At 46.3% G+C, this 144,179-nt stretch overlaps 4 protein-coding genes and 1 pseudogene across 6 annotated transcripts; 2 read left to right on the top strand and 3 right to left on the bottom strand.

Annotated features, from left to right (window-relative positions):
• The first annotated feature begins 37,129 nt into the window (after positions 1-37,129).
• Positions 37,130-56,724, top strand: LOC109755267 (methyl-CpG-binding domain-containing protein 9-like). Its single transcript, XM_045229410.2, has 11 exons — positions 37,130-38,124; positions 48,392-48,477; positions 48,820-49,142; positions 49,313-50,437; positions 50,548-51,219; positions 51,976-52,269; positions 52,975-53,310; positions 53,512-53,607; positions 53,925-54,434; positions 54,629-56,080; positions 56,263-56,724. Exons 1-11 carry the CDS (start codon positions 37,262-37,264, stop codon positions 56,509-56,511), a joined length of 6,006 nt encoding a protein of 2,001 aa, XP_045085345.1. The 5' UTR covers positions 37,130-37,261; the 3' UTR covers positions 56,512-56,724.
• Positions 56,725-59,864: 3,140 nt separating this feature from the next.
• LOC141022211 (heat shock protein sti1 homolog) lies at positions 59,865-61,169 on the bottom strand. The gene is made up of 3 exons (XM_073498523.1): positions 61,002-61,169; positions 60,824-60,903; positions 59,865-59,961 (listed from the first exon to the last, which is right to left on the bottom strand). The coding sequence occupies exons 1-3, from the start codon at positions 61,167-61,169 to the stop codon at positions 59,865-59,867; spliced, it is 345 nt and encodes a 114-aa protein (XP_073354624.1).
• Positions 61,170-80,386: 19,217 nt separating this feature from the next.
• LOC109755250 (uncharacterized) lies at positions 80,387-81,289 on the top strand (annotated as a pseudogene).
• Positions 81,290-81,453: 164 nt separating this feature from the next.
• Positions 81,454-83,871, bottom strand: LOC109755269 (uncharacterized). Its single transcript, XM_073499587.1, has 3 exons — positions 83,748-83,871; positions 82,855-83,458; positions 81,454-82,053 (listed from the first exon to the last, which is right to left on the bottom strand). The coding sequence occupies exons 1-3, from the start codon at positions 83,869-83,871 to the stop codon at positions 81,813-81,815; spliced, it is 969 nt and encodes a 322-aa protein (XP_073355688.1). The 3' UTR covers positions 81,454-81,812.
• Positions 83,872-95,767: 11,896 nt separating this feature from the next.
• On the bottom strand, positions 95,768-102,817 carry LOC141022210 (uncharacterized). 3 transcript variants are annotated; one of them, XM_073498520.1, is made up of 11 exons: positions 102,694-102,817; positions 102,443-102,613; positions 102,109-102,240; positions 101,256-101,395; positions 100,373-100,459; positions 99,847-99,966; positions 98,510-98,659; positions 97,811-97,912; positions 96,501-96,671; positions 96,320-96,399; positions 95,768-96,104 (listed from the first exon to the last, which is right to left on the bottom strand). In XM_073498520.1, the coding sequence occupies exons 2-11, from the start codon at positions 102,525-102,527 to the stop codon at positions 96,053-96,055; spliced, it is 1,119 nt and encodes a 372-aa protein (XP_073354621.1). In that variant the 5' UTR covers positions 102,528-102,613; positions 102,694-102,817; the 3' UTR covers positions 95,768-96,052. The 3 variants fall into 3 exon arrangements, with proteins under 3 accessions (XP_073354621.1, XP_073354622.1, XP_073354623.1); XM_073498521.1 differs by having other exon boundaries at positions 102,493-102,613; XM_073498522.1 differs by lacking the exons at positions 102,443-102,613; positions 102,694-102,817 and adding an exon at positions 102,389-102,422.
• Positions 102,818-144,179: the final 41,362 nt, after the last annotated feature.

The raw sequence follows: 144,179 nt of genomic DNA, 5'->3' as shown, positions 1-144,179 counted from the left end.
TGAAAACTCCATACACAAGCTTCTGCCAATGTGGGTACCTCTGCTTGGACTCAATGAGCACCTCACTGATATAATAAACCGTCTGCTGAACCAGATATTCCTTTCCTGCCTCCTTCCTTTCTACCACAATGGCCACACTGACGGCCCGGCTATTAGCGGCCACGCGTAACAACAGAGGCTCCTTATCAACAGGGGTAGCAAGCACGGGCGGCTCAGCCAACTGTTTCTTGAGATCCTCAAATGCTTGGTTAGCCGCATCACTCCAAACAAAATGATCTGTCTTCTTCATCATTTGATAGAGGGGGATAGCCTTCTCACCCAGCCGGCTTATGAACCGGCTTATGAACCGGCTCAAAGCGGCAATACGACCCGCCAAGCGCTGAACATCGTTAATGCACGCAGGCTTAGCCAAAGAAGTGATAGCTTTGATTTTCTCCGGGTTAGCTTCAATGCCTCTGTTACAAACCAAAAAACCCAAGAGCTTGCCTGCAGGTACACCAGACACATTTAGCTGGATTAAGCATCATCTTGTAGACCCGGAGATTATCAAATGTCTCCTTCAAATCATCAATCAGGGTCTCCTTCTTTCTTGACCTCACCACAATGTCATCGACATAAGCATGAACATTGCGCCCAATCTGGTTGCGAAGGCAACTTTGCACACACCGCTGATAAGTCACCTAGGCACTTTTGAGCCCAAAAGGCATAGACACATAGAAGAAGGCTCCAAACAGAGTAATGAAAGCTGTCTTCTCCTGGTCCTTAACTGCCATCTTGATCTGATGATAACCAGAATAAGCATCCAAAAAACTCTGACGCTCACAACCCGCCGTAGCATCAGTGATTTGATCAATACGAGGGAGAGCAAACGGATCAGCCGGCCAAGCCTTGTTCAAGTCTGTGTAATCAACACACATCCGCCAAGTACCATTCTTTTTTAGTACCAGCACCGGGTTAGCCAACAATTCAGGATGGAAAACTTCAACGATAAACCCGGCTGCTAAGAGCCGGGCCATTTCCTCTCCAATGGCCTTCCGGCTCTCCTCGTTGAATCGGCGAAGAAATTGCTTGACCAGCTTAAACTTTGGATCAATATTAAGAGTGTGCTCAACGAGTTCTCTCGGTACACCCGGCATGTCTGAAGGTTTCCATGCAAAGATGTCCCGGTTCTCACGGATGAACTCGATGAGCGCGCTTTCCTATTTCAGATCCAGATTAGCACTGATACTGAACTGTTTCGATGAATCGCCAGGAACAAAATCAACCATCTTAGTGTCATCTACCGACTTAAATTTGAGCGAAGGATCCTGCTCTGTGGTTGGCTGTCGGGTCAACATTATCCTTATAAAATTTCAGCTCCTCCGCCGCACAAGCAGACTCAGCATAAGCAACGTCTCCTTCCTCACACTCCAAGGCTATCCTCCGGCTCCCATGCACCGTGATGGTTCCCTTGTGACCCGGTATCTTGAGTTGCAGATATACATAACAAGGCCGCGCCATGAACTTGGCGTAAGCCGGCAGTCCAAACAGAGCGTGATATGGGCTGTGGATCTTGACCACTTCAAAGGTCAATATCTCCGACCTAGAGTCATGATCATCCCCAAAGGCAACCTCCAGAGCTATCTTACCAACTGGATAAGCCGACTTACCAGGCACCACGCCATGGAAAACAGTGTTTGACGGCTTAAGATTTTTATCAGTCAACCCCATGCGGTGGAAGGTTTCATAATAAAGGATATTGATGCTGCTTCCTCCGTCCATGAGTACCTTGGTGAACTTGTATCCTCCGACCTGAGGAGCGACTACTAAAGCCAAGTGACCCGGATTGTGAACCCGGGGCGGGTGATCCTCCCGGCTCCATACAATGGGCTGCTCAGACCAGCGCAAGTAACGGGGAACCGCCGGCTCAACGGCATGGACTGCCCTCTTATGAAGCTTCTGGTCACGCTTACATAAGCTAGTGGTAAAGACATGATATTGTCCACTATTCAACTGCTTCAGGTTGCTCTGGTAACCAGACTGTTGCTGTTGTTGATTCCCCTGATTATTCTGATGATTGTAACCACCTTGGTTGCCATGATTGCCTTGATTTCCTTGAAACCCGAAATTAGAGCCGCCACCGCCGTAACCCAGTCCATGAAAGTCGGATCCTGAGCCGCCACCCGGTCCATGACTGTCTTGGAAAAGATTCGAATTTTTGAACTCCTTCATAATGAAACAATCCTTCTAGAGGTGTCCAGACGGTCTTTCTCGCATCCCGTGTCTTGGGCAGGGCTGATTTAACAGCTGCTCAAGAATAATGCCTGATCCTCCATTCTGCGGGGGCGGTTTACCCTTACGACACTGACCATTATTCTGTGCATTGGTGTTAGCCACAAAGTCAAAACTGTTATCAGCCTTGCGCTTACCATTGCCTCCCTGGTTCGCCGGGTTATGCTGCTGCCCCTTGGCGTTGCTGCTCTTCTTTCCCTTCCCCGGCTTCTCATCATCAGACTCGGGGTCCTTGGTACCATCAGAGTCAGCATACTTAACTAGAGCCGCCATGAGAGTCCCCATGTCATTGCAGTGGCGTTTGAGCCGCCCCAATTTCTGCTTTAGGGGCGTGAACCGACAATTGCTTTCCAACATTAAGACCACTGAGTCGGCCTTGATGTGATCTGACGAGTGCAGGATCGCTGAGACCCGGCGCACCCAATGAGTCGTCGATTCAGCTTCTTCTTGGACACACGAGGCTAAATCCACAATTGACATGGGTTGCTTGCATGTATCTTTAAAGTTCTGGATAAACTGGGCTTTTGACTCAGCCCGTGATCCAATAGAGTTGGCGGGGAGCCCCTTCAACCAAGTACGGGCCGTTCCTTCCAACATCAGGGGGAAATACTTAGCACACGCAGCTTCGCTAACATCCAGCAATTCCATGGCCATCTCATAACTCTCGATCCACGCCTCAGGAGGTAAATCGGCTGTGTAGTTAGGCACCTTGCGAGGACCCTTGAAATCCTTGGGCAGACGGTCATTGTGCAGAGCTGGTACCAAACACGGCACACCCAAATTCCTAGAGGTCATGCCTGGATCTATCAAAGTCATCGGACGAGCCGGAGAAAATTGGTGGGCCGCATACTGAGCCGCCAGCTCGGGCTCCCGATGTGCTCTACCTTGGTCCACTACGTTCTGAGCATCAGCACCCCCGCCCACCAGGTTATGTCCGCGGGGCGGGTTATGGTTCCGTCCACTGCTTGATACAACCGGTTCATCGATATGCCTGCTGTAACTCCAGCTTGGACGAGGGGTGGAATGAATCCTGTCACGACTGTAAGAATAAGCCTGCTGCTGAACCAAAGCAGTCTGAAGGAGCTCTCTAGCCCTCCATGTTTCAACCGCCGTCGGAAATTCGCCTTCAACCGGGAGAGCTGCCAATCGTGAAGCTGCAGTGATCATGTTGTCCAAAGGGTTAGAGTAATGACCCGGTGGCGTGGGCATGTGCTGCGGCTGGTTATTGTTCTGACGGGGCGGGTCTGTCATACGTGGCTGAACCGGCGTGCCCATTCCGGGTGTCTCGACCCGGTTTACCACTGTCGGGTTACTGGTTCCTGCTCCTGGCGTGTTGAAGAGATTTCTTGCCTCGTAAACCGAGGGCAGATGACTCCGATGCCTCCTTCTCATGACTTCATTTTAAGCGTTCTGAACTAGCATGAGCCGGTACGACTCCGACTGAATCCGCTGCGCCTGAGCATCCAAAGTGGCTCACTCCTCTGCCATCCTAGCATTTTCCGCGTTTAGCTCCTCCTTGGCCTGCGCTATCTCATCAGGCAATTTTGCAACTACCGCATTGTGCTGATCCTGATCCGCCGGGTTAACCACCATTGTTAACAATGCTATCAACTTATCCAGCAGGTCAGTTAAAGCCTGAGCCGGCGTGCGCACAGGGCCTCCTGCCCCGGCAGCCGTCGCCACTGCTAACCCGGAAATCAATGCTGCTGCAGTCGATGAGAGCAGCACCGGCTGCGTACCGGCCATGAAGATTGCAACCCGGTTCGGCGGCTCGTAAGGGTCCGGAATACTGTCACCATCGGAACAGCCCCCAAGCCGGCCATCTTGCAATTGGTACAACGACTCGGTCTCACCGGTGGATGACTCGCCATCTGAATAGACAACCGTCTCACCGTTAGATACCTATTCAGATTCCGCACTATTAATGAATCCCACGAAGGCACGCTTCGTGGCGGGCTGAACTCGGGCGGGTCTCGCACGCTGAGCCGTCTCGATGATGTCGGTGCAGATGTCCGGCTCAGGGCCCGGTTCACCGATCTTGCCAACGAAGACGTGAATTCCGTCGAAGGGGACCCAGTACCCGTACTCAATTGAGCCGGCCTCGGGGCCCCAGCCTGCATCGTCGATGTAGAGCTTGCCGCGACGACTCTTGATCATCCGGCCCACCGCGTATCCCTTGAGCCCTTCGAAATTGCCCTCCAAGAACTTGAAACCATCGTGCGATAGCCCCACAGTGGGTGCCAACTATCGTGGAATTGTCACGGAAGATGTCCTAGTGTGAGGACTTAGTCGTGGAGCCATTGCAATGAGATTAGCTTAAAGGGGTTAAACAGGACAAAGGACACGAGGAGTTTATACTGGTTCGGCCCCTTGCGGTGAAGGTAAAGGCCTAATCCAGTTTGAGGTGGTATTGCTAGGGTTTCGATGACCAGGGAGCGAATACGCTTAGCCTGGCTCTCGGTCTGTTGGTTCTTGCCCTAAGCCGCCGCCGGGTCGTCCCCTTATATACACGGGTTGATGCCCTGTGGTCTACACAGTCCCGGGCTGCTCATATACGTGTCCGGCTCGGAGACCAATTACATATGCCTTACAATACAAGTCATAGATACATGGCGGTTTATAACCGTGGGCCTTAAGCCACCTTTTGGCTTGGGCCCTCTACTCAGCCGATCTATGAACCGCCATTACGCTCTTGGGCTTCATGGAGATGAATCGTCATAAGGATGACCCGGCCCCTCCTGGCGGGTCATGCCTGATAGTCATATCCCCAACAGGGTTGTTACCGGATGATGTTTCCCGGGGCCCGAAGCTGTCTGAATCCTTGTCTTGTGTTGCTTCTCTCGATTCCGATCAACCCCTCACAAGCGACCACATAGATGCGTTGGCCTCACGACTAAGTCCTCACACTAGGACATCTGCCATGACAATTCCACGACATTGGTGGTGGGGGAGTATAAATTTTACCATTATGTTTGGGAACCGCCTATAATGTGTGTAGCATGGAAGATATCGAGATCCCTTGGTTGTTATGTTGACAATGAAAGTATGCCACTCAAAATATTATTTATCTCTATTTCAAAACTCGAGCTCTGGCGCATCTACAAATCCCTGCTTCCCTCTGCAAATGGCCTATCTATTTACTTTCCTGCTGAGTCATCATCCTCTTATTAAAAAGCACCAGTTGGAGAGCACCGCTGTCATTTGCATGCATTGCTATTAATTTATTTGAGTATGATTGTGAATGGATCTCTTTTACCATGAATTACAATCACTACTAGGGAAAAGCCTAGCAGCACTGCGGGTTTTAGGCCCATCAGTAGCGCGGGCAGTAGTGCTACTGGTACGGCGCTATAGCTAAAGGTTAGCAGTATCGTGCTTTAACCCACGCTACTGCTTTATCAACTTAGTAGTAGCGCTTTCTCAGGAGAGCGCTACTAGTAATTACTAGTAACGCTTCTCCATGCCCGCGCTACTACTATTATTTCGCATTTTATTTCTTTTTTATTTCATGTTGTATTCATACACCTTTATACAAGTTTTCATACAACAAGAATTTAGAGATTGTTTTTACATCATAATGAGTTATTACATCACGGTGTGAAAGAACCGTGGACTAGTTTCAAGTGGATGGACATCCACTTGAAACTAATCCGCGGTTCTTTCACCCAATGATATAATAAATATCATCATCATCATATCATTAGCAACTTATCATCATAATAAATCATTGTCATATAACACCTCCTCAAGATCATCGTTTTCATCAATGAGACATCACATAGCAAATTGGTCACTAGTCATAATCACAACTACTCCTCATCATCAACTCTAACACATTGTACCACATAATAAACATATTGTACCTCATAGGACCTACTAATTCTCTTAGGACCTACTATATTCTCTAAGGTAAAATAGAAAAAAACAAGATAGCCCCTGACTCTCCATTATGGAGAATGGAGATTATCTTGTCTCCAATTCTTGCCTTTCGCTTAATGTTGCTTCCAAGAACCTCCTTACGAATGTCCAAACATTTTTACCATTCTTTGATTAGCATGTGCTCACCTATTTTAGAAATCCGATATGCACAGGTGAGATCCGTAGGATGACCTGGCTGTATGTTCAGAACTTCAAGGCGACCATTCTGGTACATCAGATGAGGCACACAATCCATCGGGATTTTTTGCTGAAAAACATAGTAATAACTTCGTAGTTAGCAATGATGTACTAGTTTTAGAAGTATGCAAAAGATACACGAATGTCGTAATAGTAAAAAATCTTACCAGGGTATCTCCATAGAAGTTATCGTGGTTCAACACGTGCACTAGTGGCACGTATTCACCATAATTTGGAGGAGTTTGATAATATGTATTGTAATTCTCAAGATAAGTACAAAATGCGATCAGATGATTTTTCTCCTTATAAGTTAATTCAGAGCCATCGGTGTAGTGGGTTTTGTCTACCATCTTCCGCACACTGTTTGAAGAATCAAAATAAGTTGTCAATGGAAATAAGCTGTCAACTATTTTGAAATAAACAATACAAATTAGTTAATAACTATGTTTGACAAACTCACATAGCGGTAGAATCGAAAGCGTATCAACAAGGACCCAAATGTCCATATTGTCTTGCTCGATGTCAGGATCACCAAGATCCATGGTGACAATCATACCCTCATAAAAACCATACATTTTGCAAAGTGCTTCCCAATTTGGGCAACCAAAATGGGTTACGCTCTGAGAATTGTACAGATTTACTTCAAAATCCATATCATGATGGGTCCTTAGGTGTATTTTCTTTGTTTCAAAATTTTCATGGTCTTCAAATCCCATCCTCTCCAAGACATAGCGTCTTGCATGGCATGGGATAAGCTAGTCGAATTGTAAAAGATGAAAATTAAACGTTGAAATAGTTGAAGCCGTGCTTAATTACGAAAAAACCTTGTCGTCGTTGCGTATCGTTTCAACATCGAAGGTCTGCTCGAGCTTAATGCTGAACCGCCGATCTTCGTCCAGGTGAGGGCACCTGTCGCATAGACCTCGATCGTCGTGGCACCAACTGCACTCCCCCGAGAGACTGTCGTTGTCCGAGTACGACATTTCCTACGTTCATAATTCAAAGATTAAACTTGTACAATTAAATATATGTACTAAAAAACCTAAATTAGATCATTATTTTTTGAGAAAATCCAGGCCACTCGATATTTCCTACATATTCTAGCACAAGTCATGCCAGAATTCATGGAAAAATCCGGCATGACCTTTGCTAAAAAGGACATACTGAGAGCCTAAAATATGCCGGAATGGAAATTAATCTACACTCCGGCAAAACATTGGCCACTCGGAGGAGTAACCTGAACATGACCGGCCACTTGGGCAACCACATATCCTATTTGAGCAACACAAGATATACATGTTTGGCATGGAGATTTGATTGGTCTCACCTCGAGGTCGGAGGGGGTCGGTGACAGGGACGACGGAGGGGATGATGGAGGGGCTCCTTGATTTCTGCAAAAGCAAAAACCCTATAAGTTAGCACTAATACATCCCGAATAATTGCTTAAACTAAAAAAATAACAACAAATATGACATGTTCAACTAGTTCTATTAATTCAACTAGTTCTTACTAAATATAAACTTACCATAAATAGAAAAAAAACTAGGTCTTTCTAAAAATAAAGTAGTTCAACTAGTTATATTAATTTTCTTACTAAAAATACATTAGTTCTATTAATTCAACTAGTTCAACTTGTTTATTAATTTACTTACTAAACTAGTTCAACTACTTTATTAATTTACTTACTAATTATTTTAAACACTTACAAAAAACAGTAAAAAAACTACATTATACAATAGTAAAAAACATCTACTACTACTAATTAACCTCTACTACTACTAAAAATCATTATCTATGAACCCTAAATTAACATCTACCACTAAAAAACATCTACTAACTAAGCAGAGAAAGAGGGGGTGGGGGAGAGGTGGGGGACTTACAGAGAGGGGAGAGACGGTGGCGGGGAGGTGCTCGGCGACGGAGAGGTAGGGGCGGCGAGTGCGGGCTCAGGATCGGGAGGCGGCGGTCCTCGGCGGGCTCGGGCGGCGGCGGTGAGGTCAGGCTCAGGCTCGGGCGGCGGCAGTGAAGGCAGGCTCGGGCTCGGGCGGCGGCGACAGAGGAGTTAGGGGAACAGGGGGAGAGGGGGGAAGCAGGACTTAGTGAAATATTGAGCCTGCGGGTGGTTAAGTCGAACTAGCAGTAGCGCACTTTAGGAAATGCGCTATAGATAAATTAGCTGCAACGCGTTTTAGATAAAAACGCTACTGCTAAGTCTAAGCATGCATCAAAAATATACATTGGTCATCATTAATCTTTTTGTGTAGAATCTAAATAGTCAACATGAATCCTCACTGTACCTATATAGGTACAGGCGAGGATTCATATTGCAGCCACAAACCCTACACATATAGTTCAATGAAGACCAAGTGCTCGAGATAGTTTGAGAAGTAACATATTTAAGGTGGTAAACACCTTGTTCGCCTAGCAGTATGGGACTAAACTTAATTAGGTGCAATACTTAGCAGCAGCGAGTTTTGAAGAAAAGCGCTGCTACTAAGTACTTTAGCAGTAGCGCGTCCAGGGAAGGGCGCTACTACTATATCGAGCTGGAGGCAACGCCGTGGCAATTATAGCAGTAGCGCTTGTTTCACCTAGAGCGCTACTGCTACCTGGTTATTTGTAGTGCGGTTTCCTCAAGCACGCTACTGCTAATTAGCAGTAGCGTCTGTTTTTAAACCGCGCTGCTACTATGATTCTGTGTATAAAGTTTTCCCTAGTAGTGAATGTCTAGTCTGTCCTTGATCTTTAGGGGTGCTCTACATTTATGTTTTGCGGTCTCAGAAAGGGCTAGCAAGATACCATCTTGTTATATCATGTTATGATTGTTTTGAGAAAGTGTTGTCATCCGAGATTTATTATTATTGCTCGCTAGTTGATTATGCCATTGATATGAGTAAACATGAGACCTAAATGTTATTGTGAATATGGTTAGTTCATAATCTTTGCTGAAAACTTGAATGCTGGCTTTACATATTTGCAACAAGAAGATCAAACAGAGTTTGTAAAAGTTTTTCTTTATCACTTTCAGTTTGTCAACTGAATTGCTTGAGGACAAGCAAAGGTTTAAGCTTGGGGGAGTTGATAGGTCTCCAACGTATCTACTTTTCCAAACACTTTTGCCCTTGTTTTGGACTCTAACTTGCATGATTTGAATGGAACTAACCCGGACTAACGCTGTTTTCAGCAGAACTGCCATGGTGTTATTTTTGTGTAGAAATAAAAGTTCTCGGAATGACTTGAAAATCCACGGAGACATGTTTTGGAATTAGTAAAAAGTACAGGCGAAAGAATCAGCATCAGGGGGCCCACACCCTGTCCACGAGGGTGCAGGGCGCGCCCCCTGCCTCGTGGGCCCCTGGGACTCCACCGACCTCAACCACAACTCCATATATTCACGTTCGGGGAGAAAAAAAACCAGAGAGAAGGATTCATCGCGTTTTACGATACGGAGCCGCCGCCAAGCCCTAATCTTCCTCGGGAGGGCTGATCTGGAGTCCGTTCGGGGCTCCGGAGAGAGGAATCCATCGCCATCGTCATCATCAACCATCCTCCATCCTCCATCACCAATTTCATGATGCTCACCGCCGTGCGTGATTAATCCCATCATAGGCTTGCTGGACGGTGATGGGTTGGATGAGATTTACCATGTAATCGAGTTAGTTTTGTTAGGGTTTGATCCCTAGTATCCATTATGTTCTAAGATTGATGTTGCTATGACTTTGCTATGCTTAATGCTTGTCACTAGGGCCCGAGTGCCATGATTTCAGATCTGAACCTATTATGTTTTCATGAATATATGTGAGTTCTTGATCCTATATTGCAAGTCAATAGTCACCTACTATGTGTTATGATCCGGCAACCCCGAAGTGACAATAATTGGGACCACTCCCGATGATGACCGTAGTTTGAGGAGTTCATGTATTCACTAAGTGTTAATGCTTTGGTCCGGTACTCTATTAAAAGCAGGCCTTAATATCCCATAGTTTCCAATAGGACCCCGCTACCACGGGAGGGTAGGACATAAGATGTCAGGCAAGTTCTTTTCCATAAGCACGTATGACTATATTCGGATACATGCCTACATTACATTGACGAACTGGAGCTAGTTCTGTGTCACCCTATGTTATAACTGTTGCATGTGGAATCGCATCCGACATAATTATCCATCATTGATCCATTGCCTATGAGCTTTTCACATATAGATCTTTGCTTAGTTACTTTTCCGTTGCTACTGTTATGATTGCTACAAAACTGCTACTATTAGTTTTGTCACCGTGACCGTTACTTCCATACTACTTTGCTACTAAATACTTTGCTGCAGATATTAAGTCATTCAGGTGTGGTTGAATTGACAACTCAATTGCTAATACGTGAGAATATTCTTTGGCACCCCTTGTGTAGAATCAATAAATTTGGGTTGAATACTCTACCCTCGAAAACTATTGCGATCCCCTATACTTGTGGGTTATCACTTGTCTCCCCGCCATGGCGCCCGGGATCCTCGTCCACGTGTCGCGCATCCATGGCGGCGCCTCGCCCGCGCCTGGATGTGGCCCAAGGATGCCCTGGCCCCGGCGCTACGTCTTCGCGGTGTACCATGGTACACCATCCGCACCATCACGTGAACGGATCTGACCCAGCGCCCCCATGTGCCCCACAAGAATCCGGTCCCGCACCTGTCTATGTGGCATGGGAACGAAACGCCCTGACCGATGTCGAGCCGCTCGCCGTCCCGGAGATAGCGCGTGTCGACCGTCACCCACCTCTCATCGATCAGGGCGACCCGGAGCGTGTCGTGTCGAAGCCGGATCTCGCCATCGGCGAAGGAGAGCGCGCGGGCCGACGTGAGGTCAGCCACGTAGGAGGCAAGCCAGCGTACGTCGCTCACCATCTCCACGTAGGAGGCGACGCTGCAGCTATTCTGGACCGCTACGTTTTCAAGATTAGAGAAGCAAAAAGAATATCTAAAGCTTAATTTTCTTTCTGAAGCTGTTCGACCCCCTTCCCCTTGGCTGCCGGCTGCGTCTCCTTGGTCTCCCCCGCCATAGATCCTTGGCTGCTACTCGTGGGGCCTGGTGAGGTGAGGCGAGGTGAGGCGTGCCGTCATGAAGGAAGAGGAGGCGACGCGCGGAAGGTCGGCATGCGGAGGCGAGCGCACTCGCTGGGTAAGGGGCTGAGGGCAAGGCGGGAGCAGAAGAGTGGAGGCGGCAGGTTGAAAAGTGACGAGGCGGCTGGGATATTTTTGCCTCGGTGAGATTTAGGTTTTCACGCCCCCTATTTTACTTGGAGCTATATTTTTATTCGTCACATATCATGAGTTTTTCTTGGAGCGTCTTGTATGATATGAGTCTTTGCTTGTTTTGCTTTTTATTTTTAGTCATAAATCCTTGCTAGACACACCTATTTAAGAGAGCCAAAATTATGCTATGACTTGTTAGAATTGCTCTCTATGCTTCACTTAAATCTTTTTGAGCTATGGAATTGCTCTAGTGCTTGATTTCTACTACACAACCTTCTTCTTGTAGACGTTGTTGGGCCTCCAAGTGCAGAGGTTTGTAGGACAGTAGCAAATTTCCCTCAAGTGAATGACCTAAGGTTTATCAATCCGTGGGAGGCATAGGATGAAGATGGTCTCTCTCAAGCAACCCTGCAACCAAATAACAAAGAGTCTCTTGTGTCCCCAATGCACCCAATACAATGGTAAATTTTATAGGTGCACTAGTTCGGCGAAGAGATAGTGATACAAGTGCAATATGGATGGTATATATAGGTTTTTGTAATCTGAACATATAAAAACAGCAAGGTGGCTAATGATAAAAGTGAGCGAAAACGGTATTGCAATGCTAGGAAACAAGGCCTAAGGTTCATACTTTCACTAGTGCAAGTTCTCTCAACAATAATAACATAATTGGATCATATAACAATCCCTCAACATGCAACAAAGAGTCACTCCAAAGTCACTAATAGCGGAGAACAAACGAAAAGATTATTGTAGGGTATGAAACCACCTCAAAGTTATCCTTTCTGATCGATCTATTCAAGAGTCCGTAGTAAAATAACACAAAGCTATTCTTTCCTTTCGATCTATCCTAGAGTTCGTACTAGAATAACACCTTAAGACACAAATCAACCAAAACCCTAATGTCACCTAGATACTCCAATGTCACCTCAAGTATCCGTGGGTATGATTATACGATATGCATCACACAATCTCAGATTCATCTATTCAACCAACACAAAGAACTTCAAAGAGTGCCCCAAAGATTCTACCGGAGAGTCAAGACGAAAACGTGTGCCAACCCCTATGCATATATTCCCAAGGTCACGGAACCCGCAAGTTGATCACCAAAATATACATCAAGTAGATCACATGAATATCCCATTGTCACCAGAGATAAGCACATGCAAGACATACATCAAGTGTTCTCAAATCCTTAAAGACTCAATCCGATAAGATAACTTCAAAGAGGAAAACTCAATCGATTACAAGAGAGTAGAGGGGAGAAACATCATAAGATCCAACTATAATAGCAAAGCTCGCGATACATCAAGATCGTGCCAAATCAAGAACACGAGAGAGAGAGAGATCAAACACATAGCTACTGGTACATACCCTCAGCCCCGAGGGTGAACTACTCCCTCCTCGTCATGGAGAGCGCCGGGATGATGAAGATGGCCACCGGTGAGGGATCCCCCCTCCGGCAGGGTGCCGAAACAGGGTCCCGATTGGTTTTTGGTGGCTACAGAGGCTTGCGGCGGCGGAACTCCCGATATAGGTTATGTTCTGGAAGTTTGGGGATATATAAGAGGTGTTGGCGTCGGGAACAAGTCAGGGGGGTCCACGAGGCGGCCACGAGTTAGGGGGCGCGCCCAGGGGGGTAGGGTGCGCCCCCATCCTCATGGTGGCCTCGGGACTCTTCTGGTACATCTCCGGTACTCCGTGGGCTTCTTCTGGTCCAAAAACAATCTCCGTGAATTTTCAGGTCAATAGGACTCCGTTTGGTATTCCTTTTCTGCAATACTCAAAAACAAGGAAAAAACAGAAACTGGCATTGGGCTCTAGGTTAATAGGTTAGTCCCAAAAATCATATAAATAGCATATAAATGCATATAAAACATCCTAGATGGGTAATATAATAGCATGGAACAATAAAACATTATAGATACGTTGGAGACGTATAGAGCATCCCCAAGCTTAATTCCTGCTTGTCCTCGAGTAGGTAAATGATAAAAACAGAATTTTTGATGTGGAATGCTACCTAGCACATTTATCAATGCAATTTTCTTTATTGTGGCATGAATGTTCAGATCCGAAAGATCGAAGACAAAAGTTTAATATTGACATAAAAACAATAATACTTCAAGCATACTAACCAAGCAATTATGTCTTCTCAAAATAACATAGCCAAAGAAAGCTCATCCCTACAAAATCATATAGTTTGGCCATGCTTCATTTTCGTCACACAAAATGCTCCCATCATGCACAACCCCGATGACAATCCAAGCAATTGTTTCATACTTTAGTATTCTCAAACTTTTTCAACTTTCACGCAATATATGAGCGCGAGCCATGGACATAGCACTATAGGCGGAACAGAATATGATGATGGAGGTTGTGTGGAGAAGACAAATGGGAGAAAGTCTCACATCGACAGGGCTAATCGACGGGCTATGGAGATGCCCATCAATTGATGTCAATGCGAGGAGTAGGGATTGCCATGCAACAGATGCACTAGAGCTATAAATGTATGAAAGCTCAACAAAAGAAACTAAGTGGGTGTGCATCCAACTTGCTTACTCACGAAGACCTAGGCCATTTTGAGGAAGCCCATCGTTGGAATATACAAGCCAAGTTCTATAATGAAAATTCCCACTAGTATATGAAAGTGACAAAATAAGAGACTCTCTATCATGAAGATCATGGTGCTACTTTGAAGCACAAGTGTGGAAAAAGGATAGTAACATTGCCCCTTCTCTCTTTTTCTCTCATTTTTTTTGTTTGGGCCTTCTCTTTTTTTTATGGCCTCTTTTTTTCGTCCGGAGTCTCATCCCGACTTGTGGGGAAATCATAGTCTCCATCATCCTTTCCTCACTGGGACAATGCTCTAATAATGATGATCATCACACTTTTATTTACTTACAACTCAAGAATTACAACTCGATACTTAGAACAAAAATATGACTCTATGTGGATGCCTCCGGCGGTGTACCGGGATGTGCAATGAATCAAGAGTGACATGTATGAAAAATTATGAACCGTGGCTTTGCCACAAATACGATGTCAACTACATGATCATGCAAGGCAATATTACAATGATAAAGCGTGTCATAATAAACGGAACGGTGGAAGTTGCATGGCAATGTATCTCGGAATGGCTATGGAAATGGCATAATAGGTAGGTATGGTGCCTGTTTTGAGGAAGATATAAGGAGGCTTATGTGTGATAGAGCGTATCATATCACGGGGTTTGGATGCACCGGCGAAGTTTGCACCAACTCTCGAGGTGAGAAAGGGCAATGCACGGTACCGAAGAGGCTAGCAATGATGGAAGGGTGAGAGTGCGTATAATCCATGGACTCAACATTAGTCATAAAGAACTCACATACTTAATGTAAAAATCTACAAGTCATCAAAACCAAGCACTACACGCATGCTCCTAGGGGGATAGGTTGGTAGGAAAAGACCATCGCTCGTCCCCGACCGCCACTCATAAGGAAGGCAATCAAATAAACACCCCATGCTTCAAATTTGTCACACAACGGTTACCATACGTGCATGCTACGAGACTTGCAAACCTCAACACAAGTATTTCTCAATTTCACAACTACTCAACTAGCACGAATCTAATATCACCATCTTTATATCTCAAAAAATTATCAAGTATCGAACTTCTCATAGTATTTAATGCACTTACGGTGCACTTTCTGAAGAAACAATTTCAAGTGAATGGTATTAATGTTATTGAAAAATCTCCGGCAATCACTATTGGAAGTTTTCAAATACCTCTACCTACTGTTAAAAAGAAATATGAAATGCTTATTGTTGGGGAAATGCATATCCGCATTGATGTAACTTAGTGATTTATGAAAGTTCTTCGGTTTCATGCTAATCGAAAGTGGTTGTTAATAAGACCCGATCAACCTTATTAGTGGATCGTTTTTTAGCGGTATGAAGTTAATGAATTTAGTAAGCACTACCTTTTGTCCCTACTTTTTGTTCTCTGTTTTTATTAGTTAAATAAAATAAAATGCCATGCTTTGTCTGTTTTCCGAATTTCTCGTGCAATAAAAAATGACCCAAAAATAAAAGCTCAGAATGCCCTGAAAATTTAATACGATTTTTTTGAATATTTCTGAATTTCTCGTGCAAATAATATCAGAGGGGGGTGCACCAGGTGGGCACAACCCACCTGGGCGCGCTAGGACCCCCAGGCGCGCCCTGGTGGGTTGTGGTCCCCACGTGGGCCCCCTCACTTATCCCTTCAGCCCACATCATCACTTACCTCCAGAAAAAAATCTCCATAGCTCTCTCTCCCGTGTTCTTGCCCTCAAACCCGCGGATTTCGATCTCTTTGATTGAAGCTCCGTTTTCGAAACTGTTTCGGGGGATTGCTGCTTGGTATGTGACTCCACCGTTGTCCAATTAGTTTTTGTTTTATTGGTTTATATTTTGAATAATTAGTTACTCTTGGTGCTGCTGTAGATGTGCTTGCATGTTAAATTCTTAGAGTTCTAAGTAGTTTGAATGCTTGTTATGGCCTCTATGCATCCCTATGAGTAGTTGGTATCAATTTTCTGATGTTTTGTTGAGAAATTTTTCTGGGTTAATAAATTTCAGAATTTTGTTCATAGGAAAACCATGAATATCTTTAGGATGTTTGGCTCCAAGAAGAACTCCAAGGGTGTTATTGGGGAGTCATCTGATAGTGATTTCCGTCCTCGGAGGTTGGCGGAAGTACGGCCGTGTGAATGGTCGCACACCCCGTTCCTGGAAGAGGCGGGAATCCTTCAGGAGTTCTTGCAATATGCTGCTAACGCCGGCCTCACCGACTTCTTCGTAGATGAGTGTGAACAGCACCAAATCCTCACAAACATCTTTGTTCAAAGTTTAACTTTCCTGCCTAGGAATAATCCTCCTGAAGTGAGCTTTGATTTATATGCTGAAAACCATCAGATACCACTTACTGAATTTTGTGACATATGCTTGATTCCTTCTGATGGGAGCTTAGCCGAGCCTAGGCCGGCTGGGTTTGAGGCCTTTTATAGCACTTTGACAGTGGGAGATGAGAGAGGGGTGTCAGCTACCACTGCCGCTGGCTTGCATTTTCCTGCTGTTCATTACTTTGCACTTTTCATTGCAAAATGCTTGCTTGCTAGGGAGAAGGTGGGTGCACTTAGTTCACCAGTCCTTGCTGTTTTATGCTGTGCATTAGAGTGCGACAACACTTATAGCTTGGGAGCTATTGTTGCTGGTCGCCTCCATCTTAATAAATCTTAGGGTAAAATACATGGTGGGATTTATGCTACTCGTTTGGCGGCTCACTTCGAGGTTGAGATACGCCCTCATGATTAACCTCTTACCAAGGTTTACCTAGACCGTGCAGCCATGGATCACCATCACTTTACTGATATCGAATCTCCTAACATCCCCATTCCATATAACCTGGTGTGAGAACTCCTGATATTATTCCACTGCCTGCTCCTGCTTTGTTTGATTCTATTGCCAGGGCCGGATATAGGATTATGCCTGCAGACATCATCGCCTACCGGTACGCTCAGGCTGCTACGGAGGTAGCACGGGAGGAGCCTCAACAGTGGGATGAGTGGATGGCCGCTCCTCAGCACCCCTACTACCCTCCAGGCTACTGATCAACTACCAAGTTAGGCCAAAAGCCTAAGCTTGGGGGAGTACGTGTTTCCACCGACTTTACATTCATGTTCACTTATTTCATTTGTCGGTGTTCACACTTTTTCATTGTATCATCCATGTTTAGATTATTTTTCTTGCTTTCTTCTTGTGTTTGAAAAACTTTAGAAAAACCAAAAAAAATTAGTTGTAGTTAGTTTACTTTCTATGCATGCTTAGTAGTAGTATTAAAAAGAAAACCCAAAAATATTTCCTTATTCTTCTTTTACTTGTTGGGTGCTTTACCGCGTAAATAGTTTTTCTCGTTTATGCTTTTCCCTTTTATTTGCTTGTTCAAGAAAACCAAAAACTCCAAAAATATTTCAGTGTGTTTCTCTGAATTTATTTTCTTTTTATTCGAGCTGTACCAAGGAGAAGACCACGATGAAAGTGTTGAGTGGCTCTCATATGAATAATTGTTGAACTAATAAAGAGCACATTTTACCTTGTATTCTCCTGTTGAATAAAATGTTTGCAGATTCCAGCTTAGTCCACGGCACTCTTGCACTCTTATTATTTTCATCTCATTCGGTCATGCAAGTGAAAGGCAATAATGACGATATTCGATGAATTGGCCATGGCAGATAGAAACTGGTATGAACTCAACTTGTTCTGTTTGTGTAACTATGTTTAACCTAGTATCCATGATTCATCCCATTATGATTAAACATGTTTGCAATGACAATTAGAGATTATAGTTTCTCATGCCATGCATAAGTAGCTGGGAGTGGATAATGATTTATCTTGGATATCAACATTGTGTTAAAATGATTGTGATGTAGTATGATGATATGTTATCCTCCTCTGAATGTTCGAGTGGCTTGACTTGGCACATGTTCATGCATGTAGTTGAATCAAAACTAACATGGCCTCTATGATATTTATGAAGGAAATATGCCCTAGAGGCAATAATAAAGTTGTTATTTATATTTCCTTATATCATGATAAATGTTTATTAATTATGCTAGAATTGTATTAACCGGAAACTTAGTACTTGTGTGAATACATAGACAAACAGAGTGTCCCTAGTATGCCTCTACTAGACTAGCTCGTTAATCCAAGATGGTTAAGTTTCCTAGCCATAGACATGTGTTGTCATTTGATGAATGGGATCACATCATTAGAGAATGATGTGATGGACAAGACCCATCCGTTAGCTTAGCACGATGATCGTTTAGTTTATTGCTATTGCTTTCTTCATGACTTATACATGTTCCTATGACTATGAGATTATCCAACTCCCGAATACTGGAGGAACACTTAGTGTGCTATCAAACGTCACAACGTAACTGGGTGATTATAAAGATGCTCTATAGGTGTCTCTGATGGTGTTTGTTGAGTTGGCATAGATCGAGATTGGGATTTGTCACTCTGATTGTCGGAGAGGTATCTCCGGGCCCTCTCGGTAATGCACATCACGATAAGCCTTGCAAGCAATGTGACTAATGAGTTAGTTACGGGATGATGCGTTACAGAACGAGTAAAGAGACTTGCCGGTAACGAGACTGAACTAGGTATGGTGATATCGACGATCGAATCTCGGGCATGTAACATACCGATGACAAAGGGAACAACGTATGTTGTTATGCGGTTTGACCAATAAAGATCTTCATAGAATATGTAGGAACCAATATGAGCATCCAGGTTCCGCTATTGGTTATTGACCGGAGATGTGTCTCGGTCATGTCTACATATAGTTCTCGAACCCGTAGGGTCCGCACGCTTAACGTTGGATGACGATTCGTATTATGAGTTATGTGATTTGATGACCGAAGGTTGTTCAGAGAGCCGGATGAGATCACGGACATGACGAGGAGTCTCGAAATGGTCGAGACATAAAGATTGATATATTGGACCATGTTATTCGGACACCGGAAGTGTTCGGGTTGGTTTCAGATAAAACCGGAGTGCCGGAGGGGTTACCGGAACCCCCCAGGGAAGTAATGGGCCTTAGTGGGCCTTAGGGGAGAGAGAGGGCAGCAGCCAGGCGGTGCCCCCCCCCCCAAGGGGAGTCCGACTAGGACTAGGGGAGGGGGCGCGTCCCATCTTTCCCTCTCCCTCTCCCTCTCCTTCCTTCTTCTCCTACTTGGACTAGGAAACGGGGGGGGGATTCCTACTTGGAGTAGGATTCCCCCCTTGGGCGCGCCTCTAGGGGCCGCCCGGCCTCCTCCCTCCCTCCTTTACATACGGGGAGGGGGGCACCCCTAGACACAAAAGTTGATCTTTAGCCGTGTGCGGTGCCCCCCTCCAAAGTTTTCCACCTCGGTCATATTGTCGTAGTGCTTAGGCGAATCCCTGCGTCGGTAACTTCATCATCACGGTCACCACGCCGTCGTGCTGACGAAACTCTCCCTTGGCCTCAACTGGATCAAGAGTTCGAGGGACGTCTGTCGGTGTCAAAACTGGCGGATCTCGGGTAGGGGGTCCCGAACTGTGCGTCTAGGATCGATGGTTACAGGAGACAGGGGACACGATGTTTACCCAGGTTCAGGCCCTCTCTATGGAGGTAATACCCTACTTCCTGCTTGATTGATCTTGATGAATATGAGTATTACAAGAGTTGATCTACCACGAGATCGTAATGGCTAAACCCTAGAAGTCTATCCTGTATGACTACGGTAATGTGTATGTCCTTTCCGGACTAAACCCTCCAGTTTATATAGACACCGGGGGGATCTAGGGTTACATAGAGTCGGTTACATAAGAAGGAATCTTCATAGTTAGTCGCCAAGCTTGCCTTCCACGCCAGGGAGAGTCCAATCTGGATACGGGTATAGTCTTCGGCCTTCGTGTCTTCACAGCCCATCGGTCCGACCCATGGATAACAGGCCGGACGCCCGAAGACCCCTTTGTCTAGGACTCCCTCGGTAGCCCCTGAACCTAGCTTCAATGACGAGGAGTCCGGCGCGTAGATTGTCTTCGGCATTGCAAGGCGGGTTCCCTTCTTTCCGAACTCCAAGATAGTCTTCGGATGCGATGATAGTATCCGGACCTGTCCCACCATATATAACCGCAGAGAGAATATAATTTTACACGAGCCCAATCCGCTGACAACTTTTTTGTAGCACGACATTACGTCTGACCGGTCATAACTCCAAACCGTTTTTGTATTCGCCGCTCCGTGTTTCGAGATGCGGTTGCCATTGGCACGTCTTGTCAAAGCGGAGATCGTGCCCCCTAATTGTGGGATTCTCATCAATGCGGGCATGGGTATGCCAAATGTGCCGTTTATACAGCACTTGGGAATAGGTGCGTTCTAAGGCGAACGGGGAGGCGTTCAATATTCTGCCTTTATAAAGGGATAAGGATTCCCTCTTCCTCTCCCACGCCTTCTCTCTATCTCCGCCCTCCCAATCTCGAGCTCTAGCGCCCAAGTTCTTATCTCCTTTCCACTCGAGCTAGCACTCAACCATGTCCGGATCCGGAGGTCAGGGCAAGTGGATGGTCTCCTCCGTCAAGGAGGAGGACATTACTGAGCTTCGGGCGGCCAGATACTTGGCGAAGGAAATCGCCCATCGTCCGCCGGCCGAGGGACAAGTCGTCCCCGCGCCGAAGCCCAACGAGAGGGTGGTATTCATCCATCATTTCTTCCGCGGACTAGGGTTCCCACTCCACCCTTTCGTCCACGGGCTGATGTATTATTACGGGATAGATTTCCACGATCTGTCCCCGAACAACTTCCACAACATCTCGGCATTTATCCAACCCCACTTCGGGCTATGGCTCAAAGTCTTCAACGTGAAGCCAAAGGTGGTGGATGGCCAGCACGGGGACTGCGGGGGAGCCATGGTGAGTAAGCTGTCCAACGTCTCCTGGCCAAACGCACTTTCGTGGAAACAGTAAAGGAGTGGCAGAAACAATGGTTCTACATCACAGAACCCCGTGGCACCACCTCGGCCGCAGCTGCCAAATTCCGCTTCGGTGCTCCCATGCGACTCACCTCCTGGGTTGAGAAGAGTCCGAACTGGTGTTCGCCTGATGAGCTGATAGCGCTGCAGACGCGCGTTCAAAGTATGATAGCCAAGAACGTCAAGCTTGTCGATGTAATCCAAGTGATGCTAGTTCGCCGAATCCTCCCGTGCCAGCGCAGAAGTTGCCCTCTGTGGGAGTTTAATCCGAAGAAGCACCAAACCCTGGAGAGGCTCTTCGAAACCACTCACGAAGGTGCATGGAAGTTGCTCTTTAAGGGCAACGAGAAACCGCCGGCCACAGATTCAGACCGTGGGAACGATTTTAAACACCTCGCCAGCGAGGTATGTTATTTTTGACGTATCCCCTACTTGTTTGTTCGAGGATGATGTCTGAGTTTTTATCATTACTTTTTCAGGATTGGATGGAGAGGGCGGAGCAGATCCAGTGTCTGGCTCCGCTGCCTGAAGAACCTATCATCCCGCGTCTGGCGAAGATGCTGGTGCCGGCACCATATAAGGCGCCGGAGAAGAAGGCCAAGAAGAAGGCCAAGGGGGCCAAAGGTGGCCCATGTCGCAGGGGCGCTTCAGACGTGACGTCTGAAGACAAAGAAGCCCATTCCTCCGTCCCTGAGGACGATGACGAGGAAGAGGAGGAGGAGGAGGAGAAGAATCCTCCCCTGAGGAGGGAAAGAAGAAGAAGGGGGGCTTCCACGAAACTGGAGGCGGGAACGCCCAACAAGGGGAAGGGCTCCCTTGCGGTCAACACCGCGTGGGACATTGGCAGCAGTCTAGAGCGACGGCCCCGCACTAAACCTCGGGCCGCATCGTAAGTACAATGACTCATGTATACCCGCATACCCGGCCTCTCCTTTTTATCGTTTTGACGTGGTTAATTGTGATATGAAGTTCGGCCCGTGACAGCATCCAGCGATCCTCATCTGGAGGTTCGTTGGATCCGGCGGAAATGGCCAGCATGTCACCGCCGACCGCTTATTCCCCCGAAGCCAAGGATGACACCAAGGTGTTGTCCCGGAGGACCGCTCCGAGCCGGGGAGGGCCCCAGGACACTGTCCAGGAGGCGCCGCAAGGCGAGACCTCCGCTGCCGGACATATGGGGGAGCAGATCCCCATGGAGTTTGGCCCTCAGCCGAATGTGATTCCGGGGACCAATACGGCCCCGGAATCCGGCGCGCACCTTCCTTCGAAGGAGGGGGGTGCGCCAATTCCACCAATGGCCCCTGTCCAACCAGGGACGCCGGATAACCAGATGGAGGCACTACGAGGTGCCTCCATTGTGGACGAGCACCGTATCCTTATGGGTACGGTGATCGAGAAGGTTTAGTCCGTCAAGAGCGGACTAAACGAGGCCTGCAACAATCTATTGACAGGTTTCGAGGTAAGTCACATAGAAAGAGAACACCCCGTGCTGACAGTAGCCCCTGAGACACTGTCCGGTATTCGGAAAGAACGGCCGGACAGAGGATCAACCCTTTGTAGGAGGCTAATTTGATATTTATGAATAAGGAGGCGTCGCTGTTGGCCGCGACCTCGCATGCTGCCGAAGTCTCCGAACTGAAGCAGAGGTTGGAGCGGACTGAGAACAAGCTCGGCGAGGTGAAGATTCAACTCCACGAGAAGCAAGGTCAGTAACGACTTGCTGTGTGTTCGGAAAAAGTAAGCGGTGAGTATTGACCGGAGTGTCATAATATGTGTAAGGGCGGCGACCGAGGTCGAGGCCCTGAAAAATGCCCTGACCGAAGCCGAGGGGAAGGCTGTCCAGCAGCAAGCTGCCCGTAAGAAGCTTAAGGCCCGGGTCGACGAGATCCAGCAGGAGCTCCAGGACGCGGTGAAGAAGTGTGAGGCTTTGGAGCGTGAAGCGTCGGTTCGAGAGACCGAACTTAGCAAGGCTCGCCAGAGCGTGGAGGCCACACGGAATGAGGCCCGGGGCGCTCTCCAGGAGATCCAGGATGCCAAGAAGATCGCAGCGGGTAAGGCTTTTAACATGCAAAGAAAATATGCGGAGAGGAAGTACCTTTTACTAAACCGGATTCGGAGTTGCCCAGGGGCTTTTGCGGACCTGCCATGCAGCGTGTCTGATGCTGCAGAGTTCTTCCGAGCCGGAGAAGGGAATTCCACGGAGAAGTTGTTCTGGTCGCAGTATGCTGTGCCAGAACATCCGGTGCCCTTTGTCGATCAACTGAAACAGTTGGTTGAGCTGCACAGGGTGGCCGAACTGGCCATGAAGGATTTAATAATCCGGCTATGGCCAGCCGAAGCTATACCTAGCAGTTATTTTGGCCTCGTGAAGCGGGTGATGGAGGCTTGTCCGCGGCTAGACATCGTCAAGCGATCAGTCTGCATCGAAGGTGCCCACATGGCCTTTGCTCGTTGCAAGATGTGGTGGGCGAAGATGGACACCGTCGAGGTGGCCAGGGGGCCGCCGGAGGGCAAGGAGCACCGCACACCCGAGCGATATTCTGCGGATGTCCTGGAGGGATCTCGACTTGCAGCAGCGCAGTGCGGGCAGGACATTATTTTCAAATGAATACATTCGTTTTTTGTCTTTGCGTTGTATGATGAAAACAAATCCGGTTTGTAATATAATGTTTGTTATGTTTTGATTGTTTCCTCCTGTGCGGCCGTGTTTGCATGGAACCTGAGGGTTGGCCAGTCGTTGGCTTCTGCCCTCACGTAGGTAGTACGGAGGTGTTCGGGATGGAATCTAAACAATCTTGATCCAATTGTATGGTCCTTGAAGGAGTTGTTTAGCACAACGAACCAGGCAATCAGACTATGCGGCTTAAACGCCCTCACTTAGCCATAGGAGTTTTATAATAAAACATAGGCGCAGCCCCTGGTATACGAATCAGAGTGCTGTCAGCGTCTGATCAGGAAGTACCGATCCTTCGCGAAATGCGGAATAAATCTCCAACGATTTGTGACCTCCGAACAGCTGATCGGCTCTCGCCGCATCATGACAGTCAGTTTTCGGCTTTCTCTACTAAGGTGCTCATCTGGTTTAGACCAGGGCACAATCGCAGTAGTTCTCCCTTTACTACCCTAGCCGATGTAGCGGAATGTAGGGTAGCAAGCACAGGAGCCGGGCAACCCAACTATTGACCAAAGACATGATTCGGAGCCAATGCATATAATGCTAAATTCGGGGTGCCGAACTTACCTGTAAGAAGCGTTCGGACTTTGTTGCCGTATTATGGGGCGATGGGAAGCCCCTGGCGAATATGAAACCCACCAAAGTGCACGGGTGCGAGAATATAAGTAAGTAATGGCGAAGGAAAACAGAAAGAGGGCAGAGGTAGTATCTGGGGCCCCTTGACTTGGGCCGTGAACTGTTTCCATTATAGTTGGGTTAATGCGTCAAAGCGCATTTATACAAATAGTGCGATAAGCAACCGGCTATTTAACATGCCATACCCAAAGGAGAGCTGCATTCGGGTACTGAAAACAGGTACAGTAATCGTTGGACTGTCCTCTAGAGCTTCCTCTGTATGCTTGTGCTCTGTGCCAATCTGGTGTACTTGTCCTTTGACAGGACCGGTAATCAGGCCATCGAAGGAGGCCTGTATAAAAGAGACCTGAAAGAAAAAAGAAGAAAAAGGGAAATAGTAAAGATACAGTTGAGTCCGGGACCGGTGTAGCCGAATTGTGGACTACAAGCTTGTTGTGCCTCCGTCGGTGCCCATGGGATTTTGAGTGCGTAATTGTGTACGCATGGTACTAATACCGCTACCTCATCAGGGCTGGGATGGAGTCCGAATTGCTAATCGAGCTCTGGACGAGCCGAGCTGTCCTGTTGCAGTGTGGTCCGGACCCTCTTAGTGATGTCTAGGGGCTCGGCAGCCGGATTATAGTTCTGCTTGAGAAGGCCGCTCTGTACCTCTGTTGCTAGAGCGGCTGTGTGCTCCTCTGTACGGAGGGAGCGTTCGGTGTTTCCATTGACTGTTATGATGCCGCGTGGACCGGGCATCTTGAGCTTGAGGTAAGCATAGTGTGGCACCGCGTTGAATCTAGCAAACGCGATTCGTCCGAGTAGTGCATGGTAGCCACTGCGGAAGGGGACGATATCGAAGATTAGCTCTTCGCTTCGGAAGTTATCCGGAGAAGCGAAGACCACTTCCAGCGTGATTGAGCCCGTACAACGGGCCTCTACGCCTGGTACGACTCCTTTAAAGGTAGTCTTTGTGGGTTTGATTCGTGAGGGACTAATGCACATTTTCCACATTGTATCCTGATAGAGCAGGTTGAGGCTGCTACCACCGTCCATTAGGACTCGTGTTAGGTGAAATCCGTCGATGATTGGGTCAAGGACCAGTGCGGCCGAACTGCCATGGCGGATACTACTTGGATGATCTCGACGATCGAAGGTGATCGGGAATGACGGCCACAGATTGAATTTTGGGGCGACTGGCTCTACCGCGTAGACGTCCCTGAGTGCTCGCTTACGCTCCCTTTTGGGGATGTGTGTAGCGTATATCATGTTCATCATTTTGACTTGAGGGGGGAATTTCTTCTGCCCCCCAGTGTTTGGCTGCCGAGGCTCTTCATCCTCCTCCTCACTTTGTGATCCCTTTTCTTTGTTCTCGGCATTTAACTTGCCAGCCTGTTTGAAAACCTAACAATCTCTATTGATATGATTGGCTTGTTTGTCTGGGGTGCCATGTATCTGGCATGGACGATCGAGTATGCGGTCCAAGCTGGATGGTCCCTCACTGTTCCTTTTGTAGGGCTTCTTCCGTTGGCCGAACTTGGAGCCGCTGAATCCGGCGTTAACTATGCTGTCATCTGTGTTATCGCCATTGCTTCGGTGTTTGTGTCTATTGCGCCGGAGCTTGCCGGTGCTGTTCTTGGCCTCGGAGGGGCCTACCTCGTTGGCTGTGTTTTTGCTACGAGCCAGCCAGCTGACCTCACCCGCGCAAAAGCGGGTCATAAGTGCCGTGAGGGCTGCCATGGATTTCGACTTTTCTTGGCCGAGGTGGCGGGCGAGCCATTCGTCACGGATGCTGTGTTTGAAGGCCGCTAGGGCTTCGGCATCCGGACAATCAACGATCTGGTTCTTTTTGGTTAGGAACCTAGTCCAGAATTTTCTGGCTGATTCTCCAGGTTGTTGAACTATATGACTTAAGTCATCGGCGTCTGGTGGCCGGACATAAGTACCTTGGAAGTTGTCAAGAAAAGCTTCTTCCAAGTCCTCCGAACTGCCGATGGAATTTTCAGGCAAGCTATTTAACCAGTGTCTACCTGGCCCTTTTAGTTTTAGTGGGAGGTATTTGACGGCGTGGAGATCGTCTCCTCGGGCCATATGGACGTTGAGAATCAAATCTTCGATCCATACTGCGCGATCGGTTGTTCCGTCGTCTGATTCAATATTGACGGGCTTGAACCCCTCGAGGAATTCATGATCCAGCACTTCATCTGTGAAGCAAAGAGGGTGTGCGGCGCCTCTATATCGGGCCGCGTTGCGGTGCACCTCCGATGAAGGCCGCCCGCGGTTATCGGCCCGGGCGTGACTTGGTTTGTCACGTCCGAATAGGTAGCCGTCATCCCGAATCGAAAAGCGTCCTCGCGATCCATAGATTGATCTGGTGTGTCCTGCTCTACTGTCCAGGTCCTGCCGAAGGTCGTATGTATGGTCCCGAGCTGTTTTGTCTCTGTTTTTACGAGGCGGTGGGGCGGGCCGTTGTTCAGCCTGAGTTGCCGTTTTATCCCGACCGTGGGGTGGTCGGTCCGCCGCACTATCCCGACCACGTGGTGGTCGTTCCGCATTGCCCGAGGGAGGTATGGGCTCCGGCGCCTCCTCATCGAACTGAGGTAGCAGTTTGCGCTTCGGGTAACTCTTGGCTGGATGCTTGAGGCCGTATTCTTCAGCTGCCTGGACATCAGTCCATCTGTCAATGACTAGGTCTTGATCAGCTTGAAGCTGCTGCTGCTTTTTCTTCAGGCTTCTTGTAGTAGCTATTGGCTGGCCCTTGAAGCGCTCCTACTCGAGGGGTGCCTCAGGCACGATGAAATCCTCGTTGCCGACGCACTCCTCATCCTCGGAGAGTGGACGATAACTATCGTCATCCGGGTCATTGGGCATGGCCTGTTTATCAGGGTTAACTTGCCCATTGTCTTGTTCCTCCTGTTCAGATGCTGCTCCGACAGGGTCTTCATTGTTTTCGGCGTCGTCCGGAGTACTATTTTCTCCGGTGCCAGTTTGGCCATCTTTTGAGCGACGTGGCTTAGAACGGCGTTTAGGGCGCCGGTGCTTGGACTGTGTCTCAGAAGGTTTATTCGCAACTGGGTCTTCTTTGTCATTGTCACTAGCTTTTTTAGGTGTGTCAATCATGTACACATCATACAAAGAGGTGGCCATCCAACGTCCAGTGAATGGCGGGTCTTGGCCTTGCTCCTTGTCGGCATCGTCGTCCATACCGTCGATGTCATCGGAGCCATAATCATGCACGTCTGTTAAGTCCTCGACAGTGGCTATGAAGTGAGTGGCAGGTGGGAAGCAAAATTCCCCATCATCAGCCTCTAGTTCAAACCGGACATAGTTCAGCTGTGAGTCCCCCACCAAGGACAGGTTTTTTAGTGAATTTAGCACATCGCCCAAGGGCGAGTGTTGGAAGACGTCTTCAGCGCTGAACTCGAAATCGATGACCGATCCAGCTCGGTGTCTACAGGCATACGCGGTTCGGAATTTATAGCCGGAAACGAGTCCGGAGTTCCGTTGACGCAGATATTCCCAGGTGTTGAGTCTGTGTGCGGCTCCAACGCCGCGGACTCTGTGGCTTCGGATGGTGCAATCTGCTCCGGATCTAAGGCCGTAGCAGTTACAGGAACCATCTCCTGAATATGGTCCGATGACAGATTTAAGTCATGTTCATCGGAGCGAGGGGAGCTATCGCCGCGGTCTCAAATCCATTGAAGATCAAGTCTCCACGGATATCCGCAACGTAGTTCAAGCTTCCAAATCTGACCTGGCGGCCAGGGGCGTGGCTATCGATCTACTCCAGATGGCCAAGCGAGTTGGCCCGCAGTACGAAGCCGCCGAATACGAAAATCTGTCCGGGGAGGAAGGTTTCTCCTTGGACAGCGTCACTATAGACGATCGAAGGGGCCATCGAACCTTTCGTCGACGGCACAGTGGAACTCTCAATGAAAGCACCAATGTCGGTGTCAAAACCGGCGGATCTCGGGTAGGGGGTCCCGAACTGTGCGTCTAGTGTCGATGGTTACAGGAGACAGGGGACACGATGTTTACCCAGGTTCGGGCCCTCTCTATGGAGGTAATACCCTATTTCCTGCTTGATTGATCTTGATGAATATGAGTATTACAAGAGTTGATCTACCACGAGAACGTAACGGCTAAACCCTAGAAGTCTAGCTTGTATGACTACGGTAATGTGTATCTCCTTTCCGGACTAAACCCTCCGGTTTATATAGACACAGGGGGGTGGATCTAGGGTTACATAGAATCGGTTACATAAGATGGAATCTCCATAGTTGGTCGCCAAGCTTGCCTTCCACGCCAAGGAGAGTCCAATCCGGACACGGGTACAGTCTTCGGCCTTCGCATCTTCACAGGCCATCAATCCGGCCCATGGATAACAGGCCGGACGCCCGAGGACCCCTTCGTCCAGGACTCCCTCAACGTCTCCGACATATCTACTTTTCCTAATGCTTTTCCTCTTGTTTTGGACTCTAATTTGCATGATTTGAATGAAACTAACCCCGGACTGACGCTGTTTTCAGCAGAACTACCATGGTGTTGTTTTTGTGCAGAAATAAAAGTTCTCGGAATGGAACGAAACTTTGCGAGGAATTTTTATATAATATATAAGAATTTCTGGAGCCAAGACCTACCGGAGAGGGGCCCCTGGGTGGGCACAGCCCACCAGGGCGCGCCCCCCTCTCCTGGCGCGCCCAGGTGGGTTGTCCCCACCTGGTGGCCCCGCAGACCCTGAAACCAATGCTATAAAATCCTATTTTTCCAGAAAAAATCAGGGAGAAAATTTATCGTGATCCACGAGACCGAGCCGCTGCCAAGCCCTGTTCTTCCTCGGGAGGGCAGATCTGGAGTCCGTTTGGGGCTCCGGAGAGGGGGATCTCCGTTCTTCGTCATCACCAACCCTTCTCCATCGCCAATTCCATGATGCTCCCCACCGGGAGTGAGTAATTCCTTCGTAGGCTCGCTGGTCGATGAGGAGTTGGATGAGATTCATCATGTAATCGAGTTAGTTTTGTTAGGGCTTGATCCCTAGTATCCACTATGTTCTAAGATTGATGTTGCTATGACTTTGCCATGCTTAATGCTTGTCACTTTGGGCCCGGGTGCCATGATTTCAGATCTGAACCGTTTATGTTATCACCATTATATCCATGTTCTAGATCCGATCTTGCAAGTTATAGTCACCTACTACGTGTTACGATCCGGTAACCCCGGAGTGACAATAACCGGGACTTCTTCCGGTGATTACCGTAGTTTGAGGAGTTCATGTATTCACTATGTGTTAATGGTTTGTTCTGGTTCTCTATTAAAATGAGGCCTTAATATCCCTTACTTTCCAATATGGACCCCGCTGCCACGGGAGGGTAGGACAAAAGATGGCATGCAAGTTCTTTCCATAAGCACGTATGACTATTTACGGAATGGAGCTAGTGCCGTATCGCCCTAGTTTATAACTGTCTCATGATGAATATCATCCAACAAGTCACCGATCCAATGCCTACGAATTTATCTTATATTGTTCTGCTAAGTTACTACTGCTATCATCACTGTTACACTTGCTACAAAATTACTGCTATCACTATTACTGTTACTATTGCTGCTGTCACTACTATCAAAACTATCAAACTACTTTGCTACTGATCACTTTGCTGCAGATAATTAATCTCCAGGTGTGGTTGAATTGACAACTCAGCTGCTAATACCTTCAAATATTCTTTGGCTCCCCTTGTGTCGAATCTATAAATTTGGATTGAATACTCTACCCTCGAAAACTGTTGTGATCCCCTATACTTGTGGGTTATCACGCAGTCGAAGCAGAAACATGATGTCAAGGAGAAGCTCTCGCCGCTGTGGCCAAAGAACGAGCTCGGCCTCTTCCTCTCGCCATGGTGGAAGCAGAAGCAAGGAAAGGAAGAAGAGGAAGGTGGATAAGCAACGCCCCCTTGCACCCCTCCTTTTATAGGGCGAGCGCGGGGGCTGGCTCTCCACTACCCTGGGGTAACCGCCCCACTCCACCAATCTAACCCCCTGCATCCCTGTCTGGCGTCTTGCTCCAATCGATCGCCCATTTTTGCCAATCCGGCGTTCTGCCTCCTCTGATCAAGCACTACCACCACGACCGCCCTTCTGCACCAATTCCATGCCTCGCGCCTAATCTGCATCATGGGAAAGAGGGGAAGGCTGCGATAAATGGGGGAAGTGATGGCAGGAATGACAGATACCCCAAATCACGCGCGGGGGCCCTAACAACATCCCGCATGCGTGTGCGCCCCTGGTTTTTAGCGAACGGCCTACATCGTCCATGCACCAAGGATATCAGGATGAAGCTGGGGCCTGGCCTAAATCCAGATTAATGAAGAAGCAAAGAAGATCTCAAAGCATAGCGCCATTTGCGGCAAAGTCAATGCGTGAGTCTATGCATTATTGGGCCTAGCCCAACGATACTCGGCGGCACGTGTGATCTAAGCCATGGGGCTCTTGTCGGTGCAGCAAACAAGGACATTTGCTACCCTAACCTATGCACAGACGTGTTGCGGCTCCCCCCGGCAAGAATCGAACTCATACACAACCAGACCAGAGAAGCCGCTCTTCGTGAGATCAAAGAGCACATTAAGAAGACCAAGGCTTGGAACAAGCTACAAGATCCACAATAGAAGCAACTGGCCCCGGCAAGAATGAGCCGACAAGACAAGACCCAACAAGCCCCTCTAGCACAGACTTCCCGCCAAACGCCAGTGCTCCACCTCTCTGACCAGCTGGCCGCTGATCTGTGAGGTGTCGAGCCTGCACGTGGTTAGGTGGAGACAGCATGTCTGTGTCAGCTTGCTAGGAAGGAGGATTACCTTTATTGACACCCGTCCTAATGGCGTGTCAAGCTAATAGGAGATAGTTGAGCAAGCGGTGCGGCAGCCTTGCCGGGGCTCCTCCTCCACATGACACCTAGCAGAGTTAGGTATGATAGTTCTGTATCAGTCTATAATCACCCTGTAATGACCTTTTTGCCACTGTGGTAACCCCTTTAGCTATAAAGGAGGGCCAAGGCACCCTTTATAGGGGGCCAAGGCAACCTTTATAGGGGTTCGAACCCTTGGCAATCTTCACGCATAGGTAACCATGCAGCTGCCTTCTCCTAGCGACTTGCCGAGGGAGAGCGCCCCGTGTACTTTTTTCCACATTCACCCAATACACTCCTCAGTGGCCCAAACCTGGGTAAAACCGTGGCGCCTCTCGTTGCCCTTGCTCTTTGCGTTGATTGCTCCCCCTTGTCAAACAAGGAAAGGGGTTGCATTGCCCCATAGACCGCCGGCTCCACGGCGACAGATTAACTCTCCCTATATTAAGATAACCTTTTATGCAGTCAAAATCTATATCAAATTTACCCTCTTCTTCATCATCATTCCCCAAGCTTCGTGATTAGCAAGCTTAGCATCCAATAATTCTTGGGCATCAGGCACGAAGCTAGTAATAAAGGAACTTGCAGAAGCTAAGTCTAGTTCTTCCTTGGAATCATCCAGAAGTCCTCCATAGAAGAGATTTAATACAAGCTAATTTGGGAGTTTATGATGAGGGAAATCATTTAACAAAGTTCAGTACCTTTGATATGCATTTACCAGGATTTCTCCCGGTCTCTGGCGGAACTTTAAGATCCTTCATCTTTCTTCATAAGATTTCTTCTCAGGGTAGTACTCTGATAAGAAGGTATCTGCGAGCTTATCCAATGTATCAAAGGTACCTGCAGTGTGAGACACCAACCATTCTTTTGTTACATCAGCCACTGTGAGGAAATAATTTTAGGTTCATATCATCTGGGCTAAAGGCATTTAATTTGAATGCCCCACATATGTCATCAAAAAATTGCAAATGTTGATAATGATCCTCACCTTTAAATTTCTTACTATGCAATAATTAGAGGACACTTAGATTCACCTCATAAGCTACACTGGTGGGGTTAGCACCCAACGACGTGAACATCTCCTGCATAAGTGATCCAGTAAGGCGCATGGCTGATAGCTAGTTTTGTGTCCAAACTCAGTTATGGTTGCCCTCGATCTGCAAACAACTTAATACACAAAATTTAAACTAAAATTAAGACAAATATCAAAAGCGCTCAGCTCGCCGACAATGGTGCCATAAAAAGCTTGATGACCTGCAAGTGCACAAGGTTTAGTTGTAGCCTTTTCAAAGTAAGAGTATCGATCCTACAGGGAGCACACGAATCAATATTCTGTCTCTTACACGGTTCAAATAATGTGCCTGCAAGTTGTGAGTAGCCCAAAGCAGTAGTAATGTAGCAGAAATGATGTAGAAGACATAAAATTAAATATTGCAAAGAAAGTAAATAGTGAGGCCGGGTTGCAAACGAGAGTCTTTTAATCAATAGGACGAAAGCGTTCCCAGGGAGTCCGTAATCCCCTCTAGTGTGCATCTATAGTGATGCCTAAACACAATGCTACATCGAATTTCTAAACTACTTTGCATATTTCTACTTGTCGGCAAAGCCGGTACAGATACATGCATATAGTTGGCAGCCCCGTATCACCACCACCGTTCTTCCCCACTCCGGTTACCAAATGGTGTTTAAGAGGAAAAAGGTCCCCCTTGGAGAGGCAGCCTATAGGTGGTCTATGTTTAACCCCCTGTTGCAACGGCATGGGACAAAGGGAGATGGGGTCTATCACGTCACCCACGACCACAACCAACCATTCCGCCAGCAATAATAACCTTCCATCCAAAATTGGCATACATTGGATGGTCGACTTCATCCAACATCAAGAAGATTATTAACAAAAACATGCGTACATGATATTAAATCCTAGTATCAAACGATCCACAGCACACTAGGGGTCACCCATATCCCCGAGAACTAAGGGAACTACTCACTCATGAAGGCAACAAACATCATAACAATGGTGATGGAGAACATGAATGATTCACACATGTAAGACAAGTTGTTCCCCTTAGGGTTCTTGAGAATACAATGAGTAAGGTGGGATGATGATGATGACAGTGGTGATGATGTTGCAGCCTTACTGGTGATAATGGTGGAGGCGGCGGCCTCCTTCATGCCAATTCCTCCCTTTGGGTCGCTCCGGAGGTTAGGGTTCCTCCTTCTGGGCGAGTTTCTAATCTCTTTATGCGTATGATCCCTGATCTGATTCCATGGGGTGAAAATAATGGAAGAGTCGGCGTGGTTGGCACTCCATACGACCGCTCATACAAGAAGTTGCGGTCGCATTGTACATCGTCTTTCGCTCTGGAGGCGGCACATCGGCTCCTCCTTTGCTCCTCTAGATCCCCTTACTTATGGTAAATGATTATCACATTAAATATGTGATTTCACCACCATTTTTATGAGATTTCTTCCACAATGTATTTTTTGGTCCAACAATTTTTAGCCGAGGAAAAACGACAAACAGAAGTGTCCGAACGCGGTAAAATTCCACAAAGCCTACCGAGTAGGCACAAAAATTAACAACAAAATAATCATATAATTTGGACTCATCAGTCACCAAGCCCGTACAATTGCTCGGGGTAATCTTCACAACTTAATTGGAGACCCTGTCTCTTGCCCAGAGCATTACACTACAACGATTGAGCTCCACAACAACACCAACCATCTAGGGCGCCCAAGCACCCGACAAGAGGCACAATCTCTAGAGTGCCAAAACACCCAAGAGTAATAAGCTTCTCAACTTTCACTTCCATGTATCACCATGGAGAACTCAAACAGATGCAACTGATGCAATGGCAAGAACAGTCGAAGTGCTCAAACCCCACACTATCAAATCCACCAATGCAACGAAACTGATGGAGGAATATGGGAGCAAGAACAAGGAGAACACAAATGAACTCCAAGATCTAGATCCAAAGGGTTTGCCTCACTCAGAAGAGAGATGGATTGGTGGAATGTGGACCTAGATCTCCTCTCTCTTGTCCCTCAAAAAAAAGAATCATGGGAGGAATGGAGAGAAAGCAAAGCTTTTTGGAGGTCAACAATGGAGGAGAAAGCTTGCCAAGAACCATTAGGGGCAATGGGGAAGAAGACCCCCTTTATAGTGGGGGTTCAAATCCAACCGTTATGCACTCTGCTCGTGCTCAAGCGGTACTACTGCTCGGGGAGTGGTACTACCGCTTAGAGCGGTTGTTCCAATGCCAGCCAGTGTGTACTGCAGAGTACAAGCATTGTAGTTCCACCGGAGCGGTACTACTAGCTACAGTGAGCGGTACTACTGGCTACAGTGAGCGGCACTGTCATTGGATATAGAGGGACCAGCAGCAGTGGAGCGGCACCAGAGCGGAAGTACCGCGCAAAGCGGTACTACAATGTAACTACTGTCCAACTACTGCTAGAGAAAAATGGGCAACAGAAGCTTGCACACTCCTCGAACACAAGCGGAAGTAGCAACAGTAGTAATAGGCGGAATTACCGCACAAGCAATACTACTGTGCCACTACCGCGAGCTAATAGAGAGCAGAGAGAAGGCATTTCCCAAGTGGTAGTAGCCGCGGTAGCTCATAGCGGAAGTACCGCCTAAGCGGTACTACCGTGGAGCCACGTGGTACTACTGCTTGGGCTCTGCCAAAGGCTCAAGCACAAATGAGGAAGGCAAGTAAGACCAAAACTGTCATAACTTCTAACTCAAGCTTGTTGGATATCTGACAACAAGCACACTATCCAACAGCAAAGATAAACCCAAATCAATACATTTTAGGTTTTGCCATTGATCAAAATTTAAAAAATCCTTTGAAAATTTATTTATCAAAAATATCCATACCATACCTAAATGCTTTCTATACTTGATTATTATTCAATATTTATGGCTAAGATATTCTCTAAACTAGGATGAAAATAAATTTACAATTATAGTAATAATTATTATCAAAAGTTCATCCATTCTGCAATATATAATCACATTAACCTGCGAACATTTTTTAGATAAATTACCATAACAACAATGAAATGAAACTTTTATAATTTGTAAACACACTAGTTGGTCACTACTAACATATCATCATTAAAAGATTAGTCACCGGTTACTATGACAAGTCAAAAATATCTCCACCTTTAGAGTTTTATTGGTTCAATTTTGCGTCGTACACATGACATGTAGATGAAGAGATATTCACATTCGTGCCTTGTTCGATAGTTTTGCCCTTAGTTTTAAACTATGCTCAATTTTGCCCCAAAGCAATTGTGTTTGGTTATACAAATGCCCCTTATGTTTAATTCCCATCTTGTCAAAGACGTTTCGCTGTGCCAGTATATGTCATGTTGTTTAGGGCAAAACTGAACACCCTTTGAAAGTAGGGGCAAAATCGTATGGTGAGCACCGGCTAAGGGCAGAAATCTAAAAATCCATTAAATACATACCTTAATATTTGGTTCTCGTTTATGAGCCAGAAAGAGTATGCTTAATGAAACCCACAAATGTGCACTGAACCTCTTTTGGCAGTGTGTAAACCAACATCCAAACCCAACGAAGGCCAACATATACAATACCAAAGTAAGTTGACATCAATCTTTATCTTCGTAAAATTGCTTTTTAGAAAATCTGCAAGCCACTACTAAGGTAGACAATATCCATCATTGTTTTATATTTCTTATTTATAGCTTTGATATACTCTAATTCAAGTCGCAAATAAAAAGTCACGACAATAACAATCATTATGTAAGAAAATCATTAGGACTACAGATGTGATCACATTAATACAATATTTTCCAAGATATATGTTAATAAATGGTTTCTATTTTCTATAATAGGACGACATTAATGAATGATTTCAATATATACCTCATATTCCAGCAAAGCACGGAACTAATACAAGATTTTTTTATATATACTAGTGAGATAAATGGTAATAAATGAGGACATTAATGAACAATTTCGATGTATATCTTGTATTCTAGCAAAGTAAGCAACTGAAAGCTACTTTTGCATACGTTACCACCCAATACACTGAACGTGTTTTGTCTCTGTGTACAACAGACGGTATATGCAGCCAGCACCAACCGACGGTAGAGCACCGCTCCGCGGGCCAAAAGAGCTCACGTCGCATGCTGCACGCCACCGCATCCCATCTCCCCAGGCACGGCATTGCTCACTGGCAGTCAATCTCCACCTACGCGTCCCCAGCCAGTTGTTCGTCCATTTCAAAATATATATTTATGACTGATTTCAATAGTATATTTCTCGTATTCCAGCAGAGCACACAATTATAATACAAGATTTTCCAAGATATATGTTAATAAATGGTTTCTATATATTTCGTATAATAAGAAGACATTAATGAACGATTTCAGTAAATTTCTCGTATTCTAACAAAGCACCGAACTAATACAAGATTTTTCTATATATAATAGTAATATAGAAGCTAATAAATAAAGACATTGATAATGATTTCAATGTATATCTCGTGTTTCAGCAAAGCATGCAATTAAAAGCTGCTTTTGCCTGTCTCAGCAGTACACTTAACATATTTTGTCTCTGTGTACAACTGACAGTAGACGCAATCAACACCAACCGACGGTAGAGCACCACTCCACGGGCGAAAGAGCTCATGTCACGCGCTCCGCGCCACCGCAACCCATCTACGCAGGCACGGCATTGCTCACTGACAGCCCATCTCCACCTACGCGTCCCTGGCCCCTCGTCCACGTGTTCCGTCCGCCCGTCCGTTTCTTCTCCCCGGGATCCCTCGTGCGCTTGTGCTTTACCTTGCACGCTCTGTCTCTGTAGCCTACTCCTCCCTCCCTCCCTCCCCATTGCTATGCCCGGAATCGAACCCTAGCCTGAGCTTGAGCGCGACCCTGATCCCCTGTTCGCCATGGATCGCCCGCCACATCTCGACTTCGACCTCAACGAGCCGCCCCCGCCGTCGCCACCGCCGGCGGTTCACCAGCCGCCCCCGCGCGAGTTCGCTGCCGCCATGCCCATTGTTGCTCCTCCTCTTCCGCCGCCGCCGCCACCACAGCTCCGGCCTCCCGCCAACGTGCAGGCCCACCTGCTGCTGCCGCACCATGCCCGCGAGCTAGCGCTGGCGTACCACCGTGCGGAATCCTGGAGGTTAGCTGCTGCTACGGCCAGTGCGCCCGCGACCGCTGGTTCATCGCTGGAGGTCCCGCCGCCGCCGGTTCTCCAGTCGCCCGCTTTTGCTCCTCCGCCGCTGCGGCCGCCGGTTCTGCGGTCGCCCGCTTTTGCTTCTCCGCCGCCGGTTCTCCGGTCGCCCGCTTTTGCTCCTCCGCCGCTGCCGCCGCCGGTTCTCCAGTCACCCACTTTTGCTCCTCCGCCGCCGCGGCCAGCCCAGCTCCCGCCTCCCGCCAACGTGCAGACCCAGCTGCTGGTCGTGCACCAAGCCCGCGAGATAGTGCTGGCGTACCACCGTGGGGAATTGTGGTGGAGGTCGGCCATTGCGGCCGCGACGGCAGGTTCGTCGGTGGAGGGGCTGCCTCCAGCGCCAGCGCAGCATCCGGGAGTAGCGGGGTGGGGCGGGAACCCGTGCGCGTCCTGCGGCCTCCCCGAGCTGCCGGGGACAACCGTAATCTGCGACGCCTGCGAACGTGGGTTCCACCAAGCCTGCGTCCACGTCGTGCGGCGGCCTCCGGTGGGCGTGAACGAGGGGTGGATGTGCCCGGAGTGTGCGCCAGGAGCCGTGCCGCTCGACATCTCCGTCCGAGACATCACCAGGCAGTTATGTCAGCTCCCTCTTGATAATTTACTTACGGTTTTACATCTGTTTTTGTTCAGCGAATTTTATATGTAGATCTAAGAAGTGCGTAGATTATTGTTGTTCATGCCGTCCGGAATTGCTTAGGGTAGTAAATCGGACGGAGGGAAAGTACTTTTCAGAAGGTTAGATCGATCGCTGATGTTTGGTTTGCTACTTCTTATGATTGTTGTTCATGCCGTCTTTGGATTTTTCTGCTTTGCTGACTGTTAATAACCCTGTGGCCTATAATTAGCATCTGGTAGCAGTGGCTTTTTAAAGCATTAATTAGCAAGAGTCCAGCATGCATAGTGTTGAGTAATTCGTAGTTTTTGCATGTTTCTTCCTGAGTTACTACAAAGAACAATGAGGGCATGCGCAATGATAATTCTATTTTGTTCTAGTTGTGGCACTAATTTGATTTATTGCACTGGGTTTTTCTTCTTGAGGAATTATTGCACTGGTATATATACTGGAGAAGTATATACTACATTTTTTTCAGGGATAAGTTTTTTTGAGTCGACTGAGGGATAAGTTTTTTAAGGGGTACTGACGGATAAGTATATAGTTGTAGCATTGTACGGGATCCGTAGAAGCCCAAAGTTAACCGCTGTATACCCAAGCCCAAAACAAGCCCATTTTAATGTTTTTTTTTAGAACAGCCCGTGTTTAATGTTTAGGTCAGCACCGTGAGTTGACTAGCCATCTCCAGTTCTCTTCTCAAAAAAAAAACATCTCCAGTTAGCGAGTCCCGCCGTCCCAGCCCGTGTAGATCGTTCTGCGCCTACCGCTGCGGTAGATCGCCAGACGCCACAGACCGACACCGCCGCGGCGCCATGATAGCGAGTCCCGCCGTCCCAGCCCGTGTAGATCCTGCTGCCGCGGTACCGATCGATGCGCCATGCCATCATCGAGTACACGAGCCCGGCGATCACTTGATTTATTCCTCCAGCAATCGAGCCTGAAGGTATACCGTGCAGTTATTTTTCTGGTAGATTTGTGCATTACCTATAGTCTAATTAACGGGCTGGCTTACGACGCAAGACCATTGATTAATTTATAAATTAGATGTGTCTTTCTTTTTTCCCTTGGTTTTGCTAAAGCACATCTAGATGTGCCCTAAGTGATCGTCAGGCTCGTGTCCATCTAATTAAGTCCTATGTCGTTGATTTTCGCGGGATTCGTGTGGGTGTTTTCTTTTTTTCCTTTTTCTCTTCTTTTTATGTTTGATTGAGTCACTTAGTTGTGTAGCAACTAGGTCACTCAATGTGCCATAGACAGACCCCAAGAAAAAATTAGATGTGCCTTTTTGTTTTGGGAGATGAGAGATGATTTATGACATTATTTGCTGTAGCTACAGATGATATCACCATACTGATTGATGAGTTTGATAGTTGTCAAGATAAATTTAATCCAGTAGAAAATAAGAACTTTTGAGCTGAGACATCACCAGGCAGTTATCTCAGCTCCCCCTTAATAATCTCCTTATGATTTTAGATCTTATTTTGATCAGTGAATTTTATATATGCTAGCTCTAAGAAGTAGGTAGATTGTTGTTCATGAAACGCCAGTAGTACTAATGGTGAGTCCAGTCGAGAACGTGACATGATGTTTAGTTTGCTACTTCTTATGACATGATGTCCAGTCGAGAACATAGCATATGAATCTAGTATGTTCTTTGGATTTTTCTGCTTTGCTTGACTATTGATAACACTGAGACCTAAATGACTTGGTTTAAAATAAATGCTATAATTAGCAACTGGTAGCAGTGGCTTTCTAAAGCATTAGTGCGGCATGGTATGTGTTGCATCTTATTTTAGGGGCTATTAAATTAGGTATTACACTGTAGTCTCATTCGTGGTCGTTACATGTTTCTCCCTGATTTACTACAAAGAACATGGTATATGAGATATTGTAGCTAATTTAATGTTGTCACCCTTTCACGACAGTGAGGGCATGCGCAATGATAATTTTATTTTGTTCTAGTTGTGGCGCTAATTTGATTTGTGTTACTAGTTTATTGAAGTAGGACACCTGCATGTTTGGGTCTTGACAGGTACATGCAGTTCAGCCTTAGGGAATTTTAAAATCACCATGACTTGCAATCTGTAGGAGAGAAATTTGTAGTTGTTCTTATTTTCTTTCAATGTGAAGGTATCTTATTGGTTTCTCTTGCATTGTTGCATGATATTGCTGTATGGCATTTTCTTTATCCAAAATTCCAGTGTGGAGATTTGAACTAGTTCTCTTTAATGTGTATCATGAACTCTTTTGTGGGTTCTCTTTCGGTCCATTAAGTTTGGGGTTAGGTATCACCTAGTCTGTTCCAGGAAATTAATGAATCTACCGGGTTCACAAGAGAAGATGATTTGGCTTGGTGTGATTAATTGGAGAATGGATCACTAGTAGTGAGTAGAAGGAAATGAAGCATCGGTGATGAAGGTGTCTGGCTGCGGAGCTGCGGATGGAAATTAATCTGGAGGAAATGGTAGCTGGGGATTCCGTTAGAACAATGGGCTAGCTATATTGATTGATTAACGATAGTACAATGGACCGGAACAACTGAAATACCACCAACAAAGAAGATCCATGATAAAACCAAGTTACATCAATGTCCTTTTGATCTAATGTTTGATGTTTCTCCATGTCTTCGGTGATGAAACCACAAAAGATCAAACCTGCACAAGCCAGGCCAACCATATATAGGTTTTGCACAGCCACATGAGTTGCCTAGCTCAAGTGGTGAGAACCTAATATGACCAAAAACCCCTTGCAAGGCAGGCTGCCAAACTGTTGCTCAGACATACAACTAGTAGAGAAGGCGCAAAGCCCAAATTAACGAGCATTGAGAATCACTAGCTCTACGAGGTAGATCGTGATGGCCACACTAGGGCGAGGATGGAGTTGGGAAACCACCATGGGGCCACCACCACCAAACACAAGCCTAACAAAGAAGGCACCTAAATGCCTTGACAGATAGGCTTACTGATGTATGGTAAGAGAGACAAAAAGAGGATGGGCGGAGTGCTCACATGGTCGATGGTTGAATGCACTCATGTACCACTGGTGCCACCTTCCCACAGAACTAGTTCTTTTGTATTCACATAATCCAGAAATCTTCTACAAGATTGAATGAAATCTACATTCTTGTCATGATAAGAATTTGTTGCGAGTCACAACATTGTGAACAGTATCTCTATCCTGCACTACAATGTATGGGACATCAAACAAACATGTACTGCGTCTTTCTGCTAGCATCCACGCCTAACCTATATCACCATGGCAATCTATTTCGGTGCCTCTTGTGTAGTTATCTTCGTGCCATTGCTCAATATCAGTGGACACGACTCTTGTTGTTAGCTTTCTTTCTTCAGATTTAGGATTGTCGGCCTTGACCTCTCGACCTCACTACGCATTCTTTAGCCAGATCTCTAAAGGATCTTTTTAATTTGGCATGTCCATGGTTATTTGTTACTCCATCGAGTTTTTTGTTTGTCTTCAACTTCATCCAAAGCCACAAAAATCTTCAATATTTTTGTCTCCTTTAGCCAGTAATTTCCTTGGATTGTCACAACCCTTCCTTATTTGACCAATTCCATTGAATCCTTTCCATTTCTTTCTTCCCTATGGTCCATCCTAATTCGATCGAGCATGGTCCAACTCCAATATCTTCTCTCACCCATGACTTGTTTTCCCTTATGTTTTTGTTTTTCGACAAAGGGTGTTTTTTATTAACTCATAGTGTAGCATTGAGTGATACAAGCATAATGAACACACACCCGATCTCTGCATAACTAAGATGCACACAGCCACCACTACAGACACACACAAGGATCACATTGGCAAAAAGAAAAGTCATATAAGACCGAATCTATGCCAAGGTGAAAGAAAGAAAAGAAAAAGTCTAAAGCGACACAACAGCGATCGATGATATATACAACGACCATCAACACCAACCATCTTTTGACAACATATTACTATGAGAAGGATTCTACAAAGGAAATGCCCTCATCAAAGAAATGACGTATAAGCGTTCCTGCCGTTGGATCCACCATCGAAGGCCAGATCATGGGTTTTCACCCTGAAGATCGGGTCCGAGAAAACTGCAAGCAATGCCTTCAACAGGGTAATCACGCAAAAGCACCGCCATTGCCAGGTATAACCAACCAAGGTTAGACCTAGGGTTTTCCCCCGGAGCTCAAGACCGGGTACTCCAGAAGCACCACCCAATTGAAATGATCATATGTTATCTCCTCCACTTCCCACGACCCCCGCAACTGCATATGCGCATGGTCATGACATGAGATGTCACGCAAGAGATGACCAGGCCCACATGAGCATGCGGTCGAACCACGACAAGATCCGCTTGCCAAAACACAACACATACTTTGATGAGGGCAGAAGGTCACATGCACCGCCCAAATCCCAAGTTTGAGACGATTAGGCATACCAACACCATCCTCGCAAGTGGCAGTATATGATAGATTTACATGAGACATCACCACATGTGGCAGCAGATTACACACGAACCTTGCTAGATCTTGAGGTCCAACCCTTCCGGCGACCATTTTTCAGCCGATGCCGCGTGGATGGAGGCAACGCTAGTTAGCCAAGCATGACCGATAGTACCCAACAGCGTATCGGCCATATCGGGCCCGATGGCTGCGACATCTGTTGCATGGCCACCGTCACATACCCTTTGGTACACGGGTGATGGTCGCGACATCTGTTGCATTGCCACCTCCTCATCCAACCATGCCATAACTCTGAGGAGGCGCTTTGGGAGCAGTGCTAGCCCCTGCTAGATGAATAGGCTCTCCAGATCAAGGACATGGTGGCTGTGTTGGCTCCCTTTCCTCCACCACTGGGGCGCGTGCGGCAAGACAACGCCATCGGGAATAGGAAGGCGTGATGTAGCCCCTGCCCAGCCACAAACTGATGCCGCTGTTGCATCACGTGTGCCATTACTGAGTCAAGCTGTCGCAAAGTACATCACCAAGGACTATTGGACGAAAACAGGAATGGAGGCTTGCCACCGTCGTCAGCTATGCAGGCAAGCCCGGCTGCCACTCCTGGCAGCGAGGAGGAGAAGATGCTCAGGAAGACGGCCGCCTGAAAATATGGATCGGCTGGCCGCCCGTGTCGTGCAGGCGGAGGATGCAGGAGCAGTTTTGGTTTGTTGCTTTCCCTAACATTGCCTGTTTGGCATTTATGTATACCCTTATAAGGAGTCAGCGACCATTGCCGCGGCTGAAAATTATCGTCACTATGTTTCTACTTGCGGCTGCTATTGCTAGTTTTAACTATTTCCATTATTTTTCATTAACGGGGCAACTCTTTCTTACACATTACTTGTAGATGGTCATTTTTTCTAACTCCTTATAAAGGTTCGATTGAGATGTGAACTTATCTTTCTTTCTGTCATTCGACCAACTATAAACATAGTTATGATGTGAAATTGGAATCGTCGTTGCGTCTGAACATTAAAAAGCTATTAGGTACTTTCTGAAGACTTGGAGTAGCAAACTCTCAAGGTTTAAGACAAATAATGTTTGATCGCCAGTGTCACTTGTATTTTGTGAGTTTAAGGAACCATGACACAATTCAGTGGATCTTCATAGGAGTCTAAGTGGGACCTTCTACACAAGCGATTAGTTAAGTTCATGAGACATTACATTTCAACGCACGCATCGATGGTGATTCTCGGAGGGGTATGCCATGGTATCCCCCTATCTAGCCAATGGCATCTATGTGAACTTCTATGTGACGATTTCGCCACACAAAGGGAATTACCTTAGGCCATGTAGGGGAGATGAATCAAGGAAGAGACATCATGCGAGCCATGTCATTGAGTAACCTCTTATATTGAGTTGACAACCTACATCCCAGAGGACTCACATATTGCAAGATCTATGAGAATCCTTGGGATTGAGGGTGTACTCGGTTTGCTCATGATCACATTGCCATATTTTCTGGATTGAAGATTTTTCCCATTTACCGATATCTTCATGGTGAACTTGCTAAGAGGAGCTTCCTATGTATGTAGAAGACCATATGCTTGAGAGGAAAACAATAAATGATGAAGTAAATTATCTCCCAATCATACATTCTCTTCTCTTGACTTGTGCCTCGTCCTATTCAAGGAGCAACCAACAACTTCCTATGACATCTACCGCGCCATGAACGAAGATACATAATTCCTTGTGCTCATCATTGATTTTGCCATCAAGTGTTCTTGGGGTAAGTTGGAGGCCAGAAACAACAATATGGTGGCCATACCCACCCATGGACACCTTCAAGAACATCAAACCGCCTACAATATGTTATGATCATATAGGAGGGTGTGGTGGAAACATTGGCCGCAATAAAGGAGCAACGGAACTCATCGTGTGATATCTTGATGCCACCCTGCCACCAACACCCTCGGTGTTGGTGACCCACTACCACCCTTGCCCACATTATGTCATTTCATCCTATTTTTCTACCGTTGGTGTCTCCACCAAAGAATAGGAAGTATGGTGTAATTTCATGATTAATGTCTTCACACCTTAGGGTGTTATTCGTCATCGGGTGGCGTGGAGCATGATCCATTCCTTGTAGCCTACAGGTACAAGTGCAGTGGATTTGATCGGATACTGCTCAGACCATGCCCTATACCACATTATTTTGTTGGATTTAGAAGCAGAGTGGATAGCACTAGGATGTAGATACAAATACAGATGATGTCGGAGCTAGACTTGGCAGGGTAGTGTACTGCCTCATTACGATAATAGACACAAGTGAACGGGTAATACACATGCGGAGAGTATTTAAATGTCAGACAAAATCACAAGAGTAAAGGGCATATATAACAACTAGAAGCACATAATAAACTCTAGAAGGCTGTAAACTTCCACAAGTAAAACACTAGGAGGCAACCACACCATGCCATAAACAAGTAATATCCATATGACAAGTTTGTTATTCAAGTTCTATAGAAGTCAGATTATCCTATTTAAGAGGGTTGGTTAATCTTGCTAAAAAACTCCATAATCCTAGTACCGTCGCATATTAGGAATAATATATCTAGTGTGCCGGGTTCGAAATCGGAGCATATAGTGTCTAGATGTAAAAAATCTCATACCATGTCCTATTTATAAATTGGATTCTTAAATGGTCCAGTTCAATACTTATCCAAATCACATTCCCCTCACATGTGGGTGACAGCAATATCATCTCTTAGTTTCGTTGCCTTATGGGGCCACAGCCTATGGCCTCGTGGAAATAAAAGTTGCATATTTCCTCGCATGGTGCCAGAAGTTATGTTTAGGGATTTGATTTTTACTCATGAAGCCGCAACTCGTCTCTCTCCTAATCTTTTTCTCCCGGTCTTCTCTAGTCGAGTTCCTCTTGATCTCTCACCACCATCTTCATCCCCTTGTTGTCGCTGCATCCCCTTGTTCCTAGCCACATTCGCATTGCCTAGATTGACAATCATTGCCTGTCTCGCTCTAATCAGGTTCACTCGGTAGCCGTTCCTCTCCATCGGGCCCGTTGGAAAGCCACTCTCGTGTGCCTTTGAGCGTCCACCCCACCCGTGTCCTTTTTGCCTGCCGACACACTCCCATCAATTGTAAGTGGGTCTACAAGGTTAAGACTGGTCGTGATGGTTCTCTTGAGCTCTACAAGGCTCGTCTTATTGCTCGTGGCTTTCATCATGAGAATGGTCATGCCTAAGACAAGGCATTTGCTCATGTTGCCCACATAAACACAGTTTGCACCCTTGTCGTGGCTTTTGTTCGACACTAGGTTGTCTCTCAACATGATGTCAAGAATGCCTTTCCTAATTGTGAGTTACCTGAGGTCTACCAGGGGATCCCTTAACAAGTTATGTATAGGAAACCCACTAATCATCTATTCTATTCTTCTTTTAACATGACAACCAACTAAAAAATAGCGTGCTATTTCGGCCTTATAGCGTTGCTATAGCATATCGGGAAGGGCCACGTTATGTTTTACCTAATTTGCTCGCTACGATGCTAATCCGGCGCTAAACAAAAAAACGTTTTAGCATTTTAGCATTCACACGACCCATCTGATATCGGCCCAACCCACTCTCACTCTCTCTCGTAGACGCAACAAATGCAACAGCCCATCGACCTAATCTAGCCGACTCGTGACCCTCATCCACCATTTTCCACTAGCTCAATAGCTCGTGACCTAGGGCGGCGGCGGCGGCATCTCATGACTCATGAGTGAAGGAGACGGCGGCGGTTCGTGAGCGGCAGCGGCTTCTCTTCCTCCCGTCTCCAAGTAGCGGCGTCAGCCACATCTCCAACTCCAACAAGTCAGTGGCGGCGCGCCGATGTCAGCCAAGCCGCCGGTGCTGGCAAGTCAGCCGGCAAGTGAGAGCATCCTCTCTTCATTCAGTCTCCAAGTAGCAGTGTCGGCTTCATTCTATTTCCTCGCCCAAGTCCCCATCCGCATCGTCCTCCTGCTGCTCCTGTCGCCGTGGCAGAGGAAGCTAGTCGCGCTGAACTTGCCGCCGCCTTGTTGCTCCTCGTCGCCAGCCGTTGCAATTTTTTCATTGAATAAAACATGTTGATTCTATGTTAGATCACCTATAGTGGAACTACAGTTTCCTATCTTAATTATAAGTACTTGGTATCAACCTAATACTACATCTGTTGTGCTTGATGGTATCGTATCTATGCGTGTCCACTTGTTCTTCTCTTGTATTACTAATTTACTATTGTTTGTCCTCTGCAAGCCCAAACCACTTCTGAATCTGGGTATGAAAGGAATGTGCATGTTTATGCCATGGAATTGGACCTTGTGCATGTATTGCTCCAGGAAAAAATGTAGTTGCTGAAATCCTTTATTTCTGGATATATTTGGCATTTTTTTGCAAAATGCTATTTTCAAATATAGCATGCTATTAGCGTGCTATAACTTGTGTAGCATCTGGAGAAGGGCGAAGCTATATTTGATTGTGTGCTATTTTTTGCGGGTATCGTGCTATTTTTTTTTCATTGATGACAACTCTCACATGGCTGCAAATTTTTCTGATCAGTTCATATGCATTTTACCCAATTGTTAGCAAATGACGCCTTTCCTTTATTAAGCATTTCAATATCATATACAGCCTATAAGATTAGGCGAGCATTTGTCAAACTGCTTAGTGATGGACTCTGGCCTGACTTCAAGTGTAGGTTAGAGTGCACTGATGTTATGGTTTTAGTCCTTTCCTATTTTGGTTGAGTTATTCCATACATATTGCAAGGATAGTCTCCTTTGGAGACTGGGCCATGGTCACATGTCAGATTGCTTGGTTCTTGTATTTTGAAAAGATATATTTCACACTAAATTTATAGAAAATGAATGTCGGTCAGAAAGTAACTTCTATGCTTTCGATCATCAACTCTCAAGTATTCCCTTTTTTTCTACTTCTCTTCTACTTATTTTAATATCACATTTAGATCCACATAAACACAAATGCTTATGTACTTACAGAAATCATTCAACCAGGTGTCCCTACACCAAATTGTTCTACTTTATTGGTTATATGTACAGCCATTTCTTGTAAGATATACATGCTGGAACAGTGATGTGGAATTTGTTAAAAGTACATAAAGTACCTACAGTGATTATTATCAAGACTTGGCCGTATATATGTGCCATCGTTCTGTACAATGTTTAGTTATCTTGATGATTGTTGTTCTGTACCTTTAGTGATTATTATGGCGTTGAATTTTCTCAATTGTCTTTGCATATCAGTGTGTTAAGAAGTTTACAACCATAACAGTTGTGAATAGGTTGCGTTCCATTAATTCTCAGTAGTACTGTAAACTAAATTGTAGAACAATCAAATCATTAATATCCTTCCATTGTTTTAGGCTACTTTTATGTGCTATGCTGAAGAGAATAAGCGTTGAAAGCATGCTTGCATTTTCTATAGCTGGTTCATTGTGTTACAGAGCAGTGCTTTCATTACTCTACATGATGCTCGCTGTTTTATTGTCACATGGTTATTGTTTTGACTACTCTTGAAAGATCTGTTTGGAGTACAAAAAAAAAACTTCTGATTTCTTGAAATTCTGTTTATGCAAAAAAAAACTTGTCACAACTATTTTGCGATAAAATTTATAAAATGGACTGTTTTTGGGTGCTCTGAAATAATAATATCAGAAATGTTATAGGAAATTTTCTAATAACCTTTGTTGTACAGACATTATCATCAGTAGAGTTAATATTTTCTTTTGATCCTCGCAGAGTAAGTGTTGCTGATGGAGCTCATTTGATTGAATTGGCTACTCCACATTTTGAGGGGCTGCAGTTGAATAATACAACTCCTTTTGGTAAGGATATTAGAGCAATCATATGTACTGCAAGAGAGATGTATTTGCTTTTTGTTGGAGATTTCCACACCTTTTAATCTTTTATGCACTGTAACTTTTTAGATAACAATTTGCTGTGCTAACACCATCAAGATAAACTTCTGCTTGCCCCATGTTCAGTGCATGTGCGGCCACTTAGGCGTAGTATGTGTTTATCCATAAAGGGCAATTTTAATTCCAGTTCCAAAAAACTATGGGTCATGCTACCGTTTTAATGCTATAGTTGACTGGTCTCTAATGTAACTATTGACCATCATTTGTGGTGCATCTTATAATAATCTACTTCTGGCTATCATGTTGCAGATGGGAATCACTTTATGCCAGCATTTAGTCTTCCTCGTTGTTTTAGCACGAGACAACAATTTCCTCCTGTGGATCAAAATTTCATTGCTGATGGAAACATAGACCAGAGGTCAAATCATACACGCGGCAGGAGAAGAGATTTTCCACAAAAATCAGCATTTCGCAAGTTTTCTGAGAAGCACGAGTTTGGAAGTTCCAGCACTTTTACGGAGCCATCATTTTTTACGAAAGCAAAAACCCCGAGTCCTGCAGAAGAAAGAAATCCACCAAAGCCTCCAAAATTTCTTGCGGAAAATTGCAACCGTCAACAACATCATCACAGTGTGAGTATCTCATTACCTGTTTCAGATTCTGTTTCTTCATCCTGTGCCCATTTTAGATGTTATTGTTTCCTACTGGTACAGCCTTTGTTTTTTTATACTGCAGTTCTCTTATCTTACGTTCACTTTGGTGCTGATTTTGATAACACTGCTTTATTGTGTTGTTACTCTAGGTTGGCCTACCTGTTCAATATCAAGATTTCTTCATAACTAACTTGGGAGAAATCGATAAACATGCAAGCTACCACAATTGCCACCAGATATGGCCGGTGGGTTTTACATCTTACTGGCATGATAGAGTCACTGGTTCACTATTTGAGTGTGAGGTGTGTGATGGAGGGAGTTTTGCGCCTTTGTTTAAGGTCAGAAGGTTACCATGTTCAGTGTTCCCCCTTCCAGAAGCCTCGACCATTCTCTCTCAGAATGGTGCAAGAAAGGCCGCTGAAACAAAGGAAAGTAGCAGTTTTATTCGAGATACTGCTAATGATATGGATGATGATATTTATATGATGGTGGATACTCCCTCTGAGACCAGTCAAGATTTCTTATCAATTTTTACCAGTGATACGGAGGATCAAAGGACTTCTTCATGTCGCAATGATGTACAGAGCTCAAATATGATGTCACAAATACTACCATCAAATTCTGAGAATGTTCCACCAGGTAAAGAAGCCAATATTAATGACCAAATTGGTGAGTTTACATTTGAGGGAACATCGCCCTCTTCAGTATGGGGGATGATTTCTTCTGCTATGGTGGAAGCATGTGAAAAAATGTATAAGGAACATGGGCATCTGGTATTCTCATGCACACACAGCAGCGAAAATTATTTATTAAACAAGGGGAGGGGATGTCAGAACTTTGATGGTCCTTACGCTCCCTTAACTAGATTTTGCTCATCCAATGGCCCCAGTATACCACGAGTTACAGAAAAGAAGAATGATGTGGAATCTACTTATACATTACTGAAGAATTGGTTATGCCATGATAGAATTGGGCTTGATTTGGAATTTGTTCAAGAAATTGTGGAGTCTCTTCCTAGATCCAGGTCTTGCATAAACTACCAGTTCTTGTGCAATAGGGCAGAATTTCGTTCTTCTGTAACAGTTGCAAGTGGTTTACTTTTATCTGTGCATAAAGATGGTCAAAGTAATGTAGATACACCATATGGTAGACATGGTGGGGTGGCTGGGCTACACGATCCTGCTCAGCCCAGCGGTTCTAGCATCCGCAAGCTACCTCCGGGGCGTCCTATTAGCCATAAGCTTCAACTAGAATCGGCGGCAGATGTTTTCCAGGTAGCTCTTTACATATCTTTCACTGTTTCTACTATTTGAGAAACACATCTTTACAAAGTTGTGCATTTCATTTTTATTCTTGCATCCATCTTATTGAAAATTTCTTGCAGATATGGGAGTTCTTGGGGCGCTTTGCTGAAATCATTGATCTCAAAGAAGTGCCTTCATATGAACAATTAGAAGATGAACTTGCTGACCCATGGCCAATTTGTGCAAGTCAGAAAGAAACACTGTCAAAGGGCATTCAGGAATGTAGGGATTACTCTTCACCAATGAATTCCCCTGCAAATGCTTCTACATCACATTCAAATAGTGAGTCTGGTCTCTCTAATAATGAAGAGATTGTGTCTATATTTATTCCTGTTGAAACTTCCTCTATGAAGGAAGCTCGTCTAGATAAATTGGCAGCCCAGACACTTGGGAGGTGCACTGGTACAATATTGCCCGGCGTTCATCTTGCACTCATTAAGGTTCTTTTTGGTGAGGTATTATCAAAGCTCAGCATTGACCCCAAAGAATCAAAACCCAGGCGCGGAAGAAAGGACACTGAGAGCCTTATTTCAACAAAGGATTTTAACTTTGATATGCTAACTGCTAACAAGTTGACTTGGCCAGAGTTGGCTAGAAGGTATATGTTAGCTATTTCTTCCATAAATGGGTGCATGGATGTGTCAGATATTTCCAGTCGAGAAAGGGTGAAGTTATTCCGCTGCCTACACGGTGATGGTGGCATCCTGTGCGGAGCAGTACCTGGGGTTGCCGGCATGGAGAAGGATGCCCTGGTAAGCATTTTATTTCAACAATTAGCTGAACCTTGTGATTCATTTGGATCATTCCTTCCTTTCCTTCTTCAATCAGACATGAGTTGTCTTTAGCTTGCTGTATGCTATGGTTATTTGCTATCTGTTTTTAGACTTTTCTTTTAACTTTTTGTTTCCATTTATGAATATTTGCTTTGATTGCAACCCTGTACAATTATTTTATACACATTAACTCTACATAATAGTATGTTTCTATGTTGTTTCCATGAGGGACATAACACATATCCCTGTTTTATCCTGCTTAGGAAAAAACCTTGGTTTTTTGGTTACCTGTCACCATCAGTATTGCTTTCTGTTTTTTAGGGTAAAACAACAGGGAATGCCATTACTCTGTATTTATATGTATTTCGTAGTGATAATAAAAAGAGGTATGTACAAGCCTAGCAAGGCGAGCATATATAATCAGTTACGAGACTCTGCCCATTTGTTTTTTTCTATGATATTTTTCAGAGCTTTTCCACCTGTTTGCAGGAATTTTGTTGTTAATATTATCTGTGGAGACAAGATTCTTGATTTTGCTTATTTGGCTGGAGATATCTTGACTACATTGATTCCTTGTCCAGCTGTGTGATATTTTGATAATATCGAATATACTTTATAAGGATGTTGTGTTGCGTTCGTTGTGAGATATTATAAATTTCCCATGTTCTTATTTTAGACGATGGTAAAATTTATGTTTATTTTTGCTGCACTGTAATTATTGTCTTGTACTTTCAGCTGCTTCTGGAGGCAGAGAATTTGATATGCAGTTCTCTATCAAGTGAAGGAAACAAGGTTTATATGATGGATTACAAGTATTCTGCTGAGGTGCCTATTGCTGATAACAGAACATTGCCAGATTGGGCAGAAGCACTAGAGCCTGTGAGAAAATTACCGACAAATGTGGGAACGAGAATTAGAAATTGTGTTTATGAAGCTTTGGACCGAAAACCACCAGAATGGGCAAGGAAAATTTTGGAACATTCGATAAGTAAAGAGGTCTACAAGGCTAATGCATCTGGACGAACCAAGGTTAGTAATGCTCCTGCAGGCTGCAGTCATTGTATTCTTGTTGTTCCAGACTGCGTTTAATTTCCTTTTTCTGGCTTCGACCTGCTCTCAGGCCCTTATAAAAACCTTTTTATTGATAGATCGAGCTGCAATGCTTATGGTGTTTTTCTCTTAAAAAGTAACGAGTTGCAAAAATAAAAGTATGAGTTTGTATTAGTTTATGTTTTAGTACCGTTTGTTGTGTGGGTTGCGGTCTAGATTACAGCTCCTCATTTTTTTTGCCCTTGGCCGTCAATACAAATGCATAAATTCCGTTTTCTAGTTCCCCTAACACTTCTTTTGTTTTACTATTTTATGTGATGAAGTACTGTATCCCTTTAAAAGGATGACAGGAATCGTTGTAGAATTTTGTTTGAAACCTTGGAAAACAGTCAGATGATGTATTTTGTATTTACATGTTTTTGTTTATTTAGCCTGGGCAGGAAACTTCGGTTAACATGAACTTTCTGTCAGCATCGCAGTTTAACCAAAGTTTTACTATATATATAGCTGCCCGAAGAGAAATCAGTGCATAGCATGGCCATGCTTATGTTGTGAAATGTATTCGCCCGCTGCCTTGTTAGACTTATTCGTTGCCATGATACTTTTCTCTATCTTTTATTTTGAGGACCCTTGTGACTAGGGGACTTTGGAAAATACAGTAAACATTTTTTTTTCTTTTTACAGAAAGCTGTTTTATCTGTGTTGTCAGAGGCATGCCGTGCAATAGTGCCACAAAAGCCTGAAAACCCAAGAAATGAAAGGAAAACTATTTCCATCTCAGAGATTATCTTGAAGAAGTGTCGTATTGCCCTGCGCCATGCCATTTCCTCAGATGAATATAAGCTTTTTGGGGATCTGCTTGGAACTATTGTAGTGAACTCTAATGAGTATGAGGATGAGGGCATCCTTGGGTTTTCTGGTATGGTGCCACGCCCTTTGGACTTCCGCACAATTGATATAAGGTTGGCTATGGGAGCTTACTGTGGATCCTGGGAGACTTTTTTTGAGGATGTGCAAGAGGTACATTTTTCTTAACACCCTTTTTGTATTATGCCATGGTCACGCATGGGATATTTTCTCAGATTTTCCATGGATGACTTCATGTGCCTGCAAATACTCCTGCACAAGCTAACTGTTAACTTGGTTTTCTAGTTTCAGCACACTGTCTGTTAGCTTGTGCACAAACTACAAAATTTGCTGATCTGTTATGTTTACCTGCAGGTAATCCGTAATCTGTATGCTGTATGTGCCGATCGAACGGATATAGTGGAACTGGTTGCAGATTTCTCTAAGAGTTTTGAATTGTATAAGACAGAGGTTTGTTATCCCTCTCTGTATGGTAGTTTACTGCTTCGAACACCTACTTTTCAACTGGTTAAAGGACATTTTTAGCAAATTGTGTCTTTTGATTGCAGAACATGCTCTGTGTTTCCTTGTTGTTTGATCAAGATAATATTGCAAATAGAAAAAGAACTGGGTCACTTAGTTAGCTTTATACCATCTCATTGGGATTATCTATGCTGATTTGAGCATATATTAGCTTACTGTTAAATTTCCTGTTTACTAAGTTATATTATTTCTAAGGATTTTAGTAAACCTTTTGGCTTTCTGTTCTTTTTACATGGCTGGTGCAGGTGCTTGACCTTGTTCAGAGATTTGATAGTTACCTCTCTAATGAGAATACTGGTTCAGAAATCCATGAGGAGCTACATGACATTGTGACTGCAGCGACCAAATTACCTAAAGCTCCATGGGAGGTGGGTATTTGCAAAGTATGTGGCATTGATAGAGATGATCACATTGTTCTCTTGTGTGATGGCTGCGACGCGGAGTACCATACTTATTGCCTGAGACCACCACTAACTCGTATACCACGAGGAAACTGGTTCTGCCCATCGTGCAAGTTAAAGCCAGAGAGATCACATCTTGACCAGGGTGCTCAGGATTTTAAACGACAGCGAAAAGGAGCAGAGTCTCATGCATTTCACGGCAAACCATCGTGCATGTTAGCTCAAAACAAATCACATCTTGACCAGGCTACTCAGGATTTGAAACCACAACGGAAAGGACCCTATCATGACATGCTTATTAAGTTAGCTGCAACAGTGGCACAAAAGGAGTACTGGGAGCTTAGCACACAAGAGGTATGGTTTTCTCTTCTATGTTTCAAGTAGATATCTCTACTATTTACTGTTTGGAAGTTTTAGTTCTTTGTGTATTGCACATTTCGCTATATTCCTTTATATGATTTTACTTGACCTAATAATTTCTCTGTGTTGATTTTCATAGTGGACAAAGTGACAACCTACATTGTCTAACATTTATCTTCAAAATGCAGAGAATAGATATGCTGAAATTTCTTTGTGATGAAATGCTCAACACAGTCCTGATAAGAGAACATATAGAAAAATGTCCAGATAAGTTCAATGATCTCCAGAAGAAGTTTTATGCTTTGAATTATGAATTGAAGGATCTTAAAGATAAGGAGGAAATGAGGACTTCATATGGTGAAATGGATACTTTATCGGACCAGATTTCAAAAGTGCAGGAGTCAATTGGCACAGTAGAGTCAGAGCTTAATATGGCATGCCTGAGAAGAGATTTTCTGGGAAAGGATTCCTTGGGTCGACTGTACTGGGTGTTAGGACGATCTGGTAAACGTCCTTTACTGGTCGCTGATGGAAGCATGCTGATAAGCAATGAGAGGGACCCACCATCCACTTCTGATTGTAAAGGGTGGAATTCTGCATCTGTCGTTGTTTATGAATTGGATGAAGAAATCCATAGCCTTGTTGACTGGCTAAGGGAATACGATCCAAGGGAGAAGGAGCTGAAACGTGCTATCCAACAGTGGCAGTGGCAGCGGCAGCGGCAGAGGCATCTTCATCACCAGCTGGGTAATTTTGTTCTCAGTGATCCTCCAGTATCATCCAAGGGGTCATCGAACAGCAGCGAGCAGCAGCTTATGGAACTTCCCAGTACCAAGGCTGCAGCAATTTTGGGGAAAACATGCCGCTGCGACTGCTTAGAGCCTATATGGCCTGCTCAACACCACTGCACAGCATGTCACGAGACTTACTTCACATCAACGGAGTATGAAGATCATGCTGGAAAGTGCAATGGACATGTTAACAAGGACAAGGATTCTTCGGTTGATCCTAGCTCCACCACTGAGTCCACAAAACTCAAGTCATGCCCATATGACTTTGAACAGATTAGCAGAAAATTTGTCACCAATGATTCAAACAAGGAGATAGTGAAGGATATTGGACTCATTGGATCAAACGGAGTTCCGTCTTTTGTCCCTTCACGTGCAGCTTTTATTGATCCTCCAGTCATTCTGAATAAAAACAAAAAGCAAGATGACATCCGAAATGATGATTGTATTTCCAGCTCCTTAGAGGAATGCCAGGCAATGTCTGCACAAAATTTAGGGCAGGAGGGGTCCAATTCTGCTCAAGATTGTCCTGCAGCTAGTACTTCCTGTGATGAAAATGTGTCAAAAAGTAAGGAGCCAGCCCCTGATACTGATACTACTTCCTGTGAGGAAGCAGCATCTTCTGCAACAGACAAGCCAACAAGATTGCTGGCTGTTAACGGTGGCTTGGTTCCGGAGTCATCATTGAGACCTGTTACAGGAAGAAACTCCCATATCCTAAAGCAACAGAAGATCAATTTGCTTGATATAGAAGCAGCCTTGCCTGAGGAAGCTTTCAGAGCCTCAAAGTCTCAACAAATGAGAAGGCGTTCATGGCGTTCTTTTGTGAAGCGTGCAGAATCAATATCCGAGGTGACTTCATCATCTATTTCTTCACCTTAATTTGTGCCACAAAAAAAGTGTTTATTATTTTTGTGCCTGTCCATTATATTAAAAGCTCTCTAACATCATCATCTCCATACAAAATAAATGCTTGAGAGGGCTGTTATTAGCCACTGTACTGATTAATCGTATCTATACTGTGCCTCTTCCAGATGGTACTGGCGACCAGCATGTTGGAGAGAGTGATAAAATCCGAGTTCTTGAAAAATGATTGGTGGTACTGGTCCTCCTTCACAGTAGCTATCAAGACCTCAACTGTATCCTCACTCGCTCTCAGGATCTACACTCTCGACGACTGTATCATGTACACCAAGGAGCCAAGCACCGTGCCGCCGGCTGACAGTACAAAAGTTGTGAACAACGGGAGGAAGGGGAAAGAGCCAGAACCGTCAGCGTCGTAATTTGCGCCGCTCGATTTATTGTATACCCCAAACTTAGATGTTCCGCAGACAGTTCAACAATAATATGACGCTGTGGTGACAGAGATGGTACTATAGACAGAGTTTGGTTATTATGTGGTCCCTTGAGGCTTTAGGGATAGCTTTGATTCTGGTGTTCCTGCAAGGGTGCAACCTTGACCGTTCATCTTAATATAAGTCAGATTTATCAGACTATATAGTTGTGCGCCTTAGATATGTTTGGGCCAGCAAAGAAGGAAAGTGTGTTGTTTCGAGGATGGTAGCGGCAAAGAGCTGGCGTTTAATTTTTCCGCCGGGAGCAGCTGCAATGCATGAGAGCGTACTAGTTTTTCCTTTCGGGCTAACCTGTTTTGGCTTTCAGGGTCAGGGATACAGATCATTTATGTTAGGTCTGAAAACCCGAGGATCTGGTGCCATTTAATTTGTACTCACATTCACATGATTGTCAATACTCTGGCACTGCTCCAGCACATAGTTCATCACCTCACTGGTGAATTTGCCATGAAGGACATGAGCCCTCTGCACTTCTTCCTTGGTTTTTTTTTCAGAGAGATTCTTCCTTGGTATTCGTGTCACGCGCACCGCGGGTTGCTTCTTCCTTTCCCAACAGCAGTACGCCGAAGACTTGCTTGACCGTGCTGGCATTGACACCTGCAAATCCTCCCCCACGCCAATTGACAGCAATGGCAAGCTCCAGCGGGCTGATGGGCCGCGCGTCGACGATTCCTCCGCCTACCGCAGCCTCGCCGAAGCGCTGCGGGCGAGGTTTTTTTTTAAGCTAACCACATGCTTTATTCATTTATCAATTTGAGAGCATACAATTGGGGAAAAAGCTTGGGAACAGCCAGGGGCGTCCGCTGCCTCCAATGCGTGACGCATGTCCCAAGTGTGGCCCGCCCACCACACTATTCTCCATTATCTCACTGGCCACTACATCTTCGTTGTAATATTTTCCGCAACATCACCTATGTTGAAAAAAGTAAAGACGTAAAAAAAATCTGCAACAAGTCCTCTATTGCAAAAAAATGCAACAAGACCTCTGTTACAAAAAGAATTATACAACAAGACTGTGTGTTGCAAAAGTGAGGACAACGCTCAGCCACAAGATTACTTAGGATCTGACGGCTCGCAGCCTGGCAGATCTTTTAAAATGATCCGCCGACAACACATAGCACGTCCCATACAAAATGATATCAGGACGATGTATAAGCCAAAGATGGCACCCTACTGATAAACCTAACACATGCTTCGCGAGGCTATATGCTTGAAATAGAGATTCTTCCCTCAAAGATGAAGGAGGTCTTATGAATCTCAGAAGCGATGACAAGAGGAGGAAAGCACATCATCCCCATCCCCCCTCCCACGGCGTGCGGGCACCTCCCGCCTCCCTCCTCATGCCTCCCTCCCCTCGCCTCTCGGCTCGGCAGGCGAGGGCCTACGGGTCGAGTGGCGGCGCGGCGGCAGCAGCTGGCGACGGCGACGCGAGTTGTGGTCGGCGGCCTGAAGGGGCTGCAGCGGAGGTGGTGCGCGGTGGGCTTCAGCGGCGGCAGATGACCAGATCTGGTACCAGTCGGCGAGGGCCACGGGCGGCGCGGACTATGGGCGTCCGCCCCTGCCGTGGCCTCGGCTGGTGGTGGTGGAGGCGCAGCGGCGGTGGCAGATGGGCGTGTTGGTTGGGATCCAGGCATCCTGTCAGCTGGACGACGGCGACAGGGCAATTAGGCTCCCCGGTGAGTATTCTTGCCGTTCAGCAACAATCCTTGGGTCCCCCTTGCCGGTGGCCGGGTTTTGCGTCGGTGGCCTTGCGCGGTTCTGCGTCGGGCGCTGAGGTGAGGCGGCACAGGGGTGTGACCGGTAGGGAGGCTGGCTGGAGGGATGGGTGGCGCCGACGTGCTCGGGCCCCCGTCACTGGCACAGGGGTGTGCCGGTCCGGATGCGTCCGCTCCCCCGCCTCCCCCATTCCCCGGCCGCGTGCTGGTTGTCACAGCTCCGGCGATGTTCAAGGCAGGACGTATGTTGTGGTTGTCGGTCGGTGGTGTTCCTTCGGTGCAAAGTTGATCTCTTTAGATGGTCTTGGGAATCTCTGGATGTTGGGCGGTGGCCCTGGTGGCGGGAGGCGTGGCGTTTGGGGGTGGAACCTGCCTCTTAGGTGCGGGTGGGCAGCCATGGTTTTGCGGGGGACGTGGCTGCAGGTGGTTGGCAGAGTAGGGGTGTGTTGGAGGGGTGTGAGTGTCGGGGTTCATCACTTGCACAGTTCCTATCTGGCCGTCGGTGGCGGCGTCTGTGGACGTTGTATTCTTCTTGAAGGCTCCGTCGCGGTGCTCCTGCCCCTTGCGTCGCTCCGGGTGAAAACTTGATCTGTGGATGGGACGGTGGCGGCTATCCGTGATCGTACCCTTCTGGGAGGCACCGTCTTGGAGCCTTTACTTCGTCATTGTCCATCTCACCCCTGCTCGGTGGCTTCAAGTGGTTCTTCATAGCTCATATTTAGTTTGCTTGGTTGTGCCCGAGTGGTGTGAAGGTGCCCGGCCTTTGTATCTAGCCTTGGGTGTGTTCGTGGTGGCGTGCGTTTGTTCGGCTCGCTCAGATGTATGTGGTGATGGTTGCTTTATAATATAAGTCATGGGAAAACCCTTTTTCGACAATGAATCTCAGAAGCAATAATCGTCTGAATTTCGCGAATGATATGGCCAAGTTTTCAACCATTGCCATCCTTGATGTTTGTTACCACTTCCTTGCAGTCTGAGGCAATTACCGCCTGGTTTAGTCCCAGATCTGAAGCTAGTGCATGCCAAAGCTTTAAGGCAAGCCAGTGCTTCAAGGACAGCTGGTTCGATCGGTAATGCCTATGAACACACGAGCAAAGGCGTCTAGATAGATTGATTTGGATTCCCAACCAGTCGCCAAAGGAAGATCTTCACCTTTGAAGGAACCTCTATCTTCACCTTTGAAGTTCTTCCTGGCCACTAGAAGAATCACCGCGACCTTCTAACCAAGCCTCTCGACCAAGTTTAGTTGATACAAGCATTCTAGTATAATACCCGGGCAATCCCAGCGGCTAGAGATGAAAATGGAGTGAAAACTTTTCGCTTATACGGAAGAAAAATGAAAATGAAGAGGAAATATGAAAACGGAAATGAAAATTTGCAAAACGGAAGTGAAAATGGAATTTTTTATACGGAAACGGAAACAAAAATGAAACGTTGTTTTCTGGTGGAACAGACATGGAAACGGAACTTTCCGTTTCCGTGAATACGGAGTTTCTGTGTTTACTATAGGCTTATGACTGCTTTGCAGCCCAACCACCAAACAACACACAATCACACAATGAGCACTTATGTTTCCGTGTCCGCTCTGTATTTGCTCTGTATCTGTTTCCGGTAGTATTTGTTTCCGTTTTCATTTTCGAGGTTTCTGTATTTGTTTCCGCTTCTGCAAACAAATATGAAAACAAATATGATAGCACTTAGTTCCGTCCGTTTCCACTCCATTTTCATCCCTACGAGCGGCTGCCAGGGTCATGGCAACGGAATCCTTCTGTGAAAACCCATACATGTTCACAACGTTAACGGATCTATAAAATCCCCTTAAAAAATATTATGATTCGCAAGCTGCACAAAAAAAAATCCCAGGCCAAAAAAAAAATGGCCCATTTTCATGTACATATTTGTTTTTTTTCTATGCCATGTACTATATTGTTACGAAAATCTCCCTAAACTAGTTATGTATGTATTTGTGTATGTACAAAAAAAAACTCGATTTTTCTTAGATGCAGAACTACGTTTTTTTTTTAAGTCCTCACTGTAGCCTGTCCTCTGTTGGCACTTTTCGCTCCATCGATCCCTAATGCTGCTTCTTTGCTCATCGGGGTTCACCGAGTTAACTGGTAAAACAACAAGGCCGATTCTGGGATGTTGCATAGCTCCACTCCACAAGAAGCGAAAGAAACCGCATGCCCCGTGCAGTGTTGTTCAAACGGCCTATGCTGCGCCACAAGATGTCCTCAGTGAATTCATAGCTTCCCTTCAACGTTCCCAACACCGATGTACTCCCTCCGTCCCATAATGTAAGTAGTGTCAAAAAACGTCTTACATTATGGGACGAAAGGAGTATGTTAGAATTTTAATGCTTGACTGCGTTGTCCAACAAATGTATGTATGCAATGTATAAATCTCCATCGAGTATGTATGCAGATCACGATCAGAATCGGCTGTACATTCGGATATGACAAGTTATGGGTGGGTGGGGTGGGTTCTTTGAAAAGGGGGGGTTTCGTCGTCAGTTGTAATCATACCGCAACGCAGACTCAATCTCAGGACTCCCTGGGTCCAGCTTGGCTGCATCCAGAAAAGCATCGCATGCAGCCCCATAGTCCTGATGATGATACAGTATAAGATTAGAAACGATGAAGGGCATGTGGCGACAGTCATCAATAACAAACTAGACAACCAGATAGATATCTTCGTTCACACCTTCAATAACATGAGCGCTTGGCCCTGCCGGTAGCAGGCCTTTGGCCAGCCAGGCCTCATTTCTCTGCACGCAAGAGCATCCCGCAAAGCCTCATGTCCATCGCCCATGCAGAGCCAGCAAAAGCTCCTGTCCGACAACAAGGTGGCATCATGACGGTCATACTCCATTGCCTGCATGCACCCAACAGGTTGAACGCAAACTTAGGACATGTCTGATCTGATTATATAAAAACAATAATCACATCTTGCTTGTAACTATTTGTACTTCAAAAGGCGAGAAAGAACGACTTGAAGTTCTGATGAATTTTAGAACTTAGAAGTATACTAGTCTGGACAATATAGTCAATTCAAGCAAATTTCCTTATAGCAGTAACTAAAGTATAAGAATAGGACAATGTTGCAGTAAAGATAATTTCCCACTCTTCCTTGAAAGTAAGAGATATCACAGTAGCCCAAAGTACAAACCCACAGCCCAGAAATAGCCGGCGAACAGACCCAGTGCATGAGGTTGGCCACACAACAGTATTTGCTGCCTGTATGACCAGGAACCTGAGAGTGCGCTGCAACTTCGGGTATTTGCTTCCCTGTGTGAGTCTTTCGCATTTTTTCTCTGTTTTACAGTTGACTGTCTTTCTTTCCCTCTTCTATAATGCAAAAGCAGAGCTACACTGTTCAAGCACAAGAACGGTTCTGCTGTTTAAGGACCCATAGAAGTCCTTGTCAGGTCCTCATGATCAAACTTTCATATGGCATTGGCAATAAAAATTATCTTCAATAAATTGAAGAGAGATGTGTCTCAAAGCAAAGAGTGAGGCCAACTGTACTTATCGGTCACAATGATGATCACTATCTCTAGAGGGAGCATGTAGGACAAGAATAATGTGAAACCAGATCACGATCACCTGACAGCTATTCAAGCAACTTCAGCTAATGAGATGCAGTTCAAGATTACACATCGAGAAACAGGGTGTAGTAGCATACCGCACTGTACAGTGTTGCCGCAGTAAAATGAATCGGGACTTAGGAATGCAAGTATAAAGCAGTACCTATACTATTAAAGTTCTAAAAATCGATAGGCACTAATTGGGTGGCAGGGTGGTGCCTAGTGCTCGGCTATTGCAGACAATTTTGGAAACAGTGTGTAATATTGTGGCACAAAAAAAGGGGGAGGCGTTTTGGCTCCCGGGAGCACGTGCTCCCGCATGAACAGTAATTCCAAAGTAGTAAAATGTTTTCAAAAAATTCTGAACTTTTTTGTGGATGTTCGTGTCGCAAGCGTCCTTGATAATTTTCATGCGAAACGGAGCAATAGTGTTTCGTTGGTGAAAAAACAAATTTGGGGTAACATCTGGTGTTCAATTGGTTTTGTTTTTTCTGCACAGTCCAAAATGTTTAACCATTTTGCCTAAGAATTTGCAGTTAGCATTTGGATGTGACTATGAAGACATAAAAAATTTGTTGGGATTTTTCTGACATTTAAAAAATCATTTTCGCACGCAGGAGCACGTGCTCCCAGGAGCCAAATTGGATTTCCACACAAAAAATTAGCAGACCAGTCATGTTTCATTTCAGAAACATCTTGATCCTCATCTTGCTCCTGATAGTACAAGCCTACAAGGAAATGTTTATTTCCAGAACTCATGACATCTATCATCTGACCAGTACAACAAAAATTATCTACCACATAAAGAAGTGTGTGTGCCAGATTGCCCTCCCCTCCCCCCCCCCCCCCCCCCCCTCCCCCTCTGCCCATCACCCAGTAGGCCACTATGAATATGGCGGCTATTAAGTTTCTTGTATAAGAAACTACTTATCCTGGGCTCGGCAATCATCTACCTTGATCTGCACTTTCTACATACAAATAAACTCACAAGCCCATCAACTCCCAACCAAATTTTTTTTAAAAGATTATCAATAGCATGTATAAAATTCGTGTTCATTGAATCAAAATAGGCAAAAAGAAACATGGCTAATTTTATGTATGGTAATTCTAACTGAGAAACTATAGATTAACAGTTGATGCCAATGTTAAACTAGAAATTATATAAACTAAACAGGATCTAATGCATACCTGTTTCATAGACACTCTTGCATGCCGTATTATTCCGTCAATGCTCCAATCATGCACAGTTGGAATACAAGAAGTTACAGGAAATAAGATCGCAACACCTTCCCTTGTACCACTCAGTGCAGCGAGTTCTATTGGAAACCTACCAAACTGTTATAACCAAAGTTCAACTTCAGAAAAGCACTTCCAGAAAGGCCAGGGAGTGTACTCCACTGGATCATTAGTGAGATAAAAAATAGTTCCGATAATTAAGAAAAAAACGAGAACTAATTGTGAAAATGACTGTAAAAGAACAGTGTTTGTCCCTTTCCACTTTAAACTGTTCCTTCTAGCATCCCCTCGTTCTGTCTGCAACCTGACAACCCTAACGGAACTCGAAACACGATTCCAAATTGTCTTGTTTTCTTCGGCGATGATATTGAGTCTTTAAACATAAGTAGCATTGGTACAGTTAATCTTGTACAAGTCCAACTAACTCATACAAGATATGCAGGATTTCAAAAAAATGGTGAAGCTGTTTCAACTTAGCGATATCTACGACATCATTGAAGAGCTAGGTGATGAAATTAGTCAAAGAATTGCATGATTAAGAATAGAGATATACTAGAGATTTATTTTTATTATTTTCCAATCATCATTGAGGAGCAGACCAACTGTTGGTGAAGGACGAGGAGATTAAGCATAGATGGCTGGAGTACTTCGACAAGATGTTCAATGAGGAGAATGAGAGCTCTACAATTGAACTGGACGACTCCTTTGATGATACTAGCAGGCATTTTGTGCGGCGAATCCAGGAGTTGGAGGTCAAGGAGGCTTTAAAAAGGATGAAAGGAGGCAAGGCGATGGGCCCTGATTGTATCCCTAATAGCTATAGTATGGCAACTAAGCTTTTCAACCTCATTTTTCGGGCAAACAAGATGCCAGAAGAATGGAGACGGAGTATATTATTACCAATCTTCACGAACAAGAGGGATGTTCAAAGTTGTACTAATTACCGTGGAATTAAGCTGATGAGCCATACAATGAAGCTATGGGAGATTCATTGAGCACCGCTTAAGAAGTATGACAAGCGTGACCAAAAATCAGTTTGGTTTCATGCCTGGGAGGTCAACCATGGAAGCCATTTTCTTGGTATGACAACTCATGGAGAGATACATGGAGCAAAAGAAGGATATGCATATGGTGTTCATTGACTTAGAGAAGACCTACGATAACATACCATGTGGTGGGCCTTGGAGAAACACAAAGTCGCGGCAAAGTACATTAACCTCATCAAGGACATGTACGATATGCATGGAGATATCCCATGGTGTATGCTCTTTGCGGATGATGTGGTGCTAATTGATGATAGTCGGACGGGGGTCAATAGGAAGTTAGAACTATGAAGACAAACCTTGGAATCCAAAGGTTTTAGACTTAGTAGAACTAAAACCGAGTACATGAGGTGTGGTTTCAGTACTACTAGGCACGAGGAGGAGGTTAGCCTTAATGGGCAGATGGTGCCTCAATAGGACACCTTTCGAATATGGGTAAATGCTGCAGAAGGATGGGGATATCGATGAAGATGTGAATCATCGAATCAAAGCCAGATGGTTGAAGTAGCGCCATGCGTCTGGCATTCTCTGTGACGAGAGTGCCACAAAAGCTAAAAGGCAAGTTCTATAAGATGGCAGTTCGACCTGCAATGTTGTATGACGCTGAGTGTTAGCCGACTAAAAGACGACATGTTTAACAGTTAGGTGTGGCAGAGATGCGTATGTTGAGATGGATGTATGGCCACACAAGGAAGGACCGAGTCCGGAATGATGATATACGAGATAGAGTTTGGGTAGTGCCGATTGAAAGAAGCTTGTCCAACATCGTCTGAGATGGTTTGGGCATATTCAGCGTAGGCCTCCAGAAGCGCCAGTGCATAGAGGACGGCTAAAGCGTGCCGGTAATGTCAAAAGAGGTCGGGATAGACCAAACTTGACATGGGAGGAGTCCGTAGAGAGTGATCTGGAGGACTGGAGTATTACCAGAGAACTAGCCATGGACAAGGGTGCGTGGAAGCTTGCTACCCATGTGCCAGAACCATGAGTTGGTTGCGAGATCTTATGGGTTTCACCTCTAGCCTACCCCAACTTGTTTGGGACTAAAGGCTTTGTTGTTGTTGCTGTTGTCCAATCATCTATCTGGATTATTTGAGCCACAAGATCAGGCGGCACTCTCAAAATGCGGCCAACCCTTCACATATCAAAGGGATCAAACTATATGACAATGCCAATAGCACAACAGCTTAAACTAAGATGGTGGTGTCGTCAAGTTAGCTATATGTCACAGTATCAATGACGAAGCCAGGTTTACCAGAATGAGTGTACAGAGTTCAAGATTTTATAAATTCCCTAGCTATTTTCCAATTTGAATGTATTTTATATACTTAGTTTATGATTTCTTACCATGAATTGGTGTATGTACACCCATGTCCACTTGTGGCTCCACCCATGCACATGCTAAGAGATAGGTGCTTCAAGAAATAGATATAACGGTCCTAAAACGAAATGAAAAATGCCAGCACCTCATTGGTTCTAGTATTGTTCCAAATGGTAAATGTCGCAGGAATTTCACGTGGATTGGGGGATTTTGCAAAGGCAAGGCACACGTGGATGACCTAGGTTAGGGCCCCTATTCTAGGGGTAACACCCTATCCTGCTGGATGTTTTCTATCATATGAACAGTATGGTTACAATAAGGGGTTGACGAGTGATGACCATGGATGGCGTGTCTGCTAGAGACTTCGTATATCTGTCTTCGCCTCTTCTAAGATCTCGGGCCATCCTTTTCCTACATGAGACGACGAGGATGTAGAGTACAATGGCTGTTATGAGCCATGATGATGGTCGTTACTAATGGAATTACCCCCAACGCCATAATGCCTCCATTTATTGACCACGTCTGGTTCAGTCAGATGGACGCCACGACATTTATTAGCTTGATGGACTTTAAGATGTCGTCCCAACCGAGTGACTCCTGATGTGGACTCGGGTTGTTCAAACCTGCTAGGCTAAATCGTTGTCATGGGCCTACCTTGGGGGGATCCCGCCGTCAGTAGCCCCCAAGTCCTTCAAGGTCTCAGGGATGGTGCTGATTCCTTGATTAAGGAAGGTTCTCCTGGAAGAACCAACTGAAATAGTTGTCGCGCCGCTTGATGAGAGCCCTTGATGGTCTTGAAAAGTACCTGAAAAGGTATATGTTGTTTGTAGTAAAGACTCACTGATACCTAACACACTCGCCTAAGAGCTTTGCTTATGGCTTGTAGGGAAGCCTATCATAAATTCCAAGTGATCCTTGAAGAACTGGGCTTATCCGAGTGGGTCATTGTCGGTTGTTCACCTAAGAAGGTTCATTCTTTCGATCTTCATTTTCAGAACCGAGTTCTCGCACTTGGGCATTTGGTTGGGAAAACAACTAGTGCCGTTGGGGAAGCTGAGTCTGTTGTTTAGTGTTGGCAATGCCAAGTGATCTGAGACTTGAGGGAGCAGATCGTCGACGCCATCTCTTGAGGATAGCTTGTGTCCGAGCGGATGCAACCAATGAAGAACCGGGTGTGTTGTGAGCGGAGTCAAAATCATGTTGTATCCACCAACCGCCAGCGACACCGTCTGAATTGGTCAAGCTTCGGTCAAAGAGACTTCTACGACGCACAAAGGGCCGCGACTGTCAGACGGATCACTTTAATGTCTCATTGACTACGCACAATTAATGCGAGCAATCAAGTGGATGCCACCCGGGGCACTGCCCCAAGAAGCTCCTCAGATTCCCATGCGAGGCATGCGTGGCGTGGTTGTAGCCTCGGCAACCGACTGGACAGGATACGTCGAGAGGATGAGGGGCGGATGGAGAGACTTGCCTCCATACGGATGAGCCCGTCGAAAGATCTGACCTGGAGAAGGATGCCCAACGAAGAGGCAGTGTCGAACCCACGGGAGAGCGAGCATGTACTTCACAAGCCATTCATTGACCGAGGTATGTCCCTGCCCCTACACGATTTCGTGCGAGGGCTCCTCTTCTTTTACATCATTGAACTCCACCATCAAAATCTGAATGGAGTCTTGCACATTGCATGTTTCATCATGTTGTGTGAGTGCTTCCTAGGCACCCATCCACATTGGGGTCTCTGGAAGTGGATCTTCGTCATGAAGCCACATACAATGGAGAAAGGTGGGCGGATGTCGGTCTGTGGGGGAACCGGCGTTCAGCTTGTGTCGCAAGATGTTTATTTCTCGCTCATGTTCTCCAACACTCACAAGCTCTGGCAAGCCGACTGGTTTTACATCCAGGATGTGCGCACACAAGCTAGCCACAAGACCTCCCGTGAGCTCGATTGGCTGGAAACCTCAGCTGACAAAGGAGAGGCATGAAGCCAAGCTCTTGATGGAGAGGATTCGGGAGCTCAAGAATCACAGACTCACTAGGGTCGACATGATCATGACTTCGGTTGATCAACGCATCCAACCCCTCCACGTGAGAGCTCACCCGATGTGGGAGTACTCAGGCACCAATGACTCCACTTGAACGTCCCCAAAAGATTCCAAAGACAAGCACTTCTTTGCTTGGATGGAGAGCATGACTAAGGAACGCGAGAAGCTCTTCCCATTGGCACCAGTACCGGCCTTCGACTTTGATAACCAACCTCCCGATGTAAGTTGGTTGAAACCCTCAAGTGAAATTTCTTCTATCTGTTTCTCACACTAAATACATATCTTCACTTCACAGGATTTCTTATCCTCCCCTCCATGCAGCCCGATCCCGAGGGTGGTCAGGCTGCATAGATGCCTCAGCTAGAGGTCATGTTTGATGACAAAGGTTATGTGGTGCGCGAAGAGGAGATGATGGAAGGCATGGATTAGTTGCTGGGCCTCTTAGACGATCACAAGGATGATGATGTGAGGGAGGTCCATCCCCCAACCACAACAATTCCGAAGAGAAGGGTGGCTACGAGGTTACTAGATCGGAAACGTCTTAGCCAAAGCCCAACGGGACACAGGAAGAGCCGGAGCCAAGCAAACGCACGCCGCCGACAAACCCGGAGACGCAAAATCATGCGCCCTCACCAACAATCCCCAGGTCGGATGCACTAGCCGGCGTGTGTAGTGAAGATGCTCGAACGAGGACCCTGCTTTTCGGTACTTGTGTTGATTTAGATGTTTGCTGAAGTTGTGGCCGGCTGAAATTGCAGTGTCTAGTTGCCCCTGTGCATCATGGGGGTCGGTCGGGAGAATAACCTATGCTCCAGGACCACATAAGCTTAGGTGCTCCAGCGCGAACACTGCTGTTGGATCTAGATTTTGCGAGAATTATCAAACTCCTAGGGGATTTTTGCAAAAATTCACGAGCTCTCTTGGTGAACATTGGATCTGAGATCACACAGTCTTGATTTCGTCCAACTCTTTTATTCTGATCTGGTGGTAGCCTAAATAGGCGTCCTCTTAGCTAGTCGTGGAATCAATCACCTGGTCGATACGGGGCAGAGCAAATGGATCCTTGGAGCACGCCTTTTTCAAACGGTTGGTAATCAACACACATGCGCTATGTTTGGTTCTTCTTGGGAACCATGACTGGGTTTGCTAGCCGATCCGGGTGGAAGACTTCTCGGATGAAGCCGGCTTTGAGTAGTCGGGTGATCTCTTCACTGATGGCTCTGCGCATGTCTTCCGCGAAGCGACTAAGGGTCTGCTTTACCAGCTTCGCCCCTTAATGACGTTGAGTTTGTGCTCGGCAATGTCCCTTGGGACCCTGGCATGCCAGGACGAAAATTTCCTAATTCTCATGGAGTTCCTCCACGAGCGCACTTTCCTTGGGCAAGAAGATCGGTGGCAATTTGCGTTGTCTTCAATGAGTCATCGGGATGGATTCAAACCTTCTTGGTGTCCTTACCAACTGGAAGGAGGACTTGGTGGTCAGCTTCTTGTGTGATGGCAGCTTCTCGGCATCAGCCTCCTTCTGGATCTCAACCAGCTCCTCAGTCACAATCAGGGTCTCGATGATGGCCGCATTGGCGTCATCGCACTGATTAGAGTACTTAGGGTTGCCCGAGTGTCATGCCCGGCCTATCCACTAGTAAGCACAACTAGGTGGTGGGACATCTCTTGGAGGCTGGTCCCACATGGAAGTCACTGGATGCGAGGCTACATATATAACAAGGGAATCACAGGAGAAGTCAGGGAATGAATGACTGAAACTTCTGAAGCCCCTCACCACCTCTCTGTATTCCTCACATCTCCTTGCTGATTTCTCATCCCAAATCCTCATTGTATCTTCAACTTGTATCAACGATTGGTACTGAATCCGTCTGTCCATCCCATCTCCGTACTTGGGTCGTGACACCGAGATCATGATCACCCTATTAGGGCCTGGCATCTTGAGCTTGAGGTAGACGTAGCAAAGCCTAGCCATTAACTTGGCATAACCAGACAGCCCAAGATGGCGTGGTAGCCACTCTGAAGGTTAACCACCTCAAAGCTAAGGATCTTGAACCAAAAGTTGTCATCGTCGCCGAATACGACCTCCATGGCCTCTCCGACTGAAGGCGCTTCATGATGCTTGGATGGCCTCTCCTTCATGTCATGGAACTTGCAGGGCTGATCGAGGATCTCATCAAATGATAACTTCTAAAATTTGCTATACTGCCACTAGTGGATATGCTGCACATTGTCGCTGTCGTTGGAGTCAGAGCGATCCTTCTTCCTAGAGGGTTCGACATTCGCCTTGCCTTTGTCCTAAGCAGTCGGGACCTTTGGGCATATGGTTTCTTCACCGATGGTGTACTTGTTGGCAATCTCCATGAGCCGACCCATGGTCAGCACCTCGGTGCAGGCCAGCTTCTACCTCAGGTGCTCATAGGTAACTCCCTGCTTGAAGGCCTGAATGGCCTGCGGCTCTACGACGTTCTCAGTGGAGTTGCGAAGACGGGACCAGCGATTGATGTATTCACGAACAGGCGCTTCGTCCTTCTAGACGCAATTTCAAGGATTCTGACACTTTGTCGGGCCCTTGCGTACGTGCCCTCAAAGTTCTTGAGAAAGGTATCACATAGGTCATCCTCGTAAATGTTGTCTACTAGCAAGTTGTTAAGCCATGCTCACGCCTAACCCTCCAACATCAAGCGAAGATTACCACTAGTAGAAAAAGAGGCTTCCATACGCCCCCATTAGTCCCCAAAATAATCGAACCACGAACAAAGGGGTCTTTAGTCGCGGTTCGGGAGGAGACCCGCGACCAACTATCTGGGCCCAGCGCACGCTGGCGGACGGGAGGGGCTTTAGTCCCGGTTGGCCTGGCCAACCGGGACTAAAGGTCCCCGAAGGCCTTTAGTCGCGGTTGGCCAGGCCAACCGGGACTAAAGGCCCATCCAGCTGGCGGATGGGTGGGGCTTTAGTCCCGGTTGGCCTGGCCAACCGGGACTGAAGGTCCCCGAAGGCCTTTAGTCCGACGGGGAGTTGAGACACCCTGCTGATGGAACGCAATGGAGAAAGATCGACAGAGTGTTCAAAGATTTTGCAGCTGACGCAAGGAACATAAGATTTGGTCTAAGTACTGATGGCATGAATCCTTTTGGCGAGCAGAGCTCCAGCCATAGCACCTGGCCCGTGACTCTATGCATCTACAACCTTCCTCCTTGGTTGTGCATGAAGCGGAAGTTCATTATGATGCCAGTGCTCATCCAAGGTCCAAAGCAACCCGGGAACGACATCAATGTGTACCTAAGGCCATTAGTTGATGAACTTTTACAGTTGTGGGCCAGACCTGGTGTACGTGTCTGGGATGAGCACAAAGGAGAGGAATTTGACCTACGAGCGTTGCTTTTTGTAACCATCAACGATTGGCCTGCTCTCAGTAACCTTTCGGGACAGACAAATAAGGGATACAATGCATGCACGCACTGCTTACATGCGACTGAAAGTGTACGTTTGGTTAATTGTAAGAAGAACGTGTACCTGGGTCATCGTCGATTTCTTCCCCGAAATCATAACGTAAGAAAGAAAGGCAAGCATTTCAACGGCAAGGCAGATCACCGGCCGAAGCCTGCGGAACGTACTGGTGCTGAGATATTTGATATGGTCAAGGATTTGAAAGTCATCTTTGGAAAGGGTCCTGGCGGACAATCAGTTCCGCGGGGAGGTGACGGGCACGCACCCATGTGGAAGAAGAAATCTATATTTTGGGAGCTAGAATATTGGAAAGTCCTAGATGTCCGCTCTGCAATCGACGTGATGCATGTTACGAAGAATATTTGCGTGAACCTGCTAAGCTTCTTGGGTGTGTATGGGAAGACAAATGATACAAAGGAAGCACGGCAGGACCAGCAACTTTTGAAAGACCCAGATGACCGGCATCCGGAATGGTTTCAAGGTCGTGCCAGCTACGCTCTTACCAAAGAAGAGAAGGTCATTTTTTTTGAATGCCTGAGCAGTATGAAGGTCCCGTCTGGCTTCTCGTCGAATATAAAGGGAATAATAAACATGGCGGAGAAAAAGTTCCAAAACCTGAAGTCTCACGACTGCCACGTGATTATGACGCAATTGCTTCCGATTGCTTTGAGGGGGCTCCTACCGGAAAATGTTCGAGTAGCCATTGTGAAGCTATGTGCATTCCTCAATGCAATCTCTCAGAAGGTAATCAATCCAGAAGATCTACCACGGTTACAGAACGATGTGGTCCAATGCCTTGTCAGTTTCGAGTTGGTGTTCCCACCATCCTTCTTCGATATTATGACGCACCTCCTGCTCCACCTAGTCGAAGAGATTTCCATTCTCGGTCCTGTATTTCTACACAATATGTTCCCTTTTGAGAGGTTCATGGGAGTATTAAAGAAATATGTTCGTAACCGTGCTAGGCCAGAAGGAAGCATCGTCAAGGGCTATGGAAATGAGGAGGTAATTGAGTTATGTATTGACTATGTTCCTGACCTTAAGCCGATTGGTATTCCTCAATCGCGGCACGAGGGGAGACTAAGTGGAAAAGGCAAGATCGGAAGGAAATCCATGATATGTATGGACGGTCATTCTATGACTGAAGCACACCACACAGTTCTGCAAAATTCCAGCTTTGTGGCTCCGTACTTCGAGCAACACAAGAATATTTTACGCTCGGACAACCTGGGGAAGCCTGAATCCTGGATTAGAAAGGCCCACATGGAGACTTTCGGCAGTTGGTTGCGAAAACATTTAATGAATGACAATGATGTTGGAGATCAGCTGTACATGTTGGCCAAGAAACCATCTTCGACTATAACGATTTTCCAAGGGTACGAGATAAATGGGAATACATTTTACACCATCGCCCAAGATAAAAAGAGCACCAACCAAAACAGTGGTGTCCGCTTTGATGCAGCAACCGAGAATGGGCGAAAGGTCACATATTATGGTTACATAGAGGAGATATGGGAACTTGACTATGGACCCTCCTTTAAGGTCCCTTTGTTCCGGTGCAAATGGTTCAAGCTAACAGGAGGTGGGGTAAAGGTGGACGAGCAATACGGAATGACAATGGTGGATTTCAACAATCTTGGTTACCTTGACGAACCATTCGTCCTTGCCAAAGATGTCGCTCAGGTTTTTTATTTGAAGGACATGAGTAGCAAACCGAGGAAACGGAAAGATAAGAAATCGATCAGTACATCATGCGATGATCCAAAGCGCCACATTGTTCTTTCAGGGAAAAGAAACATCGTGGGAGTGGAGGACAAGACAGACATGTCAGAAGATTATAATATGTTTGGTGAAATTCCGCCCTTCAAAGTGAACACTGACCCAAGCATTAAGTTAAATGATGAGGATGCTCCATGGATACGGCACAATCGTAAGCAAGCAGGGACACAAGGGAAGAATTGATGTGTAATAATTTATTGTACCAAACTTTGTATTTGGTCGATGAACTGAATGATGTATCAAACCTTTTGTCAAACCTTCAAGGGATTTTAAAATGAATTAGTTTTATTTTTCTGATTTTTTTGATATATAATTGTATTTTTAAGATTTTAAAATGAATTAGTTTTATTTTTCTGTTTTTTTGATATATTATTTGTATTTTTAAGAATTTAAAATGAATTAGTTTTATTTTCTGATTTTTTTATATATAATTGTATTTTAAAGATTTTAAAATGAATTAGAAACAAAATAATATAAACTTTAATAAAATATACAAGTACAAACAAAATAAAATAAATTTTAATAACATAAATAAAATTGATTCAACTAAAATTATCGAAGTATTTTCTGTTCAAAATCATTGAAAGCTAAAAGAATTTTCATAAAGAACTTTTTTTGTTAGAAACTTTAATAGCAAAAATAATTATCATAAAGTAAAATAAATAAGTAATTAGAAACAAAATAAAATAAAATAAATAAGTTTTTTGTTGTAAGTAGAAACAAAACAAAATAAATAAAGCAAAAAAGAAAACAAAAAACAGGCAAAAAATAAAAAATATGCCACCTACTGGGCCACCACGGCCTGAATACGACTAGAAACCCATCGTTGGGCCAGGATTCAGGCCCGCAGAAGGCCCAGTAGGCCCATCAGGCATAGCAGTGACAATTAGGCCCGTAAGCCTGCAATGGAGAGGAGCTCAAGAGGGGAGCGGCAGTGGGGCTTATAAACCACTGCGCGCCCCTCTCAACTAGCGAGGTGGGACTAAACTAGCGAGGGGAGCGGTAGTGGTAGCAGCACAATGCCTTTAGTCCCGGTTGGGGAGGCGGACCGCGACTAAAGGGTACCCTTTAGTCGCGGTTGTTGTCCCCAACCGGGACTAAAGGGTCTTTCTGCGCGGGAACGAAAGCGGCGCCAAAACCCTTTAGTCCCGGTTGGGGCGGCGGACCGTGACTAAAGGTACCCTTTAGTCGCGGTTGGTGTGGCCAACCGCGACTAAAGGGTACCTTTAGTCGCGGTCCGCCTCCCCAACCGGGACTAAAGGTACGTCTATATATACTGCACTTAGCAGTTTCGCCACTTCCCATTCTCCTCTCTCTCGACGCCGAAGCCCTGCCCTGCCCCGACGCCGATCGACGCCGAAGCCCTGCCCCGACGCCGACGCCGACGCCGAAGCCCTGCCCCGACGCCGACGCCGAAGCCCTGCGCGCCGCCGCCCCCGTCCCCAGTGAGCGCCGCCGCCGCCCGTGCCCTGCCCTTGCCCGCCGCAGCCCCTGCCCTTGCCCTTGCCCGCCGCCCGACGCCCTACCGTCCGCCGCCCGCTGCCCCTACCTGCCGTCCTCCGCGCGCCTCCCGCCGCCGGAAAAGGAAGAAGCTAGAAGAAAGAAAAAGAAAGAAGAAGAAAGAAAAAGGAAGAAGAAGAAGAAAAAAGGAAGAAGAAAACAAAAGAAAAACAAGAAAAAGGAAGAAAAAAGGAAAAAGGAAGAAAAAAAAGAAAACAAAAGAAAAAGGAAGAAGAAAGAAAAAAACAAAAGAAAACACAAGAAAAACAAAAAGAAGAAAAAAACAGAAGAAAAAAACAGAAGAAAAAAGGAAAAAGGAAAAAAGGAAGAAAAAACAGAAGAAAAACAAAAGAAAACAAAAGAAAACAGAAGAAAAAGGAAGAAGAAAAAGAGAAGAAAGAAAAAGGAAGAAGACAAAAAGGAAGAAGAAAAAAAGAAAGAAGAAAGAAAGAAGAAAAAGGAAGAAGAAAAAAAGGAAGAAGAAAGAAAGAAGAAAGAAAAAGGAAGAAGAAAAAAAGAAGAAAGAAAAAGGAAGAAGAAAAAAGGAAGAAGAAAAAAAGAAAGTAGAAAGAAAGAAGAAAAAGGAAGAAGAAAAAAAGGAAGAAGAAAAAAAGAAAGAAGAAAGAAAGAAGAAAGAAAAAGGAAGAAGAAAAAAAGAAGAAAGAAAAAGGAAGAAGAAAAAAAGAAGAAAGAAAAAGGAAGAAGAAAAAAAGAAGAAAGAAAAAGGAAGAAGAAAAAAATGAAAACCAAAAGAAAGAAGAAAGAAAAAGAAAGAAGAAAGAAAAAGGAAGAAGAAAAAAAGAAGAAGAAAGGAAGAAGAAAGGAAGAAGAAGAAAGAAAAAAGAAAGAAAAAGGAAGAAGAAGAAAGAAAGAAGAAAGAAACCAAATGAAAACCAAAAAGAAAAACAAAGAAAACAAAACAAAATACTTGGCAGTGCTCAATAATCTTATTTTTTAATTCCTCCTCCTCTATGTCCCCTTAATCTTATTTTTTAATTCCTTTATACTTAAAGAATTTTTACCTCATGCAGGAGTGACATATGGCGGACGATAGAGCCGAGCCGCTTAGGGATCCGGAGGCTGAACGTTATTTAATGGGCATCATCAACAACGAGATTCCTTATGTGCCGGGCTCAGAATATGAGCAACAAGAGGATGTAGTCTCTTCTTTTCTGAACCTTGACGGTGGAACAGAGATTGTCGATGATCAAGAAGGTGAAGGAACGGACATTGTCGACGGAGGTCAACCGTCAACAAACGACGATCTCGAATTGCAAGTAGCAACCACCTCCGGCGAGGTATATATATACATTGAGCCTCTCGTGATACAAACTTACTGAAATGTGAATACATATGTATTAACGCGCATGACTCTCTTTCTTTTTTTAGCCCTCCGGATCGAGTACGACAAAGCGTGGCAAATCCAAGGCGATGAAAACAGGAGAAACATATGCCATTGAGTTTGTCAGTGAAACCGGCAAGCCCCTACAGCACACCTCAAAGTTTATCAACCAATGCGGAGTCGTTGTTAGAGACAACGTCCCGATCACCGTCCAGGAATGGAAGGAGCCAAAGAAGGCACGTCTTGGTTTCAGTTTTGTCGACAAGAGAACGAAAAAGGATTGCTGGAGAAAGCTTATGGAACATTTCATTCTACCTCCGGAATACAACAAAGTCGATGAATTCGGTAACGAGGTTCCGGGTGGACGTCAGAGGAGGAGGCTAGTTAAAGAGTTCGCTCTTCAGAAGATGGGCGAAGCATTCCGGAACTTCAAGAAAAATTTAACCCGTGACTATGTCAACAAGGGCAAGACTCCGGATTTCAATGGACAACATGAGAAACTGAAAGATGATTGGCCAGAATTTGTGAGGCAAAAGCAATCGGAGCATTTCAAGGAAATATCGAAAAAAATAAGGATAATGCGAGTAAGAAAAAGTTCCATCATATTATGGGGCCAGGAGGATACCGCCTTTCGGAGCCTAGGTGGCAGAAGATGGAGGAGGACCTGAGGGTGCGAGGAATCCCTCTAGGTACAGAGGGATGGGACCCAAGGGCCAAAAGCTGGTGGTACGGGCATGGGGGATCGCTAGACCCGGAGACAGGGGTGTGTGTTCACCGGCAGAGACAGTTTGCTCCCACCCAAGCCCTTATTGACGCAATGACCCAAGCTCAAGAGGGCTTGATCAAGTTCAACAGAGAGAAAGACGCACTGACAACAGCCCTCGGGAATGATGAACACGGAGGACGTGTACGAGGCAAAGGCAAAGTTCCGTGGAAAGTAGGGTTTTCCCAGGACAATGACCCGTACTGTTACAGAAGCCGTAAGAGAAAGACGGACCGGGATGCAGATCTTATGACGAAGTTTGCATCGGAACTCCATGAGTTGAAGCAGACCGTGCATGAACTAGTAAAAGAAAAATCGGCTGCAGGGCCGCATGAAGATCATGAAGCGGATCGCGGAAGCCAGCAGCGGAGAAGCAGCGTGGCTTCCACGGATGCCCCGCCTGGTGCTAATGCACCGATGATCGAGATTCGTGCACCGGAGCCTCACTACCCCGTGGATGATGTAAAGGAGATGAAAGAATGTGATCTGCATTATCCCGTGGGGAACGTTTCCACGAAGGTAGCTAGCGGCAGTGCTTTACCCTGTACACCTGGAGCACTCCACCACAACAACCCCATTGCATATGGCTATGCTCGTGTCACGGTGGAAGACATAGTCCAAGGGTTTGAGGACCTGGAGATTGACAAACCTACACCCGAAGGGGAGAGAAGACTTGGAGATGTCAAGCGCCAGATCATTCTATGGAAAAAGAAGTACATAGTGTTTCCAGGCGAGGCGCCAAGGCTAGCAAGTCCACCCCCCTCCGATGGTGGTGGTGGTGGTGGTGGCGGTGGTGGCGGCGGTGGTGGTCGTGGTGGTTCACCTACACCTCCTTCACGCCATTCGACGCCGTCCCCCGATCCACAACCTCCGGCGGGTACGACGCCCCCCAATCCTCCTCCGGCGGGTACGACGCCCCCCAATCCACCTCCGGCGAAGAAGCAGAAGCAGGCGGACAGCAAGGAAACCCGCTCCTGGACTATTAACCCAGACCCTTATGTACCTAAGACCGCAAGGGTACCGGAGCCATCACTGAAGCCTCTCCTCCCAAGGCCTTGGGAACTTAGTGAAGCTGAAACCAAATTGGCCGCGTCTGCTGATTATGAGAAATGGAAGGCGGATATGAAGGCGATAAAAGAGCCTGAGCCCAAGCAAGTATTCACTGAGAAGCAAAAGAAGTGGGCTAAGGATTTTTTGACGACACCGTCCCAAGCCGAGCTGAATATGCCTGACGACTATGGACATGAACTTCGTAGGCAAGCAAAAATATTGAAGGAGGAGAAAGAAGAAAGTAAAAAAAGCGGGAAACAAGTTGACCAGCTCGGGATGCAGAAGAAACAATCGATCCCCCCGCTCATAGTGAAAGCCGGTCCGGAAGAGGACCCCGAGATCATAGCAGCTGCGGCAGCACTTGGATTGACTGTAGCGAGTGCCATGAAACAAGCGTCCGAGATGGGTTTGACTCTTCGTGCCTTCTTAGGCCTTGAGGATGCGCCAGTATGTGAGATAGCATTACAATATGTGCGGAATGGGCCTCTCGTCGAGCCTGCGCGGGAAAAGAGTCTACCACCACAAATGCGAAATCTGCTACGTTGGTACAAGCAATTCATAACATGGGCCGACAAAGAATATGTTTATGCGGATGTTACAGATGAGCATCACACCAAACGGTACTCTGTACAAGTTCATATGAGTGAATTGTTCCAGCTGTTCAATCTGCGCGACCTCGACAAATCTATGCTGAGTTGCTACGTTCTGTAAGTGATTTATTTCTACCTCATCTCGTTCTTCATTGCCTGCACTATATATATATTGTCCTAACTATATTGTTGCGTACGCTATTATGCAGATTGAAGATTTGGGAATGCAAAATAAGAAACATCCATGATGTTGGGTTCATTGACCCACATATCGTTAATGGACATGTGTTACAACATCACCCCGAAGACGTGGAGAAAGACTTGTACAAGTTTCTTAGAAAGCATCAACTCAAAAGTCATATTCTATTTCCTTACCATTTTGGGTGAGTGTTTCTCTCTTGTGCCCATTCTCTTTTGTTTACTCCATGCATGGTATGTCTAATCGATGAGTTATGCATGACTGTGCATGTAACGTGTCCGCAGGTTCCACTGGATTCTGCTAAATATTGAACTTCACACCTCCAGAGTTCTAATCATGGACTCTATGGATTCGGATCCAAAGCGTTGGGCCGACATGAGAAAAATGCTGCAAAAGTAATTATTTTCAATCATTTGAGCTCTATATCGATCGGTCTCTTTCGTTCATTTCCTAATATCAAGTAACTAATAACTCCCTTGTTCATTTAATTTTCTTTGCCCTGTAGGGTTTGGAGACGGTTCTCAGAAGAAATTGTCGATGAATTCAAACATGAGCTAGATTTCAGAAGGTTAGTTAATGTGGATAAGCAGCCACCGGGGACCAATCTATGTGGATACTATGTTTGTGAGAACATCCGGAGACACACCTCTGAGCGGAAGGCATCGGATAGCGTGAGGAACGCGACGGATAACTTGCGGAGGAGGCTTAGTCCAGAAGCTCGCTTCCGACCAATTCAAGAAGAATTAGCAGGATTTTTCATGAGGGAAGTCATCAATCCTAAAGGAGAACACTATACCGAGGACGAAGAAATTTATATGCATACCCGAGATTGAAACTTGTTCGAAGTTGTATATGGTCATCCATCCTAATTGTGTATGGAAACTTGTTCGAAGTTGTATATGGTCACCCGAGATTGAATATATATTATATATTCCTCTTGAATTCTTCTTGTTTGAAATTTCATATGCATGTATATAGTAGCGTAGAATATGTGTACTGAAACTTTATCAAAATTAAAATAAAACACAAAATAAAATATAAAAGAAATAAAACACTCCAAACTAAAAAGAAATCAGGTTTAGGGGGGCTAAAACCCTAAACCTGCGGAGGAGGCCTTTAGTCCCGGTTGGCCACGAGAACCGGGACTAAAGGTCCTCCGCCCCGACGGACCACTGGCGCCCACGTGGACGGGCCTTTAGTCCCGGTCAACCACAAGAGGGGCCTTTAGTCGCGGTCCGTAAGAGGCGCGACTAAAGGGGGGTCTTTAGTCGCGCATATTTAGTCCCGGTTGCACAGCCGGGACTAAAGGCTGTTGCGAACCGGGACTAAAGGGCTTTTTTCTACCGGTGTACGGAGGGCAACATGCTCGTTGCCTCCACCAATGTTGCTAGCAAGCCAAGTATCTAGAATCACTCTAGAAAAGGCTTGATCCATATGCGCCAACTGAAGCACATAAGATCAAGTGACCTAAGCCGGACGACCAACCAACCTCATCTCCAAGGCGATTGGTACACACCTTGGCCACTCGGATAGCCTCGATGTCATCCCACATGTCGCAAGGTCCTGGTCCCCGGCCCCGAGGAGGGCAAAGCTGATGTCGCTCCGTGCGGATTCAATTGGTGTCGTTAGGCGCATTAGGCCGGCGATTGTCGGATCGACTTGGATTAGACGAGTCCAAGGTGATGCACTGTACTGACCTGGAAGCCAATAGGCATTGTGATGACATGGCCATGTTCTAGTGCTCCACAGTTACTCACAGCAACGCGACGAGTAAGAGGAAGTTGGCAAGCGCACAACGGCTTCTTGGCAGGTGTACGATGAATGTGCGCGCCCTCTGTCTCCTGGCTTCTCATGGAGCTACGCACCCCATAGCAGGCGCGTCCGCCGTGTCCCACGCGCCAACGCCGACGGCAGCTCACACTCTTGTGTGCCAAGGGCCGCTCTTTCTGAGACGTTACTTCTCAGCGAGTAAATTGCACAGAAGTACCATAATTGGGGCATTGGAAGCAGATTGGTACCAAGTTTGGTAATTTTTACATGTCAGTACCAAGTCTGGGGCTAGACGTTACAAAAAGGTCTAAATCGCGTATAAACGCGTATTGACAGTGTATCTGACCGGCAGGGCCCGCCTGTCAGCTGCTGACGTGGCATTTTTTTTACAGAAACCCCCCCCCCCCACACGGTGTCGCTCCGCGCCCGCCTCGCCGCCCTCGCCCTCGCCCTCTCCCCGTGGCGGCCTCCTACCTCAGCCGGCGCGCGCACGACCCCAGCGCGCCGGTGGTGCTGACCCCGCCGGCGAGAGATCGGGCCGCCGGCGAGAGAGAGAAATGAAATACAACAGAGAGATCGCGCCGCCGGCGAGAGAGATAGAGAGAGCCATGAGGAGCGGCGGCGACGTCAAGTCCTTCTTCCGGCAGCAGAAGGCCCACTCCGGCGCAGCGGCCGCCAAGCCCACCAGCGGCGTCTCCAAGAAGCCGGCGCACCACCACCACCAGAAGCAAGCGGCGGCGCGCCCGACGCCAGGTACGCCGCCGTACGCCCAATCCGAGCTCCGCCGATTCATACGCCCAACGCGGATTTGACCGCTCGATCGATCGATCTGGTGTTTATTTATTTTCAATCTGCTGTTGCTTTTGCGGCAGATCACGGCGACGGCGCCGACGCGAGGAGGGAGGAGGCGGAGAACGCGGAGAGGAAGGCCAGGGAGTTCGACATGGACATGCGCTACGGGCCCTGCCTCGGCGTCACCCGCGCCTCGCCCCGCCGCCGCACGCGCTCTGCTCCGACGACCAGCCGTGCCTCTGGGAGGGCCGCGTCTAGACTAGGGCATCGCCCCAGGGCCCCGTCGTATCACCGATCCGCCACTCCTCGTGGTTCTGCCTACTGCTTCTTTTGTAGCCATCAGTCTTCGTGTTGTCTTCAGTCTTCGTCTGTACGTTTGTGTCGATCTTGCTGGGTGCGTGCGATGCCGTGTGATCCGATGCGATACTGTATTAATCTCAGTATAATCTTTGCTGCATCTGGTGTGTTGCAAATCTCTCTATATCCCATTACAGTTGAGGTTTTTTGAGCAATGTTATTTGGGAATGCACGCGGATGACCCTGATTGAAAATTAGAATGAACGTTCTATATGACCGCACTTGATCCAATACGAACGCTCTCAAATCAAATCAGAAGAAAAATGCAGTTTTCTGCTACACTCAATAAGACCAAGTCGGATTCGATTCAAATTATCAATGCCTGTGCAGGACAAGATATAGAATTTGGGGTGAAGCTTTGGCTATCTATAGTGTTTCATCTTGGCTGGGATGATAGATTGATAGGATCGGCTGAATTTATACACTATGCCTGTGATACAAGTGAGGTAGCTCATTCTTTAGCGAAATTTGCTTATGACGATAATGCTTCTTGTAATTGGGTCGATGAACCCCCAGCTTTCCTGGTGAATGCCATTGTAAACGATGTAACCATATTACCAATTCAATATAGTGGCCATGATGGCATTTCTTAAAAAAACATTCTCAAATATATCAGAGCTCATGTAGATTACAACGGACAAAATAAATACATATTGAGATCTCAGTTTCATCCTTCATCCAGAGCCATTGCTCATGACAGCACCCACCAGAACACAAAGTTACAACAGCCAACAGGCAAGGCCCCCAACTGGTTTGATGCACCTGTCCTGCTCTTCAGGACAAGTGATTTCGAAGGCAGGGAGACCATGAAGCCTCCTTGATTGATTCCAGCGAGCCTATCATCCAGCTGCTGTCGGTGCACTGGATCAATATGCTTTACTCCAATTATGACGCCACTGCATAGTTGGATACCATTCTTTTGGAGGGCTTTCCTGGCATCGTAAGAGTGCTGTGAAGACAATTGTCAGTTTAAGATGAAAGGCCAGAGGAATTAATTGTCGCACCATAATGCAGAAACCTATCATGTGATGCACGGGCATAGCGGAACTGAGATAAACATTTGTTAAGAAAAGAGCTAGGTTCCAGACATCAGAAATCACTTTAAATAAATCTTATCCCAGCAATCACAGGCGAGAGAAACCTATAAAAATTCACATCATGCATGAATGCACAAAGACAGATTATCCAGACTAGAACATGTGATGATGAAAAACATACTCAACAGGCCAAAACCAACTTCACTATCTGTTTCATGTTCAAAAGATAGCCAAATCATACACCACAGCATTTAGTATCACTGAAACTGGAATAAAGAGAATGCAACCTTTAGGCTAAATCCATCTTAAAATTGAACGAAAAGGCATCTCTTTAACTGAGTGCAGCCATACAACGTGTGAATTGAACAAGTAGACAACCATTAATTCCACGAACATATAAGATGATCAATGGTGTCATGAAACCGGTATATCCACTTGCTAGGACAAGCACTAAGGTCTAAGAGCGATATGCTACTAAATGATCGATTTTGCTGTTGCTCATTGACATACACAGGAGCAAGCACATGCCAGGGCCATGAACCTACGCAAAGCAGCAATATTTTCAGCTCCATGGCTACATACATGTCCAGCGGTCACCAAGATACTACTACTTGCAGAACTGAATCTACCATGCGCATGCGGCAGGCTATAGCTTCCTGAAAAAACAAGTAAAGAAGAGCATCATGGTTTCCTCACCCGAATAGAGTGACCCACTCCTCGCCATCTGCCTTCCGTTCGCTGGCCGGAGCCGCCGGCTCCGTCCTGGCAGCCTCCGTCGCCGGGGTCACGACCGTCGCCGTCGGGGGAGGAGGAGTGCAGGGGCTGGACGGCGGGGGCAGCGCGAGCAGCTCCTTGCGGGGCGGTGGCTCGACGACCCCGTCCATGGGGGATCCGGGGGCGGAGGCCTTGCCGCGGGAGCGGTCCCATGAGGGCGAGCGGCTGCCGGCGCCCGCCCCGGCGCGGGGGGAGGGGGAGGAGGCGACGGGGAGCAGGTCGGAGGCGGTGGGGTCGGGCGAGAAGTCGGCGGCGGCGAAGCGGTCGTCGAGCGTGAAGAGGGGCGGCGGCGGCGGCGTGGCGGAGGGCGGGGCGGCGGCCGCGGGGGAGGCGAAGCGGGAGCACCGGTCAGAAGGCGCTACCGGCGCGCTGGGGTCGTGCGCGCGCCGGCTGAGGTAGGAGGTCGCCACGGGGAGAGGGCGAGGGCGAGGGCGGTGAGGCGGGCGCGGAGCGACACCGTGGGGGGTTTCTGCAAAAAAAAGCGCCACGTCAGGAGCTGACAGGCGGGCCCTGCCGGTCAGATATACTGTCAATACGCGTTTATACGCGATTTAGACCTTTTTGTAACGTCTAGCCCCAGACTTGGTACTGACATGTAAAAATTACCAAACTTGGTACCAATCTGCTTTCAATGCCCCAATTGTGGTACTTCTGTGCAATTTACTCCTTCTCAGCAAAAACAACCGTGCGCGAGGCCTTGACATCCTTTTTTTGTTTCCTAGTCGCCCTCGACGAGGGTATGCATGATCATCCACCGCCTCTCAGGCCACTGTGTTTGTCGCAGCCGCGCCAACATTGTTGTTGGTCATGTACACCTCCGCCACGGAAGTGGGAACTATATGAGCTCTCATGCCAGCCAGACTCAGAATCCAAGAATGGCAAAATGAAGTTGGAATTGACCATGCCAACAAGCTGGGAAGCAGCCTTGTCGACGTGCATCGCTAGTGGAGATCCCACGGAATGCCTGAGACTCGACCCCGCCAGTCAGAGCGAATAAGATTGTTGAAGGCACATTATGTCGGATCGCTTGGCGATGAAGTGCATGCTCCCAGCAAAGGTCATCATGCCCTCAAGAAGCACTGCAGAGGCAGGATGCATGCAGAGTCATCGGCGACGAAATGGAACATATCAAAACGCACAAGCTGCCTGGGCCTAAGCCCACCGCCGATTGCCAGAGGAGATCCAAACTAGACCACTCCTCCCGCGCGCGCTTGCCCGTGGGCGTCAATTATCGCGGGGATTTCATGGAAATACTCATTATTTGTGGGTTTTGTGCAAGCGAGGCGCACCTGGATGATCTAGGTACGGGATTTCACACATAAGAGGTTTTACCCAAGTTCCGGCGCCATGTTCTGGAGATAACACCCTACTCCTAGAACAATGGTTGTTAAGCCTTGTACAATGTAGGGTGCTTATGGGAGGTGCTTAGAAAAATAAACCAAATTTTCTAAGCATTGATGCTTATTTGTAGAGGATAGACACTTAATTAAGCGCCCCTGATATAGGGACAAACACCGGTGCTTGAACAAAACCAGGTTTATTTTACAAAGCACCTCCACCAAGCGCCTTGCATTGTACATGGCGTTATGAGCCATGATTATGGTCGACTAATGGAATTACCCCCACGCCAAACAATTCGACAAAGGGAATATATTAATATCGTGAAGATATCAATTACACCCTGTCTTTGTACCAACAAGATGCCCAAAGGCAACCAGGATACACACAGCCAAAAAAGAAAATAAAAAGAACAGAAGAAAAAAAGACTCCGTGATGGTGATCAATCACTAGCATCAACAGCACTTTAACCACCACCAAAGACAATACTCTGATTACAAAAGAGGTTCTCCAAAAGCAACGCCTTCAAGAAGGAAACAATGCACAAGCGTTGTTGTTGCCCGATCGAAGATCTTGGGTTTTCACCCTCGAAAAGTCTGAGTTCACCCAAAAACAATGCCTTAAACACGGCCATTGCCAGGTACAACCAATAAAAGCCAAACCTTGGGTTTTCACCATTGGAATCGAGACTCGGTACTCGAGGAGCACCACCAAAAATGCAGTCCTCCAGTGCTGCCACCCCCACTTGCCGAGGCCGCTATTGCAAGTCACCAAACACCTGGCACCTGGCACAGAGTCTTCATCGCATCCAATACACCCTTCCACCAAAGCTTCAAGATCCCAGTCGCAGTTGCCATGACTTTCTCCACTCTATCAATGCCTTGGGAATCTTGACTTAGACATGTCTCATGACACCAATAAGAAATCGAAGCTTCGCGTCGCACCCTCTTCAGGCCACGTTGGATGATAATATGAGCGCACGTGACCGAAGCCTTTCCAATAAAGTTATCCAGGGGCAAAATTCGCCAATCCGTGTAGATCCCCTATGGGGAATACCGGAACTCATCAGCGGACAGATCCAAGAGGTCGACATCCGGCAGAAAGACGACTTGGTGAAAGAAGAGCGCTAGGGCCAAACCATTACACGATCCCATCAAGCCACTAACCGGCCACCGCCGCCCCGCAACACCGTCGCTGGAGAAGCCGTCGCGGGCGGCGCCGCCGCCCTCCAGATCAACGCCTTAGAGGATCTGCCGCCGCCGCCGCCGCGCTGCACGGGTCGGATCCCCGTGCAATCCAGATACCAACGGCTAGCCAGACCCAGCCGCCGTCAGATCCGACGAACTGGCTGCGGCCAGACCATACGTGGGCAGGGGCCCTGACCTGGCCCGAGGCACAACAATGGGAGCCCGATGAAGCGGCCGATCTGCCAAAGCGCCGCCACAAGCGTCTGAGTCACCAGATCGAGACGAACAGGGACCAGCAGCGCGTGGAGGCCAGGAGGTGCCGCGGGATCAAGTGGAGAGGTGAGCAGGAGAAGGAAGGGACGCAGGCAGCGAGGGAGGAGTGCCGTGAGTACGCTCACTATGGCGGCGGCGGCGAGTCGTCCTGTGAGTCGCAAGAGCAACCCATGAGACCAGGACCGTCGGCATAGATTTAAACTAAAGCCAACAGCCAGGCCGTCGGCATAGGCCTGCCACGTGGCAACAACTGGGCTCTCCTGGGGCAAGGCTATGCCGACGGCCTGGCCGTCGGCTTAGTTTGAATCTATGCCGACGGCTAGGCCGTCGGCATAGCCTTGCCCCAGGAGAGCCCAGTTGATGACACGTGGCATCTATGCCGACGGCCTAGCCGTCGGCTTAGTTTAAATCTATGCCGACTAGCCGTCGGCATAGATGCCACGCGTCAGCAACTGGGCGCTCAGGCCAGCATAGTTTTTATTTTTCTTTTTTTTCTTTTTTCTGTTTGTTTTCAAATCAATTCAATTCAGATATACAGCACATATCAGCAGATATATATGATGGAAATAGACATATAGAACACATCTAAGTATCATCCGTCACCATCACAACAATATATGCATAAGCATCATCATAATCAACATAAAGATAAGGATAAGCATATAAAGAAGCACGCAAGTCATCTAAAGGACCATCAAAGACCACAAGTTTATCATCATCACCACACACAAGTCATCTAAAGATACATAAGCATAAGCACACAAGTAACCAAAAGGCTTAAGCGCCAGGACGTCGAGCACCGCAGAGGTCGTCACCGCCAAGACCGCTGAAGCCCAGGTCGTCAGTGCTAGCGGCAGCGCTACCGCCAAGACCGCCTCCACCTCCATGGATCGGAGTGGTCGGGCTCCGTGACTCGGGAGTGCTGCGAAGACCACCGCCAACGGTTGATCCACCGGTTCCCTGGATGTTGAAAAGACATATTAACGGGATATATGACTGTGTTGAAAGGCATGATATGCTTTGAGTGAATAGATTGGGGATGAACTAACCGGCGAGGGGCCAGCGTCCAGTGCCAGTGCCACAAACTCCTCAAAGGTCAGCAACGTTGGTTGTGCTGGAGGACCCTCTGCTGATGGCCATTGAGGACACCTGCCGGCCGCCATTTCCTGAAAAGCGTGCTGCATCTGGCGATCCCTCTGCTGATGGTATGCATGAAGGCGGTCGTGCCAACGCCATGGTCTCCTGGCGTGTGTACTCCATGTAGGCCTACAGTATGACATGATGAAACTCATAAAACTACTAAATGCGGAAAATAAAGGGAGCAATGAAGATAAAAGGGAAAATACTTACAGTTTGCTGCTCCTGAAAGATGGACAGTGACGGTGCACTGCTCATGGGCGTGCTCGTGCGCTGGCTCAGGGTCGGGTCGATCCGACGGAGCTGTGTGTAGGAGATAGTAGGAGTGATCACAGCATCGAGAACCGCCTCCCGACCGTGCTCCTTCGGCCCCATGCCCACCACCACCCTTTCGTCCAGATCCGCCGCAATGGGGTCAGGTGTGTCAGGATGTAACGCCAGATACCCATCGGAGTAGGCCTTCTTCCTATGCGCGGTCTTCTTGCCGTAGTACTTGGGCTCGCCAGGCTTGGGGTCCTTCCGCGTATGGGCGATCTCCCACGCCTGCATGTGTGAGAGCGGCCGTTTCAGTTTCTCCTCCTGCACCACCAAACAGAGGTTAGTCATACATAAGAAAGTAATGGTAAATAGAAGAAGAAGAATGTATAATGGGGTTAGTCATACATTAACTGCCTTGTGGAGATAGTGGTTTCGGTTTCCCTGAGCATGTACTCCCTCCTTCCCTTGGTTAGCCTTGCTTTTGACTCTCATAGCCGCCCAGGCTCCAGCCTAATCACACCAAAGATCCACCAATGCCGCCCAGGACTCGTCTTTTCCATAACACCAATTTGGTAACAACTACATAATGAAAGCATAATGGCATGTCAACACAAAACGGTGAAATGTACCACAAGGTAATGATCCCGTGGATCTTGCTGTGGGTCTGGCCCGGATGTTGCTCCAAAGTGTTCCTATGGGCTGACCTAACACAACCGGGTGGATAGGTCCACTGCTCAAAGCCCGTCCGTGCAAAGTCAAAGGGCTAGATCCCGTGGTCAAACGCTACAGGATTAGGCGGGACGGGGGCCCTGGGGGAGGGGGGGTAGCAATGCCACCCAAGCATCGCACCGGGCCCCCATACATGCGGGGTGGTGTGGTGGCATGTCCGAAGAGGCGGCACGCGTCTTCGGGGTGTGCCCCCCCCTCACGAATGGCGATGACACGGTAGTAGACGTTCTGCGGTAACGATGCAGCGTGAATATTATTAAATACTCGGAGCGCGATAAAATCATGAGTTTTTTACACGACGCGGGCACATGTGCTGTAGGACTGATGGTAATTTTTCATAATTGTTCGTGATGATGTAGTATCTGAACAATTCCCTCTATGCGGATTGCTCTTCGCGTGTCTACGACTGTGGTCGGCGGCCTCCGGGGGCTAGCATGCCGCCAAATCTTGCGTAGGCGGCCTCTCACAAGTCTGGAAGTGTTGTGGCAGGTGCAAACGCCCGGCACACGTCTCCGGGGTGTGCCCCCCCTCACGGACGGTGCCGCCGCCGGCACCTGGAGGGGGGAAACGGACGCGTCGGGTCTACACGGAGGGCATCTTGCTGTGGGTCTGGCCCGGATGTTGCTCCAGAGTGTTCCTATGGGCTTACCTAACACAACCGGGTGGATAGGTCCACTGCTCAAAGCCCGTCCGTGCAAAGTCAAAGGGCTAGATCCCGTGGTCAAACGCTACAGGGTTAGGCGGGACGGGGGCCCTAGGGGGTAGCAATGCCACCCAAGCATCGCACCGGGCCGCCATACATGCGGGGTGGTGTGGTGGCATGTCCGAAGAGGCGGCACGCGTCTCCGGGGTGTGCCCCCCCCCTCACGAACGGCGATGACACGGTAGTAGACGTTCTGCGGTAACGATGCGGCGTGAATATTATTAAATACTCGGAGCGCGATAAAATCATGAGTTTTTTACATGACGCGGGCACATGTGTTGTAGGACTGATGGTAATTTTTCATAATTGTTCGTGATGGAGTAGTATCTGAACAATTCCCTCTATGCGGATTGCTCTTTGCGTGTCTACGACTGTGGTCGGCGGCCTCCGGGGGCTAGCATGCCGCCAAATCTTGCGTAGGCGGCCTCTCACAAGTCTGGAAGTGTTGTGGCGGGTGCAAACGCCCGGCACACGTCTCCGGGGTGTGCCTCCCCTCACGGACGGTGCCGCCGCCGGCACCTGGAGGGGGGAAACGGACGCGTCGGGTCTACACGGAGGGGATCTTGCTGTGGGTCTGGCCCGGATGTTGCTCCAAAGTGTTCCTATGGGCTTACCTAACACAACCGGGTGGATAGGTCCACTGCTCAAAGCCCGCCCGTGCAAAGTCAAAGGGCTAGATCCCGTGGTCAAACGCTACAGGGTTAGGCGGGACGGGAGCCCTGGGGGGGGTAGCAATGCCACCCAAGCATCGCACCGGGCCCCCAATACATGCGGGGTGGTGTGGTGGCATGTCCGAAGAGGCGGCACGCGTCTCCGGGGTGTGCCCCCCCTCTCGAACGGCGATGACACGGTAGTAGACGTTCTGCGGCAACGATGCGGCGTGAATATTATTAAATACTCGGAGCGCGATAAAATCATGAGTTTTTTACATGACGCGGGCACATGTGTTGTAGGACTGATGGTAATTTTTCATAATTGTTCGTGATGGAGTAGTATCTAAACAATTCCCTCTATGCGGATTGCTCTTTGCGTGTCTACGACTGTGGTCGGCGGCCTCCGGGGGCTAGCATGCCGCCAAATCTTGCGTAGGCGGCCTCTCACAAGTCTGGAAGTGTTGTGGCGGGTGCAAACGCCCGGCACACGTCTCCGGGGTGTGCCCCCCCTCACGGACGGTGCCGCCGCCGGCACCTGGAGGGGGGAAACGGATGCGCCGGGTCTACACGAAGGGGATCTTGCTGTGGGTCTGGCCCGGATGTTGCTCCAAAGTGTTCCTATGGGCTTACCTAACACAACCGGGTGGATAGGTCCACTGCTCAAAGCCCGTCCATGCAAAGTCAAAGGACTAGATCCCGTGGTCAAACGCTACAGGGTTAGGCGGGACGGGGGGCCTAAGGGGGTAGCAATGCCACCCGAGCGTCGCACCGGGACCTCATACATGCCGTACGGTGTGGTAGCATGTCCGAAGAGGCGGCACGCGTCTCCGGGGTTTGGCCCCCTCCAAGTGACGGCGGCACTGCCTTGCGTGCAGGGGGGCACACCGCGGAGCCCCAAGACGGGCGTCTACGCATGCCTGAACACTTTCACATATGCATCAGGACCCGTGCGATGTTTCGGTGACATAGCTACACCCCGAATCCCCCACCAACCAGAATTCCCTCCGTGTCGACCGTTTCCCCCCTCCATGACACGGCGATAGCGACGTTCGTAATGGAGGGCAATCGATATACCATCGGGGTATGTTTTTTTAGATAAGGCATAATTATCTTATGGAAAAACAAAAATTAAAATAAAGTAAAAATAACAAAATAAAGTAAAAATAAAAAAATAAAGTAAAATAAATGTATGCCGACGGCAAGTCTGTGCACACACGGAGATGCAGTCTCACGGATCGATGACGTGGCATGGCACACGGATCGATGACGTGGCAGAGCGGCCTATGCCGACGGCTATGCCGTAGGCATACCTTTGCCATAGATAGTATAAAGAAAAATTAAAAATAAAACTAAATAAACATATGCCGACGGCGAGGCCGTCAGCATAGCTGCGCACACGGATCGATGACGTGGCAGAGGGGCATGGGCCAGGTCTATGCCGACGGCTATGCCGTAGGCATACCTCTGCCATAGATATGCCGACGGCCGCCGTTACCTCCCGTCGGCGTAGTTTCAACACCGTCAAACGGTCAGCGCTGACCGGGTAGGTGGGCCCGGGCTATGCCGACGGCCGAGCCTATGCCGACGGTCCCCGTAGGCATATCTCGAGCGGTCCCGACGGCCTCGTCTATGCCGACGGTAGATGGATGTATGCCGACGGCTTTTCTACGCCTACGGCCTGTCCTTGGCCGTCGGCATAGGTCCATCTATGCCGACGGGGGCCGTCGGCATAGATGAGGCCGTCGGCGCAACCAGTTATTCTGGTAGTGCAGGCACGATACCTCAACCAGGAGCTTGACACATTTCAGTGAGGGAGCAGTTATAGCAACGAGAAGAGGGGTGTCAACACCACCAGGTAGTTTCTTGTTACACTGGCAAAAACAGATTACACACGATTTACTATACTGAAGTAAGATGTAGGAAAGGGCCAACAAATAGAAGGAAGAATGCATTTGTTGTCCTGTGGCCTTCTGTTAAAGAAAAAGGGAAAAAATCAATAGCATTGCAAAAGCAAACATGTATCAACAAGTGTTTCTGGAATAATATATTGAGCATTAATGCTTTAGGGGCCATTTTCAGCAATTAGACCTTTCTTTTTAATTCAGTCCCATGTATCTCTTAAAAGGAGTAGACGTACAACAATAACAGCACACCTGTTTAATCTTTTATTCCCAAGCAAGCTGGGTAGGCTAGAGCCATGAGATGAACCCACCAAGAGGCACCAAAAGGAGTAAACGTATATGAAAGAAAAACATCTTCCGTCATGAATTTCTAGAGGGAATACAAATTCAGAAAGTTGCCGTGGAGCCTATATTGAAGAAGCAAGTAGAGTGGAGCTGGCGAGCTGCAAGAAGATATGGTGTGTAGAGTATGCATGGAGCTAGATTTTTGTTGCGAAGTAAAGAAATCATAGATGGCCAGAGCTCTTCGAGAATGCAGCCTTACTAGAACTAAAAGAAGGGCTAACAGAGTGCGCTTAGTCACTGCTACAAAGGCCTGATTTTGAATAATTGCTAAAAAATGTGCTAATTTAGCTGATTGCGCTCAGACTTCACAACTTTTGAAGAAAGGCAGTAAAGCGGACTCAACACAACAGCCAAGTAAACGAAGCATGAAACAATGCAGCTAGCCAAAATTAGTAGGAAATAGTATGTTGTTAAACCTACATCCGCATTGTTCTCCAACAAAATTTGCATAATTTCATCATGCCCTTCCAAGGCAGCGGCATAAAGTGGTGTCCCTTCAGAAGATACTGGGTCAACAGAAACTCCTTTTGCAAGCAAGAGTTCCGTCATTTTACGGTCTCCTAAGTAAAGCAAAAAGATGAAAAGAGAATCCAATAGGCAATTACTACAAAGTAGAACTGATTGTGTGATGGGGAAAATTCAATATGATCAAGATACACACCAACTAAAAGTGCATGCCCTGGAATAGTTAAAAACAGACAAGAGGGCAGAATATGGGAAAATGGAAAACTTTTAAATCCTAAGGGAATCATCTAAGACAAAATGTAAATGGCACCAATGTTCTTCTACTCACATACAATTAAAATCATGAAAAAATTGTCAAACAAGTTCTTCTTCTACATCTTTCCAACACACATAGACATCATAATGGAACAGTATTGTAAGGCACTAGAAGAAAAATGCCATGTGCTGTTCTGGCAGAGAAGTACCTGCTTTAGCAGCATGGTGAAGTGGGGCGAACCCTTTGTCGTCAGCTTTGCCTGGATCTGCCCCATCATCAAGAAGATAACTGGCGGTATTCATGCTTCCATGAATCAATGCCACAAGCAGAGGTGTTCGACCTATCAAAATGAAGACGTTTCCTCTCAGAGCATGTCAGAATGTACAAAGTTAATACATAAATGTGTCATAACATAACACTTTGTTTTCTACTCCCTCAGTTGACAAATATAAGATGTTTTGGATATTTCAGTATGAAGTACATACATGCGGACTGAAATGAGTGAACGAACACACTAAAACGTGTCTATATGCATCTGATTCACAAAATAGCATGACGGTTGTAAATTGCTGGTCAATATACAGTTTCCTATAGCCCAATTCTGAACGCAAGCCATATAGGAGTACAGTTCAGACACATTTACAGTTTAGAGGCAAATTAAACGCACCTCCATCGTCGACGGCGTCCACATCGACCCCTAGCTCCTCGACCAGGTACCTGCACACCCGTAGCCTTCCCTTCCCGCCAGCGCAGTGCAGCGCCACGAGACCTTGGTCCTTGGCCGCCTCCACCACCTCCCTGGGACGGCCCCTGCCCTTATCCAGATCTCTCACCAGCCCTGCGACTCGACGAACGAGCAAGTCAGTGCCTCCCGGTCCCAGATCCAAACAAAACCCGCCCGGAATCGCCCACGTACTCTTGAAGAGGCGGAGGTCGCCGCGGCTCGCCGCGTGGAGGAGCGGAATCGATCCGTCGGCGGGCGGAGGGGGCGGACTAGGGTTTGGAGGGGCGGCGCCGCGCTTGGCTGAGGTGGCGGCGGGGTGACGCCGCGCCATGGCGACCAGCGGTGGCGAGGTGGCGGCGGGTGAAGCCGCGCCATGGGTGGCGACCAGCGGTGGCGAGGTGGTGGGATTTTGGAGGGGGGCGGAGGCGGAGGCAGAGCGGAGGGGAGGGAGGGAGGCGGAGGCGGGAACACGAGCGGGCGGCGAGTCAATCAGCGGTGGAAATGCTGCGCGCACGCTTCGGGTGTACACAACAAATCTCAAATTTGGTACCCGTTTGTCCGCGGACATGTCCGGTCCTCTTCCTTGTAAGGTCAAAACGGTTAGGACAATTTCCGTTCGAAACCGTTCGCGGATCCATTTTCATACTCCCTCCGTTCGGAATTACTTGTCTCGGAAATGGATGTATCTAGAATAAAATACGTCTAGATACATCCATTTCTGCGACAAGTAATTCCGAACGGAGGGAGTAGGATTTTTGACACACGACAACAATCCGATCTGAATTTGAGGCCGACTAATAGGATATGGTATTAATTACTAGTATATGACGCAGCATGATAATCCGTTTTTTCTAGCCAGATAATCTGACCTTTAAATTTTGAATCCGAGTTATTATCCTGATGGTGCTAATGTCATAAAACCCTTTAAACCATTCATTGTCACCAAGATTATACTTCACAAGCATAACCAACTTCAAACTACATAATTGTTAATGAGTCATAAATTGCCGTGCCGACGACAACCTTGATGTGATCATATTCATCGTATCCACCTAACTTCTCGGATATCCTTTTCCTTATATGTCACAAACACCATATGGAGCGAGATTCTGGAAAAAAAATCCACACCATTCTGAATTGCTTTTGCTTGGTCAGTTATGATATCTTTTGGTTGACGATTTGACATACATGTAAGGCATGCTTGAAGTAACCAAAGAAATGTTCATCTGATAATAAAGCACATCCTAGCAACACCGATCAAGGTTTACGAGTCGATGAGTCGACAAGTCGTTCTGAGGTTGAGACTCGTAGACTAAGCGTGACTAATCGACACGAATTGATACTGGAGTTTCGACTCATAGACTAGTCGACACTGAAGTCTAGTCGGCCCTGAAGTTGAGACTCATAGACTAGTCTTGATTAGTCCTTGGACTCATAATCCATGACACCGATTGGCCGTGATGATTGAGTTTGACAAAACAAACAAAAGACATATCATATTTGTTCATCAACTATGTTGTTTCAAAAGTAATGACATCATGAAAAGAGTCACACTGCTCTACTTCTTGCATCAAGCCAAAAAATGGAGTGTTGGATTGCATTTTGACAAAACAGACACACTGCTTCGTCATCACCACTGCCAAGCTTTAACCTTCTTGTTTTCTCTAGAAAATTGCAACAATTTTTCTCACCAAAAGTTAGGTTTGCATGACCATCTCCTGCCACAACAAAAGAATTGACATTCCTGTTTAGTCATATTCTGGCCCGATCATTCAGCTCAAGCCTTCAATTGACATGTAAATCCAACTCATTGTTGTATGTGAACCGAGATTTATGTGAACTTCGTGTGTGATTATGATCCAAAATGACCGTCAAAATATAAAGTTTCCCATTAGGACCACGAGTAATGTTAATTTTAGCTTCTTCTTTTTTTGAGAAGATGTTAATTTTAGCTTCTTCTTTTATTTTGAGAAGATGTTAATTTTATCTTTACATCCTATCTCGCCAATTGGATTTGGGCCTCGACATACTACTTAAGTTGGACTGGGTCTTGCCATAGCAAGAGTGGGAAAGTGTAAGGTACTTCCGTTGTCCATCTTTGTCATGGTTTGAGCTTCTTCTCGTCACAGCAAAGCATTTTGCCTTAGCATATTTGATGTAGGTACTCTTGCACCTCATTCTCAGTATGAAAGATCATCCCCAATTCAGGATCTCTAAGTAACGCATGTGATCGAGATTCATTATGCTCGTGTTCAAGTTGCACGTTGCTTTCCTTCAAATCAACTCAAGAGTCAACTCAAAACACCAACTGTAGCATATATACTTGGACTTGATCAAGAAAAGAAGAATGATGCAAAAAAGTGAACCTCGTCTCCCTTTGGAAAAACTGAGTTGCCTTCTGGTTTTTCCTTGCATCATAAAATAGCTGCGCATACCACACGGGCTGGCAGCCATGTCAACTCGTTTCCTAGTTAGCCCGTAAATCTTCCGCAACTCCCGGATAGATGTAACATTATTCGTTTAAATTCTGTTCTCTTGGAGACGCATGGTTTGTTTGTTCTCAACATACAACTATGCCAACTCACGAAAGCCGATGTCTACTGAGCGTGGGAGTCGTCGAGTGAGTTAAGGCAATAGTACACTGGCATATATGTGGACCGACGGGACAAAGCCGGCCATCGACCCACCGGTACCATTACCACCACCAGCAGCTCCTTTCTTTTCTGGGAGAGAGAGGATTTAATTGCTCCTCTCACCAAGACCACTTCTTTTGCTACTCCCTCCGTTCCAAATTACTCATCGTAGTTTTAGTTTAAATTTGAACTAAAACCACAACGAGTAATTTGGAACGGAGGGAGTACATGAGTAGCAAAGATATATTGCATTGTTTGCTTCTTCTGTTGCATATTCTTTTGGAGTTTGGTCCATGTATCTTGGGCTACTTAGCCACTGATGACTAGGTCGACGCATCTCTTGCTACTTTTTTTAACCAAAGTAAAAGAAAATAGGAAACAAAAGAGCCGAGGCAGCAGCTGGAAATGACAAAAGTGCCCTCCGTCGATCCCTAATGCTACTTCTTTCCTCATACTGGTTCACCAACTTAACCAATGAAACAACAAGGCCGATCCAGGGAACTCCAGTTCCATACTGTTCAAGTGGTCTTTGTTGCGCCATGGGATATCTCCAGGGAACTCATAGCTTCCCTGCATGTTTAATTCCAACACCAACTGTATATCAGAATCACTAGGGTTTTGGCAAAATTAGGCTTAGGCTTTTCAATGCATGACTACATTGTCTAACAAATAAATGTATGCAGTGCATAAATCTCCTTCGAGTATGTATGTAGATCAAGATCAGTAGTTGTGCAAATCGGCTGTAGATTCAGATATGACAGGTTATGGGTGAGACTGAAATGTACCGCAACGCAGCCTTGATCTCAGAGCTCTGCGGGTCCAACTTGGCTGCATCCAGAAAAGCATCACGTGCACCCCCGTAGTCCTGATGATGATACAATGCAAGGTGTAAAACAATGGACAACATGCGGCGGTATAATAAAGGAGCAACAAACCAGCCAACCAGATAGATATAGTCGACCACACCTTCAATAACATGAGCGCTGCGCCCTGCCGGTAGCAGGCCTTTGGCCAGCCAGGCCGCATTTCTCTGCATGCAAGGGCATCCTGCAAAGCCTTGTGTCCATCGCCCATGCGGAGCCAGCAAAGGCTCCTGTTCGAGAACAAGGTAGCATCATGAGGGTCATGCTCCATTGCCTGCATGCATCCAACAGTTTGAGACCAAACTTAGGACATGTCTGATCTGATTATATATATATATATAATCACATCTTGCTTGCAACTTTTTGTACTTCACAGGGCAAGAAAGAAAACCTTGAATTTCTGATGGATTAGAACTTAAAAATGCACTAGTCTGGACAATATAGTCAATTCAAGCTAATGTCCTTATAGCAGTAACTAAAGTACAAGAATGGACAATGTTGAAGTGAGGACAATTGTCAAACACGTTCAATCTATATGTACAAATAATCTCCACTCTTCCTTGCAAGTAAGAGATATCAGTCTCTTAAAGTCCAAACCCACAGCCCAGAAATCAACAACTAGGCAGTGAACAGGCTCAGTGCACGAGGTTGGCCACACAACGGTATTTGCTGCCTGCATGACCAGGAACCTAAGAGTGCACTGCAACTTTCTCTCAAGTGCTTCTATGCAAAGGATGTGTGGCAACAATTCCAGCTTGACGACCCCGTAATTTCCTCCATTGTGTTTTCCTCGCTCAGGATTTGCAAGTCATGGAGGAGGATCCCGGAAAAAGGGAATCATGGTCAGGCAGACATCACAGTTTATGTCGTTTGGCATCTCTAGAAAAAAAGAAGCCGAAGGATCTTAGAGCAGAAAGTGATGAAAGCGGCTGCGTTAGCTAGTTTCATCCAGGAGGATGTTTCGATCCTCAAGTCTGCTCATCCGAGCTAGGGTGATGGGTTGCTTAGTTTAACTTCCATGTGTGAGTCTTAGCGTTTTTCTCTGTTGTACAGTTGTACTGTGTTTTTCCCTCTTCTACAATGCAAAAGCAGAGCTCCTGCCGTCCCCCATCAAAAAATGAAATCAACAACAGTTCTGCTGCTGTTTAAGGATACAGAAGTCCTTGTCAGATCCTCATAGTCAAACTTACATATGGCAATAAAAATTATCTTCAATAAATTGAAGAGATATGTGTCTCAAAGCAAAGCGTGAGGCCAACTGTACATATCGGCCAGAAAGATGATCACTCTCTAAAGGGAGCATGTATGACAAGAATTATGTGAAACCAGATCACGATCACCTAACCTCTATTCAAGTAACTTCAGCTGATATATGCAAGACCGCACATTGAGAAATAAGGTATAATAGCATACCATACTATACATTGTTGCCGCAGTAGAATAATCATTTCTCTTGACAGACTTAACCCCGAGTGACTTCAGCTCTTCTATTCTTCTTAGATTTGAATAATCACCCTAAATGATCAAGAAAAACAAGTGAATCAAGAAGACCCAAGAATGCCAGTATAAAGCAGTGCATATACTATCTTAGTTCTTAAAAGCGATAGGTGCTTGACTGGTGCGGCCGCTTTTTGAAACAGCGCATAATATTCTGCCACAAAAAAGTAGCAGAACAGTCATGTTTAATTACAGAAACATCTCGGTCCGCAGTCTTGCTCCTGATAGTACAAGGAAATATTAATTTTGAGAACTCGTGATATCTTCCACCCACCCACACAAAAGCCCACACTATCAACATAGCAGTAGTTCTTTTTTACTGAATAAAGGTACGCAGTTCTCCTGCGTATTTTAGAAACTTCTATAAATACTACCAAGATAGCACTTTTTACATAAATATAACCTCACAAGCCCTATCAGGCCATCACCCCCAACCAAAGAATCTTATAAAATATTATCAATAGCATGTATAAAATTCTTGTTCATCGAATCAAAAGTGGCAAATAGAAACACGGCTAATTTATGTATGGTAATTCAAACTCGGAACCATGGATTCAAAGTTGATCCCACTGTTAAACTAGAAAATATATGAAATACACAGGATCTAATGCATACCTGTTTCATAGACACTGACTTTGCATGGCGTATTATTCCGTCGATGCTCCAATCATGCACAGTTGGAATACAAGAAGTTACAGGGAATAAGATCTCAACATCTTCCCTTGTACCGTTCAGTGCAGCGAGTTCTATTGGCAGCCTACCCGACTGTTGTACACAAAGTTCAACTTCAGAAAGGCACTTTCAGAAAGGCCAGGGGGAATGGAAGCTAAGGCGGAAAAGTGTACTCCACTAGATCATTAGTAAGATAAAAAGGGTTTAGATAATTATGAAAAAAAATATGAGAACTAATTGCTAAAATGATTGTCAAAAACCCATGTTGGTCCAATCAAAATTTGAACCCCTTCCTTTTGGCATATCCCCTCGTTCAGACTGCAAACTGACAGCCCTGATGCAACTTGAAACATGATTCCGAGTTGTCTTACAAATATTTCTTTGGCAATGACATTATGTCTTTAAACATAAGCAGCACTAGTAAAGATAATCTTGTACAACTAACTCATACAAGATACGCAGGATTTCAAAATGACTTGGCGATGTATACGACATTATTGAAGAGTTACTAGAGATGTATTTTTATCATTTGATGGCCTCCCATTCCAATTACGTAACACAGCATGCTAAAAAATAGATAAACAGTCCTAAAAAGAAATGAAAAATGCCAGCAGCTCACTGGTTCTAGTGTTATTCAGAAAGGTAAGTGTGTATGCAATTGCTAGGATGTATTACGATCATGGAAATATTTCTAATACAATGGTTAGCGCGCCTAAGTCTAACAAATGAAGAAAGCCAAAAGTCTCAATGGCAGTTTTAATTAAGTCTAATTTCATAAGAAAACACATGACCCCTAGAATTATATTTGCATGCAACATGTGACAGCACATACAGTCTAAATATAAGATTCTAGGATGTTGGATTGAGTGGAACAATTTTATTATAGCAAGAATCTTAGGGCATGTTTGGAAGACCTCACCCTCTTGGATAATATGTAGGCTAAAATAAGATGATTTAAGCCTAACAAACAAAACACACACCCAAAACCCCCCAATTCCAGCTCAGTGAATTCTTGGAACTATGGATACCCAGCTTCATGAATTATTGGACCTGTTTGGAAGAGCAACAGCTCCAAGAATTCACTTTTAAAATATGTGCCAGGCTTCCAATTTGCAGAATCTGGTAGATCTTAGATTGCGCTATCAAAACTCATAAAGTATCTGTGATGTAATGCAGGTCCCAATCATGAAAACCTCTAAATAGTATTCTTATGTGTGTGAACAGCAGTACCTATGTTCAAGCAATTGGCATGCCGTGGCATAGAGGTAAAGAAATCTTACGGGGTCAGGAACATTAGGGTCAGCACCAGCTTCCAGTAAGCATTTCAAGCATGCAGTTAAGCCTTTATCCGCAGCAGCAGCTAAAGGGGGTACAAGACCGTCATTGACATCAGCACCAGCCTACCAAAAAGTATGAGCTCAAGAATCAGTTTCTAGAGGAACTCTATGAGCTCATTGCCGATTAGAAACGACACTTTCTTGTGGAAATAATTAGTGTAGCGCATCCACAAAAATGTCTCAAAGGTAGATCACATAACAAACACCGTTAAAGAAGGCCAAACCTACTTTACTGTGCAAAAATGTACTCCCTCCGTTCACAAATATGAGATGTTTTGGATATTTCAATACGGAGTACATACGGACTGAAATGAGTGAACAAACACACTAAAATGTGTCTATATACATCAGAATCAGAAAAAGTTAGAACGTCTTTATAATAATGAACGGAAGGAGTAGCATTGAACCGAAATTTTCTTAAGTAATTCTGAGGCCTGACGCAATGAAAATGAGACTGTATTCATGATACCTCAACCAGGAGCTTGACACATTTCACTGAGGAAGCAGTTATGGCAGAAATAAGGGGGGTGTCAATACCAGGCAGTATCTTGTTATGCTGGTGAGAAACGAATAACACATGAGTTACTAAATATATATACTGAAGTAAAATGTAGGAAAGAACATAAAAATAAAAAAGGAGAATGATTTGTGGTCCTATGACCTTCTGTAATAAGAAAAATCTTTCAATGGCTTTGCAAAAGCAAACATGTATCAACAAGAGCTTCTGAAATAATATATTGAGCATTAATGCCTTAGTGGCCATGTTAAGCAATTAGACCGTTTTATCAATTCTGTCCCATGTGTCCCTTTGAAGGAGAAGTACCACATAACAGCACACCCTTTTGTTCCCAGCCAAGCTGGGTAGGCTAGAGCCTAGGGATGAACCCACCAAGAGCCACCAGACAGAATAAGCGTATGTGAAAGAAAAACATACATCATCATGAATACTAGAGGGGATACGAATTCAGAATGTTGCAATGCCCTTAAAATTGGCATTTGGACAACATATAGTTGCGTGTATAGTGGAGCCTATATTGAAGAAGCAGGTACGAATGGGATGTAAGCTACAGCCTATGGAGTACAGAGAAACCACTCTGGCCTCAGTAGAATTTAAACAAAAGTTAACAGGGTGCACTTAGTCACTGCTACAAAGGCATGATCTTTAATAGTTGCTAGAAAAATGTATTAAGTTAGCTCATAATTGCCCTCGGACTTCAAAACAACTGAACAAAAGCAGTAAAGCCGACTCAACACAACCAGCAAAGCAAATGAAACATCCGCGTAGTTTCATCGGAACAATGCAGCTAGCCAAAATTACACCTCGGGAGGAAACAATGTGTTATTAAACCTACATCTGCGTTGTTCTCCAATAAAACTTTCATAGCTTCATCCTGCCCTCTGAAGGCAGCGATATGCAATGGTGTCCCACTGGCAGATACTGAGTCAACAGAAGCTCCTTTTGTAAGCAAGAGTTCCACCATTTCACGGTCTCCTGAGTGAAGGAAAAAAGATGAAAAGAGAATCCAACATGTAAATGCTACAAAGTACAACTAATTGTGTGACGGGGGGATTTTATATGATCAAGACACACACCAATTAAAACTACATTCCCAGGAATAGTTACAAACAGACAAGGGAGAAGAATATGAGAAAATGGGCAACTTTTGAGATAAAAAGGAAATGGCACTGATATCCAAAGTATACAATAAAAACCATGAAAAATTTGTCAGACAACTTCTAGCCAGGCAACAATAGAACACCCCCATGAAAAGAGGGTCACTTTGTAAAAGTTTGGCTGTTGTCGACTTCACATCAATTTAACTATCAGTGTGAACATAACCCATTTTCCTTACATTAGCTCAGGGAAGGAAAATGGCTGTGAAATATCAGCAAGAAGCTGAGGCGCATAATTTTACATCATAAGTCAAATACCAGCAAGAAACTAGTAGATGGCTTGATGTAAGCTAGGTAGTTTTGGTTGATTAGCCGTTTATGTTTGTCATCATAAGCTAGGAATCCTATTCAAAAGAAGAGCGTAAGCTAGGAAATAAATCTGAATACTTTGCCACTCCCAAAGTAGATCTATTGCAAATACCATCTTCTACATACTCTCTTTCCAACACGCATGGGAATCATATCAGAGTAGAACAATATTGCAATACAATACTATTGGAAGAAAGATGCCATGTGCTAGCAGAGAAGTACCCATTCCAGCGGCATGATGAAGCGGGATGAAGCCGTCGCTAACAACTTTGTCTGGATTAGCCCCATGATCGAGAAGATAGCGGATAGTATCCAAGCTTCCACCAAACATTGCGCAAAGCAGAGGTGTTACGGCTATCAGGTTAAGTCGAGCGTCAGTGAAAAGAGATGTATACCGGGATCATCGATCTCTGGCTATCAGAGCATGCTTTGTTGTCTACAGTAATTAACAGCATGGAATCTATTGCTGGCCTAGGAATTTTTATATTCCGAACGCACCTACCAAGAGGGCTGGAGTACATTTTTTAGAGACAAATTAAGGGCCAGAGGAAAGTACATTCAGTGCCGTCGGCGTCCACATCGACCCCTATCTCCTCGACCAGGTACCTGCACACCGGCACGCTCCCAATTCTGGCGGCCATGTGCAGCGCCCCGAGGCCTGCCTCCCTGGTCGCATCCAGCACCTCCCTGGGATCCCGCCTGCTCTTCTCCAGCGCCCGCACCAGCCCTGCAACACGACGAACCCCGGGGGAAATCAGTACCTCCCTGCCCTGGGATCCCAGACGCCAGCCCACCCGAAAGACGTACCCTTTATGTCGTCTCCTTGCCTTGGGTAAACCCTAGGATTTGGGACGGGGAAAAGCAGGTAGCGGCGTGGAGAAGAAGAAGCTCAGGGAGAAGGAGAAACAGAGCACGGGAGGGGAAAATAGACTATTTCGTTTCAGATATTTTCTATTCTGCCGGACAGCTACAGAGGTTGAGCTGATATCAGGCTCTCCCACTCACGCTACCACCACAATTACATGGCCCGCGGCCCACTAACTCGACTCAGCCCAATTACTTGAATTCAATCATTCACTGTTACTTGTCGCCTCCTTTGGTGGTTCATTGCCATGCTTTGCATCGCCTGCCAGATTAGGGGCGATGACAGTGCCCTCCCCTTGAGGAGCTACTTGTCCCCAAGCTGCTGCCCGTGGAAACCTCTTCTGGAGCGCCGTGTAATCTTCCCATGTGGCAAACTCAACTGGCAAAGTCGCCCAACGCACGAGCACTTGTAACAAGGCGGCATTGCCTTTCTTGACCAAACGACGATCCAGAATTTCGGTAGGAGAAAGATCTTCAGTATCCAATTGTGGTAGTTTTGGAAGGGACTGAAATACTGGAGTGTGATCAGGCACATGTTGCTTCAACTGAGAGACATGAAACACATTGTGGATTTGAGCATCTGTGGGCAGTTCCAACTTATATGCTACTGGTCCAATCTTCTCCACGATCTTGAAAGGTCCAAAATATTTGAAAGCAAGCTTGGGGCATGGTCTATTGAGCAAAGACAGTTGACCATAAGGTTGCAGTTTCAGGAACACATCTCCCCCACTGTAAATTCTCTAGGTGAGAGGTGTTTGTCAGCATCTGCTTTGCACTTCTGTTGAGCTCGTTGGAGGTGATGTTTCAGATGTTCAGCATAAGCTTGTCTTTCCTGAAGCCACTGTTGCACATCAGGAGATGCCTCTTCAGGAGGTCTAAGGAACTGTCCCATGTGAGGATCTTGCCCATACAAAGCCTTGAAAGGGGAGCAGCCCAAAGAGGAGTGATAAGTAGTGTTGTACCATAATTCTGTCAGAGCTAGCCAATTATGCCACTTGGTGGGAGAGTCATGTACCGCACATCTCAGGTACATTTCCAAGCATTGGTTCACTCTTTCCGTTTGCCCATCGGTTTGAGGATGTCGAGCAGTGGACATCTGTAATTTGGGACCCCAGATTGCCAACAATTCCTTCCAGAAATGGCTAGTGAAGATGGTATCTCTGTCAGAAGTGATTGTCGGAGGCATGCTGTGAAGCTTGACAACATGTTGCATGAACATTTGAGCAACTGTAGCAGCAGAATATGGATGCTTGAGGGGAATAAAGTGGCTGTACTTAGAGTATCTATCCACCACTACCATAATGACACTGTGTCCATTTGATTTAGGCAGTCCTTCCACAAAGTTCATGGTTACATCTTCCCAAGCTCTGGCTGGAATAGGTAGAGGATTAAGCAAACCTGGATATTTGCAATGTTCATGCTTGGCCTGCTGACATGTCTGGCATTGTTGTACAAAATTTTGCACATCTTGTTTAATGCCATTCCAGTGAAATAACTTCTTTACTCTCTGATAAGTAGCTTGAATTCCACTGTGTCCCCCAATAGGAGATGCATGAAACGCCTCAATTAACCTGGTGTGCAGTCCAGCATTAGCTCCAATACAAATTCTTCCTTTAAATCTGATGAGACCTTGTGACAGTGCAAATCCAGGTTCAGCCTCAGGTGTTATAGCTAATTTTGTTAGTAATTCTTGTGCTCTGGTATCCACTGCATAAGAGTTTGCCACTTCTTGCACCCAAACTGGTTGAGCAGTGGACATTGCTTGCACAGCAAAGACATGTCCAATTCTGGATAAAGCATCAGCTGCCTTATTCTCTGTGCCCTTTTTGTACTGAAATTTAAATTGTAGGCCTGCCAGTTTTGCCATTGCTTTTTTCTGCAATTCAGTGTGAAGTACTTGGTCTTGCAAGTTGCATAAACTCGTGTGATCTGTTTTAATTACAAATGGTCCTCTGTTGAGATAAGACCTCCACTTATCCACTGCCATCATTACTGCCATGAATTCTTTTTCATAAGTAGGCAATTTATGATTATTGACTCCTAAAGCTTTGCTGTAGTAGGCCACAGGGTGGCCCTCTTGAGTGAGGACAGCACCAATACCCGTATCACAGGCATCTGTCTCTACTGCAAATGATTTGGAGAAATCAGGCAGGGCCAACACCGGTGTGGAAGACATAGCTGTTTTGAGCTTCTCAAAGGCCAGTTGTGCTGCAGGTGTCCATTAGAAATTCTTCAACTGCAACAGAGATGTCAGTGGTTTTGCCAAAATGCCATAATGTGGAACAAACTTCTTATAGTACCCAGTTAAACCCAGAAATCCCCTCAACTCGGTGAAAGAGGTGGGTTGGGGCCACTGTCCCATAGCTCTTGTTTTCTCAGGATCTGTGGCCACACCTTGGTCAGAAATCACATGTCCAAGATAGCTGATTTGCTGGGTTGCAAAACAACATTTGCTCATCTTTGCATACAACTGGTTGGTCCTCAGAGTTTGTAAGACTTGTCTTAAATGGTCCTCATGTTCTTCCAGTGTTTCACTGAATATTAATATATCATCCATGAAAATCAGAACAAATCTTCTTGCATATTTGCCAAAAATGATGTTCATCAGGCACTGAAAAGTTGCAGGAGCATTTGTGAGACCAAAGGGCATCACTCTGAATTGGTACTGTCCATGATGAGTTTTAAATGCAGTTTTCGCTTCATCTGACTCTATCATCCTTATTTGATGATATCCCGATCTGAGGTCCAATTTAGAAAACCACTTTGCCCCAGCTAGCTCATCAAGCAATTCGTCAACTACAGGCATAGGGAACTTGTTCTTCACTGTCAAAGCATTCAGTCTTCTGTAGTCCACACAGAATCTCCATGTCCCATCTTTTTTTTGACTAACAGCATCGGAGAAGCAAATGGTGACATGCTGGGTTTAATCAGTCCAGAAGCTAACATCTCATTGACTTGTTTCTCAATCTCATCTTTCTGCTGTGGATTATATCTATAAGGCCTTACATTAACTGGTGCACTATCAGGCAGCAGTGAGATTGCATGATCAAACACTCTGTGGGGTGGTAACTGTTGAGGATCTTCAAACACATCAGTAAAATCTGCTAGGACTTTGGTAATGCACTCTGGCATCTCCTGATTTTCAGTGTGCAGAGCTGGAGATAGTACAACAGTAGCCCATATGTCATTACCTTTGTGCCATTTGAGCATTTGTTCCATAGAAATGGCCTTGAGTTCAGTTTGCTCTTTCTCTATCACCCCTTGTAGTTTAATCTGTTGACCTTGTTTATCAAACTGTAGCCACTTCTCTTCCCAGTGACAAGTCATGGCTCCCCACTTGGCAAGCCAATCCATACCTAAGATTGCATCATACCCACCAAGATCAATAACTTTCATGTCAGAAGTGAAAGTGTGTCCACTGATCCACCATTGTAAGCCTGCCATTTCAGTATCACATTGAAGTTGATCTCCATTGGCCACTTTCACTTGCAGTGGTTTGGTGAGAGTAGTTGCTTTGTGTTTCAGTTTGTCTGCTAATTGCCTGTCAATGAATGTATGAGAACTCCCTGAATCCACTAGTAGTAACATAACTTTGTTTTCAACTAGAGCCCGAAGTCTGATTGTTTTAGGATTTTCAGAACCAGCTATAGCATTGACAGATAAGTAAGCTGCTACTTCTTCTACAGCCTCCTCAGCAGAAATGGCGTTCAGAATCTCATCCGATAACTTTCCTTCAATTTCCTGCGCTTGCAGAGCTTTGAGTTGCAGAGGTGGTTTGCTGGCACACACATGACCCTGATTGTATTTCTCTCCACAACTGTAGCAGAGTCCATTTGCTCTCCTGAATTCCTTAAGTTGTTTTGCACGCCATAAGTCTCCTGCAGTGAACTGGGGTCGAACAGACTGGTCTTGGCGATTTGCAGTGTATTTGGGACTGCTGAACTGTTTTTGAATTTTTGTTGTCTGCACTTTCTGACGTTCTAAAACTGCTTCTTGCACCAAGGCGTATTCTGCTGCCAGTCCCACAGTAGCAGGTAACTGAATCTCAACCGCAGACCTGATTTCCTCTTTCAGTCCCAGCATAAATTGAGTGACCAGCATAGTTTCACTGATAGTTGCGTCATACAGTCTCACTTGATACACCGGCTGATTGAACGCCGTACGATATTGCTGAACTGTATCATCTTGTTTGAGTAATAGTAACTCGCGTGGGCAATTACGATGGATATTGACATCAAATTCCCGCAGAATTGCTGCTCTAAACCGTGGCCAGTCCGCACATGCATCTGTGTGCTTACATGCTTGATACCAATGGGCAACATTACCTTGTAAATGCAGAGACGCAGACATAAGCTTGAATCCTTCGGGAATTTGGTACAGCTGGAAGTAGACCTCGCAGTTATCCAACCACATGCGCACCCCTTCGCCATCAAATCGGGGAAACTCCATCTTCGGCATCCATGGCCGCTTGGAGCTCTGCTCATCAGGGGGCGCGGGGACTGCGGTGGTCGTCCAGGATCGAAGGGTCGACGGAGCGGAGGGGGTACTTGGGTGGTGGACGCTGCCTGCGCGGCGGTCGGAGACGCCGCAAAACAGCTGGGCTGCGCGAGCCGGTCCAGATCTGCATCTTGAGTACTATGGGACTCCTTGATCACGCGAGCCACCTGCACTTGTTCCTGGTGGATCTCCCCGATGGAAGTAACCAAGAGATCAACCTTCGCTTGCACTTGGTCCAGGCGCTGCACCTGCTTGGAGAACTTCATGTCGAGGCCATCAAGCCGTGCACTGATCCCGTCGATGCGCGCGACCTGTTCACCAATCTCCTTGAGGGCGGCCAACTCCTTCAACACGCACTCCTCAAACGTCGGCATTACGTCCACCAGATGTCGAGTCTGCGCGCTCGGCTTGAACGGCGCCGTCGTCACCCTCTCTGAACCGGACCAACGCCGATCTCGGATTTACAGGCGGCTACCGGAGCAGCCACACAACCGATCGGTCGATGTTATAGTCCCATCTCGAGGAAGCGGGGATCAACGGATCGAAGAGGCAATCTGATACCAACTGTCGTGTCCTTGCCTTGGGTAAACCCTAGGATTTGGGACGGGGAAAAGCAGGTAGCGGCGTGGAGAAGAAGAAGCTCAGGGAGAAGGAGAAACAGAGCACGGGAGGGGAAAATAGACTATTTCATTTCAGATATTTTCTATTCTGCCGGACAGCTACAGAGGTTGAGCTTATATCAGGCTCTCCCACTCACACGCTACCACCACAATTACATGGCCCGCGGCCCACTAACTCGACTCAGCCCAATTACTTGAATTCAATCATTCACTGTTACTTGTCGCCTCCTTTGGTGGTTCATTGCCATGCTTTGCATCGCCTGCCAGATTAGGGGCGATGACACTTTAAGAGCGGGAGGTCGCCCTCGCTTGCCGCGTGGAGCAGATGCAGATTGAACTCGTCGACGGCCGTAGGGTCGGGCATAGGGAGGTTTGGAGGGGCGGCGGTGGAGCGAGGCAGCGCCATGGCGGCCGGCGGCGGCGATGGGCCTAGGTTTTTGAGGGGGGTGGCAGCGGGCGGAGGACGGCGGCGTGTCAGTCAAAGGTTGAAATGTAAAATGTTGCGCGCACGCTTTGGGTGTACACGGGCGTGGACTGGACTAGCACTACCTTCTGTTCTGTTTTTTTTCCTTGAAAACCTACCGTCAAGGTAGTACAAAGAATACTAGAAATAAAAAAATACATCCATGTCCGTATAGCTACGATTTTCTTATAAAGATTGAATTTTATTAGCTCAAAAAAAAGAAGCATTAAGAGGATACAAACCCAAAGAGCACACACCCGGCTTCTGCATAGTTAGGATGCACCCGGCACACAACTAACACGAACCCACACACACAGAAACACGTCGGCAAATAGCAAAGTCACATAAGACCAAATCTATATGTAGGCGGGAAAAAAAACAAAGTGATCAGGTCCGTGATCGATAGATTATAATAAATACCGCATCCGCACCAACCATCTCATGATATCACATAGACGACAAGGTTCCTCAACGGCAACGCCTTCAACAAGGTAGCGACAATCAAGCATCGTCGTCACCGGATCCAACCACAAAGGCCAGAATCTAAGCTTTCACCCTGGAGAATCGATCCGAACATATCCGAGCAATGCCTTCAATTAGGTTACGACGTAATTAAGAACATCGACATTGCCAGGTATAACCGTCACTGGTCAGGCCTAGGTTTTCATCCTGGAGCTCGTGACCAAGTGCTTGATTAGCATCACCATCGAAGTCACTCAAGTGTTGTCGCCACCATTTTTCCACGATTCCAGCAGTTACATGCGATGCGACCGCCGCCACAGCAGAACCATCCCTCCGCGTCAAGTCGTCGTTCATAATTTGCATCTCATCGTGAAAATCGACCCATTAGATCTTGAGTGATGAACACTCTTGAAGATCTTTCGGTGACCATCACCATCGCGGAGCCGTATGAGATCGCTGCAACATAATCCGCAGCTACCCCACTCAGCCGATCAAATTTTGATCACGACCACCAAGCCATGACCGGTTTCATCACCTCGCCGCCACGGTCTACCTCCTGGCATAGAGCCATTGGCCCGGGTTTTCTGGACATGGCCAAAACTAGCCGCAGTCCAAACCACCGCCGGGCTTTGGGATTGATAGAGGACTAGATCGGGCCTGAATCCTCCACATCCAGCCGAGCCGGAGGCCACCAACCACATCAAACTGAGCTGGAAGGCACCAACTAGAAATAAAAAAATTCAAATGCGAAGAAAGATTATAAATAATGTAGTTAGCATATAACTAGGTTTTATGAAACAAAACTTTGGTACTTTTCGTATATATTTATGTGAAAATTCAAGCGGGATCACCTATACATCAGCTGCCTGAAAAATATGTTGGATCACTTACTTTCATTCCATTAGATCTCCATCCAACGGCTGAAAATAGATTAAGGCATCGTTCATCTTCAACCTCCAACTTCTTCTTTCTCGCGCAGCTAGCTGCCGGCCAACCTAGCCCTAACCGACTGCCCCCCCTCCCCCGGCCAGCGGCTGTCACCGCCCGCCCTCCTCTCCCCCCATCCCCGTAGTGTTGGTCGCCGCCCCGACCATCCTTCTAAGCCATGCATGGTTAACAACTCCGACGACACCCCCCCCCCCCCCGCCCCCCACCCCCACCCTCGTGTCCCTCAGATAGTGAGGTTGCTGCTTTCTCAATGAACATGCACCCCCACATCCCTTAGATAGATAGTAAGGTTACTTCGTCTGCAGCGAGGTCCAACCTCCCCATCTCACGCGCTCGGGAAGAAGAAAAAGGTGAATGACACCAAGAATATTTTTCAGGCACTTGAGGTTTAGCTAAACCGAATTCAAACACACATACTTAAATCTTAAATATGTATAATGAAAGTTCTGAAATATTTCGATGATCACACATATACTTCCGGTTGCAATTACAGGGAAAATGGACCCACATGTCCAGAATACAATTCTTGACCTATGTAACATTTTTTATGTTTTCTCTCAGAAATCGATGGTCTGTAGCATTGCAAATGGCTAAACGAAGATATGAACGGAGATTGGTCTATCAAACATGCATACTCATTTGAATTTGGGAATACATATATGAACGGTGATAAATAGCAACGTCGGTCACCGATGGTGCAGATACACATCACGGGGAAGGGACAAAGTGGGGGGAAAGGCTTTGGGTGGGCCATGGCTGTCGGACAACAGACAACCGGACTCCACCAAACTTCCCTGCATTTGATGTCGGTTTGCGGGTCCTGACATTTTTTCGACCGCCATTGGGTGACAACAAAATGTCCGAACAATATGATGAGGACATTTGCGAGCGATTTGGCACGTTGACCTTAACTCAAGAGTTGTGAACCCGACTAGCGGATCCAGTCTTCATTTCTTTCCCAGGCGAAGAGGAGGCGACCAAGTCCCCGTCGCTTTCAGCCGGTTGGCTCGTGGATCCCTTCCACATCCGCCTGCTGCTTCAGCGGTAGCAGGTGAGGTGGGGATCTCGGTGCTCCGTATCCGGCTGGTTGGTGGTCTAGGGTTAGTAGTTTTTCTGAACGGTGGGCATCGCCACCGCGGAGAATAAGGTGTTCCTCACTTCGGCCCCATCGCAGGGCTTCTTCTTGAGGAGGCTCCGAGGAGTGAGTGGAAAGTGTCATGTACGTACAGGAGTTCGTCGTCGGCCGCTGCTTCATGCGGCGGCGACGACGGTTTCTTTCAATGTGGTTGTTGATTTAGCATTGGGTTATGGTCTACAGGCAGGCGGATCGGGTGGTATTCGTCAACTAGGGACGGCGGATCTGAGGCCCAAGAATCACAGGGTTGAACCCCGACCAATGCGCCACATCGATATGCGTTCCGCCGTCCATGGTGGCGCTTTCTACGGCTCACAAAGCAGTGATGCAATAGGGTTTATTGATGGTTGCGCTTTCTATGACAATGACATCAACACCGTGGCTGGTGGATGGTGGACGATGACGATTTGGTTCAGGCGTTCAGCGGTCAACTCCCTCAAAGTCGTACCCATAAAATTCTTTTACACCGGGTGTTTTTTCTTATGTGCCAATACGATTGTCCTCTCTAGTGCTGTTTAAAGTGATCCATGTGTTGTAATTTTCAACTTTATACTATTCTCTCCTTTCAGAATTACTTGTTGCGGAAATGGATAGAAATTGGTACAACCTAAAAAAAAAAGTTTCCTCTCCCCTTAGAAATGTTTCGCTTCGTCCACCTCCTGCCTGCCTCAAATTTTCTCCTCGAACCGGAAACCTCACGCAAATGATCTGGAAGCCACCACAACGCCGACACCGCATTCGGCGCCGCCCGGCCCCACTCCCTCTCTCATCCCGCTAACGGCAGTGGAGGTCGACATCCACTGATGCCGCGCACTTGCCCTCCGCCAACACCGGCCAATGATGGACCGAACATCGAGGCGGGTGACCCAAGGATTTGCCGCCGCCACCCGGAGCTACCTCGCCGTCAGCGTCAAGAAGGGCTTTGGCGAGAGCTCCTTGCTATCCAGGACGGCCGTTGCTGGGTTCGTTTCTCAGGCTGACATTGTGAGAAAGACTAGCTTTTTTTTTGCGAGTGTGAGAAAGACTAGCTGACTGAACAAATCATCATCTGCACTAGCCCAGAAGTGTCACACGTTCCATGCCGAAATAGCAAGCTAACGCAAGTGCTGCACACATGCCTCAGGTGTACAGAAATCTCTCAATACTAGATCGGGATCGCGCCTTGGCGCGAGGGTGCCGGTCCCAACATTTTGGTCAACCAGGTAATGATAAGTTAGTAGGAATCCAGGTTTTGTATATGCATTAACAAAGAATAACACAGGCAAAGGAAGTAGATTAAAGAACCGATACTAAAACTACATAATTCGTTCATAATTTACAATAACCATGGAGTGGTAAATCCATCTGAAGGACTGTCTCATAGCGGTGATCACACATAATTTATGATAAGGACAGGGTAATCTGCTACCATACTGATTCAAATCGCCTCTGTACAGGCATCACGTCTATATACGATAATATTAGTTGATAAACCAAAAGAACTACATCTTCATATGCGGTCGAAACATCGGTCGCATTCACCACAACTCAAGCTCAGATGAGAAGTAACCACTATTTGTTGTCCTAATGGTAAAGCAGAAGGATTTAGCCTGAGTAAGTGCAGCATGACATAAAGTTCAGTATAAAAGCAGCTTGATTAAGAGTAACAGAGCATATTTATCAGTGCTAAAGAGTTTCAAAAGCAGGCATAGTGGCACTGAGGTCAATATTGAGTAAGCAAACCACATCCAAGGCTAAACCAAAATCAACTAAGTAGGCTATTTTCCATACAAAGCAACAATGGCAAAAAAAATATGCGAGGAGATTCAAGTAACCTTGCATATCGGATACAAAATATATAGCATTTATATCATTGAATCATATATCAGTCAAAAAAATCTATTAATTGGTATAGTTATTGGATCTATCCAATTAAAAAAGGCAGCAAGCAACATATAAATTCATTAGAAATAGATGGTATTCCATATAGCAATCCACTCAAAAGGAAAAAGAATGGAACATACAAGATTAGGTACAACCAATGGAAGAGTTTCATTACCAAGAGATCCTGCATAACCAATCCGTGTCATCATAGATGTAGCCTGCTCCAAATTCTTCCAACACCAAGTAGAAATTGTAACCTGCTCCAAAGGCTACTGCTCTGTGCTCTGTGCTCTGTTGTATTTACTGTGTGCTCTGGAAAACAAACAAAACAAAGACTCATAGGCCCGGAACACAAAATATTTTTCAATAAAGTTTACACTTAATAGACACCAATTAATCACCCAATTTATCATCATTTTTGGTGAACATTAATGAACAGCGGACTCATGGTATTGGTATGTAAGTAATTACATTTCTCCACATTAGTAATCTAACACCAAGAAAATAAATAAGCAATCATAATCATTTGTCAACATTATTTGCTCTTCTAATTTTGTAGAAAATGGTAGAAGTTCAGTTCCGGAACCATAAATAGGAAAGAGAAAGAGAAAGAGAAAGAGAAAGAAATACTAAAATATAGGGAACTTAACTATTCATCAAATCACGAGTTATGTACATAAAGAAGTAGGCACAAAACTAACCTTGAAAGAGGATTACTCGTCCTGTTTCTGGGCCCAACACCTTAATATTGTACAGTTTACCATAAGAGCATCAGTAAGTGATAAAGCAACTCTGCCTACATACATGATAAAGAACTTTAATGCCATATGTGTGATGGAAGCAAAAAAAATGAAATAAAAAATATTGCATCTGAACCATATTGATACTAAAAGGGTAGGCACAAGCTTTGCTACATTTACCACAAACGTGATATAGGGGGCGCGGCTTGCCTCACATTGCATAGTCGAAAGCTAAATGAACATCACATTGACCGTCCCAAAGTTCACGAGAACGAAAAACTCTAATCAAACTGGTTTTCCTAAGTAGAAACATAATTGTGGATCCTTTCATCAGTTCAACAGAGATTAGAAATGCATAGACACTAATGTATACCTTTAATTAATCTTTATATTGCACGTTCTACCTATGTGCAAAAGAACAGATACCCCATGATAAAGAACACAAACCACGTGTGCATCCACAATTTCTAATTAACCTTAATTGGGGACAGTATCCAAAATAGTCGCAAATTCACTTGCAAACTACCATACACAAAAAAATCCAGAACTGTTTCCCACAAATTCTAACACCTCAAGAAACAAAAAGGTAGAAGGAGATGAAAATGCAAGTGCTGAGATTGTATTCTTACCATGTCCTCTGGATAGTCACTGACATTCTTGGTTGAAAGATGTGCCTCTCACAAGGTGAAGAAAAATATACAGAATTCTAATCAGCTGATTCGCCGTGTCAACATGATATAAATGGAAGTGAGCCATAACAACTTCTAGTATATATACCTGAACACACATGAAATGAATGAAACTTCAGAGAAACATATCAAATCAATTTGAAAGTAGCAATCGTTGTCTAAACATCTCAAATAAATCATAACTCAAAAAAGATGTTCTCCTAATCACCATGTTCTAATCATGAAGGAGTTTAACATCTCCACTCTATCATTCAGCCTAAAGATAAAAAAGAACTGATGCGGGAAGGAACTAAAATAAACATTCCGGGAACAGGTTGGGCAAAGAAGCGAAGCGTGCCTAAGTTGTGCCATCCATTGTAAAAAAATACCGAGCTTTTGAAATAAAAACAGGACTCCCTTGCATAATGTCGCATCTCGCAATCCAATCTGGTCGAACCACAATATGTTATCAAGTCACAAAGCCAATCAAGACACCTAACTGTAATGGTCGGAAATATAAGCTAAGGAACCATATGTATCAGCCAAATTTTTCATCAGCGTACAAATTAATACATCATATATTTAGATGAAGCAAACTAACAACAAAATAAAAATCCTCCCAAGTTCGTTGCTCATATGCATTTACCAAAAAAAGATGTGACTGTGCCGAGATTACGTCCATGATCCAGAAAGTTGAGGATTGGGAGGTAGGAATGAGAGAAACAGGACCTGCGCCAGAAGCATCGTAGATCCAGACTTTGAATGATAATCTGCCTGATTAACATGCCCTCTTGCATGCACTTCCAGCCTTTGATCTCCCAGCAGGGCCCGGGATCTCTGAATAACACAGTATATAATATAGTGAGTAGATACCAACAAACATACCCACATATACACACATGAATGATTACGTAGAAAGAAATATTGCAGGGAATGTCATGATGCACACGAACTATGTCTTTCATCCAAGATAGTCTGACTGTAATATTAGGACGATAATTGAGATGCCTGAAATAAAGCTTTCTCCATTCGTAATAATATTTCTCCTAGAAATATTACAGTCAGGCTATCTTGGAATAATTACATGACGGGGGCATCAACTCATCATCATACCAAACTAAAGGAGAAAAATGAAAGAACAAAAAAAATTATTTTTGAGTAATTACTACCTAGAATATCATGATAGTAATTTCGATTGTCCCTTGGTGCTGAACTATTTCCATTCTACAATGGATTCATGACCAAAGACCCCTTGCCAACAAAACCGAGAGCAAAGCTAAAAAATGACAAGAGCATTGGCAGTACTTCCAGCAACATAAATCACACTATTGTTGCATACCCTGTTCTAACTTTCAGCTGCTCTCCATACATGACTAATTCAGGCAATTAGATGGGAACTTAACTAAATAAACAACTTAACCTAGCAGAATATAGAACCTGAATTAATATTACGACAAACTAAATGCAAACGAAGTTAAATTGGCAGCAGAACAGCTACAGTGGTTCCAGTTTCAGGTCAAAGCATTAGTAAGTACATGAAATCTAACGCGAAGATGTTTCAGGTCATATCATAGGAACAAAATTAACTCAGTTATTTACTTATGCCACACACATGTTGTTGTGTTTGTCTTGCAGGAACTTACTATTGGCTGGGGGTGGTAATATAGCTTGCTCAGGCTCCGGATCGACATACTCTTCTTCAACCTTTGCAACCATATCTGCGCGTAAGGTGAACGACACATGTTAATATCAAATTTAGTCCATAAGGCACATTTCAATATGCATGAACATTCTATCTGTCGTACTAACTGATCTCGCCCGCACCGTTAGCCTGCTCATCAGGCTCACTATTCATGTTGTTTACAACGCAATCAGTGGCTGCCACTTCACCCGTGCCAACCCCTAGAAGGGGGCTCCCAAATAGATGGTAGCAAGATTGAAACCAGCCAGTGCCCAATGCTAATTGAAACTAAATGAAATCTAACGCGAAGATGCTCACTGAATTTCTATTTCAGCTACTGCTATGTCATCACTTGAACTGGAGCCATCATTATATATGCATCTCATAAATCCATCCGGATGAATGCTTCTAATTGACAATTATCGTTCTAATTTTGCTACTTACTCATTGTATTTGATCCTAGCCCTTATTCCCTGTTATTAGGATTCAGTATGTGAAAAGTGGATCAACGCTACAATTATTTTAAAGCATCGGCTATCCACGCCACACTGCCAGGGCCGGCCCTGAGGGGGGCAGGAGGGGCGGCCGCCCCGGGCCCCGGATTAGGAAGGGCCCCCGATGGCTAATGACTTGGTTTCCTTACATTGTGATATTTAGATTAGAAAATAATTGTGATTTTTAGGAAAGCATTTTTTCCCATGTTAACAGATTGAGTGATTCTTAAAAAGGTAATTAATTATTTCCCATTTTACAGATCGAGTGATTTTTTACATGTGTGATTTTTAGGAAAGAATTCTTTCCCATGTAACAGATTGACTGATTCTCAAAAAGGGAAACAACTATAACAGATAGATTAATTCCGGCCTTGCCGCACTCGCGTGGTCTTCTCATCTTTCTACTTCTTCTCTGGAACGAAACAGCCAGTCTAATACCAAGGTCGCCTGCGTTGTCTACTTGTGATTTTCGGAGATTCCATTAACCTCCTCTTCAACGCAAATCTTCTGTTTTTAGTCCTGTCAGATTGTTCGGTTCGTGAAGTTAATTCTCGTGCATATCTCTCTCACACTCTAATTTCTTGTATTGTTTGGGAATAGAAAATGGAAACTCGGATTTCTCTTCGTGATTCGTAAGCAGAAGCAAAAGCTTGCAATTTTGAATTTTCTAGCCATCCAGGTACATCGCTCCATGACTCTTTCTTAGCATTTATATACTATTTAATTAGTATTGTTCTTAATTTCTTGTATTGTAGATTTTATTTGAATAATATCATCTAACAACGTGAAAAAAAAGAGAACATGCAAATGAGTTTATTGAGTCCCAGAAAAGTACATGTACTAATTCCCTGCAAATAAAGAAAGTACCTCTGCTAGGGATTTCGAGGAATTAGCTTTAGTTAGTTATTGCTGAATAACAACCTAGCCAAAAATTATAGGATGATAAAATTGCTGAATAACAACCTAACGTAAATTCTAGTGTAATTAGTATTCATTTGCATTTGAAATAGAAAAAAAATTATGTGGGTTTAGGGCCCCTTTTTGTTATCTTGCCCCGGGCCCTCAAAATCTCAGGACCGGGCCTGCACACTGCCTACATCGTGTTTACCAGGGGCAATGTGGTTGAACAGAACAACATCCTGTTCTGCCTGTACAATCTTATGGCCCTTTTCTTCCTGCACATCTACAAGACAAGAGCAGACCAAATGTGAACATTGGGGATTAGAGAGAGCAATGGGGAGGAGAAGATGGACCATGTCAAGCACACTGAAGAGTTGCCTCCCAGGCAAGAGAAGCACGGGGAGGAGAGGATATACATGGGGTCGGCACGTAGCAGGTAGACGCAGGCGATGAAGAACAGGGAGCCGCAGCAGCGTCCGCAGCAGGCCACCGCTGCCGCTCCTGATGGCTCAGCCACCCTTCATGGCCACTATATGTACAGATAAAGGGGTATTACTTATCCAGAAAGCTATACCTTGCATAAATACACACTGGCATTTGCCACGCAGGTCTAGCAAGCTAGCAATGAACCATATGCCTATCTACTATAAATAGTGTCCTTTAAATCTGATTACACGACCCAAGCAAGATCGCAATCCTCTCTCTCTAATATATTTGGAGGAACAAGATTTTCCACGAACAGAAAGACAGGAACCTGAATTCAACAACACAAAGACACAACGCGAAAGACACAAGATGATTCTTGCACAAATCTGAAACTTGATGCACACTCACATTCAGTAAATCTGAAACAAGACGATGCCACCGCCGGCGCCGCTGCCGAGTGCAACATCAGGACCGCCGAGTAGGTTCTCCCTAAAATTAGTCCCAAAGAGTTGGTTCAACAAGGTACTCTTTCCTCCTCAAAATAAAAAGCACAATTAATCTTATGCCAACTAAATTCTGAAGCACGTACTGTAGATTTGTGATAAAGGGCAGGAAGTCCACAACTCACGCATATCATCCAAGAGTACATGTTTAAGCTCAGTATTAGACTGTCAGACAAATGATGAAAATACACATTTTACAGAATATACACATCGTCGTACATAGGAGGTTCAGACTTCAAACATTCGTAATATCAAAGATATAATAATTCATCAGTGAATGCACACCCTTGTGCCATATAAAGCTCACACATTTTCAGCCCACACAAACAGAAAAGAAGGCGTTGAAAACTGAAGCGACCATGTGGGGGTGTTGCCCCCGAGGAGCCATCGAGCTGTCGACCATGGATGCCCTGGTTGTCGTCCTCATCCACGGAGGGTGCCTGCAGCTCCGAATATATCAAACAAACAAGTAAGTAATCTGAAGGTGATAGTAGATACGGAACATAATCTTTCCCATGATATGATACAAGAGTATAATCGAAGCACATCAAGCACTGCACACATAGCCATGAAACAGAGCATATAGTACCACCTACCTAGAGCAGCAAAAGAGAAAGAGATGAAGCCAGAGGTAGGAGATGTGGGATCACTCACCGGAGAGGGAGGATGTGCGTGTCGTCATCTTGGTCCTTGTGGATGGCGTCCATGGACTAGAAGTGGGGTGACTTGAGAATCCACTCCCTTGAGATGGCTTGTTGTTGCCTGGTGAGGTCCGTCCATGGAGAAGAGAGAAGCTTCATGAGCAGTTGAGCACACACACACACACAAAAAAGATAAGAGAAGGAGGATCTGGAATGTGAAACGGCCATGGGGATGGGGGTGCTTACCTTAGCTAGGAGCCGTGGAGGGGAAGGAGCACAGCAGGGTGAGACCATAGCGGCTCAGGTCGACGACGGCGCGTCGATGCCGCCGTGGATCTGGGCGCTGTCTCACCTCTCGCGCTCCGGGGGCGGGCGGTGGTTCCCCTTCTCGCCCCTGCACACGAGCATGCGGTGCGGCAGCGGCCGCTGGGCAAAGAAGACGACGGCGGCGTGGGGTTGGACCTGGACGGCGGCGGGGCTGGGAGGCGGGCGCGGTGCAGGGTTTGGAGGGGGAGAGAGAGAGGTGAGGGCGCGGCGCGCGTACGGGAGGAGGAGAAGGAGGACCGGCGGGGGATGCGGCGCAGCAAGGACCGTCCATGGCCGCCGCGGCGGGCAGGGCGGGACGGCGGGGCCGCGGTCATCGGCCACGGCCACGGCGAGCGGGACGGGCGGGGCGGGGCGGGGCGGTGGGGCGGGCGAGACGGCGGGGCGGCGGGACGGGCGAGACGGCAGGGCGGGACTGCGGGGCCGCGGTCATCGGCCACGGCCACGGCGAGCGGGACGGGCGGGGCGGAGCGGGGAGGTGGGGTGGGCGAGACGGCGGGGCGGCGGGACAGGCGAGACGGCAGGGCAGGGCGAGCGAGGCGGCGGGGCGAGCGGCTAGGGTTCTACGGGGAGCTGGTGAGATTTTATACCCTATAATGAAATGACTAAAATGCCCTCGGCGTGGCACGAGAATTACAGGCGGTGGCACGAGATCTTTTACAGCGGGAGGTAACTATTCATTGTAGCAGTGTTACCGGGTCGATCCAACGGCCGAGGTCCTCCAGTGGCCTGATCTGACGACTGAAAACGCATCAAACAAGAGATCCGACGGCCAAAAATCGCTGAGCTATGAGGAGACCCATGTTCTCCCTAGATACTTATATCAGAATTTATGACTTTGTTTCGTCGAGAATGCCAACATTGCCAACCATTTGTTTTTCTTGTGTTTGTGCTTGTGAATCATGAGGCCGGTGCTTTTGGTGAAACAATTAGTACTCTCAAGTTTGCGTACTCGTGTAGCCACCATAGAACTTTGTTTTCATCACTCGTGGTACACAAACTGTCTTTGTCAAATCGGCACGATGTTTTTCTAGGCTAACCTGATACAAAGGGAGTAGTTGATAAGGGAAGTGAAGCGGCACATCTGAGAGATGCCACAAACCGTATTAAGCTCGTGTTAATAAGGAAGATGAATGCAAGAGTAAGATCACCTCTTATTACCACCAGCTTGCGCTTCAAAACTTTCTGAGGTTGGATACATTACATTTTTTTTCTATCTGTTCTGTAAAAGTATTTTTTGCAACAGTTAGGGCATCTCTAACGGCGACCCGCAAATTTCATCCCGCATCCGTCCACGGACACGGATGCGCGAGCCGATCATCCAACGGTATCTTGTATATGTCCGCCAGTAAATGGTAATTTAAAATTCAAGTTTAGTCCGATCCCCACAGCGCGCCAGATCGCATGCCCGATCACAGACAAAAAGAGACAAGTATTCTTAATTTTTACATGCCTGAATCCAAAAAAACATCAGTCCGGCAGTCCATGCAATTTTCTGCCCTGCCGGACCAGTACCCAGCGATCTGCTCCCCGATTAAGGTGTCGTCGCCACCACGTAGGCAGCCTCCGCATCTCATTGTCCGCCGCTATCAAGGGATCTTTCTGCCGCTGCAACATCTAGTAGCGAACGGATTGCATAACCATTCTTGCGTCGGCATCAAAAGAGTCCAGATTCAAGGTCAACATCTTAGCGTCCTCCGCATTGGCGGCGATCTTCAACTTCTTTTCCTCGAGTGTGGCCTTCCTCTCTTCGGTCATGGTCCTCCTCTCTTCGAGCTTAAGCTTCTTGTTCGCGCCCCCATCAATAATTTGAACCTCTTTGCCTTTTTCTCCTCATTGAGGTTTGAGCGCTTCACGCATGCCTCCTCCTTCTTTGACAAGATATCCTCGAATCTCTCTACCAGCTTGGGCACCACACCTTCTCACTTCGCCCTCTCCTCCTCCCACTTCTTCCCTTGTAAAATTTTCTAACCTTCTTTGCTAGTTCTTCGGTTGGGTCAGTAGGGTCACCGGTTTCTTCCTCGGTGGCTTGGGCGGCCGTATTGGCTATGAAAAGGTTCCACTTCGGTTGCCCATTCAACTTCAACCAACAATATTAATGCATGGTGGTGAAGTTTTTCTTCTCCTAACTCATTGTACACCAAACAAGCACGAGAAGGATACAAAGTGAAACAATGTCAACAATGCATATCCGACTAGTGAGCAACAAAACTAAGGATGCCCGGCTAGTGAGAAACAAAACTAAGCATGTCCGGCTAGTGATCAACTTACTTGCTCGGTAATTTGTGCACCGCTAGGCCACTGTGCGATCAGATGCTTCAAGTGTCCGCAATACTTGGACACGACCTCTTGGATGGTGTACCACCGATGGTTGAGGGACTTTGATTCACGGTTGTGGATGACCGCGTCGAAGTAGGGGGCGAAATGCTTGTGTTCGTGGAACCAAATGTGAATGTTGTTCCAAAATGTTGTTCCCTTTTGCTCCATGCCGTGGATTGTATCGAGACTAGTGGCCAACCATGCATCGCACAACAACTCGTCCTTCCGCATGTTGAAGCTTTCTTCTCAACCCTTCTTCTTCGGATCGCCGGCTGTATCATTCGGATCATCGTCCTTGCCGACCTCCCCCTCCCCCTCCTCCTCCCCCTTCTGTTGCTGCTGTCTGACGGCCCAATGCTGCTCTTGCTGTGTGCCCACACCAGTCTGGGTGTAGGACTCCTGTTGCTGGTAGTTGCCAGACTGGGTAGGATCCGAGTCTTCCTCCTGCGCGTCCTCATAGCCACATTCTCCTCCTTCGCCTCCATCGTGGGTTATGTCGAGCATCTCCTTGTCCGGGTTGTCGTGCCGGATCCCCCGCTCTAGGCATTGTCGTGAACAGCGTGCAAGCACCCATATGCTCTCTGCCCGTCGTCTACGCCTGGACAAGCTGCGACGAAGAATACTCGGAGAGGAGCGGCATCGCGTTTACGCCGACGATGTAAAGCACCTTCCCGGCGAGGGTTCCGAGCTGCTTGGTGGCGTAGAAGTACGGAGGCTTGTAATGCTCCGACCACGGAGCCGTCTGTACTATGGGAGCGCCCGTCTGGTCACCGCGCCCTCTGCCGCGACGTCCGCCATGACAAGCACGACCGCTGCCACTACCACCACCACCAACAAATCATCTGCTTCTTGGTTCTCCTCTTTTGCGGCCTTCGCCTTCACGTGGTGAGTTTGCCACGTAACCGAGCTGATCTTCCGGGCAAGCGTGATGCTCGGATCCTCCGGCACGTCCGCCACCTCCTTTTCATGCGTTGGCGGCGGAAGGAAGGAGAGGGTGGGACAAAAGCAACCCCCCCCCCCCCTCCGCCGTTTGGTTTCAGTTTGCAGCAAAATCATGAACCGCGTTAGATGACTTTCGCGGTCTGGATGTATGCGGGCGGTTTGGGGTCGCCGTTGCAGATGCCCTTACTCAGGAACATTCAGATTCTTTCTCGCACAAGGAAACGGCCTAACTGATAAGTTGTTCTGCGTTTGCAGATCAGAAGCTCGTAGTCTTGAAAGCAGAGAAGGTTTCGCATCAGCAGGAAACTATATATACTTTAGTTCACGGGAGTTCAAGACTGTCTCCTCCAGTAGGAAGTTCATTCAAAAAAACAAATTGCACAGGTTACACCTTAATTTACAGTCAACTATTTGAATTCGACTGATCCTAGACCTAGATAGCCTTTTGTACAGGCAGTTAGTAGATTCATGAAGGTCTCTGAAGCAAAGGCAAGAGCGAAGCTTTTATCACGTTTGGTGTGGAGAGAAGATCCCAGTAATAAGCGGCATTGAGCGAGCAGTCCAATAGCAGCTTCCTTGGTCTATTCCCTGGATGGTGGGTGGGCTTTTGACCATCTGAGTTCCTGTGTCGTGTAGATATCAAACATGCAGCATTGATATTAGTACATCCCAATTGCTTCTTGTGCAGCACTAGTAAAAAAGAGGGCTTTGGTTCAGGCCGGGTCAGTCCATTAGTCCCGGTTCAGTCCAGAACCGGGACCAATGGGGGCACTGGTCCCGGTTCGTGAGGCCAGGGCCCTGCCGGGCCTCGTGGGGGCATTGGTCCCGGTTCATCTGGCCCCTTTGGTCCCGGTTGATGGGACAAACCGGGACCAATGGGCCTCGCTCCTGGCCCACCACCATTGGTCCCGGTTGGTGGCTTGAACCGGGACCACAGGCTGCCCTTTAGTCCCGGTTCATGCCACAAACCGGGACCAATGAGGTGCCTATATATACCCCTCGCCCGCTAGCAGAGCACTCCAGTGCTCTGTTTCTTTTGGCCGGCGAGGGGAGGGCTTTGTGGTGCTCTAGCTCACCTCCTATGCACATGAGGTGTTCGATGAAATGCCCGAGCCACAGTAGTTAAGCTTTCTTCTCTCGAAGCTCGACCTCAAAGCTCCATTTTCCTCGAGATTTCTCTAGGTTTAGCGGCCCGTCACGTCCCATTCCCGTCTTCACCGCCGTCGATCGCCCGCGCCAATCTCGTCGCCGGCACCACCGTGGTGAGCCTCTTGTTCTTATCTTCTTTCTGAAAGAAAAAAATTCTTACTTTAGATAGATACTTGTCTAATTTTCTTACTATTGTATTGCTTGTTATTATATAGTGCGATGGTTTTGGTATCCGCCCCCGTCGGCCCTCGTCCTGTCTATGATTTGGATGTGGTATATATTATCTTTATAACTATTGGTTCATTTATTGTTTATGAAAATTATGCCGACCAACGTGACATAGATTTTATTTATCTAGGAGGTATGTGAACCGGAAATTCCAACCGACCCTATTGTCGAGAGGTTAAATTTAGTTGAAGAAGAAAACAATTTCTTGAAGGAAAAAATAAAAAAATTGAGGAGGAGAAGATGATATTGGAGTTGCATGTTGCGGATGTCGTCGATGATCACAAGATCAAGATGGATGCAATGCGCTTGAAGATTAGAAAGATTAGAAAATATTCCATTCATACCGAGGCTTGGTATCATTATGCCGTTGGATCAATTGTTACCTTGGTTGCGATTATTATCGCATTTGTTTTCGCATTGAAATGTTTTACATAGTTTCAATGTATGGTTTAATTAATTAGATGCTCTGAAGAGCTATATGTTGTTAGATGAGAACTATGTATGTACTTTGGTTTTAATGTGATGATGAACTTCTATTAATTTGGTCACTTAATTATCTATTCATGATGTTTTGTAATGGTTTTTGACACACTTAATTATATATAATGCACGCAGATGAACCGGCAATGGATGTACGGTGACAGACACACCTCCGAGTACATTAAGGGCGTGCATGATTTTTTCGAAGTGGCTGAGGCAAACAAGCAGAATGGTTTTATGTGTTGTCCATGCCCTACATGTGGGAATACGAAGTCTTACTCTGACCGGAAAATCCTTCACACCCACCTGCTTTACAAGGGTTTCATGCCACACTATAATGTTTGGACGAGGCACGGAGAAATAGGGGTTATGATGGAAGACGGCGAAGAAGAAGAGGACGATGACAACTATGTGCCCCCTGAATACGGTGATGCTGCAACGGGGGAAGCTGCTGAAGATCAAGAGGAACCAGATGATGTTCCCAATGATGCTGCAACGGGGGAAGCTGCTGAAGATCAAGAGGAACCAGTGCCCGATGATGATGATCTCCGCCGGGTCGTTGTCGATGCAAGGACGCAATGCGAAAGTCAAAAGGAGAAGCTGAAGTTCGATCGCATGTTAGAGGATCACAAAAAAAGGTTGTACCCCAATTGCGAAGATGGCAACACAAAGCTCGGTACTGTACTGGAATTGCTGCAGTGGAAGGCAGAGAATGCTGTGCCTGACAAAGGATTTGAGAAGCTATTGAAAATATTGAAGAAGAAGCTTCCAAAGGATAAAGAATTGCCCGACAGTACATACGCAGCAAAGAAGGTCGTATGCCCTCTAGGATTGGAGGTGAAAGCAAAGAAACATCCACCTCCGGAGGAGAAGGTAGATCCGGTGAAAGCAAAGCGCACTCTGGCTGCCCTGACAAAACCACCAAATTCTCCGCCGAGAGGCAACTATGAGCGCATTATTGCAAAGACATTTGCCGAAGCGGAGCGGTCGGGAAGTACTGTCAGTGATCAAAGGTTAAAAGAACGACGAGCTGGGAAAAAAATTGCCCAGCTCGGCGAACAAGCGAACCAATCGTGCCCCCCCCCCCCCCGCTCAAGGTGTCTAGCGACATCGTCGCTGCAGATCCGAGGATGGTGCCCGGTTATAGCAATCTTGGAGATTACCTGCCCGACGATGTACATTATGAAATCTTGGAGGTGGACGAACACAAATACCATTACGGGAAGCCTCTCGTCAAAGATGAAAGATCTCTAACAACGATGATGCGAAGATTACATGATTGGTACATGAAAACCTGCAGAGAGTCTGGAGGGAGGAATACTTTGACGCTGAGAGTTAAACCGGAGCATGACCTCGTTGGAATTGAACTGTTGAATGTTCCATTTGAGGAGTTCTTCCAGTTTTTCAATCAAAAGGCCCTCGATAAATCAACGATCACTTGCTACTGTCTGTAAGTAGTACTACTTCTGTCATTAAGTCTCTCTATATAGGTCAGCTCTTTCATTGCATGTATTTATAATTATCCTCACTATATTATGCAGATTGAAGATCGCCGAATTGAAGAAAAGACAAATTGGGGATATTGGGTTCATTAACACAAATCTCATAGATGCAACTGAGGTTAAATATCATGCCAAAAATACCGAGGCCAACTTGCTACGATCGTTGGTAATAAATGAAAACAAAGATATAATACTCTTTCCTTACAACTTCAAGTGAGTGTTACTGTCTTGTGCATATTCGGTTTCCCTTATTAGTCCAGGTTATAGTAATGTAATTGATGACTTATGCATGCGTCCGCAGCTTCCACTATATTCTCCTAGAGATTAAGCTTGAGCAAGGAGTAGTAACCGTCTTAGACTCGAGACGAAAAGATCTCCAGGACTATGCAGACATGACTCAAATGCTCGAGAAGTAAGTTAAATCGATCATTATCCACCATATCAGCAACTTTGTTCATTTCCTGATATCAAGTAATTGTTTTCTTTGTCTGGCAGGGTTTGGAGAAAATTCACCAAAAAAGCTCCGGGACTGCCGAAGAAGCTGCAATTTAGACACCCAAAAGTAAGTACTATAGTAGCATGTTCCGCGCATCTCCTAGTGATTCAAGCGCTAGTTTCATCAATAACATTTAGCATGCTTGCTTATCAGTTTGATTGACATCTATTTCTTGTAAAGTGGCTGTGGCAGGAACCCAGGAATAATTACTGTGGATACTACATTTGCGAGTCCATCCGCTACACGACCTGTGAGCGGGGCTACTCTGACGAACAATATGAAGTGCGTAAGCAATGATATTCATAATTTTATTTTATTACCATCATTTGTGTGTCGAGTTTCATTTATTCATATATATATGTATTGACCCCCTTCTTCAAATTAGATCTTTCGGATGCGGGATGATCTCCTAGCACCAGATCGTATGCGAGCAATTCAAGAGGAATTGGCGGCATTCTTCCTTGACCACGTGATCGCTGAAAACGGAGAATACTATGTGGACCCTGTGTCCTTACAATTTAATTAGGAGATTATATTGTAAGAGATAATTATTGTATATATGTAGCCGGTAGTGTCGGATAGATATACGAGAACTTGTTGTTCGACCAATCTCTCGAAGAAGGAGAGGTGGTTGATATCACTTCTCTCTGTATGCATATGTTCATGACGATCTTCTGTTTCCTTCATTTGCTTAATTACTAGCTAGCGTGTCTAGTCCTCTCCATACGTATATAGTACGTAGCGTCGACCAAGCACGGAGATAAGAGAGGACACTTCTATCTAGCTAGCTAACACAATATATGAAACACCTAAAATAACCCCCCAAAACCCCCAACCCCCCCCCCCCCCCCCCCCCCCCTAAAAAAACAAAAACTCCAGCCACTGAAATGCTGACGCGTGGATGCCTATTGGTCCCGGTTAGTGCCATCAACCGGGACCAAAGGCCCTCCTGCCTGGGCTCGCCGCACCGGCCACGTGGAGGCCCATCTGTCCCGGTTCATGTAAGAACCGGGACTAAAGGGTTAGGGCATTAGTAACGACCCTTTAGTCCCGGTTCAAAAACCGGGACAAAAGGCCCTTACCAAGGACAATAGGCCCTTTTTCTACTAGTGCAGGTATGCAGCAATCTACAAGAAATTCGATAATGTGCAAGTATTGCTATATTTTAGCTCATTGTGTAGTGTTCATGGTCATTTATATCTACCCAAAACCGACACTATCATCAAGAATATTTCTAGACTACAACTAATAAATGCAAGTTGGCGGGCCTGCATGTGCTGTAATTTTACTCACTTCAATTCAACATAAATATACATGGTATTGGATCATAGTAGATGTGAGAATGTTATAGGAAAAAAAATTGTTATAGCGTTCCCTGCTTCTGTTTCAATCGGTGGTTCGATCTGCACCGCCCTTTGACTCCTCATGGTAGCTGCTGTCTCCACCTTCCCTTAACTCCCTAATGAAGGAATGCCCGACACATTAGACTAGACTACTGGATCCAGGTTCATAGATCATCATAAGTGGTACCTCTCCAATGCAACAATTTGTATGCTTATTTGAAACTTATAACTTGCATATCTCTACCTATAATATTAAAGGGAGGATTGTTTCTTCATTCTTTTTGGTTTATGGTGGGACCGAGATTAGTTTTCGTACGTCCGACCAGTCGTTTTTCGTCCGCCCCGATCTGCTTCTGCCAAAAAAATCGCACACGCACAGAGACGAGCCGCGATGGGCCGGCCCACTAGCGGATGCTGTACCAACACCTAGCCCGAGTGAAAAAAAAGCCAAGAAAAAAAATTAAGCGCCACGCTCGACGTATCAGAGTGCTAGCCACTGGACTAAACCTTACATCATGTTTATGTTGCAGCGCGACATCCTAAATTAGCGACCAGAGTGCCAGACACTAAGAGCAAAAAGGATAACATTTTTTAAGTAAATATATTTAAGAACGCGAATAATTTAGCAAATTTGTAAACAAAAAATTGAAACTCGAATATATTTTTCACAAAGAACAATATTTCTCTTTTTAATTTTTTTTGAAACCTGAACATTTTTTAAAACACAATTTTTTTTGAAAACCATGAGGTACTATAGCAAACATTTTTCTGAATTTGAGAACATTTTCTAAAAACACAAATATATTTTGAAATTTAAATTTGAAAAAGCAAACATTTTTTTCAAATATGAACAGTTTTTGAAAACTGGGAGGTACTGTAGCTAACACTTTCTAATTTGTACCTACTAATAAAGAAAGGTGCAGTTCTCTGATTCGGTCTGTCCATCACATAGGATTTTTCATCCGTCTCGCACAAGGGCCACACAAGTGAAAGAAAAAAATGCCTTTTGTTCCCCGTGAAAGAAAAAAACGCTTAGCTTTTTTTATTCCTCAGTGTGTTTGTTTTTATGAATGTCGGGTGTCTTGCTCGGCCTCAGTCTGCGTTGTGGCCCAGCGAAGCCGGCCCAAGGTAGGCGAGGCAAAAATATTAGTTCTCGTTTTGAATCAAACTAGCGGCCTCCCTCGTGTAGGTAAATTCATCGCAACCGATCGACCTAGATCAACGTTTGTGTTTAGGTGAAGGTTGTTCTGTCTATTAAATAGCCTCACCTTGGTTGCTTACAGATAATCCCTTCCGTTGATATACTTTTTTGAGTTTTAAGGTATCAAGGAGCTGACTTGGGAAGCAATAAGCTAAGAGTAAGGAACGACTTGACAAAAAAAATAAAGGAGGGAAATTTATTTGAGACAACTACATGTCAAATGACATGAGCTGGTAAAGGAATGAAGAACTAGGAGAGAGAGAAATAAAAAGGAAGAGGAGAACTTTTTTTAGGGCTAGGAAGAGGAGAATTAGACCTAAGATGGAAGAAAGATACATGGTGGATTATTAATAGGTGATGGGCTGGAATCCAAACATACACGTGACATGGAAAGATACATGGTGGACCAAACGGTGATGGGCTGGAATTCAAAACATGAGACATGGTATAGAAATAAAAAGGAAGGGAAGAATTAGACGTGACAGGTTCTTAGGAAAACTAGACGTAACATGGAAGGTTTCATGGTGGGGGGGTAGAAGGATTCATGAGACTACCTACTAAAGGAGGAATATGTATTGGAAGCGCTGATAAAATAACGGTAAAAGGAATTTAATCATAAAAAATGTAATTTTTAATAACATTATCATGAGGATTAAGAAAATAAAATGCCCACAGATGTATTGTTTTAGTTCAATTTATTAAACTAGGGATATGGTACGAACCTTTTTCTCCATCGCGTCTTCACGTACGACTAGCCTCGCTCGGCTCAGCGACACCCGTCATAATGCATGAGGAGTCCAACTAAGGATTCACGGTCTATCTAACACAAACTACTCAATTTACATGATAATACGGACATATATTAAGTGTAGTGCTTTTCCCTATTATATTAGACGAATGTAAAAAAATTGTGTTCACCGCTCTTTATCTCGCAGGACACGAAGGAGGCTCAACGATCCAGCTATTGGACCTGGCCAACATTGATTACTGACAACTGGTACCATGACCACTTGCCACGAGGACGACAAAGAGGACAAGCGGGAACATGGGTCTGATGTCATATTGAAATGAAGGATGTGGACCTGAGGGTGAGATATTAGTCATGTGTTGTTTTGTTAGGGGCATAAGGGTGAGACTTCTAGGCATGTTCAATGGGCAAGGGTGTGTGGGGGCTGTTTTCCCCCGTTGCAACGCACGGGTATGTTTTCTAGTGTATTATATATTTGTTGTTCATTCTCTTTGTGCCAAATTGGCAGCAAACATGACCTATCTATGTAGACAATTGCAGAATTTTTGATTGGAGAAACGATCCCCAATTTATAGGAACTTTTCAGTTCATTTGCTATTTATAGTCAACCGTGAAAAGAATTGACTGGATTGTATTGAGAGGCTGATATATGGCAACGCCTAAATCTGTTCATGGGCAGCCCGGCCCAACCACCTGGCCCGAAAAGCCCATGCCGTTCGGGCTTGCCTCTTAGGCCGAGCTCAGCCTTCCATTTCTCACCTTTTCGGTCCGGGCTTTCGGCTTCGAGCGTAGAATGGCAAACTGCATTCGGGGCGGGCTTGAAAAATCACATGGAGTGAGTGAGTAAGAGAGAGAGGGGGGGAGCCGAGTGAGAGCGTTAAATAAAACCCTTAAATCTGTAAAAACAATATGTGATTAGTCGCGGATGTTTAATTGGATTTAATCTATTTGCATTGATGCCTTAAATTGGGGTAGATAATTAGATTTTTCACTCTAGTGTTCTTAAATCTTATGCTTCACATAACCTTATTTTGGTTATTTCATTTGCATTAAGATTTCCCCGCCACATTCCCCATTTCTTTTCTAGGCTTCTCGTCCGGCGTCCAGCAGCCGGCTTCCTCTCCTCCGCTCCGCGGCCACCCCCATCTTCCTCGACCGGCCGCCGCCGGAGCTCGACCGAGACGACGGGCCGCCGCAGGAGCTCAACCAAGACGACGGACGCCGCAGGAGCTCTACCCCGGCACCGCCTTCGCCGTCTCTCTTCTTTCGCTCAGCCTCCCTGTGCCCGCCGGCTCGACCACGGCGAACGACTCCCCAGCCGTCCGACTGTGAGGTAAAAAAACCCCAACTTTTGTCATGTGTACATGCCCCCGTACCTCTGGGTTGCCAAATTTCCGACCACCCTTTGCTTCTGATTGCGTTATTCTAGGTGCCCTCTCCAATGCGTTGACTGATTTGTACTGAAGCGGATGGCCAATACCCGGTCAGGAGGAGGGGCGAACAATGAGGGAGCAGTGGAAGGGAGTCCAGAAGCTTGTCCACACGTGAAACAAGCGATGAGCCCAAGCCAAACCTCAGGAGGTTGAGCCCAGAAACAAATGGAAAGGATCCCATTGTGTTGACCACCACCAGTTCTGCCGCCACACCAGTTTCGCAGACATCTCTGAGGGGCAGGAGCAACCCCAGCACACCTGATTCCCTGAAATCGTCAGCAAGGAAGCTAAAAGGGTCGACGAGGAAGGCCGGAACCCCCAAAACGTCCGACAGATTAAAGAAAAGCACCATTTCAGCTTCTGCTGCTTCAAATGGAGTTCCTCCTAGTCCAGTGGCTGCTCTCGAAATAACCGTAAAAAGACAAATTGATGAACATAACTCAGCCAAGAATAAGCATCATGCTTCCGAGAGTGGTACGGGTACCAGGCCATTGAAGCAGCAGAAAAGGCTTACCACGGAAGACAATGGCTCTGTTTTGAGGTATGAAGAAAGTGGCGCACATGAAGAAGATAACCAGGCACATTTAAGTCAAGTCGTCAATGAATTTTGTGAAGGCTATACTTCTGGTCGGTGTCAAGCTCTCGAGGTGATATTGGAGACAGATGGCTCGAAAACTGATGTTGAAAAATCTGCTCCCATTTCAGAGGTTTGCTCAACCATCTTCTATTCTTGAGTTGTTGGTTTCTTGATTCTACTCTTTGTGAAATCAAGGTGCTGCTGTAAGTACCAGTCCTCTCTGCCTTCATCCTTTATAGGTCTTAACCCTGGAGTAGCAAAATCGAATTAAATAACATATTCTGGTAACAGAGTAATATGTTCTTTCGTTGCTCCTAGATCACATATCACCTCTTGTGCTTAAATTATTACAGCTCTTGACCTTACATTATTACAAAGCATTACTGTAAGTATCATTGTTATTTTCCTTCATCCTTTATATGTCGTAAGTCTCGAGTAGCAAAATAGAAGTAAATAACTGAACACATATTACTGTAATACATCAAAATGTTCTTTATTTGCACCTAATTATCTCATATAACGTCTTGAGCTTCTTACTTTATTACAACCTATGCAGGACGCATTGTCCACCTGACAGGATACCCTGTATAGTTTCCTTTTAGCAACTTGAATTCCTATTAAGCATATGCTTGGTTTTTTGTGTAACATCCTTGTTGCTTCAATATGTTGGCTTGTTATTTGCAATGCTGCTTTTCTTTCTCTTATCATCCTACCATCTGTATCAAAGGACTTGGTTACATTATCAAGTCTTGTACAGGCACATATGACTGCTGTTCATAACTAAATATTGTGGTTGAAAGCTGTCCTGCAATGGATGCTCTAGAGCCAACTGATAACTGTTCAGAACTCACACTTCCTGTTGCAATGGCCCGGAAAGTGGACTCATCAAAATTTGTGGAATATTGGGTTCCTGCTCGCCTTTCACGAGTGCAACTAGAAATGTACTGTTATACCTTACTTTCAAACTCACCAGCGCTTCAATCACATCCAAAAACTGACAGTGTTGGTGCTCTTCGCAGCATTCTTGTATCCCTCCGGAAGGTTAGCTGTTAAAATTTTCTGAGCATGCATGATACCTTTTTATCTCAGTAGGGAGCTAGACAGAAACTGCAATGGTACTCATTGTGCATAGCTAACTGTCTTTACCAATCTTATCATGCAACAGTGCTGCGACCACCCTTATCTAGTAGATGAAATGCTGCAAGCCTCACTAACCAAGGGCGACCCAGTAAGTGATATCGTAGATATTGGAGTGCGTGCAAGTGGCAAGCTACTGCTTCTTGACAAAATGCTCCAAGAAATCAAGGAAAAAAGGCAGAGAGTTCTTATCCTCTCCCAGGTGAGCGTTTTGTGGTGCCATGCCTCAAATAACCTCTTACTTCCATTATTTAATTTTGGCCCAATTTATGTAGTAATGTCTGTTATGTGTGATTCATTACTAGTTCTTGTATCTAGAGAGTTGGCAAGCATTACGTCCTCAAAGCATGCATTATTTATTTTTGGCAACTGAAGCATGCGATGATTTCCCTTGCTTATTTGTCAATGTTATGCACAAGTGTTATCAACTAATTATATGAGGAAAAATTTCAAGCTGTCTTTGCTCTTTGGTACATTTTGTCAAATTATTAGTAATAACATATGGGTATCACTTAACTCAGTCGCAAAATCAAGAGCTGCAGAAAGACCGGTGATGTTTCACTTTAGTACAGTTATGCACATAAGAATTCCGCAGCATGGAGTTTCTAGACATTGATTTAGTTTGACAGTTTAAACACCAAAGAAATTCTTGCGCGGCACTTCACTCTCTCCATTGGTAACTCTTGTGTCCTTTGCAGCAACGGGCAGTAGAAAACCAGCATCTGTCTTTCCTTTAGATGCCCCTTTAGTGTCAATTGTTGGACCAAGCTTGGCATTCAGTGGGGCAGACCGGCAGAGAAACGGTATCAAAGACATGCTGCACCATCGTACTGCTGCTTCCTCGGGAAATAGATTCTTAGGCATCTTCGTTATGGCCTGTTGGCTTATATCTGGAAACATAGAACACACAGATTTTTAGCAGAGTAGCCCCTATTAGACTATAGCTCATCCTGAAAGAAGTCCATGTTCAATCCTTTAGATTTAAGGAGGCATCTCTGACCCTCGTCAGGGTTGCTCCCTCGTAGTCAGAGTCTTTCTCAGTCTTGTGTTCTTACTTGAACAACCCCCTCACCCCCAGTGGTGTCTATATGAAATGCATGGTTGATCCTGCAGAAAGCTGACACATCTGCACTTGTTCTAAAATTTATCTTTTTTGTGTACAATGCACATATGGTTCACTTCAGAAACAACATTATGCAAGCACATATTCTAACATCTTGGCGTCGGTTAAAAAAACATGTGGGTACATTTTTTCAAAATGTAAAAATGTTACTTTTCAAGCACCATGTGTACTTTTTAATTGCTGACGGGTATATCCCTTACTAAGATCATTGTTTGGTAGTTTCTGATTCATCATTGTTAGAATTAAATATCATGATCTTTTGGAAAGGTTTCTCAAGCTTATCAGGGCAATATGATGGTACTTTCTTCTATGTGCAGTTTTGTGACGGGGCTGGCTATCAAATGGGTGACATTTTGGATGATTTTGTCCGTCAAAGCTTTGGTTTTGAGTCATTTGAACGCGTGAAGCATGGTTTCTGTTTACCAAATAAAGAGGGTGCAATGAGTATGTTCAATGACACGACCAAGGGCCGGTTTATTTTCTTGATTGATAGTCGTGCATGTGTCCCAAGCATTAAACTATCATCAGTTGATGTCATCATCATATATTGTAGTGATTGGAATCCCACAAATGACTTGAGAGTCCTCCGGAAGATCAGCATAGAGTCACAATCTGAATGCGTGCCCATTTTTCGTTTGTATTCGTCTTGTACAGTGGAGGAAAAGGCTCTTATACTTGCAAAGCATGATCGTACATTTGATGGCAGTGTCCAGAATATAACGCCTATCCTGAGCCATTCTCTGCTTAGTTTTTTTTTCGAAAAGGGGGATTTCCCCGGCTTCTGCATCAGAGTGATGCATACGGCCATCTTATTAATGAAATAAAAGGTTCCAACAAGGTTTCAAAGTCTCCGACTGAAAAGAAATAAAAAGACAGCTCACACAGAGCTACAGAGGCTGGACACACAGACTAGCCAAGGTAAGACGCCACAACCGGCTGGCTAAAAATAGATAGGTAAACTAATTGCCTATCCTATTACATGACCGCCATCCAAACCGGTTGAAGATATCCCGAGCTACCATCTCCCAGCGGATAAATCCAGTAACCAAATGCTCCCTGGCCTCCATCGGAGTGAGTAGCGACCATGAACGGATCACAGCCGTGGCTCGGAAAATAACCTGCAAAAAGTGAATACGTGATGTTCTGTTAAAAACCAAGTCATTTCTGCAAGTCCAGATAGTCCACAACAAAGCGCAAACTCCAACACGAATATGTCTCGCTAATTCAGGCTCAATCCCAGTGAGCCATGTCTCAAATAACGTAGTGACAGAATTCGATGGAGTAATATTAAAAGCAATGTGAACCGTCCGCCAAAGTACTCTGGCAAACGGGCAATCAAAAAAGAGATGCTCGATCGTCTCGTCCCGATCACAGAAGCTACACCTCGTAGGTCCTGTCCAATTACGCTTAATCAAGTTATCCTTGGTTAAAATAACCTGTTTATGGACAAACCACATAAACACTTTTATCTTCAAGGGAACTTTGACAGCCCAAACATGTTTGGAGGTAGGAATGGAGCTCGAATTAATTACATCAATATACATTGATTTAACCGTGAATACTCCAGACCTAGTCAGTTTCCAGCGTAATTCATCGGGTTGTTGAGAAAGATGGACATCCATTAGTCTCCGAACTAGACGGAGCCAATCTTCCCAACGATTGCCCACTAACGACCGTCTGAACTGAATATTAAGGGGGATGGATTGAAACACCGTAGCAACGAAAACCTCACGTCGTTGAACAATGCGATATAAAGACGGATATTGAATGGCCAAGGGTGTCTCGCCGAGCCAAGTATCCTCCCAGAAGCGTGTACTAGCGCCGTTGCCAATGACAACCTTTGTCCTATTAAACAAAGATTGTTTGACTTTCATCAGGCCTTTCCAGAAAGGCGAGTCAGTTGGCCTGACTGTAACCTGTGACAAAGACTTTGTCTGTAGGTACTTGCTGCGTAGGATTTGTGCCCACATGGAATCAGTCTCAAAAGAAAGCTTCCACAGCCATTTGCTGAGAAGACATCTGTTCTTAACTTCAAGATTCTCAATACCAAGACCCCCTTGGTCTTTCGGTCTACAGATGATATCCCATTTTGCAAGTCTGTATTTTCTTTTTAGATCATCACCCTGCCAGAAGAAACGCGATCGATAAAAGTCCAGTCTTTTCCTAACACCTACTGGGACTTGAAAAAACGATAAGAGAAACATAGGCATACTCGTGAGCACCGAATTAATCAGAATTAATCGGCCTCCATATGACATGAGCTTGCCCTTCCAGCAACTTAGTTTCTTCTCAAACCGGTCTTCGATGCACTTCCATTCTCTATTGGTCAGCTTTCTATGGTGGATTGGAATACCTAGGTAAGAGAAAGGTAATTCCCCCAAGTCGCACCCAAACAATTGCCTATAAGCCTCCTGTTCGTCTTTGGCTCTACCAAAGCAGAACAACTCGCTCTTATGAAAGTTAATTTTTAACCCGGTCAATTGTTCGAAGAGGCATAACACCAGCTTCATATTTCTCGCCTTGGCCAGGTCATGCTCCATAAAGATGATTGTATCATCAGCGTACTGAAGGATGGATACACCTCCATCAACCAGATGAGGTACTAAGCCGCCCACTTGACCATTCTCCTTAGCCCTTCCTATCAAGATGGCTAACATATCAACCACAATGTTAAACAAGATAGGGGACATCGGATCTCCTTGTCTAAGGCCTTTATGTGTCTGGAAGTAATGACCAATATCGTCATTCACTTTAATTCCCACACTCCCTTTTTGCGTAAATGATTCAACCTGGCGTCGCCAGGCTTCATCAAAACCTTTCATACGCAATGCCTGCGGGAGAAATGGCCATTTAACCTTATCATACGCTTTCTCGAAATCCACCTTAAAAATGACACCATCTAACTTCTTGGAGTGGATTTCATGGAGCGTTTCATGAAGGACAACCACCCCTTCAAGGATGTTCCTGTCCGGCATGAAGGCAGTTTGGGAGTGCTGCATCACAGAATGCGCAATCTGTGTGAGCCTATTAGTCCCGACCTTGGTGAATATTTTAAAACTAACATTGAGTAGGCAGATCGGCCTGAACTGCTCAATTCTCACAGCATCCGTCTTCTTAGGAAGCAGTGTGATAGTTCCAAAATTCAAGTGAAATAATTGAAGCTGTCCCGAGAACAGATCCTGAAACATAGGTAGCAAATCCCCCTTAATAATATGCCAGCACTTCTTGTAGAACTCTACCGGAAATCCATCCGGTCCGGGAGCCTTATTATTTTTCAACTGTGCTATAGCATCAAACACCTCCTTCTCCGAAAACGGGGCAACCAGAATATCATTTTCAGCAGCCGAAAGTTGAGGCACATCCTCAGTTCTGGACTCATCGAGAGATACACAACTATCCTCCGGAGGTCCAAATAACTGCCTATAATATTCGGTTATATATGTTTTTAGGTTATTCTGTCCTAAAATAGTGCCCTCATCTTGTTCAAGCTGAAATATTCTCTTCTTTCTGTGCTTACCATTAGCAATCAGATGAAAGAATTGAGTATTTGCATCCCCTTGGACCACTTTGCGAACCTTAGCCCGCAAAGCCCACTTCAATTCTTCTTCACGGAGAAGTTCTTTCAACCTCTTCTCTGCTTCAGTTTTAACCTGGAGCTCAGCAGGCATCAAAATCGTGGATTAGGCCTTGACGTCCAGATTCTGTATAAGAGAGAGAAGCCTGTCCTTCTCAATCTTATATACCCCACTAAGGTGCTTATCCCAACCCCGTAAGAAGCTTCTCACACTCCTAATTTTATTTTGCCAACGCTCGACCGCGGTCCTACCGCCTACACCCTTCGCCCATTCCCGACCGATCAGGTCGAGGAACCCTTCGCGTTCGAACCAGGCCATCTCAAAAGAGAAGGTGTTTTTATTTCCCACGTGGTTCGGCTCCCCTGAGTCAACGAACAGGTGTGTGTGATCGGAAAAACCCCAGGAAAGAGCTTGAACCGTCACAAGCGGGAACTTCTGTTCCCACTCCACACTCGCAAGAACACGATCAAGCTTTTCGTACGTCAGGTTGGGCAAAGAGTTAGCCCAGGTGAACATTCTACCAGAAAGCTGTATCTCCCTCAGATCCAGGCTTTCAATAATAGTATTGAACATGAACGACCATCTGCCGTCAAAGTTATCATTATTCTTCTCCTCTCTCCTCCTAATGATGTTGAAATCTCCCCCAACTAAGATTGGAAGCTGCTCGGACCCACAAATCCTAACAAGATCCGCTAAAAAATCCGGTTTAAGCTCGGGCTGTGCGGCACCATAAACCGCCACCAACGCCCAGTTGAAACCATCAACCTTAGACCTGACTCGAAACTTAACCGCGAAGTCGCCCATGACTACGCTCCGGACTTCAAGCGAATCGCATCTCACACCCAGCAAGATACCACCCGATCTTCCTCGTGGAGGGAGGCAATGCCAATCAAAATCAACACCACCCGCAAGAAAGGAAAGGAACTGGGGCGCAAAATTATCTCTACCAGTTTCCGATAGAGCAATAAAATCTAAACGATGCTCCAGAGATGCCTCAGCAAGAAACCTTCTTTTAGCCAAGTCTTTCAGACCTCTGCTATTCCAAAAGATTCCTTTCATCACTCATCATGAAATTTTTTAGTAGTCCGAATCCTAGCACTCCTACGAACTGCAGAATCGGGGTAAATTTTCCGTTTCCACTTACGCTTGGGTTTGCTAGGTCCTGACTCCCGATCCTCATAACCGGGCTCAGCGGAACAAACAACTGCATTCTCTATGGGCATATCATCGTCCTCTGACTCATGATCGGATGGTGCTAAATCCACACACATATTGTTGAGCACGCTAACCCCTAATGCATCAATTTCATTCTCATTCATGGGTTTAACCGCTGCAAGATTACGAATAGTTTCTAAGGCACGCTCCGCCTCCAAATCTAACAAATCATTCACCGAACTGGAAATCTCACTATCTGTAGCCCCGAGAGAAACTCCCAATTGGTTTGCATTATTTATAATCTCCTCATTAGAAAAATGCAATAAAGAGTTAGATATGTTGACGGACATACCAGTAGAGATTGCAGCATCCTGAAGCTTAGCCACCCTCATGGCACATCGCTGCTGAATGTCGTCCACTGCCGGCTGTGTCTGCAGACGGGCACTCACCCGTCGTCCCTCAGACATCGGATCCGGTATCCCACCGAACGCAATCACCTCCTCCCGAGAGATCACGGTCGGAGTAAGGCCTCCTGCCCCACCCCAACCGCCAAGCCGGTCCGTCTGGACGGACTTGCTCTCCCCATGGGACTGCACCGGTGGCGAACAGGGGACGGGAGTGCCAGGGCCGCCTGCCCTAACCCCCCCCCCCCCAGGACCGCAGGAGCCACCAGCATGGGCGCCTTAGGAGAAGGAGGCCCCGAGGCCACCTGCCCCGAGCCCCCCCCAAAGGCACCGACGCCACCAGCATAGAGGAGCAGGCGACGGGAGAGGAGACATCCGTGGCCACCTGCCTCAGATCCCCTCCCAACGCAGAGAGGGACACGGGAGCCACCTGCCCCGAGTCCCCTACCTCAGCCGGAGAAGAGCCACCGGAGGCCGCCTGCCCCGGGGTCCCTCCCGACAACCCATCCACGACCACTGGCGTCACGCCCTGAGAATGGACACCGTGCTGAGCAGGAGAGAGAGTGGCCACCTGCCGACTCACCTCTACCCCTTCGCTGCCCGAGATCGACGACACCTCAGTAACCACAGGCATAGAACAGACAGTATCCTCAAACCCCAAAGCAGGCAACGCAAGCTCAAAAGCCTCGTCGGACTCGATCCGATCACTCCAGAGCCTCGGGGGTGCAGAAGCGGGCTCAAAAGACCCAAATCTCAGTTATGTCACAGGCAGCGAGGAGGGTGGCTCCGCTCCCTTCTCGGTCATCGCAGTGTCGGGCCCCGGTCCCTTGGACATCTGTCGTCCAGAATCTTCGACCGGCGGCTCCCTCGCTCCTGCGCTGCCGTCATCCTCGTGCATATCCACATCGGACCCGTGAGGCGCCGCAACCAAAAGGCTCTCATCCTCAAACTCAATAACCAAATCATAGATCCTGCCTTGGTAAGCCCACTTAACCACTTCCGGCACATACTCAACGTTCAGAATACTAACCAAAACCCGAGCAATCCCATGAGCTCTGGTGAACGCCATATCCACACGCTCAGGCTTCCCAATCAAAATACCCAAGCTGGCCACAACGCGAGCATCCTGCAAAGGCTTGGATGGGGCCCCGGAAAAACGCAACCACGCCTGAGTAAGCGGCGCACCCTGAGGCTCCACCAGCTTCCATTCGTGGAACTCAAGGATGCCATCAGTTCCCGGTACATTACACATCCCAAAACTCAGCAACCTCTGCAGGTCCTCAACCGAAGGAAACTCAACTCTAAACATCTTATCATCGAGACTGACGAGGTCCCACTGGAAGTCCCCAGGGACAAGCTCCCGAAGCCTCAGCACGATCTGCGTCTCAGAGATCTCCCCTCTGGCGACCTTAACAATCCCCGTAGTCATGTTCGGGGTCTCATCAGTAACCTCTCGCTCAGATGGAGACTCAAAAAACGTGAGCTCAGCACAGTAAACACCATACATCATAAGTGACGGTGCCTGCTCTCGCAGAATCGGGCAGTCCCCGGAATCATGTGCCGGTTTGCCGCAGGTGTCGCATAGACGAGCCACACACTCCGCAATGAAGTGGCCCTTGTCGCCACAACGATAGCACAGCATCTTTTCCTTCTTACGCGCCCATTTGGACGCCCTATCCACCTCAGCCCTATCCGTCGTTTCCGCAGACACATCAGTCATAACCTCATTCTCAGGGACCTGGACAGTAGCAAGAGCCGTTACCACCTCCATAGCGTGCCCGGTCAGAACTGGTTCCTTGGCAGCCCCACTAACTGTTTCCTGCTCGACAACAACATGAGGGGGTGGTTGACGAGGACGGTACCGGCCCCCTCGGCCACCCCGACCCCCCCGATGGCCACGGTAACCACCACGCTGCCGATTATCCGGACCAGACTGCCCCTCAACAAAGCCACCGGACGGGCCCAAGAACGGCCTCTCAGTTGTACCATCGCTTTGCCAAGCGTAACCTCGACCTCCACCCGTTGACGAAGAACCGCGGTGTTGTCCCGTCCCGTAAACATCGTAGCCGTCATCCCCCCATTGACCCCGGGGCACAGCCACAGACCCACCACCGTTGTGCGGCGGCGGAGATGGGCGTGCAACGACGTGGGGAGGGGGGGCCGGTCTGGGCAGCGGACCCGACAACACCGGCGCCTTCGGGGGAGGAGCCCCCCGGCCTGCAGCGGTCAACACAGCCCCGTTGGCGGCCATCGGCCGAGGACCGGTAGCCGGCCCGCCTCGCCCGCCCGCCGACAAGATGGGAACCTTCGGCTTCCCGGCGGGCGCCACACCAAGGCCACCTGCCCCGCGTCCCGCCACAGCCTTGGGGGGACCACTCCGCCCCGCCCAGCCCCAGGCGCCGGCGCCGGCGACACGCCCCGGCCACTTCCATGGCCCGGCGGCGGCGGCACAACTGCCCTTGCAGACCCGCTAGATGCCGGCGCCCGCTTGCCTGGAGGAGGCGCACCGCCAGGAGCAGGCGGCCTCTTGCCCGGAGGAGGCGCACCGCCAGGAGCGGCCATCACGCAGAGAGGAGGGATGCGGCGAGCCCGGCCCGGCCCCGCCAAACGGCGATGCGGCGCCCGACGCAGCGAAACCCTAGCACTCGACGTGCGCGGCGAAGGGTTGGGAGACGACGAACGTAACTTGCATGCGCCCCCCTCGATCGTAATAACTGGACGCGACTCTGGCTGGGCCTCATACCCACCAGAACTCGGCCCACTCAAACCAGACGGCCCAACAACTTGCGGCTCGCCAAGGCCCAGCAAAAAATTCAAACGCGCCGTTCGAGCGTCTCGGATCGGGAACGCCGTGACTGGCTGCGACGCAGCCGCGGTCACCTCCGGCGCCGATCGAGAGCTCGTCCGGTGAGCAGCCCTCCGACCCGGCTGCTGTTTAGAAGCTACCACACCATGCTTCTTTTTCTTCCGCGTAACTTTCGTCCAACCATCCGAAGAGAAATAATCCGACAAAGTATGAGGCGGCAAAAATACCTTGGGAATTGGTCCTTTCCACGGCTTGATCTTCGTCGACGAGGATTTACCGTGTCCCTCCGTTTTCTGATCGACAACCTTCTTGACCTGTTGACCTTCAGGCGGATCTCGTATCATGCTCGAGTCAAACCGATGCATGATCGCGTTGGGCTCGGTCTCGTCAGACAAGATGCCTCCGCCCTCACCTTCTTCGTCCGCATCGGTGTCATCCGCAAGCACCCAGAATCGTCCTCCGATGCTTGGCTTAGGTGCTTCACTCTCGGAGTCCGACGCGAGATCGACTAATTCAATCGACTCCTGCACCAGCAAACTCACCTGCACACACTCGAGAACGACAATTTGAAAATCATCAAAAGCAAAACACGCACCCGCTTGGATCTGTTCGTCCACATCCAAATAGCGTCCCGCGAGAATGTCATGATCTTGATCTCGAACTGTCGTCCATCTAGATGCCGCATGATAGTAGAGGAAGCCATCTCTTCCCGATCCAAACTTGTGGTCATCACTATAATGGATCCTCCATCTGATAGGGACCAAGAGAGGATCAGCCTTAATCAGAGCTGCATCGTCCTCCGATCCGTTCGGCCCCCTCCGAATCGCCAGCGCCGGCGGCGACGGAGCCACGGTCTCCAGCACCGGCGACGATGGAGCCAACCCCTCCTGAATTGCCAGCTCCGGCGGCGGCAGAGCCACGGTCGCCAGCACCGGAGGCGGTGGACCTGGAGGCCGCACCATTTCCGGCGGTGTGTCACAGACCGGCCCCCTCCGAATTGCCAGCGCCGGCGGCGGCGGAGCCACGGTCTCCAGCACCGGCGACGATGGAGCCGGCCCCCCCTGAATTGCCAGCACCGGCGGCGGCAGGGCCACGGTCGCCAGCACCGGCGGCGGTGGATCTGGAGGCCGCACCATTTCCGCACCTTGTTTTCACGCAGAGAGGAAGGGCTAGAAAACGATGCATCATTTCTCTTCAGTAGATTGGAAGATGATCCCAGTAGATTGGAAGGGCATCATTCCTCTGCTTAGTTGGGGTGCATCATTTCTCTTCAGTAGATTGGAAGGGCTAGAAAACGATGCATATTTAAGCAAGGATTCTGATGCTGAAAAACTGTTCATGGATAAAGTACTTTCGGAGTACCTACCGAAGTTATCCACCGAAGATGATCCCAGCACCAAGACGAGCAATGCAGCCATATCACAAGTTCATCTGAGTGGACCTTTTTATTCTAGAGATACTGTTGTAGTAGGTGACTCGTGAGACAGAGGGGATCTCTGCACCTGATAGTGATCTCCCAAAGTTCTGGGTAAATTTGCTAGGTCGGAAGTCTCCTCATTGGCAGTATATAACTAGGCTGGCACAAAGAAGCTGTAGAAAGAGACAAAGCATGGAAGAAGGGAAAATTCCTGCTGATGATGCTGAAGCCAGTACCAAACGTAGAAAAATTTCTGGAATCTTGGATTCATCTGCAAATGTTTTAGCTGGAGAAGACAATGACTCAATATTGCCTGAAAGTAATACGGCATCTAGTTCTCATCAAATATCAGTTGATGACACATGGCAGGAACAAGGTATACTAACAGCTCTGTTTTTGGTGTCAATAATGAACTGTTCTAACAGACTCCATTTTGTAGGGGTGGAGAATCTTCAGGACACACAAAGTAATCTTCACATCCAATTGAAGCAAGAGTTCTCAAAGCTATATGAATTGTTCAAACTAGCGGTATGCTGAATGTAACGACTTAATTGTTCTCTTGATGTTTGTGTTGAAATATATTGCCCGCCCTTCTTCATCAGTTCGGACTTGGGAGTCCCTGCCATGTCGAGGTTCCGTCAGGCCTTAAATGTCAGATTGATGTAGGCCGTAGATACTCTATTAAATACTAAATACTGCGTTGTCCGGGTGTTGAGCTTTACACCTCTTGGCTCAGATACCATAGTACGTTTCAAAATACTTCACATATTGCTTTTGTCTTAAGTCAAACATTGTAATATTTGACCACATTTATATAAAATAATACCAATATCTACAATACTAAATAAATACAATGCAAAAATATATTCCATATGGATCTAGTGATATTCATTTGTTATTGTGAATGTTGGTATTTTTTCTTTTCTTTTGAATAATTTTTCTACTAACTTGGTCAAACATCACAAGATTTGACTTGAGACAAAACTAGTATTTGAAGTATTTGAAACAGAGGGGGTTTTTAGTTGCATG

This window comes from Aegilops tauschii, chromosome 5 (genome assembly GCF_002575655.3).
Source record: "Aegilops tauschii subsp. strangulata cultivar AL8/78 chromosome 5, Aet v6.0, whole genome shotgun sequence".
In the NCBI taxonomy this organism is placed as follows: domain Eukaryota; kingdom Viridiplantae; phylum Streptophyta; class Magnoliopsida; order Poales; family Poaceae; genus Aegilops; species Aegilops tauschii.
The sequence above is the reverse complement of the archived record's forward strand: the minus strand, read 5'-3'. Positions and strand labels throughout refer to the sequence as shown.

What these genes read in the sequence shown, in the direction of transcription:
- LOC141022210 (XM_073498520.1), bottom strand. Translation starts at nt 102,527, where the DNA reads ATGGCCGCCAGAATTGGGAGCGTGCCGGTGTGCAGGTACCTGGTCGAG. An exon ending in ACCCTAATGTTCCTGACCCC is followed by an intron (nt 98,660 to 99,846) that starts GTAAGATTTCTT and finishes TGTGTACAACAG; the next exon opens with TCGGGTAGGCTGCCAATAGA. An exon ending in AGTCAGTGTCTATGAAACAG is followed by an intron (nt 97,913 to 98,509) that starts GTATGCATTAGA and finishes TTGATCATTTAG; the next exon opens with GGTGATTATTCAAATCTAAG.
- LOC141022211 (XM_073498523.1), bottom strand. Translation starts at nt 61,169, where the DNA reads ATGGAGTATGACCGTCATGATGCCACCTTGTTGTCGGACAGGAGCTTT. An exon ending in AAGCGCTCATGTTATTGAAG is followed by an intron (nt 60,904 to 61,001) that starts GTGTGAACGAAG and finishes TATCATCATCAG; the next exon opens with GACTATGGGGCTGCATGCGA. An exon ending in GAGATTGAGTCTGCGTTGCG is followed by an intron (nt 59,962 to 60,823) that starts GTATGATTACAA and finishes ATTTGTTTGCAG; the next exon opens with AAGCGGAAACAAATACAGAA.
- LOC109755269 (XM_073499587.1), bottom strand. Translation starts at nt 83,871, where the DNA reads ATGCACGTCGACAAGGCTGCTTCCCAGCTTGTTGGCATGGTCAATTCC. An exon ending in TTCCCACTTCCGTGGCGGAG is followed by an intron (nt 83,459 to 83,747) that starts GTGTACATGACC and finishes GCGTATTGACAG; the next exon opens with TATATCTGACCGGCAGGGCC. An exon ending in GAGTGGGTCACTCTATTCGG is followed by an intron (nt 82,054 to 82,854) that starts GTGAGGAAACCA and finishes TTACGATGCCAG; the next exon opens with GAAAGCCCTCCAAAAGAATG.
- LOC109755267 (XM_045229410.2), top strand. Translation starts at nt 37,262, where the DNA reads ATGGATCGCCCGCCACATCTCGACTTCGACCTCAACGAGCCGCCCCCG. An exon ending in TTGAATTGTATAAGACAGAG is followed by an intron (nt 53,608 to 53,924) that starts GTTTGTTATCCC and finishes TGGCTGGTGCAG; the next exon opens with GTGCTTGACCTTGTTCAGAG. An exon ending in GGGAGCTTAGCACACAAGAG is followed by an intron (nt 54,435 to 54,628) that starts GTATGGTTTTCT and finishes TTCAAAATGCAG; the next exon opens with AGAATAGATATGCTGAAATT.